This window comes from Nomascus leucogenys, chromosome 13, assembly GCF_006542625.1.
Source record: "Nomascus leucogenys isolate Asia chromosome 13, Asia_NLE_v1, whole genome shotgun sequence".
NCBI lineage: Eukaryota > Metazoa > Chordata > Mammalia > Primates > Hylobatidae > Nomascus > Nomascus leucogenys.
In genome coordinates, this window is record NC_044393.1 from 31,719 (window position 1) to 173,242 (window position 141,524).

Sequence of the window (141,524 nt, forward strand, 5' to 3'; positions counted from 1 at the left end):
AGGAGTGAGGAGATGAAAGAGGGGACAACAATGCAATTTAGAAGCCAGAAAATTCACAGATGCAAAATACATGGCCTAGGAGACACAAAACACTGAATTCTAGCCAGAGTGTAGAAAGTTCAGAGCCAACACCGTCCACACCTCATAACCCCCAAGAACTGGTAGCACCAGATTCTGTTGAAGATGGGAGAAGACAACTGGTAGAAAGTGTTTCGGGAGCCAGTAGCCCCCTTCCCCAGAACTCCACCCCGACTCTGAGAGCCTGGCAAACACTCCCCTCCCTCTGGATGAAAGCTTGAGCTCCATTCTCTGGATACAGTAAACAGGAGGGTCTGCAGGCCAGTAGAGAAGGCCTAGCTGTGGGGTCCCATACCAAAAATAAATCCTAAGAGAGCACATGCCTGTGACTCTAGACGCTCTTTCTCTCAGCTCCCAGTGGGCTGAGGCCCAGCCAGTGCCTCTAAGCAAAAACTGAGAAAATCTTGGCGGTGACCAGCTCGTGCCATTATCAAACTATGGGATTGTGCAGCTTTCTAACATCATGGGAACAGCCTGTGTCCCCTAGCAGGAATATCATAGTCCCCACCTCTCCAGCCAACTCTCATACCCCCCAGAATGACTTTACCTCAGCTTGCTGAGGGGACACTTCAGAATCGGTCTTGCTCACACCCACCCCAGCATCTGCTGTGCTGATGTGAAGGGGTACAACTCCAGGCCACTGGTCTCCCTGTCACAAACGGGGCCTCACCAAAGGGGACCCCCAGGAGCCCTTCGTCACAGTTGAACAGGTTCTGCATAACCCACCAGTGAGCACCGGGACCTGCTCGGGCCCCCACAACCAGCAGTTGGAGCAGGTCAAATGTCCTCCACAGGTGTTGTGGACCCTGTCTGACTACAGCAGAGGGTGGAAACTCAGTCCAGAACTTCTAAGAATTTGTCAGTGAAGATGGGTCCTTTGTTTGCATATCAGATGGACGCTCCAGGGCTACCACCAGGGCCAGATTCTAGGGAGGTCAAAAGCATGTTGACAGTTTAGGCTGAATGTGACTAGAAGCCCCAAGTCCAAGTCTTGCTCTAGGAGCGCCAGAGCTCCACCTGACACAAAAGTACGAAAATGAAAAAGGGGAGAAGTCACTTTTTTTTTTTTAAAGCTGGTTATATATTGGCTTTTTGGCCTTGTATACCAGCTTGAAAAAAAGAAAAGAATCCATTGCCTTATATAACTGGGCAGTTCAAGGGTGGAGTGCCTTCAGACGTGGCTGGGTCCATGAGCCCTGAAAAGATCATCAGAGAACTCTCTTTTCTTCCACATCTACCTCCATTGTCAGCTTTCCCCCCTCCAGAATGTCTGAACTCTCTCCTACTACTGATGGCTTCGTCCTGTGGCCAGGAGAGATAGCCCAAGGCAACCCCAGTTCCACACCCCCAAGTCTGACAACCTCAGCAGGAAAACTTTTTCTCCCTGACCCTAAGAAAAGACTCCTGGGAAAAACTTCAACTTGCCTATGACTGGTCACATGGGAAGGGGCAAGACGCAGTGACTTAGACCTTCAAGAGACGCACATGGAGGCGGTGAGGGAGGGTGGTTTCAAAGGAGATACTGGTGAAGCTGACACCAGGGGGGCCCCACGTGTGGTATCAAGGGGAGACCAGAGATGGAAGATTCCCCTCCTGGGCAGATGCTCCCAGGAGGGTGCATGATAGAGCTCACCAAGAATGGAGACGGTGTCCTCCCCACAGACCACAGCACCGATTCACAGTCAGAGTGGACTTTTATTAGGAAATCACCCTGCAAACACACCACGGAGTGCTGTGGGTTCAACGCGTTTCCTGAGGAAGGAGGGTCACAGTATTGGAGCTGTCAGAGGGACGGGTGGCACAGCCTGTGAGCCTGGCGGCGACTCGAGGCTGCCTGCGGCCAGCACTCCCTCACAGCAACAGGACTCCACCGCAAGAGCCGACACGCAAACGCGACACGAGAAACACGCCCAAGCACACACATCTGCGCTACACTTAAATAATAATAAATACAGAATTCCATTTGCTGTTATCCGTGCCTGAAACAAAAGGAACCCAAAATGGAAAAAGAAAACCAAAATGTCTTTCTCTCCATTAGACCAAGGGAAAACAAAATCCCCAAATTATCACAATTCCTCAGTTACAAAATACTTTTTAAAAAAATTCCATTATTAAAAGAATAAATAACAAAATATATAAAAAATAACTTGGTTGCATCAAAATTATAACTAGGAGTTATATCAAGATTTTTTGTGGCCTATATTATAGTCAAATAGTTATTTTTGCTTTGAATTCACTTTTTTCCCCTCTTACGGTGCCCTGGTGTGGGGTCTAGTTGAAATAGTATAAAATTAATAAATAAAAATGTTAAATAAATAGCAAACGTTAACATAAGAGGCTGTGAATATAAATACTTACATCTTGACAAAATTAAATAATTTACAGAATAATTAAACTAACTACTTTTTAATTTTTTCCAGGAAGTGCAATTTCTCTATTTTTAAATACTAACTTGGAATTGCAGTCATCATTGACTTGGATCTATTTACACAGTAGGGACATTGTGTTTTTAACACATTAAATTAAAATGTACCCTTTTTTCGCATATTGGATGGATCTAAAAGAAGTGAAACCTTGTGGTCTCCTGTTAGGAATTTACCCTCTGACCTTGATGATGTCATTGCCACCTCCGTCACCATGGATGCAGAGGTCAAGCTCGGCCATGACCCGGATAATGTGGCAGTGATGGGTCGGGGGCCTGGGTGGATGCACAGAAGCCAGAGTGGTCCCTGGACGTGGATCCCAGACCCAGGGTCTAAAGGCTGCAGCCCCAGTAGGGAGCTGTGACCCAAGGCCATACACATCTGCACAGCCTCAGCGCCAGCTGCCCCCAGATATTAGGCTGATTTTCAGGAGTCTCCCAGGTTAAAATTCCTTGACCTGACAGGGGCTGCGATGCTTGTCAACTGTCTGGAGTGTCCTCTGGGAGGCCTACTCCTAACTTTCCCTCTGGGACAGAGCTTTGTTCCACCCTTAACACAAAACTGAATTAAATGAAAACAGAAAACGCACTTTCCTCCGCGGCCATCACTGAGCACAGACACGCTGCCCCAGGCGTGTCCTCCAGGCCAAGATGCCACTCACACCACCCGCCCACCACGCTCACGGCCACCCTCCCAGCCTCGACAGACAAAGGAATACTGTGGTTGCAAACTCCAAAACTTCCCTGAGAACCTTGTCCATGAGCTTCCACTGGAGACTTTGAGCTGCTCTTCAGATTTCTTTCAAAAACAAAAATAAATCGCTTTGTAATTCTTCAGTGCCCCTATGCACACGGACAGGGCCACCACGGCCCCGAGCCTGGAGGGGGCCTCGTGGGAGAGGCCATTTTCCAGCCGTCCCTTTGGATAAACCCGCCCGAGGCCACACCCGGCCGCAAACAGGAAGTCACTGCGAGTTGGGCATCCCCACGGCGCGGGGCAGGGCGGGGCAGGCAGACGGTGTGGTGGGCTGGGAGACTTCTGGGTACCACACGGCCTAGACCTGGATGCCCCTCACAGCCTGCTTGATGCTCTCCAGCAGGTCCTTGTTCTCTGGGTCCTGGTTGGAGTACATGTCGGTGAGGGTGCTCACATAGGCATCGAAATTCTGTTCGCATATTGGCTCCTAGAGAACAGAACCAGGTTAGCAAGCCCCATCCATGCAGTGGGCCCCACACCACAGACCCTGATGTGGGAGCATCCAACCTATGTCCCCAGGTGACTCGAGATAAGCCCATACCAACCAGAGGCAGCACTGGCTGCACTGCCCTCGTGCTGAAACAACATGAGTGTTTCTCTCTGCAGCCATCCCCGCAGTAGCCTCTCTGCTGATGGAATCACCTTTTGCTTTGGATTCATGAGCTACTCCTTGTGGTGGCTAAAGCCACCGTAGCCAACAGCCTGCCGGGCCATTCGGGGTGGAGAGAATCTCCACAAGGGCACAGGGCCCCTAGGGCAGGACCCAGAGGCAGAGGGGGTGGGAGATGCCCTGCCCTCCCGCTTTGCGAAGAGACCCCGGGGCAGCTGTGGTGCCGGCAGGCCCGCGTGCTGCCTACCATGTGCGGAAGGCGGATGTTGGCGAGACTTTGGATGAGGGCCTGGCTCAGGCCGGACAGCTCCAGAAACAGGGCTTCGTTCTGCTCCTCAATGAGCTTGTTCTCCTCCTCGATGTTCTTCAGGTTCTTCTCCATGGAGGAGATCTGTACCAGAGAGAGACTCGAAGTGCTGCCTGCCCTTGGCCCACATCCTCCCGGGGGTCCTCTCTGGGCTGCCTCTCACAGCCCTCTGGGAGAATACAGAACCCTGGGGTGGGAGAAGAGGCGGGACTCTGCCTTCCTGTACGGGGTTCTGCCACAGGTGAGGGGCTGGCAGAGGAGAGAAAGGCAGGGGCCTCTGGAGACATGGCCTGACTCCAGGGAAGCCAGGAAGGGGGCTCGTGTGGCACGTCCCTCTGTGCCATGCTTTCTAGATGGAACTGAAACCCCCTGTGCAGGAGAGGTCCCCACTCCTGGTTTTCTGAGCCCCTCTGTCCTGAGGGGATGGGGTGGGGGCACAGACTTCACAGCGCCCTGTCTCAATCTCAGACTCCACCTGCTGTGGTCTTAGCTTCACCATGTTTCCTGCTTCTAACTGTAAGATGGAAATCACTGCACACCCTGTGGGGTGTCAGCCTGCCTTTGGGTCTTCCCCTCACCAGAAAGACCAACAAAGAGCCTCCTCAGGGCCTCCCAAGCACGTCTTCCCCAGGCCAACTACAGACAAGTCTTCTCACTTCCCCACCATGGTGGTGAACCTGCCCTGAGGTGTTGGCCCTGAGGCCTTTGGTGTCCAGGAATAGCCCCTAGCCTGACTGCACATCTGCAGGGAGCCATGGGGGCAGAGGCTAAACTCACAGAAAGACAGTGTGGGTGACACACGAGGCAGGAGTGGGGAGCTCCTTCCTGGGAGGCTGTGGATGGGGTCAAGCATGCTTCTTCTGCCACCTGGTGACAAGCATGTGGCTTTGAAAGGGTTGCATGGGGGATAGGGACCTGCCTTCCCTTTGCCTTTGCCCTTCCGCAGAGGGCAGCAGTCACCAAACTCCCTCAAAGGGACAGGGGTTTTTGAGTCCTTCCAAAGGGATGCTAGTAAAAGGTAATGATCTGTCTTTAAAAAGATTGGCTTTGGCAAATAAAGAGAAATCAGAGGTGCTACCCCAAGGACACTGACACTGATGAAGGCCCTAAGAACTTTGAGAAGGGGAGGAGCCGAGAGCACAAAATGGGACACCCACACAACAGTGCATCTCCACACTCAGAGACACCAGGAGGGGACGGGGATGGCTCCGCCGGGAGGGGACGGGGATGGCTCCGCCGGGAGGGGACGGGGATGGCTCCACCAGGAGGGGACGGGGATGGCTCCGCCAGGAGGGGACGGGGATGGCTCCGCCAGGAGGGCCATCACTCCTTCTCTGTCGTCACTGCCTATGAACCTGGGGGGATGCAACATCGACATGCGCATGACAGCGAAAATCCCTCCTGATCCCCGTGGGGTGATGCTATTTTTATACAGGCTCTTGAGTAACAAGCGGTCAACGTGAGCCTGTTTGCCAGTAGAGACAAGAGCAGAGTAATGAGGCACGTGGGGCAGGAGGATGTTACTCATTTTCTGCCGCCTTGGTGGAGGCCACCATCTCCCCAACTGTCCCTGCCCAGAGGGGCTCTGCCCAAATTCTCTGTGGGACCTGGTCACTTCCTTGTCCCTTTGTCCCTCTAGCCGTTAGGGGCACAGTTATGTGTGTCCACTCCCCCAGCGTGGCTGCAGACTCCACTCAGCAGCCACAGGTGGGGCATGCTCTTATTTTCAAAATAAGATCTTTACTGCTTTTTTTTCTGATTACAAATGCTCATTTTAGGGAAATCAGGAAATATGACACAAACATTTAAAATAATTTGTAATCCTATCCCTCAGCAACAGCAGCCGTCACCGACGGCACATACTCTGGATCAGGTGCTTATGCTAAATGTTTTCCTCATAGAAATGCATTCATTGTACAATAACCGGCTGGAGTAGAATCCTATTCTTACCTCCATTTTACGGAGGAACTGACTGAGGAAGAGGCTGAAAGGTTTCTCAGGTCCCTCAGCTGGTATGTGGCTGTGCTGGGTGCTGGGGAGGAAACCTGGCTCCAGAGACCTGGCTCTACGGCACCACGCTCACGGACCACGCTCATGGACCACGCTCACGGACCACGCTCACGGACCACGCTCACGGACCACGCTCACGGACCACTGCTACTCACAAGACTGGTAACCCCAATGGGACCGCTAGTCTTGACAGGACTACGCATTCTAATGAGAGTAAGAGAAACAGTGCTGCTAATCTTAATGGGACTAGTATTATTAATAGTGTTATTAACACTAACGAGACCACAGCCCTAGCGGGACAACCAGCTCCAGCGGCCCGCCGGCACTCACAGTGTGACTTCACGGACACCGCAGTGTGAGCAGCCAGCAAGTCCAAAGTGTGCCTGTGTGCCAGGCACTGCGCTGTCTGTCAGCTCAGCCCTGACAGCAACCTTGATGAGTGCTGACGGATGCCTCACTGTCCCCAGGATGAATGTTTGGGTTGGGTGGGCAAAGAGCCCAGGAGTGGGGGGTGGCACCACCTACCTGGGACTGCAGCTGCACCATGGCAGCCTCCATCTCCGAGTTGGACTCGTTCAGGTCTCGGATCTCCTGGTTCAGCTGCTTGATCTCCTCATCATTCTCCAACACTGACCCAGAGAGAAACTTCAGTTGTGGCCCTGGGCCTCAGGCAGGCCTGGACCAGAGTGCTGTGGGGAAGCCTGCTTTCTAGAACTGAAACCCCCTGTGCAGCAGAGGTCCCCCCTCCTGGTTTTCTGAGCTCATCTCTCTCTGGGGCTCATATCCCACATTATGTGCTGGAGAAGTCTGTCTTGAAAATTGTGAGATGAGTGTTTATGGTTTGCCTTCTGAGCTGGCTGGCAGGTGGAAAGGCTTAAATCTCTTTGGGAGGTATGAAATGCTGCATTAAAGATGGAAGTTTGTTCAGGCGATGCAGAATTTCCTCACCTAAGTGGGAATGGGCCACACCTCTCCACAAACTCACAGCACATGGGCTCCACTGGACTCTGATCCCAGTGGTCACCAAAGCCACAGGTTACAGCAGGCATGAGCTCCTGAGGGCCAGGGCCCCCAGACACAGGTGTCAAGAGCTTCAGAGCCAACGTCCGAAAGGCTGTCAGCTTAGGTGAAGGGATCTGCCTCTGCCATGACTCATTCCAGGAGGGGCTTCACCTCTCTACCTTCTTCCCACCAGCACAAAAAGGTACGCAGCTCTCACTCACCCGGGCACCCAGCCATGAGCAGGGAAATCCAGGAAGCCATCCTTACCGTCGCTAGTCTTGAACTTCGGACTGAGGACCTCATCCCCTGACAGTTTTCCCTTCTTTCCAGCAAAGGTTGCTCTGGGACAGCCTGACAAACTGGAAACAGAGGCCACATATCATTCACCAGCCCAGGGTCACCCACCATGACCAGCCCAGGGTCACACATTATGGGTTAACAGAAGGCACGTTCCACCTCACCTAGATGACCCGGAGGGCCTCCCTATGGCCAAACTGTGTTCTATGGGGAAAAAGAAGCTACATCTAGGCAGGGCAGAGGCTGGGAAGGGGACACTCCAGAGCTCACCTCGTCTGGCACAGCCATAGCTGACCCTGTCTGATACTCGGGGGCCAGGGCACTGTTGCTCTCTGCAGGGCTCCCTCTGGGGTCTGAGGTCTGAGGTCCACATGACCCGCTTGCCGGTACTTTGCAGCCCTGACCTCCCAGAGGAGCCCATCCTAGCTGCCTCTGCCTCTGAGACACCCTCTAGGATGTGGTGGTAATGACAGTCACAGATCACTCCTCGGATATAGACACTCGAGCAGAAAAATGCATTAAAATTGTGCATTCTCAGGCATGATTTCATTTATGAAGTGACTGTGTCCACACCATAAGTAAAGGTTGATTGAGGCAAGGTGAGATGCCCTTAGGAAGCCCAGCGTGAGTCTCTGCCCAACTGACCCCGGCTGCAGGAGCCTCCTTTAGTGGCCTTCCTGGCTTCCGCAGCTGTGTCCATGCCAGCTGCCCATGCCAGATCTAGTCTTTCCTCTGCCTTCTGCCAGGGACCCTCACTCACAGTGAAAGCTGAGTCCTTGCCAGCTGGCAGCCAGATAAGCCCTGGCTCAGAACTTTCTACCTCATCTCCTTTTGCTCCTGCTCCCTGGCTCCAGCCCCTCAGCACCTCCAACCTTGTCCAGCGGGCCAGGCTGTTCCCAGCTCCAGCCACTTCACTGAGGGCTTGTGCCCCAGACACCTCAGGCCAAGCTGCTACCTCCTTCTCAAAGAGGACTTCCTTGTCCTCTTCCCTGCTTCTGTTTTGCCCGGCACACGCACCACCATTCGCCATACTAAGTAATTTACGTATTTATTTGTTTACAGGCTGTCCCACCTACTTTGCCCAAAATGCACTCTACAAGGACAAGGGGTAGTTGCCCTTTTTTTCTCTGCTCTCTCTCCAGGGCTTGGAACATGGTGCAAATGCTTTTGTTGAATGAGTGAGTTAATTAATCTTGTAGATGGAGGAAGGAAGGGAAAAGGGAGGGGAGGGGAAGAAAAAGAAGAGAAGGTGAGGAAGGGGAGGGGGGAGGGGAGGGGAGAGGAAGAAGGGGAGGAGGGGGGTGGGGAGGGAGTGAGGGGGGAGGCGGGGGGGTGGGCGGAGGGAAGGGAGGGGAGGGGTAGAAGAGGGGTAGAAGAGGGGAGGGGAAGGGGAGGGGAGAGGAGGCAAAAGGGAAGGGGGAGGGGGGAAGGGGGAGGGGAGAGGGAGGGGAGAGGGAGGGAGGGGGAGGGGAGGGGGAGGGGAGGGGAGAGGGGAGGGGGAGGGGAGGGGAGAGGGGAGGGGGAGGGAGGGGAGAAGGAAAGGGGAGAGGAGGGAAAGGGGAGGGAGAGGGGAGGGGAAGGGGAAGGGAGGGGCAAGAAGGAAACGGGGAGGGATAGGGGTAGGGAGAGGGGAGGAAAGGGGAGAGGGGAGGAAAGGGGACAGAGCAGGGAAAGGGAAGGAGGAAGGGAGGGAGAAGAGGAAAGGAGGGAAAAGGGAGGGGAAGGAAGAGGGAAGAAGGGGAGGGGAGGGACAGGGGAGGGAATGAAGAGTCAGCGTTGGCCCTAGGCCCAGACACAGGGTTTCTGATGGGACCAGGCACTCATTGTCACCATAGGACACAGACAGGAAGTGGGGGCTGGTGAAGCGAGGTCCTTCAGCTCTGGAGCAGGTGTTGGAGGGCAGGCAAGAGTTGGTGAATGCTGCCCAGGCCCACTGCCTGACAGCGAGGGGCCACCAGCTCCCTTGCAAAGCAGGCAGGGGTCTCTGCCCAGAGCTCAAAGAAGAGGTATGAATGGGAGGGACAGGGCATTAGCTGTAGGAGACAAACTTTTCCTGAGAAGTTGTCAGCCTGTTAAGAGAACGTAAGTGTCAGACCCAGGGCTCTGCTCATGTGTGGCCTCTGTGTCCAGCATAACACCCAGCCAGGAAGGACTCCAGGATGTGGAAGGGTGGCTTATGACGGGAGACGCATGGCGAAGACATAACCCACAGCATCACCTGGCACCAACAGACCTGCTAGCCTCCGCCATCCGCTACCCATGCGGCCTGGCCTTTCCCTTGAGAAACTGGTCACACAGAGCCCTGGTCTGGCCCTCCCTCAGGAGCTTCAGCCCCAGGCCCCAGGCGAGGGTCCCCACTGACTGCACAGAGGGGCAGGACCTGCAGGCACAGTTACCTCCGGTGGGTGAGGAAACTCCCATTGGCGTGGCCAGAGCCATCACAGCCCGGGGTGGGGCAGGTCGGTCCCTCGTTCTTCAGGGACTTCCAGGAGAATGACGAGCCATTGAGGGAACCCTCCTTCTGCCTGCGGGCAGCCAATGGGCAGCCGGATGCGCTCCTGTGAGAGGCGTATTTCCCGCTGATGTGACCAAGCCCCACACAGCCTGGAACTGGGCACCTGGGTGCAGAAAGGCCAGGGTGAGTACAGGGGCGAAGGGTTGGGAGGAGAAGCCTGGAGACTCTCTCAAGCTAGACACGAGGGAACCCAACATCACACATTAAAGGGCTTCAGAGTGAGGCAGGGAGGGTAGCTGAGGTCCTGGAGCCTCAGGGAAGAACTGGCCCTTCCGGGCTGAATGTGAAGACTGCAGGGCCACGCTCCCTCTTCCGCATGGCTGGGGTCTCTGCAGCCACCTTCTTTCTGTGCCCTCCAGCAGCCGTGACCCTGGGCCTGGGGGCTGCTCTCAGGTTCACTCCAAGCCTTGCTGCTGGAGTCACTGTGTGTCACTCAGCAATGTGGAGCCATGTCGTCAGCTGAGACCACCCAGAGGCCACTCCCTAGGAGCTTGCATCAAGCATAGGCCTGGGGGCCGATGGATCACAAGAGAATGACAAGGTCCCCAAACAGGGGAGCTCAGGGGCAGCAGGGGCCTGTCACCCCACAGCCTCCCAGACTGAGGCCAGTGCAATCAGGGGGCAGTGCCCATAGATGTTGCAGCTTTGCCACAACTGAGATCTATGTTCTAGAAGGAAGAACTCAGACCTCACGTGGGGCAGACTCGCCAGGGTATCCCATAATCACTCCTGCCTGAGGCTGGCCTTAAATGCTGTTTTCCTTTCCTTTGTTCTGGGTGTTCCAGGACAGGGATAGAGGCCCTTATGAAAATAACATAAATTCAGATTGGCAAATGCCTTGGGCACAGTGTGGGTCGGAGACAAACAGGACAATGCAGAGGGCCCAGGCCCCTGACCTCTCTGAGGGTCTGTCCCCATGGCCTCAGGGAAGGACCTGGACCAGGACTTGGGGATCTGAGGGACCACTTCATCCAGGAACCCACGCCAAACCCAGGACAAGATCTTTAATCTGCAAGGCTCGTTCTTATCTCTCCGTAAATGAAACTCATCCAAATTACCATTTGTCACACACTCCCTGTGTGCTGATTACCTGGCAGCACAAGACCCCAAGAGAGGTCACCATTGCTCCATTTACGAGGAGATTCACGGGGATACAGGGAAGTCGGGGTCAGCGCAGGAAGCGCTCGGGAGGACGGTAGCAGGGGGCTGGGGCCGTGGCAGAGGCTCCTGCCGTAGGGGTGAGATGGGGCTCAGTGGAAGGTCAACAAGGCCTGGACAGGGAGGGCAGCGTCCGGCTTCTTGCCCCCACACTCTGGCCTCGTCTCTGAAGCTGCCATGTCGGACCCTTCCCAGCCACCTCAGCCAGGGCCCTGCTTTCTCTCCCTCCACAGGCCCCTCTCTTGGTTCTTTTCCCTTTGTTACTCATCCCACCCACCTAGCCCTCAGAAACTTATAGGACATTCCCTGAGCCAGTCCAAGGTCACCTCATCCCCGTCCAGAGCAGAGACACTGCCAGGGGCCCCTATGGGGGCTTTGGGAAGTTCACATTCAATGTCCAGCCCCCCTCGGATGGGGGTGCCTCCCAGCCATGGGACCCCGGGGAACACCTGCACCAGGCACAGCCTGGCTGGGAAGAGGCACTGGCCAAATGGGAGGTGGCTGGCTCTTCAGTTACTCCACACAGTCGAATCTGAATTATTATTATCATTATTATTTTTGAGATGGAGTCTCGCTCTTGTTGCCCAAGCCGGAGAGCAGTGGCGCGATCTTGGCTCACTGCAACCTCCGCCTCCCGGCTTCAAGCAATTCTCCTGCCTCAGCCTCCCGGGTAGCTGGGATTACAGGCGCCCGCCACCACGCCCGGCTAATTTTTGTATTTTTAGTAGAGATGAGGTTTCACCTTGTTGGCTGGGCTGGTCTCGAACTCCTGACCTCAGGTGATCCGCCTGCCTCAGCCTCCTAAAGTGCTGGGATTACAGGCATGAGCCATAGCGCCTGGCCCAAATCTGAATTATTTTTACTCCCTTTCTTGCAAAACGCTACTCCCCTTCATCAAGGGAAACTGTTTTTGTTCCCTTGAATCGCATACATGGAGCGGATTTCGGATTTCAGGTATGTTCGCTTTCTCACAACACCTGGTGTGGAGACTTTCAAGCCGTCAGGGGCATCACGTTGAAAGGTGCTGGGGCGAGGGGAGCGGGCACTGAGCTGGTGAGGCCTCTGTGCTTCTTGGGTGAGCTAGTGTTTCCTATCACGTGTTGGGGGGCAGAAGCCGTGTGTGCCAGTGACATGAGAAACATGGCCAGGACCAGGAGCCAGAGGTGCGTTTCATTTGTCGGGTGTCTGTGTGGCCAGGGGCAGCGTGGGCTCCCCTCCAGGGACAATGGGCAGGGCAGGGGGAGCATTCACCTCTTGACTCCCACACTGGAACCTCCACAAGACTTTTATGACCAGTTATAAAGCTGTGGCAAAGGGATTTACCACCAAGTGCCTGATGTGACTTAATTTTAAATAGTGCCAGCAGGAGATGTCATAAAAAGGACTCTTGCTCCGCCAGGCTCTCCAAATCACAGCTCACACACGCCGACAAAATCCCATCCCTCAGCATGACCTGACGCACCCATTCAGGTTTCTGCTTTGATACGCATCTGTTTAAAGATGCTGGGCAATTATAAGTGCGGTTAAAGTTTATGGCTGGGAAGGAACCCTGTAAAACGGAGGTGTTCCGTAGTCCGTGTCCCTCTGCCATGGAGCCGTTAGGAACTTCATCTACCCTGCAAATGTTTCTGAAAGTCACAGTCTCCACCTGGCTGCAGAACTCTTGTTTTTTTTAAAAGCTAAGTTGACAGCACATTAGAAAGGAAAACCATTTTTCCTGGTTAATTTGAAAAATGCTGATCTTGATTTTAATCATTTGCAAATGCAGCACAATTCACTTATAATATCCCTGCCAGCAGGGTCCTTGCCAAATCCATAAAGGTGTTGCACTTATATGATCATAGGCAAATTCCTGGATTCTCAGGGGCAAAATGCTTTTTATCCACCTCATCATTTAGTGTGCAACCTTCATAGTACTAACAACCACAAACTTTGCATTGTTAATTTCGCATTCATTACAGTTTTATTGTAAAAATTAAATAAATAAACAAGCCACAGCCTATTACACCAAACAGCTGGTGGGGCCATCCCCTTCTGAAGGATGTGATGTTGGTCAATTAGGTTCCTCCAGTGTGGCCGAGCAGATGTTTGGGCACAGCTGGAGCAAACTACCAGGAGGAGCAACCCAATCTCAGGCCAAGCTGCCCGTCCCCGGGGGTGCTGTCTGGCTGCTCTTGGCCCAGCAGGTAACACAATCAGGGCAACCTGCTTCCTGTGGGCATAGTAGGGCCCTGTCCCGACCAAGCCAGCCCCAAGGCCCTGGGCAACATGGCCAGTGGGTCACCTGGTTTGAGTCTGTAGCAAAGCATTCCCCCCACCTAAGAGTGGGCAGTGCAGGGGACCCGTTCCCTATTGGGAGAATAAGCTTGCAAGGACACAAACCCCCACCAAGTAGGATAACACACAGAGTCAGGGTTCACCTATAAACCCCACAAAGACACGTGAGCCCCCACCCTGCCCCAGTGAGAAGAGCAATAGAGGAGAATCTTGTTGCCTCAAGGACTTGGGTCACTTAAGGCCCAGGATGTCCTCTTTCCTTCACCCAACAGTGTCTGGGTCCCAGTTGAGATCCTCCCGGCTCTCTCCATCTACCAGCTCTCTGCACAGGTGTGTGCGTGGACGGACACACGGGATTTGGAGCTTCAACGTCGTTCTAACCACCCTCTCCTCGACTCCTGCATCTCACCTTTCCTGCCAGACAAAAGTCTGCAGGTTGCAAGGCCCTGGGGCCCACTCCCAGGTGGCCCTAAGACATAGGTAGAAGGGTGCTCTGCCTCTCCCAGCCCCGCCAAATACTCCAGACCTGAGAAGCCGGGAGGATCTGGCACCCATGCCCTCCACACGACATCCAGGGCTCATATCTTCATAGGTATCAACGTGCAGTGTATGAGAGCTTCCATCAAAACGAAAGTTGGCATTGATCAGTTAGGTGACCCGTTGTATTAATGAAAAGGGAATCTAGTAGGAGTTTTTTTACATTATAAAACACAGGAAAATCTCAATTCTGCAATGCAATGAAAGAGCCAGCATGGCCCAACGTACTTCATCAGCTCAGGGTCCTCCTTGTCATCCTTGGTGGGTGCCACCTTGACTCCACTTTTCTTTGCACGAGGGCAGCCGGACAAGCTGATTTTGAAAGAGGAAAAAAGGCCACCTTAGTGCCAGAACTGCAGCTTCTCACACCCGTTCATCTCATCCTCTCCCCTCAAGCTCTGTGACCCCAGGCTGGGGTGGGAGAGAGTGAGAGCAGTCGACGGATCAATTGTAAGAAGCAGAATCCACAGACATAGGCAGCAGGGTCGGGAAGGAGAAGCATTACCATGAGCCCCTAACCCTGACCCTTTGCCTTTTTATCTTACTGCAGAGGGCAACATAGTGAGGTTCTGGAAATGGCAACAATTCAGATTAAAGAGATGGAAATGGACTCTGGCTGTCAGCAACATTAGTGTCTTCCAATCTTCAAATAAGGAAGAGATTCCCTGCCCACCCCTGGGGCCCAGGACCTGAGGGTGTGGCAGGCTCACCTCCGGTGCGAAGCGTAGTTCCCTGTGATGTGGCCGGAGCCGTCACAGCCAGGGGTGGGGCACCTGCAGAGGGAAACAGAACTGGAACCAGAGCCCATGAAGATGTTTAGCCCCGGCCCAGGGCCCTGGGACCCCCAGAGGAAAGCCTTCCGGGCTCAGCCCTTGAGTGGGCCCCCCCCACATTCCCTTGTCCACAGAGGAACATCACCGATGTTCACCCCAGCTGCCTACTGCCAGCAACAGGGGTCTGATTCGATCATCTCAGGGGTTCAGTACTTTGCTCTTCCGTCTCCCCGAGGGAGACCAGGAAGTATGAGAGGAGAGCAGCCACCTGCTGCTCCAGCATCGCTTTACACCCAGACCCCTCCCTGGGCACTGGGACAGGCCTACAGGGTCCACTGCAGCCGAGGACACGAAGGGCTCCCAGCTCGGGCTTCTGTAGGGTCCAGGCTGGACTAAAGGCATTCAGAGCATATCTGAGTCATAACTTGAAGCAGAGCCTAAGACCAGTCCATCTTCCTGGGCGGGCTGGGAGCTCGCCCTCACAAAGGGTTGCCACCATGGGCTGGTACATGAACACAGGCTTTTTTGCACACCTGCTGCAGAGCAGATGGCGCAGCCCGTGCCAGGCCTGGCTGTTGGGTAACGTGACTGCAGAGTTCACGCAGCCAGTGGCTTATGGCAGAGAGTAAGGAGGAGAAACACAGAAGTCCAACTTGATACACCCAAAACTATTTGATGAATGTATCACATAAGGTGGTACAAAATTCCACTTTAATATTACAAGCACGGATGTTATTTTCTTCTGAATGTCCACTGAGAAAAAATATGTGAGTTCCTGCTGATGTCAGAGAGTGGGAGGAGGTGACCTGATTCTGCGGGTAGATCCATCCCCCGTCAGGCCTGCTCTCTGCGCCTCACCCCTCCCGACCCCTGACCCTGCAGGAGCCAGGCAAGAGTTCAGTGCTTGGGTCCAGATCACCTGCTGCTCACAGGCACTTTGCAGTGGCGCTCAGACCCCAGGGAGGATGTCTCACTTTCCATGCTGCTGGCCCTTCCTCGCCGGAGTCTTCCACCAGCACATGTGACATCTGGCCACCGGGACAGGACATCTCCTCGCTTGGAGGAAGATGAAGCCGGGCACAGCCTGGCACCCAAAGGGCTATGGCAGCACAGCAGGGCTGGCCCCACCTCTTGCAACCTTCTCTTCGGCCCCTAGGGGTTTTCTTGGAGTGCCCTCCTGGGGAGTCTCAGGTTCCTTCATCCTTGCGCTGTGGGCCACACATTGGATACCCTGCCGGCCAGCCAGGAGAACTGAAGATGGCCTGCCTCTCCTTCCTGGGTTGGCAGCTGTTCAAGTGGCCACTTGGGGCTCCAGCTCCTTGTCTCCGTGGCAGGAAAGCAGCAGGTAGAGCTCAGGTTCAGTGCGGTGGGCAAGTGGCCATTCACGTGGCCAGAGTGACAGACCCACAGCAGCTCCAGGCCTCGACGGGGATAAGCACAGCATTGGTCTGTGAGTGGCACCAACAGCAGAGGAGACACTCCCCGATGGCGTCTGGGAGTGAGTGTCAGGTGGGGGTGTAACTCCCAAGGGGCCGGCAGGTACCTCACACGCAGGTGGGGCCATCCTGCAGTCCTCACTAAGGCCCGATTCGATGGCTTTTCTCAAGAGTTGTGTCCAAGAGAGGAAAGTACTCACATAGTCAGAGGAGCAGGTGTCCCCTCTGCATGCCCCTTATGGCCCTGTGGACCCCCAGGGTCAGCTGCGGGAATCTGCAGCCACCCCCACCCCTCCCACCACCTGCTTCTGAGTGCCCCATCTGGGCAGAAGGGAACACCGTGTCTGAGGGGCACCCTCTGCCTTGGCAATACACACCAGGTCTCACCTCTCTAACCCTGTGCTGTGGACAGGCATTCTTCACCCTGCACAAAGCCTGTCATGCCCTGGCAGGTGTGTGTGGCTGCAGCTCAACTCCCAACACAAGATGAGCTGAGTGGCCCGAGGCAGCCCTTGACCACATCAGACACATGGGAGGGAAGAGTGAACGCCCTTGGGATTCACTTAAAACACAGAACACACATCATCCGACTGTCGCTGCAGCCAGGTGTGGACAGGGAGGTCATGAAAGGAACCTCGTTTGTCCCAAGGCCACCTTCACCCATGGCTGCCACAAGGCTGATCAGGAGAAGCCAGTGCCTGATGCCGCCTCACACAGGAGGTGGCAGAGAACAAGGAGGCTGGTACACCGGGACACGTGGCGGGGTGAGACCACCATCGTCCCAAGCTCATGCAGTGGTCGGAGGGAGGAGAGGAAGTGGCCTCCCACGGAGGGGAGAGAGGAGTTTCTGAAGGAGCCTGGAGGCCTTGGCTGCCTGCCCAAACCCTGCTGATGCTGATGAGAGGTTCACTTTCAACAGGGGAGGCTTTTGGTCGTTATTTCTAAAGAAGTTTGGCAATTAAGGTTCTTCACAGGCTCTTAGTCTTCAAAAAGCACTAACTCTCCCAGACGGCCATGTCTCCAGGCCCGAACCGTGCCAAGCTCCTTTCATCCGCCCGAGCTTCCACTTCACAGGACAGAAAGGACATGGTGACATTTGGGGCCACTGAGTGCATGCAGCCACATTTCTCGCTCTTAAATTACTCAGGCCCAAATGGGAAAAACCATGGAAACTAATCATAGAAAAGAAAGCAGAATTGGAAAAGGAAAAAGGAACGCAAGAAAGATGGCAAGAGAAGACGGAAAGAGGGAGAGAGGGCAGTCCCAGAAGCTGCAGTACTGAGTGTTTCCTGGGTTTCTAGGACTGGACAAAGTGGGGGCAGAATGAACGAATAAGTCAATGTGTGAAGCTGCTGCGGGATCTAAGCCTCAGAAAATGCTTATGTTGAAGCTGTTAACTTCCAGGAAGGAAACTGAGACGGTGCACCCCACCCTGTGGGCACTGAAGGGCCTGAGGGCACACTCCTCCTGGCTGCTGGGGCCAGACCAGCCTCCAGAGAGGAACAGAGACAAGGCTGCTGGTGGGGGCTCTGGGAGACCTAGAGCTTTCTGTCCAGCTCTGAGCCAGCTAAGGTCCCTAGAAGCCTTCAGCAATTTCATTTCCTCATCTTAGAGGCACCAGTGCCCAGGATCCTGTCTGGCCCCAGAATGGAATGAGCCAGGGTGTGTTGATCTGGATTCAGGGCCCCCAACACAGAGGCCTATGTTGGGGGGAGGGAGGGACACCCCTGGAGAGGGGTGACCTGAGGAGACAGGAATGGGATGCCCTTCCTGCAAGGCCTCAGCTTGACCCCGGTGCCCAGGAGGAGCTCCCCACGGCTCAGGGTCACACAGGCTGTGGAGTCACAGCGCAACTGGAGGCACGAAAACCAAAGGCAGCAACAGTCCCTGAGTCCGCCCCAGGAGGACACCGACCCCTGGAAACCTCTGGGTGCTTGCGCCTGGTTGTGCAGGACTGTCAAGCAGGCTATAGCTGGTGCCTGCAGGGCCTGCCCTGCCCATGCGTTAGGTAGGGGCGGGAGGTACAGAAGCAGAAACGGGTGAGCCCAGCAAAGAGAAAGCGTGAGCATGGAGGGGGAGGGCATCAGGGCCAAGGCAGAAGCAGCTGGAGCGTGACGAGAGAGGGGAGGGCAAAGAGCTTTCTCTTCATTATCAGCGTTCAGTTCATTTAGCAAGAGCCGCACAGCCTGTGGCCTGCCGAGCCACGGCAGGGCTTACGTTCCCTGGTGGGTTCTGCGCTTTTCCCACATCTCTAGGGCAGTGAGAAAGCAGGCCCAGACAGCCCTGTCGGGGGTCTCCAGGGAGGCTGGAGGGTGGGGGACGGGGCAAGAACAGCGCAGGAGCCTGCAGCAGCCCCTGGCCCCCAGTGGACAGGCAAACAGCAGAGCTCAGAGCAGGGCACAGAGGCAGAGCAGCCCCAGCCAAGCAGAATCGGCCCCTCCACGGCCCTGCCCCTCTGCCCATCTCAGGAGAGCTGGGGCCAGCTGAGGCTTGGCACCTTGGAGAAGGCTGATTTTGGCAGGAGCCTCATGGAAGGAGAGCAAAGCGAGGGTGCCGCCCAAGAGACAGGAGGTCAGGGAGCGCAAACATACTTGAGGTCAGCAGAGTGGGCAGCCATGAGGTTTCTGAGGCTCTTGTCAGCAAGAGGGCAACCAGAGAGGCTGAAAGAGAAGAGACGGGATATTGGGGTAAGCCAAAGAGGGGGAGCAGAGGAGGAGGAGAGGAGGGATACCCACCACGAAGCACCCAGGCCAGGCCAGACAGACCCCAGCAGGAGACAAACCTGCGATGGGAGGCATAGTTCCCAGTGATGTGGCCGCTGCCGTCACAGCCAGGGGTGGGACAGCTGGACAAAGGAAAAAGAGTGTCAGACCGGAGAGTGGTGTGTACCTGCCCCCCAGGCTGAGCCTGCTCTGCGAGGGAGACTGGTGCCCACTCCTGGCTCACCCACGAGCCAAGCGGTTGCCCCTCCTCCCCTCAGTCCTTGGAGGACAGCCGGTGCCTCTCAGGCTGGAAGTTTCTCCCACACAACTTAACTCAAGAAGAAAAAGTAACCAAATTAAAGTTGAGCTTAAAGTTAGGTGCCTCTGACGCACATGTGCTGTGTGTGCACGCGTATGTGCCCATGAATATTTAGGCAGGGAATTCCTTCCCTTTTCCAGGCCCTGAAGCAAGGCCTTCCCTGGATCCAGCCACTCCCAGGAGGGCAAGCTGCAAGTGTGAGGGTACAAGAGGGGTTCAGGGTGGGGAGAAGAGGGACCCCAGGAATGTACTCTGAGCACATGTGAGAGCTGTATCACCTGTGGAGCAGGTGCCAGGCACAGCCTCTCACAGTCCCCTAGGACAGGTGGCTGGCAATGAGGGTTGGCCAGAAGGTCACTGACATCTGACTCATATCCATCAGCAACTCTGTCTGTTCCAACTCCGTGCGGACTAGCTCAGACACGCAGCCTCTGGGCCAGCCAGGATGACAGAGTTGAGGGTGGTGAGTCCTAAGGCAGTACATTCCAGGCCTTGGCCATGGAGCCCAAGGCAGAACGTGCCAGCTGCGGCCTCAGGGAGAGGGCCGGGCCTCTGGCTGCCCCAGGGCTTCCTGCAGAGCTCTCTGGGAGCTCTCCTCCACTCTCCCCCTGCCCTGCTCTGTCCTGCTTGGTGAGCTTGGCCAAGGGATTTCTTTGTTCTTAATCACTTTTAGAAGATTGCAGTAAAGCCCAGCACAACGCAAAGGTGTTGGGAAACCTCTGAATACTCTGGCTCCTGTCGCAGGCTGCCTGGCTCGAGGTGGTCAGGACAGGTCGGGGGAAGCCTGAGCAGACCCGGTCGTCATGGGTTGGGACCAGGGCCTATTCCTCCCCAGGCCACAGAGGGTCTCCTAGGAGCTGTGCCAGCCGAACAGGGACTTACGTGAGCAGCTCCTTCTTTATGTCCTTGGAGAGAAACTTCAGCTTAAAGTTGGTCAGGGTGACTTCCCCCGGATACTTCCGCTCCTCAAAATTCTCTTCCGACACTTCCTGGTCATCTGCTTCAGAAGAAGCAAAAGAATGGGCTGCTGGCTCTGACTGCAAAAAACCAGCAGGGAGATGTTTTAACCGGCTGGCGGGGAGGCCTGGGCGCCCAACCCAGTGGGCGAGGGAGAGGGACCCTTCGGGACAGTGTCCACAGAAGCATCTCCCGGAGTCTCCTATCTTCTTTTTTTTTTTTTTTTTTTTTTGAGACAGAGTCTCGCTCTGTCGCCCAGGCCCAGGCTGGAGTGCAGTGGTGCGATCTCGGCTCACTGCAAGCTCCGCCTCCCGGGTTCACGCCATTCTCCTGCCTCAGCCTCTCCGAGTAGCTGGGACTACAGGCGCCCGCCACCACGCCCGGCTAATTTTTTGTATTTTTTAGTAGAGGCGGGGTTTCATCGGGGTCTCGATCTCCTGACCTCGTGATCCGCCCACCTCGGCCTCCCAAAGTGCTGGGATTACAAGCGTGAGCCACCGCGCCCGGCCCGAGTCTCCTATCTTCTGGATAAGGGAAGAAGACTTAACTCCCCCCAGCAAAACACAGAAGACGACACCCCTGAGGGGCTGGATCCCTCCCCTGCTTCAGCCAGAGCTCCTGAGTTGCCCTAGAAATGAGGAGGCCTGGTGCTGCCCAGTGTGGCAGGCTCCTGACACCCTCCCTGGCCTCAGGTGTGTGGGTCCCCTCTGCCACGTCACTCCGCAGGGTAAACATCAGGATACAGTTCCCTTCAGAGCCAGGGATGGCACTCAATAGACAGTAGGCACTAAATAAGTGTTACTGAAATGCCATGGAGATGGCACAACGAGGGTAATAACACACAAATTACGATAACTGCAGTAACCTTGAAACCACCTGGCCCGACACTCCCACCAGTGTGATGCCTTGACCACAGCAGGTACTTGATAAAGGCTTCAAACTGAAGGCTGGCTATGGAGGCTCAGTGCTGTGGACACAGGTAAGCAGGGTACAGTCCCTCCCACGGAGGGGCCAGGGGTCCAGGAAGGGTCAGAAGGCCAACATTCTGCAGGATGCTGTAAACCAGAGCTCCAATTCCAGTCCTGACAGGCACTCGCATGTGTCCCAGGCAAGTGGCTCAGGCTCTTGGGGCCCAGGTGCCACTCTTTCCAACGTGAGATAACAGCAGCCCCTCAAAGGTTTTTGGGGGTCAAATGAGGAAATGCCCGTGAAGCCCACGGCCCAGCATAATCACAGTCTTCGGGTAATTGGACCTTGTTGTGGGGTCCCAGGCTGCTCCTCTATAAAATGGGGTGACCTGAGGGTGGTGTGAGGGCCAGTGAGGAAATCTGGCTCCCACTGAGGCCGGATTATGGAGGGGGCCCCATCCAGCCCCCACCCTTCATAGGGGCCTACCCTACCCCCCTCATTCCTCCTTGAGGGTCTGGCCCTGCTCCTTCCACAGGGACCCCTTCCACCTCCTGAGGGGCTTTAGGGGAGGGGAAGGAGAGGGAGAGGGGCCTGCTAGTCTCACACATGCCGCTGGTGCCACCTGGACCCTGGGCTGCCCTCACAACTGGACTTTGCTCTTCAGGACACACATCTCCTTGGGAAAAAGCCCAGAATTAGCTGGACTCTGAGGGTTCTTCTTTCACACGTTTTAAGGGACAACTAAAAAGGGAAGGATCCCCTGCTTCCCAGACCACAGTTCCAACACCCACGCCAGGTTGGTCCTGGTCTCAGGGACCTAGCACTGCCCACCATGGGCGATCCTAGGCCCAGGTCCTAAGCTCTCACACTGGCTCTGCCCCTATCTGGACAGCAGGTCAGCTCTGCAGGGTGGTGGAAGGCTCAAAACCCAAGAAACCTGAGCTTTTCCCCAATCAACTCCTGGGATCTGAAAGGTGCCTTTCTCCTCCCCATGCCTCCACAGTGCCCACGTTGGTACTGGCCGCCACGCTCCACAGGGTGACAAGGCCACCTCCTTCTTGACAGACAAGGGCACAGCATGCCCCTGCTGCTGAAAATCCCACCCTGAGTCCCAGCCGCTGAGAAGACGAAGGGCTCTTCGGAAAACGGACGGCTCCCCGAGGCCCTTCCAGAAGCCTGTGAGGAGGAATTTCCTTGAAAAGCCAGGATCACAACAGCCTCAAGCAGGGCGAGCCGGCTGCAGCCGCCCAACCGCTTGCCCAGGCGCCTGCACCCACCTCCTCAGGTTCCTCCTCTCTCGGGCGGCTTGGCTTGGTGTAGTCCAGGGGCTGGTCCCACTCGTCCGGGCGGGAGGCCTGGCTGGACTGGGGGGAGGTCATGGAGCTGCTGGGGGCGCTGGTGCCGCTCTGGCGCTGGGAGGCGTCCGGAGACTTCACACCGGGGCTGCTGCTGCAGCTGCTGCTGCTGGGGAAAGCATTTTCTCGTTTGCGGTGTTTGTGCATGCTCAAGTCCAGGGTTCCATTCTCATCTACCTCAATATCCACAGACTGCAATTGCAAAGGTGAGATCTGTTAGCGATTCCAGCCCCTTCCCGTGTGTGCCTTCTGGTCCATTTGAATCACACGTACAGGGTCCAGAACACTGGTTCCCATAGAAGGAAGCAGAACAACAGGGAAAGACAGGCGGTGAGAGGAAAACATCCACTGCCATTTCCTGATTTCCCATGAAGGGGGCCTTACAATTCCTCTTGCCTCCCAACAGCACAAAAACCAGTCCCTCAGGACATGTCATAAACTCGGGTAAGACTAGGTCCTCTGAGCGAGGAGAGTGTGTCAGCAACCACAAGACTCTGCGGGAAACACGTGTGAACAGGGCACGTGCACCGCCCTGGAGTCAGAAGGAAACACGTGGGAGTGTGTGTGCACCACCCTCAGGCTCAGAGGGAGACATGTGGGCGCATGGTGCGTGCACAACCTCACACTCAGAGGGAAACACGTGGGAACTTGTGTTCACAGCCCTTGGTCCCCCTCCGCTCAGCACACCAGGTTCTCTTGGTGGACCCATCCAAGCTCTGCGGTCCTTGGGGCCACGGCCAGGAGGGAGAAAAAGTTAAGAATGAGAATTGCCAGCTAGGCACGAGCCATTCCTAGGGACATTTTGTGCAGAGAGCAGGTGGGCCTGACTGCAGATTCCACCAACTCACCTCTCCCAAGGAAGGCTCTGTGGCAAATGCACTAACCTTGCTGGGGAGGTCCTGTGGCTTCGTGCTGAGGTTCTCGGGCATCTCCCAGCAGCGCGTGGAGAGGTTCAGGATGGCAGTGGCAGCCATGTGTGCAGCCTCGGCGTCGTGCGAGTAGTCAAAGCCTGCAGAGGAGGGTGAAGTGATCCCCACATAACTACTGGAGGGGCTGTGCCTGGGGGAAGAGGCCTTTGGGAAAGGTTTGGCTGCAAAAAGGGAACAACACGAGGCTGATACACAACTTGAAAAGAGGCAGCAACTCGGACAAGTCAGTGGGGAGGGGGCACTTTGGGAGGGATGGGAGGGCCCAGGGCACAGCTAGGTCGAAGTGGGCCAGGGGCCTGGCCACCCATCCCAGTCCCAAGTCCTCACACACCTCGCTCCCAGCCACCCCCCTGTAGGGGACTGAGGAGACAATCTCGTTTCTGGCTCAGTGAAAATTTGGGCAAAAGGAGTAAAAGCCTCCAAGACATTCCAGCAGCCCTGATATTTCAAACAAAAATAACTTGTCTATCAGAAACTCAAGCATTCTGTGAACAGGATGAGTGTTTGCCATATCGCCCAAATAGGAAAATTTTGTCACATCATCTCAAAAGGGTGTACCCATATTTAGGCTGACTTGGTGTCCCCAGTAACCGTCACTGCCTTAAAAAAGTAACATTATTGCTCAAATGAACATGACAAATGAAGGCACGGAATGTTATCTTTTCTAGTAATTGTACTGTAGCTGCAAAATCACTCTCACGCACGATGTTCTCAGCAATCACGATGTCACCAGTATATCCAGAAAGGTCTAGATATATTGGAAAGCTTATCGTGCGGTCCCCCTCTCCACGGGCACCATTGCATTCCCTCATCCAAGTAGGCATGTGTGCCTGGAGGCAGGAAGTCCTCCACCCTAATGAGCAGGTTCTGTCAAAGTTAGGAAGAGAGGCTCACGCCCCACTGGCAGCCACATCAATCAGTACTTTTATTATTCTCATGTAGGAAACTCGTCACGTCATGTTTGGGGCTGACAACATCTGCCACGAGACGCCACTCCCAATCTCATGTGTACACTGAATGCTTTTCCATTTCGCATGCATTTCCAGGGCTAATGGGCTTATTCCACAAATTAGGGCAGTAAGTGACAAGACAAGACAGAAAGGATTGTTCTTAAAGATTTGTAGGAATGATTTTCGTCAGTACAATTACCCAGAAAATTTGTTACTAATGTCACAGATAACACATTGTATCCAGTAAGATGGTCCCCACCAGGAGAGCAATGGCTTCCTGCCAGGGCACTGGGCCCAGCCCCACAGTCGTCTGGCCCCACCCAGCCCGCAGTCCGACCCTCCCCAGAGGCAGTGCTGGGAAATGCACTGGGATTAAACAGGTAGCACGAGGACAGTGGGACAGTGGCGTCTCCCAGGGTGAGCCGTGGTGTGCCCATAACGGATCTGGGTTTTGTTTCACAAATAATTAGGAGACACATAAATGTTAATGGTGAACATGAAGGTGGCAGCAGGAGTGAGATGCAGGCCCCAAGAAAGCCACCACAGTGCCCCCGGGACAGCTAAGACCTGCAGCCTGCATCGTGGTCCTCCCATGAGGGCAGAGATTCCCTCCCTAGTAGCTCCTCGAGAGGGTCCCTCCTCCACTGCCCCTTGATCCTGCCCCTCCCGGGAGCAACACAGAAGAGAAACAAGAACAATTCTCCCCAACTTACATTGAAAGGCTTTAGGTGAGGTTTCGCTGGTCTGAATCTTTGGGGCAAGCATGCGTTTGCCAAAAACCTGAGCATCGAAACTTGCGTAGTCAAAGGTGACCTTGGAGAACTTCTCCAGCTCCTTGGCCAAGTTGGCCCTGGGTGTGGCGGGGGCCACGCTGGGACGGTAGCTCCCATATGGAGGGACCTCGAGCTGCTTCACGAAGCACATGGGCCTGGGGTGCAGTACAGGGATGCACAGCCAGTGAGATGGGACCTGGGGATCCCGTGCCACCCTCCCCAACCCCAATCCACAGACCAGGCAGGGGCCTCACAGCATCTGGTGAGGAAGGAGACTCAGGAAGACACTCCCCCTGCATATTCCACCACTAAAGCTGGGCAGAGTTCCACCTCCCAGGGTCAAGGGCTCCCAGAGCAGGCCCGTGAAAAATTGCCTGCAGGGAGGAAGCAATAGGACCCACAGCAGTGGCCTGTCCTGCTGACAGCATCTGCTAGAGAAGGGCCTAAGATTTTCCCCAGAACTTAGGAGAGAAGATTTCAAACAGCTCAGCTACAACTGGAGTGAGTATCGGGCAGGGCCAAAGAGCAGCACAGCCCAGGACAACAGCAAGACACTCCAAGGCAGCATAACCTAGAACTCCCCAGCAAGGAGGAAGTTGAGGAATCTACAGCAGACGCTAGTTGTATCAGGTGCATTTCTGAGGAGTGGCCTCAGGGCCAGGCCTGACCCTTCTTCATTCAGCCGGGGACTCAGCCCTCAGCTGCCCTCTTCTTAAAGCTGTGTTGAGGTGGACCCTCAAGGAACTGTTGGAAGGGTTAACAACAGCCACGAGAAAGCTACTGCAAGCATTCCGTTCGCTGCCACTAATGCTCTTGGAAGACTTCAGGATTTTACATGCACAAAAGACGGCATGAAGAAACTGGCATAGAAGGCACAGAGGCAGGAAGACCGGTGGTAGACGCTGGTGACCACACAGGCACAGAGGGGCTTCTGAACCTGGCAGCTCAGAGAAGAGGACGTCCTGGCAAGCAGCCATGGCTTTCTTTGCTCCTGTCTGGACCAAGCAATGACTTCAGTCTGGAAAGTGTGCAATCAGTGGAATTAAGAAGGAGCTGACAATGACAGCCTCCAAGGTGCCGGGTGCTACGAGAACTTCAGTGTGGACTAAGAACAGAGCCCAGCACAGAGGACCTCCAGGCCAGCCCTGCAACCATGACCAGCTCTGATGGACCTGGAAGAACTGAACACTACCAGGCCAGGACGTGGGTGTGTTCTCCTTCTCCAGGAAGGGTGGGAGCCCCAGGATGGACCCTGACCCCAGTGGCAGATAGAAAAGTTGCAAGAGTGAGGCCAGGCGGGAAAAAACTAACTTTAAACTTAACATTGGGTCAGGTGTGGTGGCTTATGTCTATAATCCAAGCACTTTTGGAGGCCAAGGCAGGTCTCTTGAAGCCAGGAGTAAGAAACCAGCTTGGGCAACATAGTGAGACCCTCTCTACAAAAAAAAAAAAAAAAAAAAAAAAAAAAACGCAAAAAAAATAGCCAGGCATGGTGGCACATCTGCATTCCTAGGTACTCGGGAGGTTGAGAGGGGAGGATAACTTGAGACCAGGAGTTTGAGGTTATAGTGAGCTATGACTGAAACCACTGCACTCCAGCCTGAGCAACAGCGTGACACTCTGTCAGTAAAAATAATAATAGTAATAATAAGCTCAACATTGGTGCCACCGTTGATGGCTCCCTTGGCCAAGGCTTCAGTCAGAATCTGTCCATTTATTGTCCGCGATGCCAACGAAGCTTTGCAAAGCCCCTCCTCACACCCCAAAGTTCGACAGCCAGAAACGTGGGCTAGATGGAATCAAAAGGGCCTCATGGGAGGCCTCCTCCAGCCTGGCCACAATCTCTAGCGTTCAGTGAGTATTCACCATGGGCTGAGGGCGGCAGAGTGTCGCTGGAGCCTCATGAGTGACTTCGTTTGTTGTCCTACTTTTGTAAGTGAACAAACTGAGGTCATAGTCCCAGGGAGTACAGTCTCCAAAGTTGGAGCCTGTTTGACACCCCTGCCTGGCCTCACACGGGGGCCAAATCTGTGGTTTGACATTTTATCAGTGATTTAGATCAAAGAGGGAAAGGATTGAATTAGCAACTGACAGGAAGCTGGAGGGAACAGCAAATAAGATAGAGGAAAAAAGCAGATTCAAACCATTGTGAGAGCCAGCGGGTGGAAAGCAGCCTGCTGGGACCGGCAGGGCTGAAGGTGCCCGTGTGTGGGATGGCAAGCATGCCCACAGAGCAGGAAGGCAAGTCTCTGTCCTCTGCCCGGAGATCCCACATGTGGGAACTGCACCTTCAGAGGAACCCTCTGGAGCAGACCAGGGAAGGGCCTGGGTATGACACAGCCAAGGTGAGCAGCGAAGATCCTCTGGCTGGGACTTTGCCAGTTATGTGCCAGGAAGGGCCTGGGTATGACACAGCCAAGGTGAGCAGCGAAGACCCTTTGGCTGGGACTTTGCCAATTATGTGCCAGGAAGGGCCGGGGTCAGGTGGGCCCCGCAAGGAGGCAGACAGTGGAAGGGGCTATGCAGTCATTCACACTCACCCCAGCCGGGGTCTCCCATACTCTTGTCCGGTGAGACAGATATGGAACAGGGGTCTGAGAGCTGGGGAGGAGGGGCTATGTGTGAGTTCTAGTTCCTCATGGAAGGGGGGAGCAGGGTGTCTGCAGGTGACGACAGGAGCAGTGGAAGTGTCCTCTTCGACAGTGGGTACCATGGTCCAAGGACTCAGCCCCACAGAGGACAGACTTTGAAGCCAGGCAGGATGGGCAGGGTGGCCTTGGGCAACTCCCTGAGCCTCTGGCCTTATTTGTGGCACTTACTTCTTAGAGCCACATGGAAGGAGGGGACACTAATGGGACACATTCTGAAAGATCCTTATTGATGAGAGCCAAATCTACACATGCACACACACATGGACTTGCACGCACATGTAAACATACTCGCACATATGCAAACACAAACAGGCGTGTGAACATGCACACACATGCTCCCACATGTTCACACACACCTACTGCGATCTCAGAACCTCAGGGGCCACAAAGCACTCTGGGGAGCAAAGCCTGCACCCACCCTCTTCCTTGACTTGGGGTCTATCCCTGGGGTCGGGGAGGGACAGGCAGGACGGCCAAGGATTAGTGGCTCATGGTGCTCCTGGACATCCGTGGTCCTTGGCTGGTGCAGTCTGCTCTCTGCAGACAGGACCAGCATCTCCACAAATGAATCCCCAAGGGGCCTCAAGTGGTCACATCAGACGACTCCAAGGAGGCAGAGCACTGAGGCAGAGGCAGCTGTGCAGGAGTTTGTGCTTTCGCTGAGGCACTGGCGAATGTGGCAGACATGAGACTCTGTCCTGTGTGGCTCCAAAACTGCCCCTCAGTTCTGCTCCTGGGGGGCCCGGGGCATGTCACACTCACATGCACCTACACTCACACACGCGCACTCACACACATGCACACACAGCCTGCGGGAGACTGAGAAGCCCCCCTGCAGGCATTTGGGAGGCAGCCTCTTCAGTTCTGCGGCTCATGCCACTCACCTGAGGATCCGATCGGAACTGGAGCTGCTCTTGGTGGGGTCTCCTGTCTGCGGCTGCTGCTTCTCATGGGATTTGGCTAATTTTTCGGCGGCAGCAATGGGACACCCAGACAAACTAGAGGAAGGAAGAGGAGGGGTTTCTGAGCCTTCCCCTCCATGCCTGTCCTGTCCTGGGTGTCTGCGTGTGTGGGTGTCTCACGGCAAGGTCATTCAGATATGAGAACTCCAGGTGTACAAGAAGCCCAGAGCCGGGAATGATCCTGTCATTCTGCAGGACAGGGGTTTTCTCTCTGGCTCTGTTCTTGAGCCTCAAAGTACAAGCTGCTCAGTCAGTTTCTGTTTTGGAACATTCTGTGCCAATGACACACAAAGATGAAATATATACTAGAGGCCTTGAAAGCTCTGGGCAAAGATGCCTCCTCTGCATGGGTCTGGGAGACAGGCTTGCCCCTCACCCCCTCCTCTCCCTTCCCAGCTTCCAGGGCTGGATCCTGCAACCCTCTCTGGCTCTGGTTCTGTTAGCTGCTCTGGGGCAGCCCAGGGCCCCACTTGGACCACAACCTGGGCACTGACCCTGGATGACTCAGGCCCAGGAAAGTACTCAGTCTAAGACATGGAGGCAGCAGCTTCATCTGTCAGAATAAAGTCAACTGTGAGCTCCAGCGCCAGTCCCTCAGCCAGCCTGGAGAGGTGACGTAATGGGGAACTGGCCTCTTTTCAAATGAAGTGACCTCAAAAGCTCTGGCAGTCCTTTCAGCTGAGCATATGCCTGCTGGGGGAAAGGCAAATCCCACCAAGGCCATGGCCACCCATGGCACTTTGGGTAAGGCTGGGGGACTGGTCCCCCCTCGCCACAGAAGACCAGTCAACAGCTACACCTCGAGGGTGGTCGGGAAGCTTCACTTCGCCTCAGAACTCCCACAAAGCATCCCAGAGTACAGTCCTGGCCTGCCGAGGCTACTGTTCATGTCTGCCCTTTCCACTCAGGAGCAAGAGCCAGTGTGCAGAGGTGGGTAGGACACAAAGTATTCACCTGGCTCTCCACATGGTCATTGTACCTCTCTTCACAGAGGGCGCATTGCTCACTCCTCTGCAGGCTGCCCCCTGCTCTCTTGGGAGCCCCAGTCAAGGCAGCAACACCACTGGGTGACTGCACCTTCAGTTGCTGCTCTGCCCACACAAAGGCCCCTCACAGCCCAGGTGTGCCCTGACCTTATACCCACCCCTCAGGGCAGCAGGCTGGGAGAAGGGCTGCACACAGGGAGCCCCAGGCAGCCCGGAGCCCCGTCCCAGGTCACAGGCCCAAGGCCCAGGGAGGGACACACAGGCCCACTCCAGGTGCCCTACCACCCATGGAGCCCGCCACCACGGCCCCCACCCTGGCCCCAACTATGGCCCAGCTCAGTCCAAGTACCTTCTGTGCGTGTTGCGGTTGCTGTTCACGTGACCCTGGCCTGTGCAGCCAGGAGTGGGGCACTTCAGCACGTTCTCATGCATGGCTAAGACTGTAAGAAAACCGGGGGTGGAGGGAGCCAAGGTTGTCAGAGAATCTGGGGAGCACCAGCTGTGTGGGGAGCACAGGCTGTGGAGGGTACAGGAGCCCTGTCCAAAGGCTGCTACTTGGTGGGCGGGTGGGGGACACAGCAACGCAGGGCAGCTCCAGCCCCCAAGAGCCTGCAGACGCAACTCCCCACACTCAGCCTGGTCAGGGCGTGCCCCCCCACCACCACTGTGGTCCCTCCCTCCTGCGGCAGAAACCAGACTCAGCTTTAAAACCTCTCATTCTGTGGTTTGCTCCTTTAAATTTAATTTTCGCAATTACTGCTTCTAGCCTAAACATAAGAACACGTATTTGCTTCCTAATGACACTGGCCTGTCCCCTCCCATCCATCCGTGACTGTGGGCTCTGACCCGGACTGGCGTCTCTAGCTAGACAAATGGGCTGGTTGCAGGGCGCCAGCCTCAAAGGGCTCAAGTTTGGGCTGAGGGAGTTTGTGGGGGAAAGCGGGGAGATGTAAGGATGAGCATCTGGACAAACCAAAGGGGCAGGTTATGGCCCTGGGCAGGCCACACCTCCCCATAGACACCACCCAAACACCACAGAGGCAGCCTGAGCTTCACAGTTAGGGCTGACGCTGCACAGAGCTACTCACTCTCTGGGGGGATCCTATCCTTGTGGGGACAGCCAGAAAGGCTGCGGTGGTGAGGGTACAACCCGGTAACGTGGCCAGTGCCATCACAGCCTGGTGTTGGACACTTGATCTCACGCTTCTCAGCTCTTGAAGGATCTAAAACACACAAGTCACATCAGTTAGAGCCAGGAATGGGGTGGTGAGCAGAGAGGGGGCAGGGGTAGCTCAGGGACCCTCTCTCTGGCTGTCCAGAGAGAAGGGAGGCGAGACTGCCCATGAGCTTGAACAGGGACTGGGGCTGGACAGTCAGGTGACCCTGAAGAAACCAGCCCACACTGGCTACCTGTGCGAAAGCCCTGAGGCTGCCCTGACCATCCCAAATAGCAGTTTGTGCAGCGTTTTAAGGAGAACAACCCAGATGGCAGCTGGAGTCCTCTTTCCTCTCTCCTCTGACAGTGTGGAGGCCTCACGGGTCAGCTTTCTGCCTAGAGAGGTCAAGGCGTTTGGCAATATTCCTGCCAGGAGATGTCCTTGGGATTTGACAAAACGAGGAAGACAAAGGAGCTGAGTAACTTATCCAAGGCTGCATGACTAATATATATGCCTGGGCAGAAATTTAAACCCAAATCTCAGTTATTGACCTCATCTAGCCTCTGCAGGTCCAGGCCGGTCATTGTAGAGTGTAGGGACCAGCAGGAACACGGAGGACCCTCAGAGCAGAGCTGACATCTCAGTGAAACACGTTTGGATGAGCTGTCCCCTTTGGGAGGGTGCAGAGGTCACAGAGCCAAACTCAGAACTCCCGCCTCAGAGGGGGAGGGTCCCAGCAGGGGGCTCCAAAGGGAAGGAGCTCTTGAAAGGAGTCAGACTTCCACCCATGTGGACAGGCAGGGGTGTCCTGAGGGGCTTCCAAACCCCTGCCCAACACCGGCCTCCTAGGCTTGCCGCCCCTGTCCCACGGCCTCTGTCCAGAATTCTCGCGGCATCTGTGCCCCAACATCAGTCCCTTAGAACCAGAACCGCACGTTCACATTGCAGACACTCACAGCCCAGCTCGGCACTGCCTGGTGTTCTAAGCTTGGCCACCTGTGTCACCCGGGGCCGTGTCCCTTTGGGTCCATGCACTGAAAATCTATTCCTGAAGGCAGGGCGCCTTGCATCTGGGTCCTCCTATGTCTGTCCCACAGGTCTGAGACCCTCGAAAACCTGGGCCTAGGGCTGTCACTGGGTGTCTGTGTTCCTCATACGTGTCCCACCAAATTCTGCGCTGATGTGTGCAGCCCAAGCACACCACACCCGGGCTAGTAACCACCCCAGGCCCTTAACACCTGTCCCTAAGTCTCACCTTCAGCCTGTGTCTCTTTGTGCCCATGGCCCCACAAGGCCCGAGCATGACAGTGCCGACCTAAATCTGGGTCCCCAAACAGCTGTCCCGCCATCTGGGTTGCCCTAAAGGGTGTCCCCGCAAAGCCATTCTTTGGGTCTATCTCACCCTGAAACCATGTCCCCACCTGTGTCCCCTTAGTATCTTTCCCCTGAGCTTGTCTCATATGCCTGGGTGTTCCCAGAAAATACGTCCCTCATGTCTCCACTGACCCGCCTATCACGCCCCTTGAATTATGTCTCACTCAGATCTGTCTCTCCCGTGACCGAAGTGCATCTTCCCAGGGTTGGCCCCAAGTCTGTGTCTCCTGCATTTTTGGTTCCTGGCTCCAGCATCTGAGTCATCTCCCATCCCAGTTCTCTCTCCTTATCTGCTCCCTCCCTGGTCTCAGCTAACCCTTCCTGGGGGCACTCATTGGAAGAGCACCAAGAACTCCCACCGCCCCGGCCACCTGGAGAAGAGATGCAGGACTAGACATGGGGAAAAAAGAGGCCGAGGTCAGGGCAGGTCCCTAGTCTTAGGAGAATAGAGGCCAAATGCCCAGGTGCAGGAGGCCCTCGGCACCAGGCCAGCTGGGTCAAAGCTGACCTGTCCAAGGCCTGGCCTCCCTGGCATGGCTCACTGAGGGAGCAGCCCCTGGCCAGCCCTGCTCCCAGGCCCCTGTCCCAAGGAGGAATGTGAAATAGCCAGTCAGCAGAGCAGAGCCAGCCTGTTGTCCAGACCCTGACACCCCAGTAACAGTGAAGGCCGCAACCGTTTACTCAGGATTCGTCCTCAGACCTCAGCACTCCGGGCTCCCAGCTGCTCCCCAACCATGTCAGCTGCTTCCCAGCGGCTCCCCAACCACATCAGCCCAGCCTCAGGCCCCTCCAAGCAGCCCTCCTTCTCTATCCTCACCTCAACATCAGCCACTCGGTGCGATCAGGGAATGCCTCCCCTACACCCTGCACACTTCAGAGCCAAACCCAGAGGCAGATGCAGAGCCAGTGGCAGGCTGCTCCCTCTGAGGAGCAAGGGCACCCCTCACATCTGCCTGCTGGTCTCCACCCCACCAGAGGATCAGGATGGCCCAGCATGGCTGTAGGAAACGGCGGGTTCTGTCATAGCACAATCCCTGCCACAGTGTGAGTTGGGGTGGAAGGGACAGGACGGTCCCCACCCTCTCCAGACCCCCGATGCTGCTGTGACCAATCACTGTGGGTGGGTCACTGTCCCTCCCACCTCCTCTCTCCCACCTGGTTCTTTCTCACACGTCTCCGCTCTGCGTCTCGCTCCAGATGGCTCTATGTAAAGCAGTGTGGGAACCCGTTTGCTCAGTATCTGACCACAGTCTGTGTCATGTATTTGTCCTTCCGTCTGCTTTTCTGCCATCCCCCAGCCCCCTGTCCTAGAAGGGCTCTCAGCCTGCATCTGCACACCTGGGGCAGGGGTGAAAGGATGAATCTGCAGGGCCAGGCCACCGCTGAGCCCTACCTTTACTGTAGTAGCTCTTCCGCACAGCGTCCAGGGGCTTTCCTGCCTTCCCTGGCTCTCCCAGGCCCAGCTGGCTCTGCTCGGCAGGCGGGCAGCCCGGCTCGCAGACTGTGCGCACCTGCTCCGCCTTCAGGGCGATGGCCTGTTCCAGGAGGCCCAGGTTCCCCCGGGTCATCATGTCATGCATCTCCAACTCGTCGGTGACTGTTGACTTCTGGGAGTGGGTGTCCTCGTCCTTGTCATCGTCCGAGCGGACCTCCACGATGACAGAGTACTCAGGCTTGGGACTGGGTGATTCTGGGCCCCGGAGCTCAGGGGCCTTCCGGGCAGAGGTGTGAGAGGTGTCTTCCTGAAAGATCACATCAGGAGCTGCCTCCTCCTCCTCTTCCTCTTCCTCCTCCTCCTCCTCCTCTTCCTCTTCCTCCTCGTCCTCCTCCTCCTCTTCCTCCTCTTCATCCTCCTCCTCCTCCTCGTCCTCCTCCTCCTCCTCCTCCTCGTCCTCCTCTTCCTGACTCAGGATGCCTTTCTGCTTGCTGGACTCCTCACTGGCTGCATCCTCCAAGGACTGGGAACACAGGTCCTGGGAGCGCTCAGTGGTGACTTCGACGACCTCCTCGGCATCCTCTGGCTGGACGAAGAGGCCCTTTTCACCGTCCTCGCTGGCAGCTCCCTCTGCAGCCTCCTGAAGCAGGTGCACGATGCCAGGACCTGGCTTGGCCGCCTGGCCCAAGTCCTCTTCCACCAGGGTCTCTTCAGCAACTTGACCCAAGTTCAGGAGAGAAGTTGCGATGATTCCCTGGTAGCTGCTATAGCTGTCCTTGGAGGAGCCAGTGGGGCTGCCGATGGGGTTGGATCCAAAATGGGACTTGACGGGGCTCCTTCCTGCACAAAATCAAAATCAACATGGGGGCCAGAGAACACGTGGGAAGACTCCAGGTCTCCAGTCCCCAACACACCCACCACCCCTCCACCTGACCTACCACTCACTCTTTATACGGGAGCCAAGGGGAAACCTGAAACTCCAGAAGTGGGGATTTGGTATGGACCTTTCTGTCAACCCTTCTGCCTGAATCCAGAAATCATGGTGAATATATTTTAGGAGGCAGGTCATGGGCCACTGATGTATCTTTTAAACTAAGAACTACTTTGATACTTTTTCTTAATGTTCCTCTCCCATCACGTTTACTTTCCCAAATCAGATAAACCTGCATTGTATACAATGGAGCTTAAGTAGCAAGTCAGATTTTTAAAAAATAATAATAATTGTTTCATAATTGAAAAACAGTAAATAAGAATGGGCGAGGTGGCTCATGCCTGTAATCCCAGCACTTTGGGAGGCCGAGGCGGGCGGATCACCTGAGGTCAGGAGTTCAAGACCAGCCTGGCCAACAGGGCGAAACCCTATCTCTACTAAAAATACAAAAATGAACTGGGCATGGTGGTGCACGCCTATAGTCCCAGCTATTCTTTGAACCCGGGAGGAGGAGACTTCAGTAAATCAAGATCGTGCCCCTGCACTCCAGCCTGGGCAACAGAGTGAGACTCTCTCAAAACAAAAACAAAACAAAACTAAGATATGGTAGGTGCTCACCACATGCAGGCCCCGTAGGGTTGTCAGCAAGGACACCTGGGCCAGCACGTCCCACAGTGGTAGGAACGGGCTCTGCCATCCACCCACTTCAGAGGGGAACGTCCAAGCCCAGGTTGATGGCTGAACTCCAGACGCCTTTCTTGATAAGAAAGCAGGAAAACGTGTGTCTTTTCTACCTGGGATCTAGGACTATGTTGATTCCACGGGGCAGCGCACTCACTCCAGACCCCCCAAGGGAGCTGGGGTTGAGGACCCTCTCTGGCTTTGCTTCTAAAATCCATCTCAGACCCTTCCCCACTGCAGAAGCTTGGGGAGTGTTGGGTGAGTGGTGGGGATGGCGGGGGGAGCGGACCTTGGGCCTCGTCTGACCCCAGGGCTGTACAGATCTGCCAGGGCTCTCAGGGGCACAGACCCCTCCCTCCGGAACCCAGGGGCCAAAGCACCTGCTTCATCCGCTTTTGCCAAGGGCTAGGTGCTCCAACACGGCAGTCCTGGTAGACCCCACAAGGAAGTGGGAGAGTCGTCTGCTTTCCTCCTTCCCCTCTTGGCTTCCCCGGACACCCCATTTTCAGAGGCCTCACCTGGTCCTCAATCACCTGAAGCTCAACCTGAGGTGCTTCCTCAGCATCTGCCTGTGAGTGCCTCAGGGGAAAGCAGACCTCTCAGCCATGCCCCCAGGCAGGTCTCCCAGAGGGCCAGGCAGAACAGAGGGCCAGTCTAAGACCCTCCCTTCCCCACTTACAGACACACAGAGACACAGCCTTGTCTGTCTCTCTCATATACATGCAGGCACACCTGCCGAAACACGCTACAACTGCACACACACACACACACACACACACACACCAGCCCCGTGTCTGTGTCTGTCCTGCCTCTCTCCTACGCACACAGTGTTCACACACAAACACACCACAGGCCCCATAAACACCATGGGCAGACCTCTCTCCCAGGAAGCCCAGCACATGTTGGGACAAGACATGCCTTGTTCTCAGGAAGGGCTTTCTCTCGCCCAGAGTGAGCCCCTCCCCACTCACAGGCTGCAATTCTCCAGGGCCACACTAAGCGCCCTTTATTCAGGGAAGAAAGAGCGACAAAGCACCTTCAGCTGTCTCAGGGCGATGAATCTCGTCCTGTCCTGACGTCTCAGCCTCGGCCCCCTCCAGAGTTCCTTCCGATTCATCCGAAACAGAGGCGTCCTTCACCTCGGTGTCCTCACTGCCGTCGCTGTCCACACCATAGCCCTCGTCCAGAGCCAGCTTCAGGGGGTGCGACTTCCTCTTGGACACCAGGTGCTCAGCCTCAGCGCCCTCCAGCTTCCTCTTCTTGGCCAGGGGGCAGCTCTGTAAACTGGGAGGGAGGAGGAGGCAGTGGAGAGGGCCAGGCTAGGGCCACGAGAGGCCTCAGCCACCCCATCAGCCCCTCCTAAGGGGCCTCCCTCCCTCCCTCCCTCCCCCACAGACTCATCCAGTCCTTGCAGGGGACCCACACAAAAAAAACCAAAGTGCAGCGCTGGGAGGTCAGATGGTCTGCCTTCCCCCACATGAGGTGCCCATGGCCACACGGACCTCCATGCCTGAGTGGGAGGTTGCTGCCTCGCAGAAGGGTCAGCAGCCTGGCCTTGGGAGCCATGGAAAAAGACGGAAAGTTCTCCATCTGCAAAAGGGTCTAGAGCAGAGTGGGCAGGGGCTCCAAATCTACTGCCCAGGAATCTCTGTGAGATCCAAGGGTCCTCTTACCTTCGGTGCCTGGAGTACTTGCCCCGGACGTGCCCTGAACCCGTGCATCCTGGGGTGGGGCAGCTGAGGGGAAATAAAAAGGCAAGGTCACATCAGGCGATGGGCTCAGATCTCAGGGCCCACCGCAGACCTTCACCCTGGGGAGCAGACTATCTCCAAACGATTCATCTCAGAATGGCTGCTTGCAGTTTGCTGAAAATTAATAACTCACCCCATTCAAATAAATGAATGGCTCATTACAGTTTTACGAGTGTTCAATTAAAGACTGTGTATCTATAAGAGTAAGACTTCTAACGCCAGAGTCTCCCAGACCACTCCCGATGGCAGGCATTCCACCAGCTGCCACCAGGTCTCCAGGAGCTTGGACACAAGATACTCTGAGGTGCCCTGAACACAGCACCCCTCTCTAAAGAGGTCCCAAGTCCAAAGCACAAAAGTTGGCATTCTCTGCGGCCATCACTAATGCTGTAAGGCCTATGGCAATCGAGGGCAACAGTCTCTGCATTCCCTGCCAGCTGTGACCTTCGTGCCCCAGCAAACTGAGCCAGGACTGACAGGCAGAAAGGAATCTGTGGCCCAAGCCAAAGACAGTGGTGAAGATTCCACCAGTGCCTGTAGCTGGTGTGGGTCCCAGCTTCCGTGCAGGGAAAAGAAGCCAGGAGGACCAATGAACCAGGAGCTGACAGCATCTGCCTTGAGGAAGACTTTTGGACCGCGCTAAGAAGGGCAGTTTGGGGAGGGGGTGATACTGACCCTCCTGCCTCTCTCACCCTGGAAGCACAAGGCAGGGCACCTAGGAGTTCCTCTTCCTTAACCATCATCTGTCTCCCTATATAACCAAACCAGCAGGAAGCTCTGGAAACTTCTGAGCATGAGTACTGACTATGCCAACCAGCGTGGCGGCAGGACCACAGCTCCCACAGCAGCCTCAGCCACAAAGGGGCCAGTGTGGAGTGTGAGGCCAGAGTTCACCACATATCAGGCTCTTGTGGGCTGTCGGATGCATCCACGGCTCAAGGACTACAAGGAGCTGACACCGTAAGACCCAGACGCCTGTGCCAGGTCGCCCAAGGCAGGCGGGAGGGGCAGGCCTGCGCTCCTTGTGGGAAGAGAGAGGCTTTCCTGGCCAAGATGGGAAGACCTTGCTTTTAACAGGATTGGCATTACGGTGAGTCTCAGCTCTTTCCAAAACCCAAGCACATCTTCCGGAGCCTGTGAAGGGAGGAAGGTAAGGGCTGGCGCCCCCACACCTGGGACCCAGGGAAAAGAACGCCATCCCCAGTTTCTATCCAGACACCTCTGATCGTTTCTAATTCAACTGACCACAGGCCTGACTGCAGACAACTGTGGGGCCCAATGGGCTTGCAGGCCACCCTCCCCGACAACCTCAGGGAGAACCGTCAGCAGAATCCAGGCCTTACCCTATCCCCTGGATCAACAGCAGCCATGGGGTGGGGGAGCTCTCATGCAGACGGACGTCCTCTGCAGCCTTCCAGGCTGGGGTTTTCAGTGTGTTAACGAGAAGACAGAAAGGGAGGGAAGGAGGGAAGGAGGAGGGAAGAAGGAACCCAGGCAGGAAAGGAGGGGAAGAGGGAGGAAGAGGGAGAGAGGGAGGGCACACCACACTTGACTGGGGGTTCCCTTTCCAAACTGAGGGGAGTTACCGCTGCTGCCACCCACCTCTCCCTGCCTCTAGTCTCTTCTAAAATCCAGGCCCACACTTGCTTTCACTCTTTGGAAAACTAGCTTTGAGACTTTTCACAAAAAGCTCCTTGTTATTGGGGATTTGAAGCTAAGGTCCCAATTAGTCGATGAAATCACTGAGTTAATCAGGCAATTAGGTGACAGCTGCTGTGGAGGCCTGTGGGGACTGGACTGCCCTGAACACATCACCCTCAGCTCAGAAGAGTCCTGGTCCCCTGAAAGGTGGGCCCGCACCTCCCGGCCCCAGCCTCAGAGGGTGTGAGACAGGGCTGTGAGCCCAAGTGCGTGGAGCTGACAAGGCCACTCCGGGACAGGAAGCTGGAAACCCCTTAGATGCCTGCTCCCCACCCCACGCCAAGCGGACAAGAGACCCAGCCAGGGCCTCCAGGAGTGTCGTGCCAGCCGACGCCAGCCCTGCAGTTCACCTGCAAGCACATTCGGCTCTTATTTACTGATGTCCTCTGGCTGCTCAGGGCAAGAGCTGTAGGGAGAGGAAGACGGCCAGGGCTCCGGGACTCCTGACCCTCTTTTCTCCGGGAGGAGGGAACTCCCCAGCCTTGACTCCCCAGCTCCGACTAGGGCTGGTGTCAGAGATGTGAGGAAAGGACGCAAGTGAGGCTGGGAAGAGGGTGTGGCTCACAGTCACCCCTCAGCTGGCATCCTGCATGACAGCTCTGAGGGACCCAAACTTGAAAAGTAGGCGTAAAGAAGACAAGTCAGGAGAGGAGCTGAATCCCAGCCTGGAGCCCCATGCTTCAGCTACCAGCCTTTGAAGGCACTGCTTTCCCTGCCTTCCCTCCCTCTCCTGGGGCAGTCATCTGGGCGGGAGTTGGCCAGTGGCTCAAGGAGCAAGGCGCCAGAAGACGAAGGTGAGCTACAGACGTGTTCTCTCTCTGAATTTGGAGATGGTCCTGAACTCAGTGTTGTCGGCACCTCGCTGTCTCAAAGATGCTAATCCCAACCCTAACCTTCCCTAGTCTGCGCCTCCAGCAGAGCCAGTCTGAGGCCACGTGACAGCAGATGGACCCAGGCAAAAATACAAGCTGAAATGTCATCAGTTCTTCCACTGGGGTGAAAGGAAAAACCATCAAACCGCTTCTTCGCTCAGGCACTCCCAGTGGGCTCCAAGGTCGGAAATAGCCGCTCAGGGTCCTACTCCATCCAAGTCCAACCTCTCCTCAGCTCACCTGGTAAACAGCCAATGGAGTGTCTTCCTGGGAGCTCTGCCGGAGCTGGTGGGGAGGCGAGCTGGGGTTAGGGGCTCTGCAGGCTGTGAAGTTCTGAGTCAATGCGGTGTTAAGTCTCTCATCCACAGAACAGGTCCTGCACACAGGGGTTCCCGACAGGTGACTCTGTGTCCGTGAGCTCATCCAGTGCCACGGTCTGCACACAGGACGTGATGCTCCTCTCACAGACCGCAACAGTGCATTTTCTCTGTGGGTCATGCTTCCTGTTCTGGCACCCACAGTGTGGGCCCCCCCAGGACAGAGGTCTCATCCGCTTGTCCAGTCAGAGCCCAGGGTCTTTGGGAGGGGAAACACCATCAGTCCATTTCTGTGGTGTAAATGCTCCCACGATGGCTGGGCACACAGTCAGCCAGCATGAGCCACAGGCACGCCCACGTGAAGCGTGTGGCCAACAGATGTTTGAGAATACAGGAATGAATGGTACCTCCCACGCAGAATGTATTTGATTCCTTGGAACATCATCTTTGTTCTATTTTACTCTAAGCATCCCTTGTCAGCAATGAAGAATTGCTGCAGAAATTGTTGTTGGAACACTAGATGTCAGCACATCTCCCCCCAGTTCCTCCATTAAAAAGTTTACGGGTCTCACTATTACCAAACATGTAGGTTGAGACCACAAGGCTCATGATGAGGGCGTCAAAATCCAAACGCTCACAGAACCCCTCACTTAGGCTGGACAGGTCCTCTCAGAATGTTTCAAAACAAACAAATCTATTTGAGAGTCACTTTTCCTTCCGCTGTTTCAAAGCTACAAGATAGCACCCTGCCATTTGTATTTGCCTTTTCAACTTCCTCCACACTCCATCTGTTACCAAAAAAGCCTGGAGTTTCCTCAACTCCTGTGCCTCACTCACTGCGCCCTCGCCTGGGATTCTCCTCCGTCTCTGTCTCCACCGTGTCCCTGGGCGGCTGCCACGTGGCACCTCCTCTTCCCTTTACTCGGGGCCCTTCTGAGCATCTTTCGCCATCGCAATCACTGCTTCTTCAGCAAGCCGGCCAAGCAGACAATGTCTCCCTTCCAGGGAGCCGACCCCTGTGCTTCGGGGGACTGTGTTCTGGGGAGCACCCAGTGGCATGCTGAGGACACCAGACCGGAAGTGCCGGCACACGACCTGGTTTGGCTGAGGTTCCACCCCACCCCTCCCGCCCGTTACCCAGGGTGGGGCCTCCAGCAAGTAGTGCATGCCGTTCAGCTCTTCTGGTTAGATGAAGGTTAACCCCTGAGTCTCAGCTTCCCCACTTCACAAACAGGATAATAACATCACCAGGCAGTGCTTCCATGACCTTTCCAGAGACCAAGACTGTGATGTGTGACTGACGCAGAGCCTGGGGCTTGCAGCACCCCAACTCCCTCCCGTAGTCCTCCCCCGTCATCTCCAAGTTACGGGGCCTCAAGTGTCAGAGGGACACTGTCTTCCTGTCCCACCTCTGCGAAAGGTTTACAAAGTGAACTTTGCAGTCCTCTCATTTTCCTGATTGGCAGAAGCCATTCACTCTTCAATTGTATGCTGAACAATATGATGGTCCCTGCCCTGAGAATCTGTACCCTAAGAAGCAGGAAGGAAACGGTCACAGAGCTCAGCCAGCCACGTCACCAGCACACAGAACTGCTGTTCGCATCCTGAGCCAATGGAAGACTCAGGATGTAGAAGACCCCCTTCTCTCATCTCATCCCCGAACTGGACCTCCAACCATCTGACACAGAAGCACTGGTGAGGGTCCGCTAAGAGAGCGGTTCGTTTTTGGTTTGGGGGACCGCGGTGACAGTCCAGGTCCTCGTGGTGACCAGATGTGGGCACATCCGTGTCCTTGCCATGATGCTGGGGCGCCACGTGATGGGGCCAGGACAGAGGTGAGAACGGATAAGATGGGGCCAAGACAGCTGGACACGTGGCCATGAGAAAGGCAGTCTCCTTAGGGAAAGCAGGAGCTCACCAGGGGTGTTTGGTCAATCCAAGAAGACCCTGTTTGGGACATTTAGGGTATCTCCAGGGTCACAGGCACATAGATGACACTCGGTGCTAACAGGAAGGGTTCCTTACCTGAGGTCTGCAGCTGTGGCCTCCGGGGGTCCTGGGAAAAAGAGAGAAACAGGGAAAACATGTGGGAATTGTGATTTTAAAGGCTCATTGCCCTAACAGCATAAACTAAGTTAAACAGCCGAGAGGATTGCCAAGGACAAGTGGAGGCAATCTCAGTGAGACCTGAGCAGTTTCCCCGGGGCCCTCACCCTTTCCTGACCTCCCAGAGAGTCCTCCAAGGTCAACAGATTGAGGGGCTCCCCAAGCCCGGTGCTGCCCCAGAAGCTCCCCTGAGCAGCCCAGCAGTTTTGCAGAGTGGGACAGATACTCCAGCTCAGACAGGATCTCTGGGACCTTGCGGCCAGGGATGGTATCTCTTTCTCTAATTGCAGATAGAAGTCAGCTTTTGGCAGGAAACACAAACCACCAGATCAAGCTGGACAGAGAAGAGAACAACTGGACCAAGTTACTGGTCCTTCAGTGATGGCTGCAAAGATGCACGGGGCTCTGACCAGGGCAGGCATACCTGAGATGCTTGGGCACAACAGGAAGCCCCCACCCGTATCAGGGAGGTAAGTCTGGCCAGGGGTTGGGGCTCAGATCCCAGCAGAGTGAGCAAGGCCTCGGCCCCCTCTCCTCCCACTGCACTTCCAGCTCAACCCAGCAACCTCCTATTCCCCATCAGCACCAAGACCAATCTCCTGGGAAGGAAGGAGGATGGCGGTGGAAGGCTGGCGGCCTTTCATTTCCAAACAGAAGGGTCCCGTAACTGAGCCTTGCTACTCCCACTCCATGGAGCTGGGTCCGCCTCTACATTTCTGCCCTCAAGGCAGGTTTATCTGGGCCAAAGGCCCCTCGGCAGCCCTCTTAGATGCCAGCTTCAAAGCTCAGCAGCCCTGAGGATGAACAAGGCTGAAGAGGCCTGAGGTCCTCAGGGCATCTCTGCACACGTGTGGTTCGGGGTTTGTGCTCCTGAGGAAGACCGCGGAGGAAAGTGGCATTTACAGCCCCAGAGGAAGGGAGGGCGGCACTCACCTCGCAGGGCCTTGGATCGGGTGCGAGCTCGCTTGTCTTCATTTTCTAAGCTCATCTGCAAGCAAAAAACCATGATGTTAACAAGAAAACCCAGCCAGTGCCTCTGGAGTCAGAGCCATCAGGAATGTCTGGCCATTTTCTGGCTCAAGCTTTGACAGCAAAGGTGATTTTGGGCACAGAATGACAAGGATGGGCTCACAGGACAAGAAAGGCCTGGGGCCAGGTGCAGCAGGTGGGAGGGTGCAGAGAAAGGACCTTCTACAAGGCTTGGAAGTGTCCCATCAGCATGTCCCCGCCCTCGGCAAGGAGGGTACAGTGCACCGTGCCCTCCCACTGCCCCCAGGTTTTCACCTGCCAACAAGTGCTGAGGTGTGGGCCCTGCCCCACTGAAGCCTGACGAATGTCCGTGTTTTATCCATGAGGGCCTCCTGGCCCGACACAGAGCAGCACCCACTGCTCACCCGGCCAGGAGGGTGCTGAGGCATCAGGGCAGCTCGCTCACCACAAACTCAGCCACCAGCGGCAGCTCCAGGTCATCCAATGGCTTCTGACCCCAGCGTGTCCCCAGAGCACAGCTTCCCATGGGCCCTTTCTTCCCACTACAGCAGAAGGCTTTAATGCCCCTCACGCACCAGGGTCATCCCGTGAGAAACAGGCAACCTGGAGCGGCCCCAGCTCACATGTTCTCCGGGCCTTGAGGGCCTGGCTGCCTTGCCTGAGCCCATGGGTGTCCCTCCCCACCTGTGATCCTTGAATCTGACCAGCCTCTATGAGGACGCTGCCCACAGCATTGTCCTGCGAGGGAGCCATGGGGGAGCCCCCAGGAGGGTGACAATCACAGAAAGGACATGTCGGGTGGTGGTGAGGGTCACACACAGCATCCTTGTCCTGTGTCACCCATGACAAATCTGGGCAGGCAGGTAAATCCCACACACTCCATGCTATGCAAAACATTCTCCCTGGGGAGCCACACCAGGCCGGGGAGGGCACCTCTATCTGGACAGGGGAGGCCCAAGAGGAGAGCGCTGGACTCCACCACCATCACCTGTGGCCAGGAAGGGGAGGCAGCAAATCCACACCTGTCCCAGGCCACAGACACCAGAGCTGCCAGGGCTCTATGCGTGAGGTAGTCAAAGGGAAAGCAGGGGAGTGGAAAGAAGTAGCAGAAGAAAGGAAGAGAGGCAGCAGGAGGGGGGCTCAGAAGCCCCCACGTCTTAAATGGGGCTTTCGTTCCTGAAAACCAGCAAGAGACAAATGTCTACAGTACCACCTGGGAAGAAAGAAAAAGGAATTCCCCCAATTAGTAAGATGGAATTTGCAAATTGAACCTCCCCCATGCAGCAGCACTAACATACAATGATGTATGTGATTTGTTAAGGAAGAAAAATCAAACCTGGGTAATTTAAGCAACCTGTCGTCTCCGGGCTGAGGAGCACGGTGCTGTGAGCCGTGCGTTTATTACAGCCTTCCAGTAGAACGGAAGACAATTACTACAATTTCTGTTTTTAAAGCGGAGGTTCCCCATGGACCAATGGCTCACATTTAAAGTGAGAGAGGAGCAGGTGTCACAGGGACTTCATTACATTTATGAGCCTTCAAATGTCGTCTGCTCTGAGCCCGTGCGCAATGCCTTCCGATGCAGGACGTACAATGGGGCTGATGCGTCTGATTGCGCAGTGCCTGCACTCAGCTGAAATGCAATCTACGGCTCTATTTTATTTATTTATTTATTTTTGCCAGTTTTCCCAAGGATATTGGCAAGCATTCTGCTAGGTTAAAGCGTGCCTTGGCAATTTGGATGTCCTGCAGATAAATTATTCAAAGAGCAGAGAATAGAGAGGGTTGCAGGGATGTGTAATGGGCGCTGCTTGAAAACTGTGAGCTCCCGTTGATGAAGCTGACAGCTCTGCCGCTCCTTCTGCTGAGCACCTTACCATTTGCAATTTATCTGCATTGACTGGTCAATAAGCGAGAAGTTCTCTTAGGTGCATGCAGCTTTGAATTTTAAAGGGAAAAAAACTGCTACCAAAGAAAAGAAAAACAGGCTCTTTAATATGAGAATGAATCCATAAGAGCTGGGTGACTTGGGACACTGGTTTCTGAGCTGTTTGAAATCAGCAGTGCCAGCTGATGCGAAAGCATCTGGACAAAACCAGCACTGCTTGATTTACATCACTTTTCTTTTCGAGAGAAGTCAAAGCACTTCAGAGGTGAGTTCTCTGCTATCCTCCTGCCGCAAGATCGGCACCACGATGTGGTAGATGGAGAGCGGGTGCTGGGGGCGGCCCTGTGCCCAGCACCACCCAGGTTCACCTTGGTGATCACTGGGCGGCAGCCCCCCAGACCTTCTGCCCCCACCACACAATGACAGCTGGGCCCTAAAGGGCAGCTCAATGACGCAAAGAAAATTAAACGCTTCTCAATTTTTCATTGATTTTTAAAACACACTTTACTTGTTCCAAACACAAGCCAACCAGGTCCCTTTTTTGTGCAACCTGGAAATAGCCCAGTCCCCTCTCCCCTTGAGAGTGAAAAGGCAGAACGACCCCATCACCCACTCTCACTGCTGGGCCGGCAACCTTTCTCAAGAACGTCTGCTCTGTTTCTCCAAATGCCAGCTTCATTCTGCCACTGCGAGCATGTCTTGAGGCTCTAATTAATATTTCAATAGTTCTGCCTTCAATAGGAAAACCATGAAAACTATGGGGAGGAGAATAATTCGTAAATGCAAATACGTTGTACATTGCTACATTAACCCAAGAGAACTGTCTCTTTGTCCATCCATTGAACTTGCTTTCTTAGTGCCATATAAACGCAGTCTCTCAAAAGCGTGTTTTGCTTTGTTCTGTTTTATATTTCTTTTTAGTAAAGTCAGCATTAATCATGTAAGCTCATTTGAAAATGTACATAGTTCTGGCCGGGCGCGGTGGCTCATGTCTGTAATCCCAGCACTTTGGGAGGCTGAGGCAGGCATGGTGAAACCTAACTCTACTAAAAATACAAAAATTAGCCAGGTGTGGTGGTGGCCACCTGTAGTCCCAGCTATCTGGGAGGCTGAGGCAGGAGAATCGCCTGAACTCGCGAGGCGAAGGTTGAGGTGAGCTGAGATTGCACCACTGCACTCCAGCCTGGGTGACAGAGCAAGACTCCATCTCAAAAAAACTAAAAAATGAAAAGAACCCAGAAACATAGCCAGTAGCAAACCACTCATGTCTAACCTCTAAGGGGAAATGGGAGACTCAACTTCCAAAGATGTCAGGGTTGGAGATTTTCCATGAAGCCCAACAGGCTTTGTGCCAACTTCCACCTTTGTCCCCAGAGCCTGTGTCTCCCCACTCCTTCCCGGGCCCCAGGTCAGGGACACCCATTTCTCCTCGCTCACTCACTGACTCCCTCTCTGTCTCTCTCTGCCTCTTTCATTCCTTTTTCATGCTTCCTCCCAGGCCAGGGCCCTCAGAGCTGAACAGCTTCCTCCCTCAACCCCCATCACATCCCTTCTGCACCAACGGCCTGGGGCGGGTCAAAGGACAGAATCCCGGCTGAAGCCTGGCCCCAGCAGGACGGTGTCCTGGCCCTGAGGGGCACCAGCCTGGCATCCCAAGGTTTGTACATCACCCCAGGGAGGCAGGGGTGAAGATCCACGTTCCCACTCAACGATCTAAGAGCAGCATTCAAGCATTTGCGTTGCTCCCCTCCCGAGTATCCCAGGAGGATCATCTGCTGCGTTCACAGCCCTTCCCTTCCCTTTCTTTGGAGCATGGACCTGTCTGCCAGCTCAGCCCACAGAACAGATATAGAAAGTCGGTGACCTCAGCACACATCCTGCTTTCCACTCTCTTGCTCTCTGAGGCTAAACCATATGCCCTCACCCCTGAACCCCACTGGCAGCCATCACAGTACCCTTGGTTTCTTGCAGAGACAGTTCTGTCCCCACATTGGGTGATGTCTTGTTGCATGTCTGAAATTCTGAAATTCTCCTGACAAATTCAGCAGAATAGACCAGCCTCCTCCTTGGGGTACAGAAAGGACACCTCCATGGGGCATCATCTAACACATGTCTGAGAAGGGTTCTCATGACAGCTCTAAGCATGGGATACTTGCTCACTTCTCTCCCAAATCAAAAATTAGAGCTACATAATGGATACCCTGATGAAGCAGCCATATCTGCAACCGTCTGTTAAAAACTCCAGCATAAATGGAATTTATACCCACCCAGGGTAGAATCCAACAACATAAAGAGAGGCCAGAAGGGCCATACCCAGTGGCAGCTCCTTCCCTTGCAGGAGCCTCTATCCAGTAGTCCTTGCCAGAGGCACCCCCTACCCTGGGTGGCAGGAAGAAGGGTTGGCTGAATGGCCATGCAACTGATCTTTTCCTTGATTCCGTATCTCTGAATGTTTTCCAAGAAGGGGGTTGAGGAGCTACCATCAGTGCCTGCACACCACCACCTGACTTTTCTGGCAGCCCCTTCCAACCAGTCCTGAGCTGTCCACAGGCCTGGTGCTGAACTCAGAGGCATGCCGCAGGCTGTCACGGTCCCCTGCACAAGGTTTGTGTGTTCACTGCCCTCTCATGCTGGCTCCTCACCTCACCCATCTCCTGTCCTAAGCCAGCCTCTGGAAGGCTGACCCCAATGCTGCTGTGGCTGTGTTACATTCTCACACTGTGACCATGGCTCATCCCCTCTGCTGCCACCCTCCTCAGCCTCCTTAGTCAGGAGATTCTACCTGCACCTGCCCCACTGTCCTCTAGGCAGTCGACTCTTTCTTATCCTCTCGCCTTCTCTGGCACACTTTTCATCTTAGCTTCTCTATTCAGAGCAGTAACTCAGGCCCTATCTGCAAGAAATGAAGGGAAGTAAGCAGTGATGAAAGAGCCGGTGATGCCACGAGGACCTGGGCATGGGACCCTGGCTTTGTTCACAGGAGCAGCACTTTGAACAGCCATGGGTTGTCCATGGTAGGTCCCAAACTCTGAGTTTGTCATGCCTGGGCCAGGGGGAGACAAAAATCTTCCTACTCACCCCTGACATGGCACTAGACATTTGTAGATAACACTGCATGCAGAGCCCCTGGCCTCAAATCAAGTAACTTTCATGCTCACATGATCTCATGCCAGTACAGCGCTATGTGAATCCTCAGGATTTGGGGTAGGGTGAGGGGAATGAGGCCAAAAACTCAATGATCAAGATAAATAATATTTTAATTCAATATTTTGAAACATCAACATGATGCAAAAAACCCCTAATAAACAAGATACCAAAACTTTAAATAAAGACAGGATCAATATTACCAACTCTTCCTTGTGCCTCAGGCTCCAATATGGATCAGCAGAGCACTGAGAATCCTGTGGGAGCCAAAATATGAGCAGAGGTGCTTAACAAGGTATCTATAACAGACCCATTAAAATGTACATTCTCACCACCAGATTCAAAAGACAAAGGTTGGGTTTTGAGAGTAAAATAAGAGCACCCCCAAATGAAGTTCCCACTGCAACTGCATAGCCCTCCTTGCCTACACTCTACGCCATCACTGTCCTTGAGCCATGCCCTGAGTCACAGCTGGATCCTTGCTGGAGAGCATCTACATGCAAAAAAAAGAGAGAGGTCAGAATCCAATCTTTGGGAAGGGCTTCAACCTAAGCCTGTTGTCAGCCTCTCCTTCCAGCTGTGAGGGTCACCTGACCCTGGGGACCTGGCCTCATCCAGAGAGTATTGGTGGGAAGTTCTAGAATTAGAGGGTTGGTGGTGGAGAACAGTGGCTGTAAGCACATGTGACATCACAGTTCGGGAGTGTCCCCGAGGGGAGATCTTACACCCTGGGAAGGTATAAGGAGGGCTTGCACCATCTGCCTCCCCTTAGGAAGATCGAAATAAAACAAGGCCAACAGACTTCATAAGTTCCTGCCAGCAATCTCTGCTGTCAGATCCTGTTGGGATTCTCAGCCTGCCCAGGTGAATGCAGGGTGAATAGAGAACCGTTGCTCAGGCACATCACAGAGCCCAGATGTGATCATACCTCAAAGCAGGGAAGTGAGACTCTGGGGTCACATTTTCATTTTGGTGGGTTTTTTTGTTTGCTTGCTTGCTTGATTTCTGAGACGGAGTCTTGCTCTGTCACCCAGGCTGGAATGCAGTGGTACAATCTTGTGTCACTGCAACCTCCGCCTCCCAGGTTCAAGTGATTCTCCTGCCTCAGCTTTCCCAGTAGCTGGGATTACAGGCGTGTGCCACCATGCCCGGCTAATTTTTGCATTTTTAGTAAAGATGGGGTTTCACCACGTTGGCCAGGCTGGTCTTGAATTCTTGACCTCCAGTGATCCACCTGCCTCAGCCTCCCAAAGTACTGGGATTACAGGTGTGAGCCACCGGGCCCAGCCTGGGGTCACATTTTAGTTTTGATCTACTCAGAGTCATTTTTCTTCCCTTAATTTTAAAGTGACCAGATCATTGCTGATCCTAGTCTCCATTTACCCTTCACCTAACCTGGACTCTGGTGAGGATCAGACCAAAAGTTGCCTCCATGCTTCATGCCTGCAGCTGAAGAGAGGCTTTGTGCAGGCAGCCATGGGGTGGGGCCCTGTGACAGGGGCTGCCCTCTCATGCCTCACCTTGCAGTGCCTGCCCAGAAGGTGTCTTGAGGTCCTGCAGCTGCTGGCCTTGCCTCCGTGTGTCCACCTCTGATTTAGCAGCTCACCCCGGAACTCATTTTCTGAGGGTTTAAAAAGGTTCAAGGTCAGAAAAGGAAAGCTTGGTGGGTGCCAGCCGTGCTGGCTCAAGGGGAGAAAGTGAGAAACTTGGGACACTTTTTTAAACATCGTATATTCAATCCCTATTTCCTGGAATCCACTGGAAAAACAGACAAGGTCATGGCTCCATGGCTGTTTCAGGGACAAGAGACAATTTCTTTCTGACTCGGGAGCCTCCTTGGAGTCTTCCAGCACCTACAGTCCCCTGCACCGTTGTCCCAGCTCTGGTGCCGTTTCATGGAACATGCCTTGGGTAGGTGTTGGTTCCCACTGACAACCACGGCCACCAGAGAGGGCTGGGACAAGGCAGCTGACAGCCACCTTGAGAAAACTTGGCATTTCACCTCTCCAACTTTGAAAATGAGCTGACTAATGAGTAATTACAACCAGATCCTTCCGCCCCTCAAAAGAATGCACAGTACATATGCATTTGAAAAAGAAGATTGTTTTGCATGACTTCTCTGGAGCCCACTGATTGAAGAAAGTGAGATCCACCCATGGTCTCAAATCAGCTTTGCCCCCCCCCGCAGGATCCCGGGGGCCCAGCACGCTCTTTGCCCTGGTTTCCAAAATCTTTTCTCACCCTGTGTTTCTGCCTCTCTCCAGGGCAACGCCTCCAGTTAATATTTAATTCCTCACATAAATTCCCATGTCTGAGCAGAGGCTGAATGCATCAGCTGGACATGACAAAGAAATGCATTGTGTACCTATTCCCTGCACGTCACTCCCCGTTTCCATGACAACCTGCTTTCTACATAACTGCAGCATTTCAAAGGAAGGTCATTAAGTAACCAACAATGAAACAGGAAATGAATATTCTCCCGTTCTGCTCTGGCTTCCCTTGGAAGTGAGTTTGGATTTTGCCGAAGGCACACTATTCCCACCCACTTTCTTTCTTTTCCTCATGTTTTTGATGTGCATCCCCAAATGCAATTCTTCTCTAGGATTCTGGCCACTCCTGGCCCCAGGCAGCCCTGCGGCTCTGGCCACAGCATCCTCTTCTTATCTGGAAATGCTTCCATCCCATTACGGGGCTTCGGATTACCTTCTGGAGCATAAACACAGGGGAAAGCAGATTTGGTCGTCAAGGAGACAGCATAATATGAGGTCTTCAGAGGAATGAATAAAACCACTCAGATTCGGCACCTACTGTGTGCACCTACTCTGTGCCTCCCCTCATTGAGCTGTAAGTCACCCGCAGGCCATCGCTGAGATGACAGGGCTCCCACCGCATGCTCCGGTGCCTGGACTAGTGAGGAGGGAGCTGCGGGAGTTTCCCCATAACCCAAGATCTCTAGGTCCCCTGGGTTCCCATCTGCCACTGGTCATCTGCACTGAGCCAGTGTGAGGTGCCTCTAACTGGGGCCCAGCCTGCCCACCAGGTAATCCAATTCTCAACTCTATGACAGGGATGTGGCGTATAGGGAGGAAAAACATATTAGAAGATTCCATAAGTGAACCGACAAGAATCATATCAGCTGGGGAGTGTGCTTCACACTTTGAAGATGGGGCATGCGGTCCTCTGTGTGTCTCTTTTTTTATGTGACAACAGAAGCTGAGAGACAAGGCCCCAAAGTGCACAGGACTCACTTTCTCAGTATCTACCCCAGGAGACAAGATGCTGCAGAAACCTGCTCACTGGGCTGATTGGTAAGGCTCAAGCAGAATTTCTCGTTACCGTTACATATGTAAATATGCACGACAACTGGGGCATGTCTGGCTGACAGCTGGAGCGAAGGACATAAGGTCTGTGCCCTCCAGAGGAGACGCTGCCTCTCCCGAGTGCGACTCCCCTGAGTTCTGCTCTGAGTCTCTCCTGCTTCTCAGCAAAGCCATGTGGACATGAACTGCAAGAGTCTCTGCAAAGGGACCTCCAGTTTTGTTTGGTGGGAGAGAACCAGCTCACTGGGGCTTCTCCACCCACACTCACCCGTGGGAGTCTGGAAATACGGAAGATTCTTCATCTGAATTCCACATTCATGTGGAATTCTTCATTGCCCACATCCCTTACACTCCTGTGCCTAGGTCAGTCAGCCCTGGGCTCTGAAGTCCTGAGGCCCTGAGGCCCCACATCTGCTCAGGAAAAGCACTAGCATCCCGGGATCAACTGCTCCTCCAAAGAGCCCCTCCTGCCTCCCTGAGGCAGCAAAGCCACTGAGCTTCTCTGGACAAAAGAGCAGAATGGCACCTGGTGAAAGCCTTTGTGCCACACCCCTGGGATACAGAGCACACAAGTAATCAAAGCACAAACCCCCAAGCTTAGACCCTCCTTTATGAGGACCTGAGGACCCGGCTCAACCCTGACAAGATTTAGCCTCCCTTCTGCAGGAAATGTCTTGGCAGCAAACGACGATCACTACTAGAAGCCCAGTAAGGTACGCCAGTTCTTCTCCTGTGGCCCTCTTGGTCCCCTACTGGGGCCTGTGTATGGCCAAGCCTTGCCCCATGGGCTCAGTAGGCTCCACCCCAGACAAAGCTCTCCTGTCTGTAGGCTCTGCTCAGTCAGCATCCCCGGCAGCACATTAAGCCCCCATGCACCAAAACAACATGCCAGGGCCACAGGCTACAGGAAAACTCCACAGAAACGTGGATGCCGGGGCCACAGGCTACAGGAAAACTCCACAGAAACGTGGATGCCGGGGCCACAGGCTACAGGAAAACTCCACAGAAACGTGGATGCCGGGGCCACAGGCTACAGGAAAACTCCACAGAAACGTGGATGCCGGGGCCACACGCTACAGGAAAACTCCACAGAAACGTGGATGCCGGGGCCACAGGCTACAGGAAAACTCCACAGAAACGTGGATGCCGGGGCCACACGCTACAGGAAAACTCCACAGAAACGTGGATGCCGGGGCCACACGCTACAGGAAAACTCCACAGAAACGTGGATGCCGGGGCCACACGCTACAGGAAAACTCCACAGAAACGTGGATGCCGGGGCCACACGCTACAGGAAAACTCCACAGAAACGTGGATGCCGGGGCCACAGGCTACAGGAAAACTCCACAGAAACGTGGATGCCGGGGCCACAGGCTACAGGAAAACTCCACAGAAACGTGGATGCCGGGGCCACACGCTACAGGAAAACTCTCCACAGAAACGTGGATGCCGGGGCCACACGCTACAGGAAAACTCTCCACAGAAACGTGGAGGTGTTCCATAAAGACGCCCTTCCAGAAGTCATGCTGCTCCATGGACACTCTGTGGTAGGAACAAGGGTCCCCAAAGCTCACACAGGGCACTGCCACCAACTCAGACCTGAGCAGCAGGTCACTACCCTCTCTGAGACTGAAGTTCTTCACCCATAAAGTGGGAGGGGAAGAATTATTTGGAGATGGAGAGACACGCACGGACGGAGCCTGGAAGTGAACCCATGAGGAGGTCAGCGCTGTTGTCATCACCGTGGCCTCTCTTGTCGGGAATCTGAAGTGACGTGGAGGTTTTCATCCAGACGAGCCTTTTCTCTTGGGTTACTAAGTTTCTCGTGAGTTAATCTGAATCCCTGCTCGTCGATGCAGATGGGAAACGGAACATCAGAGACAGCTACATCCTGAGTACGTCTCTCGGAAAACAAGCCTCTCAGGATCAGCTCCCAGCACCCAGAGGGCAGCGCTAGCTGGGACCCTTCTCTAGGGACCCGGCATCTTTGTACCTGGAGTCCTGCCTGCTCAAGGTCACCCCCACATCTGTCCCCACAGTGGCCCCAGGCTCACTTTTATGGGGCTCTGGTGGGCAGAAAAACTCAGTAAACAAACAGGGCCTGCTCAGCTGAGATTGATGCACAAAGTTCCAGAGGAGAGGGAACCACCCCTCACTGGCCAGAGACTCCAGCACAGGCCAGGGAGATGTGCAGAGCTGAGCTGCAGCCTCTCGTCTGTCTTCTGCTAATGAAGCCCTCTTTTTCCAACTCAGCATCACTGCAAACTGGAGACCAGCCTGACCCAGGCCCCAGACAGGACGTTTGCACTGACAGCCAGTACTCTGTTGGGCTCTTCCCAGGCAGTGCTGCTGGCCTGCCCCAAGGTTTCCTTCTGTCGTCATGGCAAGGAGAGCCCCCTTGTCCCAGAGCTAACACCCCAGCTGCCGGCTGACCCACTGCCAGCACACACTTCCTCCTTGCACTGGCACTGTGGCCACTCCACCCACAACCCCATGGGGGACCCCCCCACGGGCGACCGTGGCTGCTTTCATGCTGGCTGGGTGGCCTGGAATCTGGCCTGAGCCCACCTGCCCCCATGGTGCATCCCCTGGACCTCCGGGTGGGAGTCCCTGTGGCGGTTAGCTCTGATCCGCTCCAGCCCTGGCAACCCGACCCCCTTCCACTGTGCAAAACCTCCCCACTCTGAAAACAAGAACAAAATAACAGGAAGGCTGAGTGACAGGCCAGGTGGTAAGTGTGGAAAGCCAAATGTTTTCAGTCTTCACAGGTTTTGCATCTCTGGTAACTAGGGCTGCCTTTGGGGCCAGGAGCTGTTACCACCTGCCCCTCAGCAAAGAGTGGAAGGGTAGTCACTTGAGAGGAGCCCGTACCTCCATTCTCCCATGCACCCCCCCAGCCCTCCGTCTCCAGCACAGGAGATGGAGTCTTGCCTCCCTGCTGAGCCGGCTTGTCCATCTGGACTTTATACCCACCTCCTTCCCACTGTCAATTAAAGTTCCCGGGAATATCAACTCTTCCCTCCATTCTTCTGGAATATTGAACTACTCTTCCCAACTCTTCAACAGGCTTGAGGCATCCATATTTAAAAACACAGTCTCTTTGGACGGCACGTCCCTGCCCAGCCCCCTCTCCATCTCCTGCTTCATAACTACGCTTCTTGCTGACTCTTCCTCACTCCCCACCACAGTTGACCTCCACCCACATCCACCCACATCCCTCTACTGGAACAACAGGCGGCTTCATGTTCACAGGGCACGTGAGGGCCCACTAGACATCACTGCAGTGCGTGTCTGTTCCCCGCTTCTGTGGCAAACACTCGCCCCGACCTTGTCAGTCACCTGTACGGGCTCCTCCTGGCCACCTGGCCACCCCATGTCAGACGCCCTCTCCTTTTTGCTTCCTCTCTGCCACAGTATCTGCTTCTTATGTGACTCGGGGTTTTCCTCTTCCCCTCTTCAGTCATCAGCTCCTCAAGACAGAACCCTGAGGGTCATCCTTGGCCCCAAATCCTGCCAATGTTATTTTCTAAATCTCACCAGAATCTGACAATTTCTGACCTCTCCAGCTATGTTGTTTTGTTCTGTCTGCAAAAACTGACAAACTCATTCTAAAAATGTGTAAGGCAATTCAAGGAATATAGACTAGCCAAAACAATTTTGAAAAAGAGCAAAGTTGGAAGACACGCTTCTCAGTTTCCAAACTTACTACAAAGCTGCAGTAATCAAGGCAATGTGTTACTAGCATAAGGACGGGCATATAGATAAGTGGGACAGAATTGAGAGTCCAGAAATAACCCCCTCTATTGATGATCAATTGATTTTTGACAACGAAACAAAAACAAGTTAATGGGAAAAAAACTGTCTTTTCAACAAATGTGCTAGGACAACTAGATATCAAAAAAAAAAAAATGAAGTTGGACCTCTCTCAAAAATTAACTCGCACTGGATCACATATCTAAATGTAAGAACCAAAACTCCTAGAAAACACAGGCATAGATCTTTCCGACTTTGGGTTCAGCAATGGTTTCTTAGCTATGACAACAAAACTACAAGCCATTAAAGAAAAAAAGTAATATATTGGACTTCAAAAGGTTTAAAACTTTCGGAGTTAAAATAACACCGTCGGCCGGGCGCAGTGGCTCACGCCTGTAATCCCAACACTTTGGGAGACTGAGGCAGGCAGATCACTTGAGGTCAGGAGTTTGAGAGCGGCCTGGTCAACATGGTGAAGCCCCACCTCTACTGAAAATACAAAATTAGCCGGGTGTGGCGGTGCGTGTCTGTAGTCCCAGCTACTTGGGAGGCTGAGGCAGGAGAATCACTTGAACCTGGGAGGTGGAGCTTGCAGTGAGCCAATATCGTGCCACTGCACTCCAGCCTGGGTGACAGAGCGAGACTCCATCTCAAAAATAAATAAATAACACTGTCAATAAGGTGAAAAGAGAACCCAAAGACTGGGAGAAAATATTTGCAAATCGTAAACCTGACAAAGAGCTTGTATTTGGACAAAAGAACTCTCATAACTCATAACAAGACAAATAACCCAATTTTAACATGAGCAGAGGATTTGAACAAACATTTCTCCAAAGATAACATGGAAATGGCCAATAAGCACATGAAGAGATGCCCAACAGCTAGTAATCCAGGAAATGCAAATCAAAACCACACTCAGATACCATTGCACTAAAACGGCTGTAATTTTAAAGACAAACAGATAGTAACAAGTGTTGGCAAGAACCCTCATAGAATGCTGATGCGAATATAAAATAGCACAATCACTTGGAAAATGGCATGGCAGTTACTCAAAATGTTAAACATAGAGTTATATGACTCAGGAATTCCACTCTAGAATAAAACCATATGAGAAAATAGAATAAAAACAAGAGAAATAAAAACATATGCCACATAAAGGCTTGTACACAACTATTTATAGCAGCTTTATTCATACTAGCCAAAAAGTGGAAAAACCCAAATGTCCATCAACTGCTGAATGGGTGATACGAAATACAGTGGCATAGTCTTTGGCAATAAAAAGGAATGAAGTTGCTTATACATGCAACAATGTGGGTGAATCTCAAAAACATTGTGTTCGGTGAAAGAGGCCAGGGACAAAAGACCACATATTGAACAATTCCATATTTATGAAATGTCCAGAACAGGCAGATTCATAGAGATAGAAAGTGGATTCATGGTTGCCTAGGACTGGTGGAGGAGAAAATGGAGAATGACTGTGAATGGGCATGGGGTTTCTTTCTGGGGTGATTAAAACAGTCTAAAATTGGGCTGTGGTGATAGATGCACAACCCTATATGCTAAAACCACTGAGTTGTATACTTTCAATAGGTGAATTCTGTGATGTGCAGATTACATTCCAATAAAGCTGTTTTTAAACAGTGGCATGTGGAGGGTCAGTGAGACACTCTGGGGACTCTTGCATAGGGCAGAAAGTCCCAGCAAGTCCCCCTTGGTTCTCCAGACTGGGTTCTGTGAGCCAGTGTCCTGGGCCAGCCTCTGGACCACTGCGCCTCAACCCCAAGCTGGACCACCTTGGATGCCTGTCACTCCTTGCTCCTGGAGGCCAGGGAGGGCTGGGTCCAGGGATACAACAGGAGAATGGGTCATGCGAGTGATATGAGACAGGCCATGGAGGTCAGAGTGAGAGTTCTTGGGTCCACTGCACCCTCCCACTCCCCAGAGCAGTTAGAGCTGTACTCATTCAACAATGCCAAAGGAAGGTGACCTGCCTCTGTGCAGCCAGGAGGCATCGTGACCCAGAACAGCACAAGCTCACCTCCCACCTCGGCCAGTGCTATGTCAGGATGTGTCAGCAGCTATCCATGCAGCTGCACCAATGGCCAGGGCCAATCCCACCTGGTAGCTAATGCAGCAGCAACAACCCCCCATTCTGCCTGTTCGTGCGCATTGGCTGGACCTGCCACGTCCTGGGACACTGTGGCTGCTCCAGCCGCCACTTCCCTGGAGAGGGCAGGCCTTCTTAGCTTTCATCATACCTCATGCAGAGTGAAACGGAAAAGCTGGGCCCTGGGTTGAGTATAAACTTATATCTTGCCATTCGAAAGGAAAAAAAGACAAAACAAAAAAACTTTTTCCTACTTCTTCTCTCAATCCCTCATTTATCTCCTTCTTGCTGCTACTTGGGTTTAAATCAAAGCCTAGCAAGGCAGCAAGAAAAGGGTTAGAATAAAACTTTAGAAACAATTTAAGGCCCGCACGAAACCAATCACAGGTCACAGTAGACTCCTGGGGGACCACAGCCCAGGATTCTCTCTCTAGACCCAAAGAGCCTCTGACACCCAAGGTGACACCCCTGAGGTCCAGGCTGCACCCCCAGACATGGGAAGGTAAGGCACTAGGAGGCAAACAGACTCACATCTATGTCACATGGCTCCTGGAGGAGGCAGCAGAAGAACTAGGTCCAGCATCTCTCTCTCAAAGTTCAAAGCGAGGTCCCCACCGCAGTCTGAGAACTGCCAGGGCGCTCAATAACAGCTGTTCCTGGGACCGCTCCTGGCCTGTGGGAGGAACCTGCACCAGATGAGCAAATGAATGTTTCAGGAGGCTCCTTCAGGCTCCCTCCACTAACAGTGTGGGCAGCGGTTAGAGCAGGAACAAGGACAGACCAGGAGGCAGGACACAGACTCTCCAGACGCATGTGGACAGGGCAGATATGGCCCAGCCCAGACAGTGACAGGAGGACTTATTTGGGAAGTCTTGATACCATTGTGTCCATCCTCCCCAACTTGGAAATAAATTGTAAAACCAAAATGAAAAATTCAGCAGAAGACCTGGGAGATAGAGTCAAAGAAATATACTAGAAAAGGGAACAAAAGGACGAAGAGATAGGAGAGACGGAGGAAACGCTGAGTGAGGCCTGACACCCGATTTGGAAGTTCCAGAAAGAGAGAATTAAGAAAATGGGAAGGAAAAGCGTAAGTTAAATGATAAAAAAAATTTCCCCAGAACTAAAGGAAATTATATTTTTAGATTAAAAGGCCCATTAAGCACCCATAACAGTGAATAAAAAAAGACCCACATCCAACCAAGCCCAGCACTATAAAATTTTTAAACACCAGGAATAGAAAAAGACCCTAAAAGCTTTTAAAGGGGGAAAAAGTCACAAACGAAACTGATAACTAGAATAGGATCACATTCTCAGGGGCAGCGTTCACAGACAGTAGAGAAAGCCTCTTCCCAGTTTTAAGGGAGTTGACATTCAACTTCAGGGCATGCCCTCTATGCCGGCAAAACACTGATCACGGGAAGTAGAAGAGTAAAAAAATCCAGAGATGCACAGCCTCAAAAACTGCGCATTGAACAGTGAGTAAGGGAAGTGAGGCCAGGGCGGTGCATGGGGCAGGGGTGGTGATCATTATCTACAAGAAAAACAAACCACAAAATCTTGTATGAGATATAACACTGGTAAATACTGCTTGGTCCAGCAGCGAAACAATGAAGATAAAGAAAGATAATGCTCAATGCTACAAAGGAAGCTAACTGGTCACTGTGAGCACAAGTGTCAGAAAGGTCCAGTTCTGGGGCCACAGGGAGGCCAACCAGCCCCTTATACTTGGAATGTCCTGTCCTACACCCTATGCACCCCAAAGTCCTGGGCAACTGGCCAGCGAGGCTCCCTAGCACCAGAGCCCTTGCAGGGGAGAAGGTGTCCCCACCAAGGCCTAGAACGGAGGGTGGGGCTGGCCTGTGGAGACCCAGAGGTTGGCCTGCAGAGAGAGGCTCAGCAAGGGGTCAGCACTTGTGTGGAGTGAGGAGGGTGCTGGTATGAGGAAAGAGGTGGATCAAAGAAGTAAACATATTAAAGATAATGGAAACCAGCTTTCTCACTGTTGGAAGAGCAAGTTATGCCTACGGAAAGGCAGGACTTTAGAATGAACCCCGTGTGGGAATTGGAATCAGAGGTTATCAATGTGAACTTGTGTTTTTCAATGTACATCGATAGATGGAGAAGTAAATACAGACCTAGGTGAAAAAGGGCGTGTGTGTAGCGTGTGTGTGTAACTATAATAGCATGTGTGTAACTGTGTGTAGCATGTGTAACTGTGTAGCATGTGTAACTGTGTAGCATGTGTGTAACTATGCATAGCATGTGTAGCATGATGTAACCCTGTGTGTAGCATGTGTGTGTAACTGTGTGTGGTGTGTGTGTAATGGTGTGTGTAGCATGTGTAACTGTAACTGTGTGTAACTGTAACTGTGTGTAGCATGTGTGTAGTGTGTGTGCAGCGTGTGTGGTATGTGTGTAACTGTGTGTAGTGTGTGGCGTGTGTGTGTAACTGTGTGTAGCGTGTGTGTGTAACTGTGTGTAGCAAAAATGACTGGCATTTCCCTCTGGCATAGAGGTGCCGGGATGCCCCATCAAATCCAGTGACCAAGTCAACATTATGAGTTAAGGGACAAATCAGCGTCAGGTGAAGGGAGAACCTCCCACTCGGGTGTTCCTGCATCACAGGCAACACTGGACAAACCCACGTTGAAGGGCATTCCACTGAATAACGGCTCAGTGCTCCCACGTTGAAGGGTATCCCACTGAATAACGGCTCAGCGCTCCCACGTTGAAGGGTATCCCCCCGAATAACGGCTCAGCGCTCCCACGTTGAAGGGCATTCCACTGAATAACAGCTCAGTGCTCCCACGTTGAAGGGTATCCCCCCAAATAACGGCTCAGCGCTCCCACGTTGAAGGGTATCCCACTGAATAACGGCTCAGCGCTCCCACGTTGAAGGGTATCCCACTGAATAACAGCTCAGTGCTCCCACGTTGAAGGTATCCCACCGAATAACGGCTCAGCGCTCCCACGTTGAAGGGCATTCCACTGAATAACAGCTCAGTGCTCCCACGTTGAAGGTATCCCACTGAATAACGGCTCAGCGCTCCCACGTTGAAGGGTATCCCACCGAATAACGGCTCAGCGCTCCCACGTTGAAGGGCATTCCACTGAATAACAGCTCAGTGCTCCCACGTTGAAGGTATCCCACTGAATAACGGCTCAGCGCTCCCACGTTGAAGGTATCCCACCGAATAACGGCTCAGCGATCCCACGTTGAAGGTATCCCACCGAATAACGGCTCAGTGCTCCCACGTTGAAGGTATCCCACCGAATAACGGCTCAGCGCTCCCACGTTGAAGGTATCCCACCGAATAACGGCTCAGCGATCCCACGTTGAAGGTATCCCACCGAATAACGGCTCAGCGCTCTTCCAAAAGCACAAGGTCATGAAAGGCGAGGAGCGCTGAAAACGACTTTAGATGAACGAAACACCAGGACCACACACAACACGTGGTTCCGAACCCACCCCTGAATGGGTCTGAGGACCAGATGGCCGTGAAGGTGAGGGTGGAGCAGTGGGAGAGCGGCCTCTCTGCTGGAAACACCCACCCAAGTGTCCTTGGTGATGGCATTGCATCGGCAACACGCTCTCAAACGCTCAGGAGAACAGCTTGGCTCTTTACTTGAAACGTTTCTGTGGCTTTGAGATTGTTTCAAAATGTATTTTTGAAAATAATGAGGATGGTGGACTGTGATTTAAGTAACCAGTGGTCAGTGGAGGCCTCTGTGAGGAGAGAAGCTGGGACCAAGGAGGATCCTGAGGTGCCTCCTCCGGGCAGGACGCTCCACCTCCCTCTGTCCCAGGACTGCTCCTGGAAGACCCTAAAGTCCACGATGTGCTCATCCAAGTCTGTTTCCAAAGCTGGCTGGGCAGGTGCAGACCCCAGCCCCACCCAGGGTTTCTCTCAGGGATGGCCGGCTCTGTTCCTGGGGGCCTCCTGGGGGCCTCCTGGGAAGCCGAGGGGACCAGGCACCTGGGAAAGTCTGACAAGCTTGGAAATTTCCATAAAGAAGGTGGAACCCAGGCCTTAGAAGCTGCGGGTCCCATGGGGCTGAGAGGAAGGCGGAACAGGACTCCCTCAGCCCACACAGGACCCCCCCGCCGCCATTTGCCCCTGCCCCCAGCCTTTCCCAGCAGGGGGTCCAAAACAGCTCCACTAGCTCCGGAGAGGGGTGCCCTCTTGTCCCCGCCCCTGGAGAGGGGTGCCCTCTTGTCCCCGCCCTGGAGAGGGGTGCCCTCTTGTCCCCACCCCCAGAGAGGGGTGCCCTCTTGTCCCCGCCCCCGGAGAGGGGTGCCCTCTTGTCCCCGCCCCCGGAGAGGGGTGCCCTCTTGTCCCCGCCCCCGGAGAGGGGTGCCCTCTTGTCCCCGCCCCCGGAGAGGGGTGCCCTCTTGTCCCCGCCCCGAGGGCCTCTTCCTCTCCACACCCTGCGGGGCCGCAGTCACAGGGGCTTCTGCTCCGGGGTTTGGGGCATCTGGAGGAAACACTGGCAGGAAACACAAATGGGACCGAGGGGAAAATGAGGGCAAGTTTTGCTCTTTTTCTTTCCTTTTTTTTTTTGTCTCTCTGGAATCCAGAGAGAAGTAAAATGAAGACTTGCTGAGTGGCGCAAAGGCAGACCAGCTTTTGCTGAGTTTAGGTGAAAACGAGAGAAGGGAGAGGTGGGGGCAGGGAGTTGGCAATTCTATAGCTTTGCACATTTCTCTCATTATTTTGCTTCTAAATCAGCCTCGCTGGTACTTTCTCTATTCAATAAAAGCCAAATGCAAGCCATGTCCTCTAATCTCTCCAACAGCAGCTCACTGCTGAGAAAATAATACAGATGTAACTTCCAGCATCATACACTTTCTTTTCCATTTATATGCAAATAGTGACCTTTCACCCAGGCTGTCTCAAAGAAGTGTTTCCTTAAAAATGCAAATAGCGTGTTGCAGGCAGTTACTGTGGCTGAGTCTTTCTTATATTATCATCATTATTTCTTTTAACCTTTACCAACGCTGTAAAAACAACAGCTAAACTGCTCTGCAGTAATAATGACTTTCCAAACCAAATCACAGGACGGGCTCTCCAGGCGGCCTGTCATCCCGGCTGCCAACAGGGGAGGAGTGTGCCCAGCCCAGGGCAAGCAGTGTGCTGGGAGGGACACCAATAGTGTCACATTCATCCCTCCAGGGGTGCCTGGGAGAGCAGTTCAGCTGTGTGACCAGGCCTCACACCCAGGCCGGGTGCCCGGAACCCAGGCGGCACCAAGGAAACCACTCCACACTGCTCCACGCAGACACACAGGATTCTCCTTCTGGGGCGACAACATCCTCAGCTCCAAGTGGGGTTCAATGCTGTGACCCCAGTCCAGCACATTCGCCCCACACCCAGGACAAGGAACCCAGAGTGGGGACCTCCAGAAATAGGTGGCTCCCAAGAGGCTACCCAGGGCAGCAGGAAAGATGCTACAGGAGGAGAAGTCAGGGATGGGGAATGGACACAACTACAGGCACTGGGGTACGGGCTCCCTCCTCCTCCCTGACCATCTCTACTGACTAGGCCAGGCCACAGGCTGGGGAGAAGCCCACAAAAGACACCCACTCTATCAGCCGCACCTGCTCAACAGCCCACCTCTGTCTGTGACTGCTGCCTCCAAGGGCTGCTCGAGGCCTGACCCACCCACAGTACTCAGGAGGGGAGGAAAAGTGGCCAGGCTGACCCATGGGCCTTGCCTCACTGGGCTACCATCAGAGACCCTTTTTCCAATCAGGCACAACTGGACTCGCCTGCCTGAATCCTGGGGTATGGGAAGGGGGAGAACACAGAGAAAACAAAGGTAGTAAGAAGGGGCTGTGATGGAAACAGGCCTGGTCCAATAGGTATTCCAGACGCAAGATAAGAATGAAGAGGGTATGAGGCCAGGAATGGTGGCTCAAGGAATGGTGGCTCCTAACACTTCGGGAGGCCGAGGTGGGTGGATCACTTGAGGGCAGGAGTTAAAGACCAGCCTGGCCGGGGGGCCAGTGACCAGCCTAGGCCAACATGGGTGAAACCCCTGCCCTCTACTAAAATACAAAAATTAGCCGGGCGGGTGTGTAGTGGCACAGGTGCAGGAGGCGAGCGCAGGAAAAGAAAAAAAAAAAAAAAAAAAAAAAAAAAAAAAAAAAAAAAAAAAAAAAAGCCAAATGGTGAAGCCTACAAAAAAAAATAGCCAGGTAGGCCATGCAGGAGGCAGGAGAATTGCTGAACCCAGTAGGCAGAGGTTGCAGTGAGCCAAGATCACGCCACTGCACTCCAGCCTGGGCAACAGAGTGAGACTCCGTCTTTAAAAAAAAAAAAAAAAAAAAAAAAAAAAAAAAAGATGGTACGGCCAGAGCCAGCAGGGCTGGGTTTGGGGGCATCTTGCCCATGGATCTTTGGGAACTCCCCAGAAGACATGGCAGCCTCGCAGGATCAAGAGGTCCTGCTCTGGAATTCTGCTCCAGCATTTTCGTTCCTTGGTCCCAGAAATTTTTCTTAGAACCGTTCAGCTTTCCAGCCCAAAAAAGAGAAGAAATGGCCATCTCCTTCTGCCTTAAAACCACATTTTACTGAGGCCTTGAAGATAAAATTCCACTAGGAGGGGCATCTCACATTCCCTATCGGGTCTGCCACACCCTGGCTCATCCCCAGTTCAGAAGGGAGAGGGCTCGAGGGAAGATCTCCAGGCCTCAAAGCCCTTGGGGATTTTGGCTTTCACAACAGTTCCGTTTTCCTTCTCTAACCCCAGGCTCTCCAACCGCAGGACCCCTGCCCAAATCCCTGCGTGGGTAGGGTGAGCCCAGGCAGCTGCTCTCTGATGGGTTCAACTGCAGCCCCAGCTCCAGGGCTCAGAGCAGTCCCCTCTGCTGCTCTTCAGGCTTAGAAAAATTGCGGGGGGTGCGGGGATGTGTATGGTAATTTCCCAGCCTGGATGGACAGCGGTCAGTACACGAGAGCCAACACAGAACACATCTGGGGAAAACATAAACGCTTTACCCACACCAGAGGCGGCCTGGCCTCTGGGTGACTGGGCAGGAAGTGGGTGGCCAGCAGGAGGGGCTGGCAGGGGGAGAGCCCACCAGGTCCAGGAGGCCCGAAGGCCATCAGACGGTTCTCAGAGGGATTGGACTCTAACTCTTATATCAAAGTGGGTTCGGGTTCCTCCAGATGCCAGAGGTGTAGGGGGTCAGCCAAGCACAAAGGCTCAGACCCTGGGGATGAAGGGAGCTCTACATCCAGTAGCAGGTTCTGACTTAGAAGCTGCATGTGCGATTTGCAGCCAGACAAGCCCAGGCCACTGGTGTGGATGACACTCCACAGGGAAGAGGTGCAGGTCCCAGAGTCCTGGAATTGATTCTTGCTTCCCTGAATGCCACTCAGTAACAAATCCACTTTGTTTTCCCTCTCTGGCAGATGCACCTAGGAAGCAGACTCTCTGCTTACAGGACTTAACGCTAGATGAGGGAAGGCAGCAAGCTCACAGCACCTCATAACTCTTAAAAACTGGGCAAATTTGGCCGGGCACAGTGGCTCACGCCTGTAATACCAGCACTTTGGGAGGCTGAGGTGGGCAGATCACCTGAGGTCAGGAGTTCAAGACCAGCCTTGCCAACATGGCAAAACCCCATCTCTGCTAAAAAAAATACAAAAATTAGCCAGGCGTGGTGGCACGCATCTGCAGTCCCAGCTACTCGGGAGACTGAGGCAGAGAGAATTGCTTGAACCCGGAGGCAGAGGTTGCAGCTGAGATGGCGCCACTGCATTCCTGCCTGGGCAACAGAGCAAGACTCTGTCTCAAAAAAAAAAAAAAAAAAAAAATATATATATATATATATATATATATATCTAGGACCAATTTGTCTATCTGTGTCGTGGGGAGGGAACGAACGCCTCACAGCCAACACACTTTGATGCATTGGTGACATGACTGGGTCATGGCTCACCGAGGCTAGGGTTGGGCACAGCCTTCATGGAAATAAAATGAGGAAGCACAAAACTCTAAATAAGCCAGCCAAAACAAAATCAGATCACTTAAAAACAAATGACTGTGAGAGGGACCTCTCCAATGTGCATTCATAGTCTAACATTTTATCTAGGCGGACATGATCGCAAATAACCAGAAGGCAGGGCTCAACCTCAAGAAGGAACAGAGAGTGGAGGAAAAATTCAGAACTGCTCAATTGAGCATTTAAGTAGCTTTTCTCCCCAACACAAGTGTCCTTCCAACCTCAAAGCTAAAATGTGGATCCTTCCCTGGTCCAGATCAGCTTTGAAAACTCCATGTACTGTGTGAACAAGGGAGTCCCTAGGCAAGATTGGGGTGCTCCCCTTGGGCCCAGCAGGCCCTAGACTTGGGGTACCCCCCTTGGACCCAGCAGGCCCAGACTTGCGGTGCCCCCATGGGGTCCAGCAGCCCCTAGACTTGGGATGCTTTCCTCGGGCCCGGCAGCCCCCAGAGCTGGTTACCTGCAGGCTCTCCCGGAAGGCAAGCAGGGACGCCCATCAGTCACAGCAGAGACACTGCATCCCGAGAGTGGGATTTCAAATGTGAGACACATGAGAGTAAAGGTAAGTAAAGGAGGGTCCAGGGTGGCATCTGTACCAAGCCTTGAAAGAGAAGCAAAAATTCAACTGCAGGAGATTAAGGGAGATAGGGAGGCATGTTCGGGAATCTTGGGTAACAACCCAGCTTGGGACGGAGAATAAGGTTGGAGGGCATGCTGGGGACAGGCTCTAGATGTGTCCCAGGCTGTGAGGAAGAGACACGAGGGCAGTAAGGGTCATACTGTGGTCTGCGGGCAGCCTCCAAGGCAGCCTGGGACACTGGGCAGGAAGGCTGGGTGGGGCTGGGTGGGGCTGGGTGGGGCTGGGTGGGACTGTGAGGGAGGCTGTTCTGGAAAGATCTCAGATTCCAGCTACACCACTCACCTGGGAAGCTAATTTGCCTCCCAGCCTCAGTGTCCAGCACAGAACACATTCATGAGAATTAAACAAGTTAGCACAGTCTCAATGATTAAAATAACAGTGTCAAACGTGTTTCTTTGCCCCTTGCGACCTAAGTCAGATTTTTTGTTCCATTTCATAGATTAAGGCCCAGTCTCGATGAAAATAATGTTAAACATCGTAAGTCGTCCCAATTTCAAATCCCTGTTTTTCCCTAAACAAAACTTTGGTAATGGCAGGGTGAGCACAATTCCACGTGCTGACGAACAACTGACAACCAAGTGTTGGGTCAGCAGTAACTGAGAGGCCGCTTCGAACCATCCCTGGGATCCCTGGGTCGGCAGATACCCTGGGAAACTCAGAGCCGAGAGGGAACTTGTCCCCCAGCTCTAAGTCTTGTAAAGAATGGGCAGCACCTTCAGTTAGGAGCCACTCTGGCTGCACACAGAGCAGGACTGCTAAAGCCATTTGATTTTCAGAACCCAAAAAACCCTGTAGGTGTAAAGACCCAAGTGCTTTGACAAGCTAGCTCAGCAAGGCGCACGCAGGGACTGGGGACGCGCCTCGGGTCTGGCTCACCGTGGGTCTGTGGGTCTGGCTCACTGGGAGGCCACCCCAAGCACCTGCTGCTCTCAGTTTGTGGTCCGAGAGTCTCAGGGACCTTCTAGGGCCTTCTAAAGCAGGCCCTGGTGCACCATGGAGCATCCAAACTCCCACTCTCCTCGCATTCAGGCAGGGCAGGTCAGCCACTGGCAGCTCTGTGGGTCCCTGAGCTAGGGAAACATGGAGGGGTCCCCCAGGACCAGGTGAGAGGCTCCAACCGCCTTGACCCAGGGCCCCCTCTTCTCACACTCCTCCTCTGATGTGTGGATTGCAAGCGGCAAAATGGGAAAAAAAGAAGAGGACCCAGATGGCTTCTGCCCCAGCCCTCAGACCAGTGTTGAACACGATGGAGGTGTGAAGCCAGGCGTGAGAGAGAGGTGGGGCCAGCAAGCTCATCTGTCAGCAGCTCAGGCCATATGGTGCCTCCACTTTTCCTCCCTAGAATCTAGATCCCAAGTGCTCACCCCCACCTTGCCTGGCCACCCTGACTCATGCAGAGTGCTGCAGCCTACTTCCTGAGGACCGTCCAACCTGCACCCTCCTGGCACAGGCCATGCTCCCAGGCCACAGTCCCAAATAAACCCCAAGGCACAGCAAACGTATCCAATCAACTCCAAGCAACTCCAGGGCAAACTACACACTCAGTTGCCAGAACACAAAGTCACTCTTTTGAAGATTGAGGCTGCTGAGTGGAGGCTTTCGGTGCTGCAGGACGAGGGGTGGCAGGAAGACCACAGACACCCACAGCTGTGTCGACATCCTCTCTCCTCTGCAAGGCCTGGACTCCAATCCTGGCCAAGGCAGATGTACTCAGCCAGGGCAGATTAAAGCATGCTGAGTTACTTTCGTTCCCGATTAAAATAACATTGCATTTTTTAAGTGCAAATTGTAAAATAAAAAAAAAAGGATGAAGTGATGGGTGAAATGAATCTTCCCACACGGAAAGCTCCTAATGGCATTAACCGTAGGGAGAAAAGACTCCACGCTTGTATCAGGTTGGTTCCAGTAACACTGAAGAGAAACAGGAAGACATTTTCAAACTACGCTTTCCACTTGCAAGTATCCATTAATCTCTTCTCTCTGAAGCTGGCTCCGTGGAAGCCTGAGATCAAAAACATTTTAATTCAGGTGAAATTCCTCTTGCTCATTTTTGTTTTGAGTTTTTTAAGTGACGTTTGGGGAAATTTTGTCTGAAAGACAGAAAAATGCTGGGAACCTCAAGAGGCCATGAAAACACATTCCACCCCAAGGCCTCCAGCAAACACTCTGCGCTGGGCAGTGGGCTGCCCACTGGGGCTGTCCTGAAGTGGGGATGGGTCCCGTGGTCCCCAAGAAGCAGAAAGCCCACAGGGGAGCAGCACAGCGGCCACTGCTCTCTCCCTTCTGGGAAACACGGCGTTTCTCGGTCTGACTAATCTAATGATGCTGGTTCCCAAAGACCATTTTCCCGTAAACTCACACCACAACATTCCTGTTAAAATTACGTCCATAGACAACTAACTTTTGGTTTATTCATGAGTGAGTTCACAAGGAAAATGGAGAGGGGGAGGATCTAAGATGAGGAGGATGGGAGAGAGGAAGAAAGAGAAGACCCCCCCAAACCCCGCAGGTGCCCCGCTCCACTCTCCCGCCCAGGTTCCTGCAAGAGAACAGGCAACAAAAGAGGGGCTCTGAGATGCGTCTTCCAGCATTGGGACAGGCAGAGCATCCACTCTCCAAGATGCCTGAGTAACATGAAAAGTCTGGCTGACCATCCAGTACCCTGCCCGCTCACAGATCAGGTGACCGCCAGCAGCCCCCACCCACCCCACAGCTAACCTCCTGACCCCTGTTCCACCAGCTGGGTCAGTTCTCGACCTCCTCATCCACTCCAGGCCTGGTGCTGACCAAAGTGTTCTGGTTGTTGCTGGTCTCATCCCCACCGTGAGCCCCGACAGAGGGACTGGGTGGCCCCAAGCCTTGCTCAGTCTTTTCCAAAGTAGATGTGCCTTTTGCACTGAGTCCATCTAGGAAGAGCTCAGCCCCCACCAGCCTGCCTGCTGCCACTGAGCAGCTGCTGGAGGCCCCAGGTTTCTCTCTGGCACTTCGTCAGTCTTCAGGAACCTCTCCTGCTCTCTCTGCACAGAACTGGGTTGTGCAAACTGGCATTCCAAGCGGCCCAGCCATCACCAGACTGAGTGGCACCAGGAAGACAGTTAGTCAGGCTCTGACCCATCTCCCCAGTGCAGAGTGGTGGGGTCTCCTCTACCCCCCACACCACCACAAATGTCATTGTCTGCACATTCAGGGACCCCTGGCCAGAGACGAAGGGAGTGAGTCTCTGAGCAGCACCAGGGAGAGCGCCCACCACGTCCACAGAGAGGGGACAGGCCAAGCTCCAGCCACCATCCAGGCTGACTGCGGAGCCAGCACTGCCGTTGGTCAGCTGCCAGAGCTGCCCAGCGTGCACCCCCGTGGCCGCATACCCTCTGCCAGCCTCTCCCTGACATCTCCGGTACTAACAGAGCTTCCAAGTAGAGGCTGCTGCAATCCCCAGACCAGAGCAACTTCGCATCCCACATGGCTAGAAGGGGTCATCTCAGAGAGTTTTTCCCTGCTCATGCACCAGGGGCATTCAAGGGAGTAGGTGACCACTGCCTTTGCCAGAATCTTCCAAGGGGGGCCAGAGCATTGGCTCTGAACAATTGAGGCTACCTCCAGATCTGTGGGCAATGACTGAGGGTCACACAAACCCTTGAGTGGCACTTGGGACAGAAGCAGCCCCCCTGCCTTGGGTAAGCTACCAGGCCCTCTTCAGGGACTCATGGCCCAAGGGGGTCAGAGCCGAGGCTGTTCCAGAGCAGAAAGGCCTCTTTGTCCAGCTCTCTGTGGCTCCTGCTCAAGCTCCTGAATCAGCAAGTACCTCTGGGAAGTTCGGCACCGTCCAGGTGCCCAGGGAGTCAGGGGGACCCTGTAGGAGTCTCAGTCTCTACAGGACAGAAGAATCCATAAAACTGCCTCCTTCTCTTTGAAAACAAACTGCCCTCTAAGCCCTGACCCAGCCTCCTCTGTATAAGGAACAGCTACCCAGGGAGACAGGGCAGGGTCCTGCCTCCACTGGTAGCAGCACCCTGGCTGGTACCACAGGACTCCAATCCCTGCTCTCTTACTCTTTTGTTTACCATTAATTAACAGGGCCATATGGAAGGAGGCGATAATCACAGCCAAGGACCAATGGGAGGGGAGCCCGGGGTGGCAGGGAGCCTGGGGGCCGAGGGGAGCCTCCCTCAGTCAGCCCTGGTGAGGACACAGCACCCCCACTCCCCAGGCCAGAGCGAGGCCAGGGCAGGCTCTGCCGGCACCTCAGAGGAGACAGAGCCAGAGCACACCCCTCAGCACCAAGTGGGCCCACCCAAGTCTGCCCCAACATCCCTCCCACCTTTTGTGCACTCAGCCACTGGCATTAGAGGTATCCTCGGTTTTCTGTGATTTAAAAGAAAAAAACAAAAACAAAAACTACAAGGGCAAAATTCTCCACCGCCCTCTCCCAAAAGGATAATTATAATCAGCGCTGCCATTATCATCATCGTGACAGAGTCGCTGCCCGGGACCAAACCCACCTGCAGCCACAGAACCCCCCGCACCACCACAAATGTTTTGTTTCCAAAATTAAACACCCAACTTTACCAGCCAATGGTGTCCACTGATTCAAAGGTGATGCTGAGACAAGCAAAGCCCTTGGTGACTCAGAAGGAGCAGTGAGAACCCACCACTGCAACACAAAGCCACCAGCACTTGTTTATTTTCCTGGCTTACAGAGAAGAAAGTGAATTCAATGGACAGAACCAAAGTCCACGGCCCCGGAACTACAGACAATGGCATTAGGGTGTTCAACTTAGCTAATCCTGATTTTTAGTTTTAAATACAAAAATCCAGTTACACTACCACCATAAACACACTCCACAGCCGCACGGACACGTAGCAAAAAAAGGGGCTGAGAGGAGCAGCCGATATTTACTTCTGCACATCTATCCCACAGACGCATGCACCCTAGGTATTGATCCTTAAGTTGAGAAACGCGTGACATGCAGACAAAACGTTCGCGTGAGCACCTCTACTCAGTACCTCGGGTGGGGGTCACACGTGACACACCCCGGACTCTGAGACCTGCTTCAGAGAGGTCTTCTGCTTAAACGGCCAGCGCTCTCGCCAGGTATGGAGCTGCTGGGTCCCAGGCCACAGACATATCCGTTGTTCCTCTTCCAGAAATGCGCATAAAGTTTCTCGTTTTGATATGCGCTCCCCTCCCCTAATGTCTCCTCTGTCAGAAGCACAACATGCCCCCTGGAATCTCAGAGGAGCATGAACAACAGAGAGACAGGAGAAAAACAGCACACGGCAGGCCAGGGAGGAGAAGAAAGCCCCCGTCCTCCAGAGCAGTTTCAAAAAGCCATCCTCAGACCTGCTTTTCCTGCAAACAGAGCCTTCATCTTAGAAATTAACTCTGCCCGCGCGCCCTCTCCCTGTCTCTGTCCAAGAGGAAAAGCCAAGCGTTGGGTATCTGCCTTTGTCAGAAAGAACGTAAGGTTGACTTACCTTTCCCCACAGCTATTGTCTGTCCTCTTTCAAAATGACATCACGGAAAAGCAATCATGAAATTTACATGGGGGGTGCAGGGTGGACTGGGGGAGGAGAGGGAAGGCAGCTGCCTCCCGTACAGCGGTCACATGTGGGGAAGCCTGCGTGCGGGTTTCAATTAAATATCTTCTCCCCTTAGTGTGCGAACTCCTAAGCCAGCTAAAGGCGACGTCTCATTTACTTAATGACTGCTCTCATTAGCAGCGGTGGCACGGGCTGGCGGAGGAGGCTCCTTTGTAAATACGCTACCCATGAACCCTTGGGGCTCCAATATATCTGTTTACTCTCTGAGGTGAAATAAATTTACAGTATAGCATCAGAAAGATGGATCTGCTGAATTGGGGGTGAGAGGTGTCCCAGGCCGGTGGAGCCCTGTCCCCTGCTCTGAGCCTCGGCCAACAGAAGGTGCCTACATTTGTCCACACTGATTCATACTCAATGTGCAGCATGACTGAGTTTTTTTAAAAAGCAAGACACATAAAAGGGCAGAGAGCATTACAACCACCACATTCACCCCCCTCTGCTTTCTCTGCCAGTGGTTCAGTCCAATAATTCCTAATAGCAGCAACCGGAATGACAGATGCCCTGGGTTAGCATGGCTACAGCGAAAGTACTTTACAATATTTATTGGTGGTTAGGAATATGACCTACCATCATAAAGAACGGGCTGCAGAATTTATTACTCAAATGAACCAGGAATATTATATATTGGCTCATCTGCATATTCAAGTACCCCTGACTTAAATGGATATGTATTTTTTAATGGCATAAAAGGTAACTATAGCCACAGACCAAAAAATAAAGTCATGCACACAAAGAATAGATCAGGAAAAGACATTTTTCTGTTGTCACACTTTCCCTTTTCACTTTAATTTTTACAATAATAAAAACCTTCCCAAAGAGAACTCAGGGATCCCTGGGCATGGGAACCCCCCCCCAAAAAAGACTAAGTTTATTCCAACCAGAGCGAAGCACACTGCCCAAGTTTTCTGCTCTTTTTCTGATTCTTTTATAAACGGCCTGAAAGGAGCTATCCAATGAAAATCAAGAAGAGAAAAATCCATAACACACACAATAGAAGTGCCCACCCACTCTCTATGCAGCCTGACTGTCTGCCTTCTCATCTGCCAGTCTGTGATATTTTCCCCCACATTCAGGGATAGATGTAGGAATTTCTTCAGTAAGAGAACTCAAGACCCAGAGTATTCTTGTTTGCGGCCCAAATCTCCTTCTTGTACTGATAAATCAGGCAAACGATTGTCCACTATCATAATCAGGATGTTAGAAACGAAACTGTGAAACACAAGGGTGAAAACTCAATGTGAGACGCCTGCAAAGATGCCGCCGTCCAAGGGCAGCTGGAGAAGCAGAAAACTCACATCTCAGAAGTTCAGCGCAGAGATTTTAACGACAGTAAACATCATTTCTTGGCAAATTATGCAAGAACACAATACCCCAACTTAATTAGCACTAAAGGGCTCGCTCGGGCCACCAAAAGTGTGACTGAGGCAGAACTATAAACACTTAGCTTTCTCTAAGAGACCATGTTTTGAAAATCTTAGTGGCTTATTTTTAACATACAGTTTGTGCTTTACACATTATATACAAACCAATAAGCTTCACCCCAAAGGCAAGTATCTTAGATTCTTATACGCACACATTATCCTCAATGAATAAAACACAAAATGCACACAGAGCAATTGTTTAGATTGAGCACAAGGAAATAAATGCAAGCCTGCACTGGTCAAACTGAGGATGAAATATTAATTAGTCAAATGAGAACAGTCTGAGGTTTTCACAATGACTGCCTACCATTTTTAAATTCTGTCATAAACTTATATCCGTTAGTATAAAAGGACACATTCGGCTGAGAGCACTCCTGAAAAGCCGTTTCTATCTCCTCTGGACATGCTGTGCGTGCTAGGATGTCTTACACCCCAAACCTTCGGCATTCAGAAATTCTATTAAACTCTTATCGGCAGGCTGCAGGCTCCGGGCAGGCTTGCGGGCCATTGTTCCATGATGAAGATAGAATCAAAGCGAGGGCCGTTGCTGAATCAGCCTTATTTCCCAACAACACCCAAGGTTTCATGAAAGCGACTTGATTCAGATATGCAACAGTCACACCTGAGAAACCACAGCGAAGCGGAGGTGGCAGCAGGGAGAAACGAACCTGCGCAACACGCGCTTCGTGGGGCACAGGAGTTTTTTCAGGTAACAGAAATCAAATTTGTGAAAACGTAAGTCTTTCGGCATTTCTCACTTCCCCTTCTGAACAATCACAGGCCTCCTGAGGTGTGGCGCTCCGGGGGTCGGGAATGGGCCCCCAGACCCTCTGCGGCGCTGCTAAGAGTATTCAGACTGTGCCTGGAAACTTAACATCGGTGCCTGCCGGCAGGACCTAGAGCGCCCCGGGAGCTCCCACCGGGAGGTTCCAGTGCTGTGAGCAGCTTCCGAAGATGAGTTTGGATGAGTAAAGGTTCGAACTCTTCAGCTGACCCCGTCAAGACAAAGGAGTCCAGGGAAAGAGCAGGGCAGAAAAGCGGCCGCGGCACGTTTCGCAGGTTCGGCTGCCGCCCTTCAGCCCCTGGGAGGGAGCCTGAGCGGTGGGTGGATCCGAAGTCTGATCAGCACTTCGGACAGCGCTCTCCCCCCTCAGCCTTTGTTCTCCGCACAGGGAAGCTTGAGTTCGCACCAGTATTCAGCTCTCGCTCAACTCTGGGCTCCGGGCTGAGACAGAGAATTCCAGACCCCAGCAGATCCCTGCTTGTAAGTGACAACAGCAAGGTATAGTCTTAAACTTCTTTTCTTAGAGAGGGCGAAAATTTGTCAGGACTTTTTGAAATCATAAAATATTTTCTCTTCCATAACTGAGCACGTTGCACACTGTTCCTTTGGGTTTTATTTCATAAAAGTCTGTGGGAAAGTCACATGTGACTTTTTAATAATATGTTTGGAAAGATCCACCAGGAAATAACTCCTGTCTGACTGGCGGGTCCTCAGACTCCACACGGGGAGGGAAACGGGAGATTTGCAAAACCAAACTTAGCCGCAGCCGCACTCGCTGAGAAAGTGCTTTGTGTGAGTGGGGGAGCAGGCTTAATGATCGCTTAGCTGGTAAGATCACTTCAAATAAAGTGTAATTACTTGTGCAAATCTGCACACAGACATTCCAAGTGTCAGTTCATTTGCTTCATAAAAACTCTTTCAAGTAATTTTGGTCTAAACTTTCTGCATCTGTAATTGGCACCACCTTCTCCGGTGACCAGCTGGGGGTGAGGGTTTTCTTGTTTCCTTCTGAAAGCTTCCCCGCAGATGGGCGCCTGCCTTAATGCTGCAGACGACAATTAGGGCCGTTGTGTGAGGCCGAGATGGTGAGCATTAATATTGTATAGAACAGCTGAGGGCGGGGGTGCTGCCCCAGGCCGGCCCTGGCAGATGGAGCAAACAAAACCGGGATCCACTCTCCGCCACACTCGGGGCTGACTTTGTGTGTCTGTCTCACACTCACGCAGACACTCACAAACATTTGGCATCCAGTTTGTGAGACCCTCACATACACATGCACACTCACACATGTGCACTCACACACAGTAACTTTGAGTGTGATGAGGACGCAAGCAGCAGCGGCCCTGGCCAAAGCCCCTTAGCTACAGTTAAGTCCCAGGGGACATCTGTCACACACAAATTCCCTCTGCCACCTTCTCACAGAGTCTCACAGAGCCTTGCTCCAGGCCAAGGGCTCCTGACACCCACCAGCTATATGGCCTGCTGGGCAGATCTGGGCAGGTAAATCAACAGAAAGAAGGCCCGGCTGGCCTCTGCACACACCCTGCCCACCGCCCTCCCACCTCCAACCTTCTGCAGGGCAGCGTTCACAGGGCTGTGTGCCGTCAGCACTTCTGCAAGCCACAGGATCCGCTAGAAGGGGAGGTGGCTGTTTCCCCAGGGGCCCTGGCCATTGTTCAGGAGGGAGCATGTCTGTCACCTCCTCGGCTGCCCAGAAAAGAGCACTGAGCTCCGATGGGGGGACACACACAGCTAATTAGTCCCTTTGGCATCTTCACAGAAACTTGTGAACAGAACAGGGAGGGTGCGAGGGGCTGGGGGTGGTACGCACCCAGGAAGGTCCCGCAGAGCGTCATCCTGGCCAGGGGGTGCACCTTCTCTTTGGGAACACACGTCATTTCATGCTGGAAAAAGTTGCTGCACAAACTTGTGTCCCAGGGCCCTGGGGAGACCCCACTGCATCCAGCCAATCAAGACCAGGCAGCAGATAATCACAAATTGATGCCCCGGCTGCCTGCCAATGAGGCTCTCTTCTCCACACAATGGGCTCAGGCCCCAGACAATCTCTCCCCCACCCCACAGGGCCAGGGAAGGGGAGTGAGGGGAGGCAGAGACACAGCCCTTCCCAAACGGTAATGGACTCACAGCGAGTGAGGGGAGGGGGCCCTTCCTGAAGATGCATCCCTTCCCCCGCTTCCTCTCTCGGGTGGGACTGTCAGACTAGGTCCAGCTCGGGGCACCAGCCAGGATGGGTGAGTGGGGTCAGGTCTGGCTCCCCACAACCCAATCACTGGCTGTCGAGAGGGCAGGCCCCTGAGGGCCCTCAGCTGGTGTGAGTGACTCCCCACCACCAGGTCCCAGGCAGAAGCTATGGTGGGAGGTGCCAGGGGGAGGCAAACTGTAGAAGTCAAGACTCCCTCGGACAACCTCAGGTCCTGCAGGCAGAGGGTGGGGTGTGCAGGAAGGAAAGGGTAGGGAGAGAGGGCTGCCCAGAAGGACCTGGACCTTCCAGCAGCTAAAGCCACAGCAGGGTCAGGGAGGGGCAGGGTGTGTGGATGGGAGTGAAGGTGGACACTGCAGAGGCCTCTTCCAGAATGATTCCCAGTCCCTCCAACGGGGGCCACGACCTTTCACCACCCACCGCCCTTTGAAACGATGAACTTAGCCACACCATGGAGCCTGGCTGTCCCCTGGGCCAGCTTCCCCTGATGCCGAGGGAAGCTCCCATCACCCTGGGCAGCTCAGGGTCACCTCCTGGTCCTCAGGTTCTGCAGGTGTCTGTCCCTGCAGGGGACAGGTGGAGGCCCAGGTGATGCTGGCTTATTTCTACCAACGCGCGGCCAAGTCCAGGCTAGTTTCTCCCATCCAGGGCAGCATTGAGGGGGAGGCCCGGAGTATGCAGGGTTCAAACCTTTGGAGGAGGCAGATCTGGAATGACCCCTGACCGGCCCCTCCCAGCTGGGTGACCAAGAGTAAAATGTTTAACATTTACATCTTCAGTGAGGCCTATGGCGAGTGCTACTGGGCGGCAATAGACGGTAAAGGGTGTCCCAAGAGAAGCGACGAATTGCATCGAGTTGGGACACCCCCTCAGGAATGAATCGGGTTGCTGAGGGTCTGGATGTGGTACGGACAGAGAGGCCACAGGAGACTCCAGGGCTGGCCAGAGCCATGAGGTGTGTGGCAGCACCCCCTGAGAGGGAGACGCTGAAGGAGGGCAGATTTGTGGGAGTTGCTGGCTCTGCTGGGATGTCTGAGCGCCTGTTAGTCACCAGGTGACACCGTCAACAAGGGTGTCAGTACGGAGGCTGAAGCTCGGGGCAGAGATTGGGCTGGAAATAAACGGTGAGTCATCTTGTTTAGAGGAGAGAACAGCGAGGGGGTGAATGTGCTCAAGGCTGGTGAGCGTGCAGGGGAAGCAGGAGGGAGCAGGTGGGTGCAGGGGGGACAGGTGGGAGGCCAAGAGGGGCAGGTAGGGGTGGGAAGACAGGTGGGGCAGGTGAAGGTAGGAGGGGGAGGGGGGACGTGGGGGGCAAAAGAGAGGCAGGTTGGAGGTAGGGGAGACAGGTAGGACAGGTGGGGCCAGGAGGGGCATATGGCAGTGGCAAGACAGGTGGAGCAAGTGGCGGGAGGGGAGGGGGTGGGGCAGGAAGGTAGAAGAGGGACGGGGTCAGGTGGGGCAGGTGGTGGCAGGGACCAGTGGGGCCGTGGGGGACACGGACAGGTTGGGCAGGTGAGGACAGGGGCAGGTAGAACAGGTGAGGACAGGGGCAGGTGGGACAGGTGGGGACAGGGGCAGCTGGGGCAGGTGGGGATAGGAGCAGGTGGAGACAAAGACAGGTGGGGACAGGGACAGGTGGGGACAGGAACAGGTGGGGACATGAACAGATGGGGCATGTTGAGGACAAGGATAGGTGGGGACAGGGGCAGGTGGGGGCAGGGGCAGGTGGGGCAGGTGAGGACAGGGACAAGTGGGGCAGATGGGGACAGGAACAGGTGGGGACAGGGGCAGGTGGGGCAGGTGAGGACAGGGACAAGTGGGGCAGATGGGGACAGGAACAAGTGGGGACAGGGGCAGGTGGGCAGGTTGGGCACAGGGATGGGTGGGGCAGGTGGGGACAGGATGGGGACAGGAGCAGATGGGGACGGGGACAGGTGGGGCAGGTTAGGGACAGGGACAGGTGGGGACAGGGGCAGGTGGGGGCAGGTGGCCGCAGCAGATGCTGTGTGGAAGAGTGGTTTTCCCCTCTGAGTTCTGCCTCTTCTCCTCGTCCACAATTACATCTGTGCTTAAGGGAAGTGACCTGCGGCAGACTGCCAAACCTTTCTGTGACTCAGTTTCCCGATCTATCAAATGAGGGCAACAGAAATGTCAGAAAGTGCCGGCAGGGGTTGGTGCTGATCCATCCGCCCGCCCATCACGGAGACACCCCTCGCAGTAGCCAGGGGGCCCCTCCTAACACCACAGCTATCAAATGCGGTTTGCAGTTCCAACTTGCTCCACCTGACTGGGACTCCCTACCCTTGGGGAAAATGCGTTCTTTGGATGGAGTTAATTAAGACTGATTATTTAAAGGAACAATGGTGAGAAATCCAGGAAAAGCTTGTGCTGCTGCCTTTCGGTAGAACCAACCAGCCTGGTAATCCATCACGTGATGAAACGACCTGGACATGTTCAGAATCAGGAAAGAGAGCCAGTGCTCCTCTCTGAAGGTCTGCTCGAGAAAGGCCCTCCAGCCCCCCACCCCAACTCAACACACGCTCAGGGGGCCAGCACCAGGGGAACCTGGCCAGGCTGAGTCAGAACTCACCAGGTTGACCGTGGATGCATTAGGGTTTGAGGGGCATTTGCCATAGGCCATGCGGCCCAGCCTCACTCCACAGCCGGGAGAGTCCAGCCCCGTGTGTGGGATGCGGCTCTGGCTATTGAAGGTGGCAATACCTCAGCCTCCCTCAGGGCTGCGTGTAACCACTGTACCTCCCTGCCCTCAACGGGAAGCTGGGCTGCAGCTGACCCAAGGGAAGCCCTCTGGACATCACCCACCATAGCTGAGTTCCCAGCACTCAGCACCACCTGGGCTGAAGTCATGTGGAGCCAGAGCAGGGGTCCTGCCTTCTGGACACATCCCAGGCTCCAGAGGTCACAGGCTGCTGGTCATCACTGTCTAGGCTGGCACTGGTTCCTGCTTTAGTAGGGCACTCAATGCAGGTGCACCTGTGAAGCCCTCTGGTCTGCCCATACGGCTCCTCTGCCTGCTCTGCCCTGACCCAGGGCCATGACCTTGGAAGGCGGCATCCTAGGGGTTGGCTGGGCTGTGTGGATGCTGTGGAAACAGCAGAGTGACCTGGAGGACACAAGCTGCTCAGAGGACCAGGTCACCAGGCCCTCAAGCCTCTGAGGGGCCAGCCCAAGGGTCCTGGGGATCTGTGCATCTCACAGCAGCCTCAGCAACAGCCCAGCCCAGGAGATAAAGGATGTGGGGACAGAGGAAAGACAGAGGAGAGACAGCTGAGGGCTGGCAGCACCGGCAGGAGAAGGCAAGGTCACTGTGACTGCTGTGGCACCGGAGGAGACAGCTCCCTGCAGCAGGGGTAACCTAGGCCAGGCCTCAGAAAGAACTGGAAGCAGCTGCAGAGGGGCTACCTTCCCAGCCCCCTGCAAGTCAGACTGGTGTCAAAGCTCTGCGGAGCTCAGAGGGACCTGCAGGACAGGGGCAGCTGAACAAGGCCGCAAGCTCAGCCATGCATGGTTTGGGGAAGCCAGGAGGCTCCATGCTGAGCCCAGGACGCTGCATCTGCCCAGCCCTGTGGAGAGAGAGACACAAGCTCCTGACAGGGAGGCCTGACCAGGAAGGGGTGTTAGGTGAGGGCACAGCATGAGTGAAGGCTGCAGGGCGGAAAATGGAAGCACATTCAATGAACAGTGGGACTGGGCTCAGAGGGAGGAGCTCAGAGTGAAGGGCTTGGAGAGTAAGAAGCTCAGGCTGAAGGCACGACCCTGGGCACTGGGCCCAGGAAGCTAAGAGCAGTATGAGAAAGTACCCCCGCCCCGCCACCCACCTCATGACCTGGCCACCCTGGGGCGGAGGAAAGTGGGGAGGAGAGACAGGTGCGCCCAGAGTGGACCAGGAGGCCCCTGCCTGACTGTTCTAGGAGCATCCAAGAGGGTGAGGCACGGGTGGAAACCCCCCGACGTCCTGGTCCTACCAGCACAGAACGATACCCACAGGCAAAAAGCAGCTGAACCAGCAGGAGAGATAAGAGGTGGAGACAAAGGCCAAAGAGGGTCAAGGGGATTAAACACAGAGACGGACACAGACAGGGGCAGGAAAGGAGACAAAGGATGTGGGGAAAGAGGCGACACAAAGGCAGAGAGGTGAGGCAGAAACCAGGCCGGCTCAGACAAACAGATGGACAGAGAGGTGAGGAACACAGAGAAAGAGAGGAGGACACAGACTGGCCGACCACCAGGGTGCCCAGGAACCAGCTCGGGGACAGCAGGGAAAGGGAGCAGCCGGAGGGGCACCCTGACTGTCCCTGTCATCGCCTTCCACCCTGCAGGGGTCACACCACATCTGCATGTGCATGTGCGTGTGTGTGCCTGAGTGTGTGCACACACACGTGTGAGGACAGAGGGCCCAGCGCCTTGCCCTGCTCCAGGCTCTGTTTAAATGGCTTTGGAATTGTGCTCCCAGAACAGATGGCCTCAGAGATAAAGCTACTGGGTGCCTGGACAGAGAGTGAGGCTGCGGGCGGTTACCATGGCAGGCTGGACTGGCGAAGATCGCTCATTAGCAGACAGAGCAGCGCTCACAAATGTCAAGATGGGCTCGTGGGGAGGGGCACCCCCAGCAGAGCCCCGGGAGGGAAAGACTCTGGACTGAATGTCCGGGCCCTGCATTCCCAAGAATGGAGCTTGGTGGAACGGGTAGGCACTGGCCAGCTGCTGACTGATGTCCAAGGACGACAGCCACGCTGGCCTGGCCATGTCGGGAGAAACACCCCTCCAGTCTCTGTCCCAAGATGCCCAAGCTGGAGCCTGAGACACACTGACCCTGGGATGGTTCCAGCCATGCCCCACATTGGAGATCAAGAGCCAGTTTGAGGCCAACACCACACTCTGGGATGACAGGATGGCTTCCTGAGTGAGGGAGCCCCCACCCTCACATGCAGCACTCTAGGGAGGGGTGGGAGCCGACCACAGGGGCTCTACAGCCTGTGCCCAAGGCCCTCCCATCCCAGCTGGGAGCCCAGAGAGGGAAGGGGCAGTTGGAGCCCTGGACAGGGTCTAGGAGACAGATCCTGGAGCCAGATCCCCCACCATTCCAGCAAGCACACCCTGAGCACTCCCACGGCCAAACCCCACTGAGGAAGCCAGGCTGGATGTCCCCACTGCCACTCAGGCCATGGGTCCCGCCCCTGAGGAGGAGGAACAAGGATGCTCCCATTGGTACCAGGCACGGGGCAGCTTCATCCTTTAGTCCCGAGGGTCCACAGTGTTGTTCCCAACTTGTAGGTGGGCTCAGAAGGGTCGAGGGCCCGCAGCTCCCAGACAAAGCTGGGACTGACGCCCTGGACCGTCTAGCACCAAAGGCTGGATCTGAGCCAAAGAATGGCCTCACTGGTGCCTTCCTCAAATGAGAGTTCAGGAGGGACAGACCCAGGGCCAGAGGGGTCCCCTGCTAGGCTTCAAAGGGAGGCAGAGCCAGGACAGGAGGTTTCTGCCCTGGAGTGAGCAGGAGGCATGTGGAGGTCCAGGAGCAGAGCCAGGGTGCACAGGGTGGGGTACACAGGGTGGGGTCCAGGAGCAGAGCCGGGGTACACAGGGTGGGGTACACAGCACGGGGTCCAGGAGCAGAGCCGGGGTACACAGGGTGGGGTACACAGCACGGGGTCCAGGAGCAGAGCCGGGGTACACAGGGTGGGGTACACAGCACGGGGTCCAGGAGCAGAGCCGGGGTACACAGGGTGGGGTACACAGGGGGGTCCAGGAGCAGAGCCGGGGTACACAGGGTGGGGTACACAGGGGGGTCCAGGAGCAGAGCCGGGGTACACAGGGTGGGGTACACAGGGTGGGGTCCAGGAGCAGAGCCGGGGTACACAGGGTGGGGTACACAGCACGGGGTCCAGGAGCAGAGCCGGGGTACACAGGGTGGGGTACACAGCACGGGGTCCAGGAGCAGAGCCGGGGTACACAGGGTGGGATACACAGCACGGGGTCCAGGAGCAGAGCTGGGGTACACAGGGTGGGGTACACAGCACGGGGTCCAGGAGCAGAGCCGGGGTACACAGGGTAGGGTACACAGGGTGGGGTCCAGGAGCAGAGCTGGGGTACACAGGGTGGGGTACACAGCGCGGGGTCCAGGAGCAGAGCCGGAGTACACAGCGCGGGGTCCAGGAGCAGAGCTGGGGTACACAGCGTGGGGTGCACAGCGTGGGGTCCAGGAGCAGAGCCGGGGTACACAGCGTGGGGTCCAGGAGCAGAGCCGGGGTACACAGTGTTGGGGCAGCTGGGATGGCAGAGGGGACCCTGGGCAGGGGCCTAAAGGGCACACCCACCAGGACAACAGGGAACACAGGCATGGAGCCCAGAAGGCCTTGGGCCTGGTCAGCCTGGGACTGCCCAACGAGCCCACGCGCCTGCACGCAGCCAGGAGCTCTGCCTAGAGCTCCAGAACCTTCCCCGGGACCCCAGCCTAATATACCCTCCAGATAACCCCACCTTCCCAGGCCAGAGCAGCCTGGGGCCTCCAAATCCAAGAGCCCCGGGAGGCCCTTCCATCTCCACCACACACAACAGACCCTACACACACTCCACACATGCACAGACACACACACAACACACACAGACACACAGACATACACACCATATACACACCACACACACATACACACATACCACATACACACAACAGACCCCACACACACTCCCCACACATGCAGGCACACACACACACACACAGACATACACACCATATATATACCACACACACACAGACACACAAATACACGCACACCTCAAACACACCACACACATACACACAACACAAACACACATACACACCATATACACATCACACACATATACATAGACACACAAACACACTACATAAACACACACACCGCACATACACGCATGCAGTGTGTCTGCAGTGGATGTGCAGAGACCCGCTGGGATGACACCACCTCCTCTGCCAGCACACACAGGCCATCAGTTCCTCTTTACACGAGGCCCCAAGCCCCGCACAGCCCAGTTATGACCAGGAACTAAGGCTCAGACAGTGACTAAACCGAGCAAGCTTCCAGGAAAAGTCAATGGCAGAGCGAGGACACCCCAATGGTCCCGAACACCACGGCCCACCTCCCCCCACGAATGCAGGAGCAAGGTGTGCGCCCCAAGGAGGCGGCAGGGGAGCGAAGCCGTGTTCCGATCCGCCATTGTCCCACCGCCTGTGCCAAGAGCCGCTGGCCCTCCCGGGTGTGGGTTTGCCGGCCCAGCCCCAACACTTCAGCTGCAAGGGCACCTGTATGCAAATGCCACCAAGGGCGCAGGGGGAGGGGGCTGCCCAGGCCAGAGCATGCAGGGTGCTGGGAGAAGGGCAGAGGAGGTGACCTGGGGTGACAGCTGTGTGCTTGTGGTTGGGGGGGGCACAGGCCCCCCCCACCCCAAGGGATAAGAAAGATCATGAGAGGAGGGGTGCGAGCCCCACCCCGAGCCTGGGAGCCCAAGGCACTGGCTCTAAAGAAGGGGCTGTCAGGCTGGGCACAGTGGCTCACGCCTGTAATCGCAGCACTTTGGGAGGCTGAGGCAGGTGGATCACGAGGTCAGGAGTTCAAGACCATCCTGGCAAACATGGTGAAACCCCGTATCTACTAATAATATAAAAATTAGGACGTGGTAGTGTGTGTCTGTAGTCCCAGCTACTCGGGAGGCTGAGGCAGGAGAATTGCTTGAACCCGGGAGGCAGAGGCTGCAGTGAGCTGAGATCACGCCACTGCACTCCAGCCTGGGCAACAGAGTGAGACTCAATCTAAAAAAAAAAAAAAAAAGATGGGGCTGTCCCACCTGAGGAACAGGGTGCTTGGAGCACAGGTCTGCCTGGGCATGGGCACATCAGTCACTGTATGAAGCAGGTGTGCTGACCCCTCCTCTCATCCAGCTGCAAAGTCTCCTTGGAAACCTTGCCTTGGACCGTCTGAGTCTGCAGGAAGCCATCCCGCCTGGCAGTCCCGGCAGAAGGAAGTACCCTTACACACTATGAGGATTCCAGTGAATTATCACCGCGCCTCACAGGAAGACTGAATTTACTTGTTTTACAGGCTCAAAGAAATGATAGATCTTTTCTGAGGGCCATGACAGCATGGCTGAGTCAGGAACGGGGCCTCAGTGGGGCCGTGTCACTGGTACACAAAGCCCCAGGCCCCAAGCTGCAGCAGCCAACACAGACTTGAAGGCTCAAAGACCACTAGATGTCCCACAGCACCACATGAAGAACCGAAGGGCAAGAGCTTCCAACAGAGACCCACATGACAGGCAATGTGTGCACACCAGGTACACAGGGGACCAAACACACACACACAAGCCCTGAGACCACACAAAGCCCGTGGGTCAGATTCAAGGTAGCTGAGACTCAGCTGGACCCCCGAGATGTGTACCCATCCTGCACCCTCACCGCAGCCACAAGCTTGTCTTGGGCTCCCCTCAACCTACCTGACTGATGAGGACCAGAAACGTGGGAACATTCTGCCACCAGTTTCCAAATCACAGAAGATCCCAGACATTCCACTGGCTCCAAGTTAATGAAGCAGCTTGCAAACTCCTGCTACTCCGCCGTCTCCCTTTGTGCAAATGTGTTCATCAGCCCCATGCTTGCAAAAAGCTGATCTCTTCTAGTGCCACACAAAAGCCAGATGCAGATGGAAACCTGCAGGAGGGAGACTTGTCTGTAATTTGTGCTTTTAGGTTGAAATTGCCACCTCTGTTTCTGACCTCAGTGCCTCTGACCCGGCCTGGAAAGATGAGTGGGAACCTCCTGGCAGCCAAGGGCATCCCGTGGACAAAGGAGACGGGAACGCAGGAGCAAAACGCACACCCACACTTTGTCCTGAGGTTGGAGGGCGGCTGGGGAGGGCTTTGTACCCCTGGAAGATACAAAGGATACACAGCCGACGTTCTCTTCTGAACCCATCCTCTGCCCAGGACAAGTTGACCTGGGCACTCCTGATGCCATCACTGAGAACCTTGAGGACCTCGTGCTCCTCTGCACCCTGCTCCCTGCCAGGAGCCCCCCAGGCCTCCTCCACACAGATACTCCTGTGTTTCAACACCCACAACGAGGCTGGTCCTGACTGACCTCCTCCAAGTCCCTCTCATCTCAGGACCTTTGGACGGCCCTGACACAGCACTTAGCACCCTTGACTTTGCCAGAAAGCTCAAAGAGGTGAGCTCTCTCTTCCACTGGGATACAAGCTCCCCGAGAGTTCCTGGCACACTGACATTGCTCCTTAAATACCTGAATGGTCCAGCTAGTCTCCTGAGTTCTCCACAGGGAAGACCAAGTCACATCCTGTTCAGGGCTCTCCAACATCACCCACGAAGGCCTGATCCCCACTCTTCTTGGGGCCTAGGCCCAGATGTCTAGACTGAGCTTTTCTCATCAAGCACCAGCCTCACGACCCTGTCCTTGCCTCTGTGCACCCAGCCTGGCCTAGTCCCTGCAGCTCCTGTACTGACACCCTCCCCTTCCCATAGCCAGACTCCTAGGTGTGCACCTCTTCTCTGAGAGGTCACACTGATCATCCAGACACTCCAGTCTGAGGACCTCAGAACTAGTCTGCCCATCACTGACCACCAGCTTCTTCCACTGAGTGCCCATAGGGGCAGAGAGGAAACTAGACCACTCTCCATAGTAGTAGCGCCTCACCTAGGGAAGGCCTGTCCTTTCTCCACAGTCCTCCACTCCCACAACTTACCATACACCGGTTCCCAGCTCCTGCTTTAGGGCCCTCATCCCTCCAGTAACATGAGTAAAACTCCAGTATCCTAGTCTACAGACCAGAAACCTGAGGCCCAGAGAAGAGCCAAGATTTGAACCCAGGTCTTCTGCCTCCAGAGAGCATTTCATGTCCTCTTGTCTTCATAGCCTCAAGGCAGGAACTTACAGACAGGGAGAAATGACAGTTTCACCTAGCATGGCCCCAACCTGAGGCAGACAGCAGAGCTGCAGAGGGGCTGTGTTTGCGTGCATGTGTATGTGTGTGAACATCCATGTGTGTACATCTGTGTGCATGTGCATGCCCATTTCTATGTGCATGTGTGCGTGCATCTCTGTGTACACATCTGTGTGCATGCATGCGTGCATCTCTGTGTACACGTGTGTGCATGCATGTGTGCATCTGTGTACACATCTGTGTGTGCATGTGTGTGTGCATCTCTGTGTACACATCTGTGTGTGCATGTGTGTGCATCTCTGTGTACACATCTGTGTGCATGTGTGCGTGCATCTCTGTGTACACATCTGTGTGCATGCGTGCGTGCATCTCTGTGTACACATCTGTGTGCATGCATGTGTGCATCTGTGTACACATCTGTGTGTGCATGTGTGCGTGCATCTCTGTGTACACATCTGTGTGTGCGTGCGTGCATCTGTGTACACATCTGTGTGTGCATGTGTGCGTGCATCTGTGTACACATCTGTGTGCATGTGTGCATCTCTGTACACATCTGTGTGTACATGTGTGCGTGCATCTGTGTACATATCTGTGTGCATATGTGCATGTATCTCTGTGTACACATCTGTGTGTACATGTGTGCGTGCATCTGTGTACATATCTGTGTGCATATGTGCATGTATCTCTGTGTACACATCTGTGTGTACGTGTGTGTGCATCTCTGTGTACACATCTGTGTGCATGTGCATCTCTGTGTACACATCTGTGTGCATATGTGCATGTATCTCTGTGTACACATCTGTGTGTACGTGTGTGTGCATCTCTGTGTACACATCTGTGTTGTGTCATTCTGTTACATTGTGTGCATATGTGCATGTATCTCTGTGTACACATCTGTGTGTACGTGTGTGTGCATCTCTGTGTAAACACCTGTGTGCATGTGCCTGTCTGCTGTGTGGGCCTATGCATGCACATTTCTGTGTGCATGTCTGTGTACAAATGTACATGCCTGTATGTGCGCATGCACATCTATGAATGCACCATCACACACCATTCCTGTCCCCATGAAGGGGACTAGGGCTGAGGAAGCACAAGAGCTTCAGGTCTAGCCCCTCACCTAGGAGACAGCCCTCTAGACCAGCTCCCATCAGCTGCCATCTAGGGAGCTGAGTCAAGGTGGAGCCCCTCACCGCACTGGTCTCCACCTCCTTCTCAACCCAGGGTCCATGATGCTGCCCTACAACCCCCTCCTCAAACCAAGAAGCTTCCTCAAAGTGGGCTGTATGCAATCCCCAGACTCCAAGGTCCCAGCTCCCTTGGGCCTTTGCAGGTGCTCCAGCAGGGACACCCTCATTTTGACCGTGACTAAGGGGGAAGTCTCAGGTCAAGTATCCTTCCTCGGAGGCCTGCCTGGGCCCCTTGGCTGGTTGGAATTCTCCACGCTGTACCCACGAGCTGTGTCTGTGGATGCTTTCCGTGCCTGGCCAGTACCATCACTGAGTGTCTCAACCACAAGCTGACTGCAGCTATTTTGCTTTCTGCAAATGATGATCCAAAGTGTCTTTACATCTCTGCCTCTATTTGGTGGTTTTCCACATTTAGCCTGCCATTTGGGGCCATTATATAGGAAATTGCTTCATCAAGAAGTGAATACCTGTAATGGGAACAGCACACATCAGGGAGAGAACGTCCTGGCCATTAAGCACCATTCCGGCGGCCACCTTCCTCTCATTTCATCCTGTGTTTGTATAGAAGCCCTTAGCGGATCTGGGGAGGTAGGGGACAAGAAGTAGCGCCTTCTTTGGGGACCCCCCCCAAGGAAGGCTGGCACAAAGGGTCAGAAAAGAGGTTGTGATTAAGCTGAATGTCTTCAAGGTGAAGAGTCACCTGAGAGCTGAAACAGAGGTCCCCCGAGGTGGGGGGTGTCTGATACTTTCTACTTTGAGCTGCCAGTGACGCAAGCTTGTAGTCCACAGCAACTGTGTGGGTGGTCCCATGGTTTCTTAAGGAATGTTACTTGGGATTGTGAGATCTCCAAGTCTGAAGCCTGCTACTTTGTAAAAAGTACTTGGGAAAGGAAAATAAATCTCAGGACCCCAAAATCACTAAGCCAAAGTACGTCAGGCCAACCTGCCTCCCATTTTATTCCTGAATAAGATAGCGACAAGGATTGTGTGGAAGGCTACATCCTCCCTCACAATTTCCCCAAAAAGAAACTCTTCTTGGGCTTCAAGATCTTTGCCCTAAAACTGTTCTGCTGAATTTCACCCTGGCAACGTGAATGGATAGCTTCCCTTCACAGGTGCGGGACAATGGACAGGCAGAACTCATCAAAGTCATCCCACTGCCCACCTGAGACAAATGCACATCTGATGGCTTCCTCTGCCCTACTGCTTATGTAAAAATGCAGATTCACTGAGTCAGCCTAAGGCATAAGTGACTATTTCTCTACCCCCTCTCACATGTAAATTGTGTGTTCAGTGAAACGCTGATCAAAAACCCAAAAGAATGCAGCTGTTTGTGTCTTATCTACCTATGGCCTGGAAGCCCACACTTTGAGTTGTCCTGCCTTTCCAGACCAAACCAATGTACATCTTGTATACACTGACTGACGTACAAGGTAGATATTGATTGATGTCTCATGTCACCCTTCAAATGTATAAAACCAGGCTGCATCCCAAACACCTCGGGCATATGTCGCCAGGACCTCCTGAGGCTGCGTCACGGGCCATGGTCTCTCGTATTTGGTTCAGGATAAATCTCTTCAAATACTTTACAGAGTTTGACTCTTTTCGTGGACACCCTTGGTTTCCCCTCCTCAGGGGATGCCCTGGGCCCAGACTTGCACTGCTCAGCGAAGGCACAGAGCACAGACACCTTCGTGTGCTTGGGCCACCATGATGGGCCCACTGAAGGTTCCCTTCGCGGGTTAGGGTTAGGATCACAGGTGGAGCCACCCCTCCTTGCCCCGACTGACAGCACTCACTCCCTCCTGTGCCCCTAGGGCACCATCACTTCTGTATAAAGACTCAGCCTCTAATCAGCCTCTCTGCTCCACCCACTATCTCCTTCCCCAGGGTCCTCCCACTAAGCCAGTCTCTGGGAAGCTTTCAGACCAGGTCACAGCCCTTCTCAGAGCTGTTCTGGCAACCCTTGTTGAAGCTGGAATTGCACAAGTGCATGTCATCATCTGCTCAGTGTTAGGCCAAGGTGAAGGGCTGCATGGATCTGCCTTACCCGGTGCTGAGCCCAGGGCCTGCTCAGAGAAAGTGCCACATACTTGTGGACACATGCAGAAAAGACGTTGGTTAGGACTGCGGACACCCCCACACATCTGAGGGAGGCTGCGGCCGGTGGGGGCATCACAGAGGAGGCTCAGAAAACAGACCTTCTTTGAGAAGCTGGGGGAGTAGGGAGGGGCAAGGCCGGAAGACGGGGTCCCCGCACAAAGGGCTCCATCTGCGAAGTCAGCCCTGCACCTGCCCTGGTGCCCCATCCACGCAAGCAAGCACCTGGATTTCTCCCCGCAGAGCAGCCCAAGGGGCCCCAGGGAGGGCCCAGGGTCTGCAGCACCCACGGGGCCACCTCCTTCACTACCAGGCAGAGAAGGTGGTGTGACTCCAGCACTGGCTCAGAAGCAGGGCCTCGCTGCCATCCCACACCTAGTGGGAGAGGCCCAGCCTCTCAGAGGCCTCCCACTGAAGAACAGCCCCCGGCCCCACCAAAGGGTGCCCTCACCAGAGCTGGGGGCTCCTGGAGGCCACAGGGCCAGAGGCTGGGCCGCAATCCTGGTCAGTCCTCCCAATCCGCGCTGGGTACCCTCACCCTCACTCAGGGGCTGAGCCTCCAACCAGCACCCATCCCTTCTCTCCTTAGAGCAGGCCCAGGCCTGGGGTCTTGGGGGGAAGTTGGCCCATTTCCCCCGGCCTGCCCCGCCCTCCCAGTCCCAGAGCCCCTGTCTCTGGGTCTGTCCCCTGGACTGCCTACCCTCCCCTCCTCAGACCCTTGAGAGAAGGAGACACGGTGGCTGGATCTCTGGGAGAAAGGACAGAGCCAGCAGAGAAAGGCAGGGCCTAGGCACTCCCCACAGCAGCTGTCAGGTTTGGCGAGGGAGGTTGGGGGAGGAGGCATGAGTGTATTCAGCATCTGCCTGCAGCAGCCTGGCCGCTAATTCTCCCTAATTGCTTTAAAGTTGTACTAATTGAACTGACTGAAAACAGAGTCTTGAGGGGCTGGGGAGGGCGTTGTCCGAGAAAACAGCAGCCCATCTCCCAACCCAAGAGATGCCCAAAGCTGGCTGAAGTTCCTCAGCTGCCCAGGGCCTCAGCCAGGGGCTGACCCCAGGCCCAGCCAAGCCCCCTCCCAGATTTAGGGTCAGGGCTGGTGGCCCAGCAAGAAGGGGCCAAGCTCAAACAAGGGCATGTCCAACCCCAAGATGGGACCCAGGATGGGACCCAGGAGGGGCTGCTCTGAGACAGGAAGGGCTGTCAGTCTGTCTTACACATGTGGAATCCATGGGCCTGCCAGTCCACTGACACACTCCACAAACACCAGCCCCACCAGTGCTGACACTGGGGGTCCCGGGGGTAACAGCAGTGCGCACAGTGCTTGGTGCACCTGCTGCATCTCAACGTGATTACGCCACATCTGTTCCCCCACCAGCCAGGAGACCCAAAGAGCAGGCCTGGGCAGGACATGGAAGGAAACATTTGGGAAGGAGGAATGGGTATGAATGAATCCTTCCCCATTTAGTGTGCGAGCCTCCAAACCCTCTATTAGCACCACGTCCATTATTTCCTTCTCAAGTACTCTCCTCCAACATGCATGCCAATTGTCCAAAAATGCTGGAGGCTTAGTCCAACGGAGGGCCAGTCCTGCTCCCAAAGCCTGGTAGGGAGGAGCTGCAGGAGAGCCTGTCGTTCCACTGGCAGTGCTGCTGCCATTGCAACCACAAGGTGTCACCATGGAACACCGGTCTTGTACAGTCCTGTTGGTCTTGCTGGTTTTGCAGCATCTTTGCTGCCCTGATCCCTGCAGGCTGCTGTAGGGTCTCGGGGACCATGACTGACCAGCTTGAGCATGGCAGAGGAAGGCAGAGGCTGAGAGCTTCTAGCATTCGTCCCACAGTGTTCAGAATGCAGTTTCCCTAACCACAGGCCCAGGTTGCACCTCAGCCTTCCCTTTCTGTAGAAATAAGGCCCCTGTGCAGGAGGGGCCCAGTGTCTTTTCCTCCCAGCTGACATCTGTCACAACACACACAATCCACTGGCAGGGCTCTAATAACGCTTAACCCCAAAAGTGAAGGGGCTGGTGGGACAGGCATGGTCTCTCTCCCACTGCAAGTGTGTCCTCCTCCCAAGCTTATCACTGGACATTGCTGGATTCCCAGCATGGAGGGAGGCTTCAGAGGAATGTTAGGAGAGGCTCTGCCCAGAGGAAGTGCTCAGCTAATTTCACTGTACTGAAGAAGCCAACAGCGGACCTCAGAAGATTACTCGGTTCCTCTTAAATAGATCAAAAACCAAGGGCTGGGCCCTCTCACCATCCCTGGGCTCCTAGGGACCTAAGGGACAGAGAAGGGTCCCCAGACATTCCTCTCCCTCTCACCTCACTTCCATGTAGAAAATCTAGGCTGACCCAGGCAGAAAGTCAAGTCTGAGCTCAGACTCCTGGACACCTGCTTTGCCACTGCACCTTCAATGCCCCCAGTGAGTACCCCGACACCCAAAAATACCCCAAAATGCTGCCTATGATCACATCCAGACACAGTGCACACCACACACATGCAACACATGAGCACATGTGTTCACATACAAAAGCACATGCAGCCACTGCAACTCAATACCCCCCACAAGCCAGATGTCCAGGTCTGTGACTGAACTCAGAAGAGAAGCAGGAGATCAGGAGAGCGCTGAGCGCATGCCAGGCAGACTCATTCAGCTGAAGACAGAGGCCTCAGCCCTGCCACCACATTCTCTCCAGAGCTAGCAGGGACCCCCATCAGACTCAGTCTGAGACCTCTGTGCACATACACTTACACTCACCACTCACACACATATGTTCATGAAAGCACACATGTGTAGCATATGCACACACAAATCACTTGAACACATGCACACACACATGCATTACTTACATGTACACAACGCACACACATTCACTTTTGCACATACGCACATGCTGACATATACACATGTACACACAATGTGCATGTACACACATGAACATAGCTATATGCACACATGCATGTGCACATATATACGTGCACCCTCACATGTGCACACACATGCACATATACACGTGTGAACACACTGCCCACATGCATATACACACATGAGTACATGCACATATATAGATGCACCCCTCACATGTGCACACACATGCACATATACACATGTGAACACCCTGCCCACATGCATATACATGCATATATAAACAAAAAAAAAAAAAAAAAAAAAAAAAAAAAAAAAATGCATATACATGCATATATATACACACACCCCTCACATGTGCACACACATCCACACATACACACTGCTTGTGTGCACATATACACTTGCATATGCACAAAAACCTACATGTACACACATGCATATACCACTTACACATACACACACGCACACATGTACATATACATTAGCGTACCTGCATGAGCATATACGTCACTCACATATGCACACGTTTACACATACTTTTGTGCATGTGTGTACATGCAGACACATTCACACGTAGAGGTACATGCACGCTCACCTAAACATGCATGCACTCACATGCGCATTCTCACTAACACACATGTCCGCTAACGCTGATGCCTGCAAAGTGGGTGCTGCAGAGCACGCAGAGCACACACCCCAAGACTCTGGTCCCACCTGGGGGCCTGTTAGCTCATAGGGGGGCAGGTGTCACAGTAACTGGATACAGGGTGGAACTTCCTTCCATCCAGAGGATCTCCCAGCTCAGGCTCATCCTGGAGCCAGCTCTGCAGAGGGAACATGGGGGGAGGGGACTCACACCATGACCTGTGTGGAGGTGGCCATGGTCGGGTGAACCAAAGAACCAAGGTATGAGTAAGTGTAAGCCCTGTCTCAGTGCTCTGCGAGGTAGTGGTGAGCGAGGAGCCACACTGAACCCAGCAAACAAGTGGCAGGAGTTGAGTATTCGGAACATGCTTCCTCTTAAGGAAAGGAAGGACCCTCAGAAACACTGGCTTAAGTTTTACGTAATCCCTGGTCTAGGAGAGAGATGGGTGGGGAGACCTCTGGGCATGCTGAGTGGGGCTGGGATAAACACAGGAAAAGAGGGAGGCGAGGATCCCCAGGGGCCATGAGGTTTGGGAGCCAGAGAAAAGAGTGGTCAGGAGAGCCCAGCACGGGCACTGTCCAGGGCCTCAAACACTAGGGTGCTGGATGGTCGGGGCTGGCCGTGGTCAGCAGCAGAACAGAGCCCCGCCTGGGCAAGCACACCGACAAAGCCTGGGCGGACTGGAGAGGGGGCCTACCTGCCAGGAGTCAGGCCAGGCAGCTGGGTGGGGGGACAGTTGCAGAGGGACGCCCTAGAAACAGTAGGATTTGGGAAGTGGGAAGGCAGGAGCAAGGAGAGGTAGCTGGATAATGAGCTGATTGGCAAATGAGTAAACAGCAATTGCCTGATGAAAAGTGTTTATGGTGCAATTAGCAGCTGTGCCATAAATAAAAGTTTAACTGTGTTTATTATAAACTTGTTGAGCCACAGGAAACAGCTCTCCGCGAGTGAGCCAGCCTTTAGTGCTCTATTTACTCCATGAGCCATCTTTGGCGATGCATGACTAAGCTTCCTCTCAGCATCCATTCAATTCAGATCTTCATCCCTCTCCTGACCCCTCCCTCGGCACACACGGCCTCTCCTGCCCAAGCTCTCACCCCCACGGTGGCATGGCGCAAGCACCTGTCCTCACCTGGGCTTCAGCCTCCTGGAAGTACCACCCCGCTTCCAGCCCCTGTGGCTCTCCCACCCTTCTCCCTGGCTCCTTTTCCTACAGAATTCTTCCTAGAATCCTCAAAGCCCTCCCTCTGCCCAGCCCACTACCCCAACTCACTCTCTTCACCACCTAGAAATGGACCCTTTTCAGCACGCTGCCTCCTCATCCTATCTCCCATCATCTTTTGTTGTTTAATTTTTAAGGATGAAAATATTCAAACACACATTCAAAACACAGTCAGACAACGAAGAATGCTTGTCTTGTGCCCTCCTCCCCAGCAGGGGCATCTCTGAAATGGGTTTGTATCATCTCCCTGCATGTTTTCACAGTTTTTGTATCTACGTACACATCCAAGAACAACACATACTATTTTTTTTTCAGTTTACATTGATGTGATCATACAGAACAAAACCCTTTATAACTTGCTTTTATAGCTCGACTTTTTTTAAAGAGATGGAGTCTCGCTCTGTCACCCAGGCTGGAGTGCAGTGACACAGTCATGGCTCACTGCAGCCTCGACCTCCCAGACTCAAGCAATCCTCCCGCCTCAGCCTCCCAAGTAGCTGGGACTAAATCCAGGCACGTGCCATGTGCCCTACCAGCTTCAGCCTTATTCTTTTTTTTTTTTTTTTTTTTTGAGACCAAGTCTCGCTCTGTCACCCCGGCTGGAGCAGTGGCATGATCTCGGCTCACAGCAAGCTCCACCTCCCGGGTTCATGCCATCTCCTGCCTCAGCCTCGCGAGTAGCTGGGACTACAGACACCCACCATCACGCCCAGCTAATTTTTTGTATTTTTAGCAGAGACGGGGGTTTCACCGTGTTAGCCAGGATGGTCTCGATCTCCTGACCTCGTGATCGGCCGGCCTCCACCTCCCAAAGTGCTGGATTACAGGCGTGAGCCACCGCGCCCCGCCTCAGCCTTATTCTTAAGGTTTATTCAAGTTGACTGATTTTAATCCCTGTGTAGCATTACCGTCAATGAATAATCACCTATGGCTCCTCTCCTTCCTTCAGCTATAACCCTTTGCACCTGCTCCCAGAGCCACGTGTCCCGCAGTCTCTCCACCTGCAGCACCTTCCCTGCCCTCCCCGAGGGCCTCCTGGCCTCCTCCTGGGATCCAGGGCCCTCCCTGCAGCAGCTTCACAGCACTTTAAGAGGGGGGTGCATAGCTGATTATTCATTGGAGGTAATCTATGCAGGGATGAAAACACTTCTTACACACACTTTTTAAGTGTTTTGAATGCTTTTAGAGCTCCTTTTCATCATAGAAGAAATAGGGTAGCGTTGCCAACTTGGAAAACAGAGGAGAGGAAAGCACCCCTCAGGGCCTGGGCTGGTTCCACACAGCTGTTTCGCGCCCCACAGTGAAGGCAATGACATGGGGCCTGTGAGCCGTTCATGTTTGTGCTGCCTCTCCCACCAGCCAGGGGTGCCTGGGGGTCTCTGTCTCTCCAGGACATGCAGAGGTGGAGAGGGAGGAGGAGGGGGAGACAAGAGGAGACGGAGCAGAGAGTTCTCCAGAACTTGGCTAGGATGGGGTCGAGGCTGAGAGAGCCTTTGGTTTGTTTTTTAACAACAGACTCCTGAGTGTGTCTTAAGTCCAAAGAGCAGGACTTCGTGAAGGAAAGAGGGAAGAGCTGCAGCGGGGAGGCTGAACAGGTAGGAGTGGGGCTGGTACTGCCCCCAGCCAAGCCACGAGGCCTCCAGGCCTCATGCCCCTTGCCTTGGCCTCCCACCTGCTCCCTTCATCTGGGAAGACGTTCCCTGCCTCCTTTCCACCTTGCACCAACCCATTCACACACCCCAGAGCCCCTTAGTCACTCTCACTTTCTTCCTTCCTCTTCCAGGGCAGCTGTCTGCCCACACCCCTGCTGTCAGCCTGTGAGCTCGCGGACTGACTCTGCTTCTGAGTATATAAAACCTCCAGTCCCAAGTGGCTACCTGGTCCACAGGCGCACCCACCTTCCCCCTCAGCGTGGATTTTCTGTGGGGCCTGCGGTGGGGACAGTCTCAGGTGTGGGGAGACAGAGCCACTGCCTTGAGATCCAGCTAGCACCTGGGCCCAGCCCGTGAGTCGCAGGTGGGCCCCCAGCCCTGGGTCAAAGGGTGGCCAGTCATGGTGCCCACCAGGCCTGAGAACAGTGGCAGAAAGGTGAGCTGCCCCTTTAATTTCTTCCCAGGCAAGGCCTCCAGACAACAAGAACAACATTTTAATTTAAATTCTGATTCCACATTCATTCACAGAGCAGCTCTGAGCGGGGATTTCATTAAAGGCTTTAACAGGTTTTATAGGACTTGTCATATCAGGGAAGGTGATGGAGCAAATGCATTTTCTCTGCTTCCAGGATTTTAACAACGGCTTGAAAAAACAAACTTACCATGAAAATGCAGGGCAGTCCAGCCTTGTGCAGACAAAGGAGAAATGAGCCTCACTCGGGCAAACAGTGCTGGCGACCTTCTCTCCCTCCCTCCACCAAGGAAAACAAAAGAAGGGCAAGGCCCAGAGTGGACACGGGCTTCTTCCCTGGGTCAGAGAAACACGAGGTCTCGGGGCCCAAATCCCAGTGCTGCCTGGAGGAAAGGACCCAGCACCTCCCAGCAAAGGCCTCTGTCCACAGCTCCCTTAGTCTGGGGCAGGGAAATCTGTCTACACCTTGGCTTGGCTTCTTTCCCTGGGCTCTGGGCAACAACTGCCTATCCGCTTTCCCCCTCAGGAACAGGGACACATTGGCAAGGTGACCAGTGCGTCCCAGTTGGCCCAGATTGTGCTGGTTTTAAAAACGGAGAGTCCTGGAAACCCCTTCACCTGGGCAAACCAGGATGGTGGAGCACAGGGCAGGGCGAGCAGCAGGTCAGCCCTGGGGCCCACTGCTGCCAGAGGCTTCCTGGTCACTGTCTGTTCCCAAGCGCCTGAACTTAACCCTAACCCTACCCCTAACCCAAATTCAACTCACCACTGGCAGCACTGTCCTGTCCCGGACTACCTCCGCCCTGGCCAGGGCGCTCAAGGCCCTGTTGGTGGTCGAGGGGTTCCTGTGGATCCCGGACCCCGGCCTGGACCTAATCAGAGCCCGCCTGGGCCTCTGACCACCATCTCTCTCTGCTCTGCTGTCAAGGACTGCCCCCCGCACCCCCCAGCCCGCCTTCTGCCAGGTACCTCAAGAGAAACATGGATGGCCCCCCGGGCTCCCTACCCCGGCCACAGGGCTGTGGAGGCCACTCCCTCTGAACGCCACATCCCACACTGCACATGCTCTGCCCGCTCCCCCAACAGCAGAGTTCCTGCAGGACGATGGCCAAGCCTCTTTCACTGGGCGAGCTGCTCCCTCTCCGCGGGGGCCCCAGCTATCCAGGTACAGAATTTCTAACAGTCAGAGCAAGTGTTTAGGGAACCATCAAAGCAGGACACCAAAAACAATTGTTTTAAGAATTTGGCATTTTTTTTAAAGTGTCTAAGTTGACCTCAGGAAAATCTGCAATGTTTTAGACTTTCTTATACTGATTTTATGATTTAATATTGTTTTAATGCTTAAAGATTTTATGTCAAGAAGCATCAGAACTTGGCTGGGTGCAGTGGCTCATGCCTGTAATCCCAGCACTTTGGGAGGCCGAGGCGGGCCGATAACGAGGTCAGGAGATCGAGATCATCCTGGCTAACACGGTGAAACCCCGTTTCTACTAAAAATACAAAAAAATTAGCCGGGCGTGTTGGCGGGCGCCTGTAGTCCCAGCTACTCGGGAGGCTGAGGCAGGATAATGGCGTGAACCCGGGAGGCAGAGTTTGCAGTAAGCCGAGATTGCACCACTGCACTCCAGCCTGGGCAACAGAGCGAGAATCCGTCTCAAAAAGAAAAAAAAAGCATGATAACTTTTTGGCAGGAGCTCAACATATGTGCTCAGTTCCTGGGCCGCAAGAATAGGTGAGTGCAGGACAGCGCATGTGGCTCAGCACGAATCTCTCCGCTGTCCTTATGAGATAATGAGGCCTCTGCCCACCCAATGGAGGGTGAATTCCCCAAAAGTGGAAACAGGCTGGCCTTCATCTCTGTGAGACTTCCCAGAGGCAGCAGCACAGCTTAGCAGAACGGAGCTTGAGGCCTGGAGTCAGCCAGTCCCGTGTTCGAATCCCAGCTCGGTGTGACCATGGGCAGGTTACTTAACCTTTCTGAAACCCAGTCTCCTCACTTAGAGGGCAGGGTTGTTGTGAGCATTAAATGAGCTCGTGAAGGTCAACAGAAGGAACCTGCATACAGTAGGTGCTCCTTAAAAGTAACTGCTAGTGTCTGATTCCTCATGGCCTTGTTCCAGGGCATGGCTAGAGCAGGGCTTCACCCGCGCGCACTGGATGAATGAATGACAACAACCTCCCCGGCCCTCCCCACCCCCCCAGACCCTGCCCCATCTATCCCAGCATCACCTGACCCCCACCCTTACCCCAAAACACGACATTGAGAGGTCCATAGAGCTCCCCATGAACAGCCCTGGGTTCACAAAGGCAGATCACAGCCTTGTCTAGAACAGCTTGTGGTCAGCTCATTCCACACTGGCCCTACCCTTTGGCCTCCACAAGGCCCAGACCTGAGCCCTCCAACACCCAACCGCACACTGCACCCCTGGGGGCTGAGTCCAAGTGCCCTGGGGAGCTCCTGGAAGTGTCCATTCCCCAAGTTGGTTGTTGTTGGTTCAGTAATGGAGCCGCATCTGGCAGAGCTCATCCCAGCGTCCTGTGCTGCACCTGTCCAGCATCTGGCCCACCCCACTTTCCACCTCTGTGACCTGTAGGGCCACCTGTGGCTGCCTGACTCCGGGCTGCTGGGTGGGACTGGCCTGGAGGGAGCCCTGACTCTGGGCTGCTGGGTGCGATTGGCCTGCAGGGAGCCAACTGGGAGTGGGTGTTTGTTTCCCCAACCCTCCCTGTAGGGCCCTGCACTCGAGTCTCCCCACACCCAGGTCTCTGCTCCTGCAGGACCACCTCCCTTGCAGCCTCCCTGTGTCCTCTGAGGCCTGAGGGGTGCCACCCAGCATTAGCCTTAGTGGCTTCTCTACATGCCAACCACATCTTAGTCCCTTTATTCATCTCTCCTCAAATTTCCCAAGTTGAGGGTGACATCTGTCTCCTCCATGGATGCTAACTGACACCAATCACAAGCTTGGCTCTTATACCAAAATAAAGCCTGGATAGATATAAAAAGATTTAAAAGTTTTTAATTTAAATAGTACTAGAAGAAAGCATGGGGGATGGGCGATATTATGAAAAAGATTAATTACCTCATGTAATAAAAAGAAAATTATCTATGGCAAAACTCTTTAAGCAAAGACAAAAGTCAAATAAACCGGGGGGGGGGGGGGTGCCACACACCTGTGGACCCAGCTGCTTGAGAGGCTGAGATGGGAGGGTCCCTTGAGCTCAGGAGTTTGAGACCAGCCTGGGCAACACAGTGAGACCTCTGTCTCTCAAAAGAAAAAAAATTTTTTTTTTTTGAGACAGACTTGCCCTGTCGCCCAGGCTGGAGTGCAGTGGTGCAATCTCGGCTCACTGCAAGCTCCGCCTCCTGGGTTCACGCCATTCTCCTGCCTCGGCCTCTCTGAGTAGCTGGGACTACAGGTGCCCGCCACCTCGCCCAGCTAATTTTTTGTATTTTTTTTTTTGGTAGAGACGGAGTTTCACCATGGTCTCGATCTCCTGACCTCGTGATCCGCCCGCCTCGGCCTCCCAAAGTGCTGGGATTACAAGCGTGAGCCACCGCGCCCGGCCCAAAAGAAAATTTTTTAAGAAAAAAAATGAAAAAAAATCTGCAAGTATGTAGGTGTAAGGTCCTTAATATGTAAACGCCCCATACAAATCAGTAAGACAAAACCCAACAACGCAATGAGAAAAATGGGTCAAGGGCCTGTAATCCCAGTATTCTGGGAGGCCGAGCCAGGCGGATCACTTGAGGTCAGGAGTTCGAGACCACCCTGGCCAATATGGCAAAACCTTGTCTCTACTAAAAATACAAAAATTAGAGCCCAAGAGTTCCAGACCAGCCTGAGCAACATAGTCAGGCCCTGTCTATTTTAAAAAATTAAAGATAATAAATTTTTAAAAAGAACGAGAGACTTCACAACACACACATTAGGAAGGCATGGGCAGCAAGGCACTGCTACCACCTCCGTGGTACAAGCTCTGTGAAGGGCAGTGTCACAATAAGCCCTTCCAAGTCAAAACTTCAGACACCCTTCTGCCTGGCACATGTACCTTCAGAAATCTGCCCTAAGATGTGCTCACCCACTGGGAGACGACTCATGTCCAAGGACGCCTTTGGCACCACTGTCGGTGAAAAAGAAAACGTTGAAAGCAACCTGGCTGTCCCTCAATAACGGCTAAATCGGTCAGGCGCCGCCACACCATGGGCAAGGGGGCCCTAACGATGCGGGACCTCTCTAAGCCATGGTGTTTCATGCAAAGGCACAGTGCAAAGTCCCCTGACAACTGAGGGAGGGTGTGTGTTTGTGACGCACAAAACTGAGGGAGCCTCTGTGTTTGTGACACATATAAGTGAGGGAGCGCGCGTATTTGTGACGCACATAACTGAGGGAACGCGTGTGTTTGTGACGCACAAAACTGAGGGAGCGCGCGTTTGTGACGCACAAAACTGAGGGAGCCTCTGTGTTTGTGACACATATAAGTGAGGGAGCGCGCGTATTTGTGACGCACATAACTGAGGGAGCGCGCGTGTTTGTGACGCACGTGGGGGGGTTTGTGACGCACGTAACTGAGGGAGCATGTGTGTTTGTGACGCACAAAACTGAGGGAGCGTGTTTGTGACGCACAAAACAGGAAGCGTGTTTGTGACGCACGTAACTGAGGAAGCGTGTGTGTTTGTGATGCACGGAAATCACTGTCAAGAACCCGAAAGAGGAGAAGCAGAAATGCTTCCCTTTTTTTTTTTTTTTTTTGAGACGGAGTCTCGCCCTGTCGCCCAGGCTGGAGTGCAGTGGCGCAATCTCGGCTCACTGCAAGCTCCGCCTCCCAGGTTCACGCCATTCTCCTGCCTCAGCCTGAGTAGCTGGGACTATAGGCGCCCGCCACCACGCCCGGCTAATTTTTTGTATTTTTAGTAGAGACGGGGTTTCACCGTGGTCTCGATCTCCTGACCTCGTGATCCGCCCACCTCGGCCTCCCAAAGTGCTGGGATTACAAGCGTGAGCCACCGCGCCCGGCCCATATTTACTTATTTTTAAATCAAAGCACAGCAAACATGACCATGTGGGGGTGGCCCAGTGGACCCTCACAGTGAGCCCTGGGCCACACAGAGCATGGCCCTGGGGCCCGGCTATTATTTATTTTTAAAGTTTTGCTTTTTGAATCATCTGGATTTATAACCGATTTCCCCCCAAAAAAAGAAAATAATTTTTTAAAACATTTTAAAATTCCTAATCCCAGGATGGCCCCAGAGTGATCCTGAAGTGCTGTGGGGAAGGGCACACTTTAAGACTCGGGCAATGGGCTGCAACCTCCCGTTCCAGGCCGACCCCTCAGGTGCTCTCCCACTCCCCAGAAAAGATGAGGTCCCCCTGGTAAAAACCCCTGGATGGGGTCCAGGTGGGCAAATATGAACAGATGCTGCCACCCTCTGGTGCACGAGGAGGCAGACGCAGTCTGGAAACTTCAGGAAGCACCAAGGTCCCCCAAGACCCTGTTAAAACCTCATGGGGTGCTCCAGGGCCATGCTCTGTGTGGCCCAGGGCTCACTGTGAGGGTCCACTGGGTCACCCCCACTGGTCATGTTTGCTGTGCTTTGATTTAAAAATAAGTAAATATGGGCCGGGCGCGGTGGCTCACGCTTGTAATCCCAGCACTTTGGGAGGCCGAGGCGGGCGGATCACGAGGTCAGGAGATCGAGACCACGGTGAAACCCCGTCTCTACTAAAAATACAAAAAAATTAGCCGGGCGTGGTGGTGGGCGCCTGTAGTCCCAGCTACTCGGAGAGGCTGAGGCAGGAGAATGGCGGGAACCCGGGAGGCGGAGCTTGCAGTGAGCCGAGATCGCGCCACTGCACTCCAGCCTGGGCGACAGGGCGAGACTCCGTCTCAAAAAAATAAATAAATAAAAATAAGTAAATACATAAATAACCGAGTGTCCAGCCCCTCCCTGAGCTGCCTTGGGGTAGGGTCAGGTCTGAAGGTTAACTGCTCCCCAGCTGCTGAAGCAAAAAGCAGCTGAGGGCCTTTCCCAAAGCGGCTGTGGACCGAGACCCAAGCTCAAGTTCCGGGAACCCAAGGAGCAAATGCAGAGGGTCCTGAGGGTGGACATGAGGGGGTCTCTATGGGTCCTGAGGGTGGGCATGAGGGGGTCTCTATGGGTCCTGAGGGTGGACATGAGGGGGTCTCTATGGGTCCTGAGGGTGGACAGTGAGGGGGTCTCTGCAGGCCATGAGGGTGGACATGAGGGGGTCTCTATGGGTCCTGAGGGTGGGCATGAGGGGGTCTCTATGGGTCCTGAGGGTGGACATGAGGGGGTCTCTGCAGGTCCTGAGGGTGGACATGAGGGGGTCTCTATGGGTCCTGAGGGTGGACAGTGAGGGGGTCTCTGCAGGCCAGGAGGGTGGACAGTGAGGGGGTCTCTATGGGTCCTGAGGGTGGACAGTGAGGGGGTCTCTGCAGGCCAGGAGGGTGGACAGTGAGGGGGTCTCTGCAGGCCATGAGGGTGGGACAGTGAGGGGGTCTCTGGCAGGTCCTGAGGGGTGGACAGTGAGGGGGTCTCTGGCAGGCCCATGAGGGTGGACAGTGAGGGGGTCTCTATGGGACATGAGGGGTGGGATACTGAGGGGGTCTCTATGGGACATGAGGGTGGACACTGAGGGGGGGTCTCTTGGAAGAGGTCCTGAGGGGCCTGGGACACTGAGGGGGTCTCTATGGGCCACCAGACAGGCCCAGATCATCTGCTTCCCAGGATAACACTGCAGGGCATCCACACTGGGTGTGTCCACCCCTAGCGTGTCAATACTCCAGTGCCTCTACTCACACATGCACACGCCTGGATACTCCAGTGCCTCTACTCACACATGCACACGCCTGGATACTCCAGTGCCTCTACTCACACACGCACACGCCTGGATACTGCAGTGCCTCTACTCACACACGCACACGCCTGGATACTGCAGTGCCTCTACGCACACACGCACACGCCTGGATACTGCAGTGCCTCTACGCACACACGCACACGCCTGGATACTGCAGTGCCTCTACTCACACACGCACACGCCTGGATACTGCTGTGCCTCTACTCACACACGCACACGCCTGGATACTGCAGTGCCTCTACGCACACACGCACACGCCTGGATACTGCAGTGCCTCTACGCACACACGCACACGCCTGGATACTCCAGTGGCTCTACGCACACATGCACACGCCTGGATACTCCAGTGCCTCTACGCACACATGCACACGCCTGGATACTCCAGTGCCTCTACGCACACACGCACACGCCTGGATACTCCAGTGGCTCTACGCACACACGCACATGCCTGGATACTCCAGTGGCTCTACGCACACATGCACACTCCTGGATACTCCAGTGCCTCTACGCACACACATGCACACACCTGGAGTCCAGGATTGCCAGTGGCCATTGCCATCGCCCTTGTGCTGAACAAGAAAGCATCAGTGGTCCAGGACAAACGCACCAAAATTCCACCTTTAACATCCAGCATAGTCTTCCACACGACCTCTTGTTCTTCCTGAGTGACCCCTGCCAGGAGGCGCAGAGGCCCCACTGGCCTCCCCAGCAGCGGGCATGCCTCTGTCACACTCGCCCTGTTCTCCGTTCTCAGGCCCAGGGGTTAAAACCAACACAAGTTAAATAAAACCTCTGGCATGAGGGTCATAGTTTTGTCTTCAAAATGTGTGCTTTAACCTTTTCCAGAATTAGGGCTTTTTAAAAAAGCCTCCCATTGCCTTTAGGAAAACAGTTCAAAGGTTCTCCATGACCCAGCACCTCCTTCCCCTACCCCCCACTCCTGGGACATCTGCGTGTGTGGTTTCCTCTGTCTGGAGCAGCCCCTTCCACGCATACTGCATGGTCTCTTAGGGCTCCATAATAAAGGACCACAGACTGGCTTAAACAACAGAAAATTATTCTCTCTTAGTCCTGGAGGCCGGAAGTCTGGAATCCAGTATTGGCAGGGCTGCATTCCCTGCGAAGACTCCAGGGATGACCCTTCCTTGCCTCCTCTAGTTTCTGGCAGTTGCTGGCAATCCTCGATGCTCCCTGGCTCACAGATGCATCCCTCCAGCCTCCACCACTTCTGTCTTCACACAGCACTGTCCTCTGCATCTTCTGTGTCCAAATTTCCCTCTTCTTGTAAGGGCACCCCAGTCCACCACGGCCTCAAATGGACTAATTAAATCTGCAAAGACCCCACTTCCAAACCAGGTCACACTCACAGGTGCTGGGGTTGAGACTCCAACGTATCTTTTTTTATTTTTGATGGAGGCTCACTCTGTCGCCAGGCTGAGTGCAGTGGCGCAATCACAGCTCACTGCAACCTCCGCCTCCCAGGTTCAAGTGATTCTTCAGCCTTGGCCTCCCGAGTAGCTGGGACTACAGGCGCCTGCCACCGCACCTGGCTAATTTTTGTATTTTTTTAGTAGAGACGGGGTTTCATCATGTTGGCCAGGATGGTCTCGATCTCTTGACCTCGTGATCCGCCCGCCTCAGCCTCCCAAAGTGCCGCGATTACAGGTGTGAGCCACCGCGCCCGGCCGAGACTCCAACACATCTTTTAGGAGACACAACTCAACCCCCAACAATAACGAATGAAGAAACCTGTTGAGCGTTAGAGCCCAGTTCCAAGGAGGACCCAAAACACGATCGACGATCCAGGGTGTGAAATAGACACAAAGCCTGGCCGCCCCGTCTGGGAAGTGAGGAGCGCCTCTGCCCGGCCACCCCATCGTCTGGGAAGTGAGGAGCGCCTCTGCCCGGCCACCCATCGTCTGGGAAGTGAGGAGCGCCTCTGCCCGGCCACCCATCGTCTGGGAAGTGAGGAGCGCCTCTGCCCGGCCACCCATCGTCTGGGAAGTGAGGAGCGCCTCTGCCCGGCCGCCCCGTCTGGGAGGTGAGGAGCGCCTCTGCCCGGCCGCCCCATCTGGGAAGAAGTGAGGAGCGTCTCTGCCCGGCCGCCCCATCTGGGAAGAAGTGAGGAGCGTCTCTGCCTGGCCGCCCCGTCTGGGAAGTGAGGAGCGTCTCTGCCCGGCCACCCCGTCTGGGAGGTGAGGAGCGCCTCTGCCCGGCCACCCATCGTCTGGGAAGTGAGGAGCGCCTCTGCCCGGCCACCCATCGTCTGGGGGGTGAGGAGCGCCTCTGCCCGGCCGCCCCATCTGGGAAGAAGTGAGAAGCGTCTCTCCCTGGCCGCCCCGTCTGGGATGTGGGGAGCGCCTCTGCCCGACCGCCCCGTCCAGGAGGTCTACCACGGAGGCCAGAAGCAATGTGGGGGCTGGACGTGGTGGCTCATGCCTGTAGTCCCAGCACTCTGGGAGGCCGGGGCGGGTTGATCACTTCGGGCTAGGAGTTCGAGACCAGCCTGGCCAACATGGCGAAACATATGAAAAATACAACAAACCAACCAACCAACCCAGTGACAACAAAACAGGTCCACCCTGGAGTCATACTCTAATTTTTTCTATTTTCCTCCCTTTCTGATCCTTTATCCCACTTTCTTTTTCTTCCTCTTCCTTCTCCTTCTTCTTTGTCAAATAGAGGATTGAGTTATTATCATTGATCCATACAAAGTCCCTCTCTCATTTATTTTCTTTAATTCCCACTCCCCATTTCTATTCCCCGTCTTCCCATGTGCAACCTTCCTAATATGTTTGATACGCATCTTTTTGTTTGTATTTTTAGAAAATGTTTATTGTTTTGTGTGCAAAAAAAAATAATAAAAAAACAAAAAAAGAAAAAAAAAGAAATAGACACAAAACAGGTCAATATCCACAAAACACTCATCTACTTCATTCCTCTGAGCAAAACTCCTTTGCAGCTCTAGAACAAGAATTGTTTGCATTACTATCAGTTTTCTACCACTGTCCCACTGAAGGGGCTGCTCCAGCTCTGGCTGAGCATCCTCCACCCTCTCCAACCTTTGGCCACCAAGTGTCCCCAAGCCCCTGGGATGCTCCCCATCACCAGTCTGGCCAGACCCCACTGGCCTGTATCTTCCCACATGTGTGATGATGGAGGAGGCTCCGAAGGGTCTGTGGGACGGGACTTAACAGGTCTCAAGTGTCTCAAACTAATCTGGGCCCCCAAGGTGGCTGACTGAGGCCTCAGCTGCTTCCCAGTGGGGCAGGCAGAGCATGAAGCTCTAAGAGCAGCACCCGTGGTCATGCCCTGCATCTCAAACAGGAGGGGAGACGGTGGAGTGGCATCTGGGCAGGTGCCTGGAGCCAGGAGGGACAGTAGATGAGGGAGGTGTGACACACCAGGCAAGAGCCTGAGGGTGTCCAGACGGACCAGGAGCAAGCAGGGGCCAATGCAGCACAAGGGCCTCCAGGAATGAACAGCCAGAGGGGCTGTGATTTGAGTGAAGGCGTCATCCCTGGAGTGTTGGGAGTTCAAGACCAGCCTGGGCAACATGGCGAGACCCTGTCTCTACTAAAAATTAAAAATTAGCCAGGTGTGGTGGCTCACACTTCTGGTCCAGCTACTTGGAAGGCTGAGATGGGAGGATCACTTTGCCAGAAGTTGAGGCTACAGTGAGCCCTGATGTGACCCATGCCACTCCTGCCTGGGCAACAGAGCAAGACTCTGTCTCCAGAAAGAAAAGAATGCCAATTTCGCAGAATTCTTTGAGGAAACTGAAGAAGTGGGACTGTCTCCCAACTCATTCACTGAGGCCAGCATTACTCTGATACCAAAAGCACCACATGAAAAAAAATTACAGACCAATATCCCTCATAAACACAGCTGCAAAAATTATTAACAAAATTTTAGTAAATCAAAATCCATGAATATTCAAAAAAATACTATAATATGACCAAGCAGGGTTTATTCCAGAATGCAAGGTTAGTTTAACAAAATCAGTGTGATTCATTATATTAACAAACTAAAAAAGGAAACACATGATTATCATAATAGACGCAGAAAATGCATTTGACAAAATCTAAAATCCATTCCTTATAAAGACTCTCAGCAAACTAGGAATAGGAAGAATGCGTCAGCCTGATATGAAAAACCCAAGTTAAATCTTAACCCATGTCTCTCCTCAGAGCAAGACGGAGGCAAGGATGTTCACTTCTATTCAACATTGTACTGGACACTCTAACCAAACCAATAAGAAAGAAAAAGAAATAAAAGGTGTCCAGATTAGAAAGAAAAAATTGTCTAATTCACAGACATGATCATCTGTGTAGAAAGTTGGGTATAATCCACAAAAAAGGTACTACAACTAATAAGCAACTTCAGCAGTTTCAGGATACAAAATCATTACACAAAAATCTACAGGATTTCTATATCCTAGAAACGAATAATCAACTGAAAGTTTTTAAAAATAATGCTATTTATAATAGCATCCAAAATATGAAATACCTAGAAATACAACTGACAGAAGCCGTACATTAAAAACTGTAAAACTGCTGAGAGAAATTAAAGATGTAAATAGGAGTTATGCTGTGTTCATGGATCAGAAAACGCCATATACCGATTCTACCCAAACTGATCTATAGATTTAATGCAATTAAAATTGCAAGAGGCTTTTTTGTGGAAATTAATGAATTGATTCTAAAATTTGCATAGAAATTTGCAAAGAACCTATAATCCCCTAAACAACTTTGAAAAACAAAGTTAGAGGGACTCACACTACCTGACCTCAAAACAGAGTATAAAGCTGTCGTAATCAAGACGGTGTAGCATTTGAGTATAAAGCTGTGGTAATCAAGACGGTGTAGCATTTGCGTATAAACCTGTAGTAATCAAAACAGTGTAGCATTTGAGTATAAAGCTGTCGTAATCAAGACAGTGTAGCATTTGAGTATAAAGCTGTGGTAATCAAGACAGTGTAGTATTTGAGCCAGGCCTGGTGGCTGATGCCTGTAATCCCAGCACTGCTACTAAAAATACAAAAAAAAAAAAGGCGTGGCCAGGCGCGGTGGCTCACGCCTGTAATCCCAGCACTTTGGGAGGCCAAGGTGGGTGATCATGAGGTCAGGAAATCGAGACCATCCTGGCTAACACAGTGAAACCCCGTCTCTACTAAAAATACAAAAAAATTAGCTGGGCGTGGTGATGCACACCTGTAATCCCAGCTACTTGGGAGGCTGAGGCAGGAGAATCGCTTGAACCCAGGAGGCAGAGGGTGCAGTGAGCTGAGATGGTGCTACTGCGCTCCATCCTGGACAATAGAGGGAGACTCTGTTTCAAAAAAAAAAAAATGAAATTCTAAGCCCCCCACCAACTCAACAGACCCCCTCTTGGCCAAAGGAACCCCAGAAAACCTTAAAAACTGAATCCCTGGACATGATGGTAAGGGAAGTTGGACACATCTCATCAAACACCTCAAGCATTAATGTTAAAACAGATTTCATAAGACTAACAAAACAAACTCTTTGTGACAATAAGATATCAAATTATAAACAGGACCTAAGGCCGTGCCAGACAGGAGTTAAGTCACGTACCCCTATGGGTTAAGAAGCTTATATCTTAACTCAAAACGTTCCTTTCTGCTGACTCTAAATTTTTAATTAAACTTTATTCCTTTAACCAGTTGCAAATTAAAGAATCTCTGAATCCACGTATAACCTGTACACCCTGCTTCAAGATATCCTGTCATTTGAGGCCAAACCAATGTCTACCTTCTATGTATTGATTTCTGTCTTTGCCTGTAACTCCTGCCTCTCTGAAATCGATGAAATCAAAGTGTAATCCGACTGCTGGGGGCACCCTTTCTCGGGAAACTCGAAACTGTTCTCCAGGCTTTCTCAGGCAACTCGAGACTGTGTTCTCCAGGCCATGGTCATTCATATTGACTCAGAATAAACCTCTTTAAAATATTTTACAGAGTCTGTTTTTTTCCATTAACGTTATTGAGTTTTGAGAGTTCTTGATATACTCTGGATACAAGTCCTTTATCAAATATGTGATTTGCAAAAATTTTCTTACAGCCTGGGCTTGTCTTTTCATTTTCTTAGCAGTGTCTTTGGAAGAGCAGAAGTTCTTAGTTTTGATGAAACATCTTATTTATTTGATGGATTATGTTTTGATACCCTATCTAATAATGCTTTACCTGATCTAAGTTTGCAAAGGTTTTCTCCTATGTCCTATTATAGAAGTTTTATAATTTTAGGTTTTGCATTTAGGTTTATGATCCATATTGACTTAATATTTTAATATAGTGCAAGGTATGGATCAAAGTTCATTTTTTTGCATATGGATATCCAACTGTTAAATATCATTTACTGAGAACAAAACTGGCCTTTATTGAATTGCCTTTGCACCTTTGTTGAAAATCACTTGCTTATATTTGTGGGTCTATTTCTGGTCTCTCTAATTTGTTCTATTGATCTGTCTATCTTGAGGCAAATACCACAGTCTTTTTTAAAATGTTATTTCTTTTATCATGATACTTCTTTTTCTTTTGTTTTGACAGTGTCTCACTCCGTCACCCAGGCTGGAGTGCAGTAGTGAGATCTCTGCTCACTGCAACCTCCGCCTCCCAGGTTCAAGTGATTCTCGTGCCTCAGCCTCCCGAGTAGCTGGAATTACAGGTGTGCGCCACCACGCCTGGCTACTTTTTTGTATTTTTAGTAGAGACGGGGTTTCACCATGTTGGCCAGGCTGGTCTCGAACTCCTGACCTCAAGCGATCCACCCGCCTCAGCCTCCCCAGGAGCTGAGAACTCTGGCAGGGAGGCTCTGTGGTGTAGGAATCCTAGGTCTCCAGCCGTGTCTGAAAAACAGTATTAACCCATGGCTTCACCCCAGGTTTGAAACACCTGGGTTTTCTTCAGAAATACCTGCTATAGCTTGGATGTTTGTCCCTGAACCTCACGTTGAAATTTGATCCCCGATGTTGGAGGTGGGGCCTGGTGGGAGGTGTTCAGGTCACAGGGAAGGATCCAGAATGAATGGTTTAGTGCCCTCCTCATGGTGATGAGTGAGTTCTTGCTCTATTAGTTCCCACACGAGCTGGTTGTTTTAAAAAAGCCTGGCATCTCCCCTCTCTCTCGCCTCTTCTCTTACCATGAGACACCTCCCGCCATGAGTGCACGCTCCCTGAGGCCTCCCCAGAAGCAGGGGCTGGCACCGCGCTTCCTGTACAGCCTGCAGAACCGGGAGCCAAACAAACCTCTTTTCTTTATAATGACCCAGCCTCTATCCTTCTCCTCACCTAGGAGAAAGAAAAAGAAATTTCCCAGCCTCAGATATTCCTTCATAGCAACACAAAACTAGGACAATACTGGTGCCCAGGCCCCAATCCAGACCAAGCACATCAGAGCCTGGGCATGGGGGTGGAGCCAGCTCCAGTGAGCTCCTGAAGTGCCCGGGGATTCTGTGCACATCCAGGTGGAGAACGTGGCCGTGGATGGTCCAGACAAAAATATTCTTTATGCGACTAGCACAGAGTTGTTGTTTAAACTCAGTGGCAAGAACAGAACACAAGAGTTTTAATGGGAGTCGTAGTTTTCACCATTAAGAATCTTTACCTACGGTTGGAATCCAGGCACACATATTTACCCTGGGGTTTAATTTGCTATGTAAAATTGACTTGGTTCTTTTACAAATTGCTGGCAAGTTGAGGTTGGGGCCACCACAAGTCTCTATAGCAAGACAAACAGCATCGTTGTGTGTCTGGGTCTCTCAGCACCAGAATGGAGCTCCTTGTGGGCAGGGGCTGGCTTGCCGCTTGTCTTAGTCTGTTTCCTGCTGCTTATAACAGAAACTGGGTAATTTAAAAGAAACAAAATGTATTTCTTACAGTTCTGGGGGCTGGGAAGCCCAAGGTCAATGGGCCACATCTGGTGAGGCTTTCTTGCTGGTGGGAACCCCAGAGTCCCAAGGCAGTGCAGGGTGTCGCATGGTGAGGGGCTGTGCGTGTGCTGGTTCAGGTCTCTCTCTTCTTATAAAGCCACCAGCCCCATTCCTGTGATAACCCTTAATCTATAAATAAATTAATCTATTCATGAGGGCAGAGCTCTTGTGACCCAATCACCTCTTAAAGGCCCCGCCTCTCAATACTGCCACATTGGGGATTAAATTCCAACTTGAGTTTTGGAGGTGACAAATATTCAAACCACAGCATCCTTAAATCATCAGAGACTGGCCTGCCTGCCCCCATGTCCACTCGAAAATGAGTGCCGCGCAAGCCACGGCAGTCCTGTCACCGAGCCCGAAGCTCCAGCACCGGGGCCTCCCTGGGGGGCACCCAGGCTATTCAGGAAGGGGGTTAGGGTCACCGGACACCGCGCCAGCCCCCACCCCCACCCTACTGAATGGTCCCTTTTCCTCCGCAGCAGTTCTCGGAACTGGCCACTGGGGGTCAGGGTTGGGCCGCATCGCACAGAACCTGGCTCAGCCAGGAGCCAAGGGAAGGACCTTGTTCCTCTACCGCAGCCGAGGGAAAACGGCGGCCCCTCTGTGGTTCAGCAGAGCTAGTCCAGGAACAGTGGGGCTTCAAAGTGCTTCCCCTCCATGGCAGAGCCAGCGCTGGCCTGCTGGTCTCCCAGTTCTTTGCCCAGGCTAAGAAGGGCGCGCGCGGGCACACACACACACACACACACACTCACTCTACTCTACCTCTGGGAAGTTCTCCCTGCCTGTGGCTTGCAGCTCGCTGCCACTCACCAGTCTCCTGTCCTATTCACAGCTGACTTGAGGTCAGTGTTCCCTCCAAGCATCCACCTGAGCTGCCCAGGCCCAAGGCCGAAACCCCAGACCAGGTCCCGAGCAGCACGGGCAGGTGGGCCCTCAGACGGGGCTCCCTCTGCACTGCTCACTGGCCCAACATGTGCAAGCCTCCAGCCTGAGACGGGAAAATTATGATCCCCATTTGACAAGTGAGGAAACAGAGGCTCAGAGAGGTTGAGTAACTCACCCTGGGCCACACAGCAAGGCAAAAGCCAGTCCCAGACCTGTACTCCTGACCTCCCCCTGGTCTGCTCCCCTCAGGAGACTGTCTAGGCCACAATGGCATCCTTACCTGGCCTGAGTCTGGAGCACAGGTCCGCAGGGCTCTTTACCCAGGTTCCACTGCAACAGTCCCCAGGCCACATACATGAGCACAGCTTGGACAGTGGAGCAGTCTCTGGCCCAACCACAGGCAGCACCCCAGGGGCTCCATGTGCCTTTGGGGTGCACTCCAGTGGGTGGGGAAGAGGGGCCTAGAGCTCCAGCTCAGCCTCCTTTGTCCTGAGTGAGCAGGGCCCCACTTACCTCCCCCTGAGCAGCCAGAGATGGGAACGGAGACTCTCCCAGGTGATAAGCAACAGGTATGAGGTCTCCCTGGTGAGAGTGTGAGCTCCCCACATTCAACACCACCAGAGCCCTGGAGAGGAAGCCACAGGCTCTGGGAAGCTCCATGCAGAAGCTGAGTGCCCCGTTGCTCTACGGTTAGCAAGCGCGCTCCAGGGAAACTCCATCAGAGCCTCCTGTTCTCATCTGCTAAATGGGATGACAGTAGTACTGCCCCTGGGTCATTGTGGGAACAAAATGAAACACAGATGTGTCTTTAGCTGTCGGCACCCGGCACATAGGAGGCATTCAGAACCAGAGACAGACCCGAGGAGGCTCAGATCCCAGGAGTCAGCAAAGGTGGAGATGGAAGGAAGTGAGGTGGGATGGGGCCCAGCCATGCTGGAGGAACTGGGGCTGTCTTCTGGCTGAGCCCAGGCCTGCCCCCCGCCGGCCACCCACATCAGGGTGCCCTCATGCCCCGCACAGCTTTGCCCAGACCCCCCACACACATCAGGGTGCCCTCATGCACCGCACAGCTTCTCCTGGGGGGAGCACTTTCTCATATGCCTCCCGGGGAGACCCTACCGATAAACAGTTTGTCCAGGACCAAGAGATTTCCTGGGATGTGGGCATTCAGTGCTAAAACCTGGACAGTCCCAGGCCAATCCAGACTGTTGGTCACCCTTCCTGCAGAGGGGACATAAGAGGTCACAAGGTCACCAGGCTGACGCTCCTGAGAGGGCACAGCCAAGATGGACACCAAGTCCTGTGCTCACAGTCTCCTCACCCGGCTGCCGTGGCTTCTGGAGAGCAAGGCCATGACTTGCCATACATGTAAGCAGTGGGGTCTGGGCCGGGCTGTGATTCCCCTCACCCAGACTGGGCAGGGACACTCAGCCTCCCCCAGCAGAGGGTGGCTCCTCAGGCTTCAGGAAGAGGCCCGGGAAGGAGGAGCCCCAGGGTCCAGGGCTCGAGACAAAGCTCAAAAGACGCACAGCACAGACACAGCACTGCCCAGCTGGCCTGGGGTCCGGGGGGAGGCGGAGACAGGCCATGATGAAGAGCTTAGAGAGGGCCCTGGGCACAAGAAGTGGGCCCTGACCCGGGTGAGAGGCAACCATTAAGCTGAGGCCTGGGGCTGAGCTGGCGTCCCCAAGACCCCCTGTGCAGTGGGCCATGGCCGGCCTCCCACCCCTCTGTCCACCTCTGTCCACCTCCTCTGCCCCGTCCCTAGGCTTGTCTGGACTTTGCTCTCCTCCAAGACTGCAGCCATGAAGATCCTCATGCCACAGCCCCTGCAGACCCTCATCTCCCCTCAGGGGCCCTCCAGCCTGAACCCTGGCTCCCCTTGATCCCCACCCGGCCTTTCATACGGTGCCCTTGCCAAGCCCAGAGCCCTGACTGCCTAGGTCTGGCCCAGACCACGCTTTTGGCTTCTGCATCAAAAGCCATTAAGCTAAACGCCATCACCACTCTTCCGAGACTGCCGTGTTCTTTTAAATCATCCCATAAACACAAGGTGGATGGTGACGTGGCCCACGCCATGCCCCGCTTAGGGTGGGGTCCCGACTCCCTCAGGCTCCCAGAAGGCTCGGCCAGATGAGCGGCGGCATCACCCCGGTGAGCCCAAATTGGCTGAAAATTCCAGAAGCCAAAAAGATGACAGCGTGGCGTTAGAATTGTTAGCACCACAGCTGCAAGCACCATCGAGGTGTTGGCGGCAGCCCCATGCCCCCACCTCCATCCCCAGCTCAGGGTGGCAGCCCGAAGGCCATAGCACCCAGCCGAGGGCACGGCCCGGCTTCTGCTACTGACTTGGCCTCGTCCGTTGATGACTGAGGCCACAGTTGTGGGGGTGGAAGGTGAGGGAGCTGCCCAGTCCTAGATTCAAACCTCTGTCTACCCCCTTGGGTACCAAAAGCTGTGGTGACCACAGAGCCTGCACAACTAGACTCATTATAGACACGTCTGCTGCAAGACCTGCAGGCCAGGCAGAATCTAGGTCAGCACAGGGGAGGGCCAGATCCAGCTCCTGCCCTTCCCCACTGCAGAGCACACTTTGGAGCTGGATATAGGCTGAGGTCACAGGCAAGGAAAACTGAGCCCCGCAAGGCCACATATACCACCTCACACCTCACCTCACCTGCGCCACTGCACAGCCGTGCCACGCCTCACCAACGCCAAGGCACACCAGTGCCACAGCAGCAGCCTGGAGCCGCCACATGGCTTTCGTACATGCCCAGCTCCAGCACATGGACGTCTGCACAGCCACCGAACCTCAGCAGGGATGCAGTTGCTATGACAACCTCAAGTCTTTAAAAACCTGCTCCTGCCAGTTCTGCCTCTGCTGGTAAAATCCTCCTCCACCTGCCATCGCTGCGACATCCCTGGGGATGGAGGAGGGAGGCCACTGAAGACCTAGTGTGATGTGCCCTACTGCCCTGGGCTGAGCACACTGGGATGGGGACAGGGTGGACCCAGAACCTGGCCCAGGACTCCATGGAGGGCTATGCAGGAGAGACAGATATGTGTGTCCTGCAGGGCATGTGACAAACAGGGCCAGGACAAATGGAGAAATTGAGGCCTCTTCTGACTTATAAAGGTTTATCTGCTTCTCAGAGCTGAACCATCATTCACATCTCTTTCTAGCTCAGTTCCTCTGACAAAAAAACCCCACCACAGACTCTGGAAGTGCAGCCCATCCCCCTGCCTGGTCAAACGTTCTGGACTGGGTAGAGCTGCAGTCCTCGGCTGGGCCCCCCTCCTGGCTGCTGCCAGGGCAGTAGCAAAAGGATCTCATCCACAAGCCCTGGACAGAGGTACCACCCCAACCCCTGCCAGGTGCCAGCCCAGTCTGGGCCCCCAGCACTGAGCCCAGGGCCTGGCAGGCAGGGCACATCGGTTACATGGACGAGCAGAGGTGCTGGGAGCAAACGGGTGGAGACAGGAACCAGGGCAGCCCATCAGCAGGAGGTCCAGGGAGGAGTTGGCCCATAGCAGGGTCCCCAGAGCTGAGGGTGACTCCACTCCAGTCCTTGCTGGTGCAGCAAAATGTCTAGCTCTGTGCAGAGAACAGGGATTCGGAGACAGGATACAACATAGGCCAGCCAGGTGCCACCTCCCAGCACTGCCCCAGCTGCCCGCCCCCGGCAAAGCTCTTCTTCAGGGTCCTCACAGCTACACAGATTCACCTTCGGCATCCCCCATGCCGCAGCCTGCCTGAGATTCCATCACAGCAGGATCCCTGCTCACTAGCCACAGAAAGGCTTGGGCTGTGGCCCTTCCAGCCCTGCAGCTGCTGGCTCCTCCTTGATGCTCACCCAGTGACCCTCCCCCAAGGCTCCTCGAGCAGAGAACAGGGTCAGGAACAGGCTCCCCCGAGTGAGAGGTGCCCTTCTGGGCTCTGAACCTTATCAGAGAGACTCAGGGCACGTCCACGGGAGCACATCCTGTGAGCAGGAATGTGTGCAGCCAGCATGTGAAGCCTGAAGTGGGGCCCAAAAGTGCATCAAGTCACGCATGCAGACGTGTGCGGGTACAACGATGTTAGCCTTGCATGAGCGAATGAGACGGGGCGTGTGAACACGACACGTGGGGGCTGGATGCCATGAACACGGGGAATTAAACGTGTGTGTGCACCAACGCCAACGCCGCGAGGATGCAGGGCAGCAAGCATGTGGCTGTGGGGCTCTGCCCCTGACCCGGCCACTGCCCCTAACTCTAACATTCCACCCCACCCCCGACCCCTCTCCAGCAGGGCCTGGTCCCACACAGCCACCCAGCCTTCCCCAGCCCAGTTCGTCTCACAGCAATCAGCCCAAGAGAACCCCACCCCACCCCACCACCCACAAGCAATGGCTCCTGGCCTGGAGACGACCTGGCAGTGCACAATCCAGAGTTGATCTGGAGAAGCTCATGCAAAAGTGGAGTGTAAGTGTGTGACCGTGTGTGGGAGGGCAGGTGTGTGTGTGCTGGCATCTGTGTGCTTGTGTGTACATGTGTGCTAAGGTCTGTGTGTGCTGGCATCTGTGAGCAGGTGTGTATATGCGTGTGTGCATGTGTACTGCAGTCGCGGCACTAGCATCAGCTAGTCCTCAGGGGTAGCTGAAGCTTCTGCCACAGGCTCAGGCCATTATCCATCCTTTGAGGTCGGGGTTGGTGCCAGGCAGGTTAGAAGGGGAAGAGAATGGGCCGGGCGCGGTGGCTCACGCCTGTAATCCCAGCACTTTGGGAGGCCGAGGCAGGTGGATCACGAGGTCAGGAGATCGAGACCATCCTGGCTAACACGGTGAAACCCCGTCTCTACTAAAAATACAAAAAAATTAGCGGGGCGTGGTGGCGGCACTTGTAGTCCCAGCTACTCGGGAGGCTGAGGCAGGAGAATGGCATGAACCCGGGAGGCGGAGCTTGCAGTGAGCCGAGATTGTGCCACTGCACTCCAGCCTGGGCGACAGAGCAAGACTCCGTCTCAAAAAAAATAATAATAATAAATAAAAAAATAAAAAATAATTAAAAAAAAGAAGGGGAAGAAAACGGGCAAGGTCAGAAGCTCCCTCACCTCCAACAGGGCTCATCATTCCGACCCTACCAGCTGCCAGCCTGGATCTGTTCTCTCCTGTCTGGATGTCCCCAAGGTGAGAGATCCAGAAAGGGTGGTGGGGGCTGCCTCACCCAGCCTTTCTCCTCCAACCTTCCCACCCCTCCTCATCTGCCCACGACGGAGAGCCTGGTCCAAGGTCAACACATCTAGCCCCTGGAGCATCCCAGAGCTGCGGCCCATACTCCCCAGGCCCAGAAACCAGCCATGTGGGCATGGTCCCCCGTGGAGGGGCATGGTCCCCCGTGGAGGGGCATGGTCCCCCGTGGAGGGACATGGACTGCTGGCCTGCAGGGTCATCTCCAGGCCAGGAGCCAACAGAGGAGTCAAAAGCCTCCAGATCTGGGCATGCATCAGCCTTTCCCATCTGAGGATCCTTCAGCAAGAATTCACGGCCTGACGAGGAAGCCAGACGTAGTCCACGTCAGGCCTCGGACACTCCTGGGCCCTCTTTGGGGGCTCAGGGCGCTCTGCTGCTGCAGGCACCAGTGAAGGGTGTCACAGGACATACACACACTCCCGCCCACCCAGATGTGTGCCCACACACACTGACACGCTGAATACCCTCTCCCCCAGAGACCCAAAGGCGCCTGCACCTGCCTGCCCACTCTGCCCACGATCTCCGAGTGGCCACAGCTGCTCCCAGCCCTGAGGACAGGGTGACACCCCCTCCAGCCCTCTCCTACATCTCCAGACACGCTGAGATCACCCAGGGACATGGGCCTGAGGCCAGGCACAGTGACACCTCCTCAGTGACACCCTCTGGGATTGAGCCTCCAGAGAGCACCTGGAAGCTTCCAAGCTCAGGGCGGGCCCATTCCAGGGCCTATTCCTGGTTATTAGGGCCTGGGACTGGCCAAGGCAAGGAGAACAGGGAGCAGTCACCACTGGGGAAGACTGTCCTGGGGGCCCGCCCTCCTGTGCTTGGATTGGGGCCTTTGTGAGTGAGCAGGAAGCTGCGAGCGCTTTGATAATTGATTTAAGCAACCCTCCCAGCCCCAAGAGGAGACAGGCCTGAGCCCTAGGGAACAGTCGCCCTCCTTCCTGTCTGCATGCTTCAGTCACGATGGGATCTTTGCACCAGGCTCCCTGAGCCTGCCGCCTACACGCGCCTGGGGCGGCAGGAGGCATGTGGGTAGGGCAGGCACAGCTTTAGCAGATGAGGTTGAGAGATGAGAGGGAGGTCTCGGTGCCCCAGCCCCAGTAGCCCTGTAAACCCCTACTGCCAAAGGCCTTGGTCAGGGTGGGGGCTGCCCACAGGCAGCCAGACCTACATGCCACCGTGACCTCCGGCTTCCCTGCAACAGCCACTTAACCAACCTGCTCAGGCCTCTGCTCCCCCAACTGTCACCTCCAGAACCTCTGGCTTTAGGACCTGGTCCCAAGGGCCCTCTTTCCCCCAGGGGCATTGCCCCCACTCGCCCAGCCTTCCCCACCCACTCCAGGTTTCAGCACAAGCGTTGCCCTCTCTGCAAGGCCCAGTGGCCTCCTGCTGCCCCCAGAGCTCTCCTCCCTCCTGCTCCACAGTGCACTGCACTATTTCATCCACCATCTGCCTCCTCCACCAAAGGGCCAGCCCCACGAAAGCAAAAATTGTTCCCTGTGTTCACCACAGTCCTCCTGAGCAAGTATTTGTGCAATGGACGAATGACTCAGGGCCTAAGGTCGGGTATTTGGGAGGTGGCTGAGGACCCAGTCTGGCTACCCTGGCCCCTCTCACCTGCCCTGAGCTAAGGTGCCCGGTGTCTATGGTCCTGTCTAACATGACCTCCCCTGGGGACAGTTCATTGCTGACTGGAGGGGGAAAGAGAGGAAGCGGGTGCCCCGAGGCATGGTGGGGAATCCTGAATTTAAACAAGAAATGGCCCCTTCCCAGTTTTATAAATAAAGTGCGTTTTCTCCCAGCTTCCCTAGAGAATTCACCTCCCACTCTGAGGGAAACTGGCCCTGAATTACTTATCTCTTTCGAGATAGCTAAGCTGCCCAATCACCTGCTTAGAGAACGCCAGGCCTGGGCCTCTCGCTGGTCTTTTTTTTTTCCCTTGTGACAGGGCCCTACTCCGTCACCCAGGCTGGGGTGCAGTGGCACGATCTCGGCTCACTGCAGCCTTGACTTCCTGGGCTCAAGCGATTCTCCCACCTCAGCCTTTCAAGCAGCTGTGACTATAGGCGTGCACCACCATACGCAGCTAATGTTTGTTTTTCTGGGTTTTTTTGGGACAGTCTCACTCCGTCCCCCAGGCTGCAGTGCAGTGGCGTGATCTCGGCTCAATGCAACCTCCGCCTCCCGGGTCCAAGAAATTCTCCTGCCTCAACCTCCCGAGTAGCTGGGATCACAGGCACCCACCACGACGCCCGGCTAATTTTTGTATTTTTAGTAGAGACGCAGTTTCGCCATGTTGGCCAGGCTGGTCTTGAACTCCTGACCTCAGGTGATCCGCCCATCTCGGCCTCCCAAAGTCCTGGGATTACAGGCGTGAGCCACCACCCCCGGCCTTTTGTATTTTTTTGTAGAGATGGGGTTTCACCATGTTGCCTAGACTGGTCTCGAACTCCTGGACTCAAGCAATCTGCCCACCTTGGTCTCCCAGAGTGCTGGGACTACAGGTATGAGCTACCGCGCCCGGCCCTCTCACTGGTCTTAATGGCCTAGGCCTCTTGGGAGCACTTAACCTGCAGGGCCACAGCTACAGCTGAGGCTCATCTTGGAGAGCTGATGGAGGAGAGAGAGCAGGGCAGACACGCCTGGACTCTGGCCACAGGGCAGAATCCACCCCTCCTACCAGGGCCTGCCTGGCTGGAGATGAGATGGTCAGCATGCACACCGGAGTCTGCATGAATCTCTGGGTGTGTATGTCTGCTACACATATGCATGCCCGTGTGAAGATCCGAGTCGCAGCGCGGACTGAGGGACAGGTGTCCCTGCACACACAGGGACAGGTGGAGGGCAGCTGCCACACCTATATGAAGTGGCAATAAGAATAAAGCCAGCATAGCTATGCTGTATGTTGCTTAGGCTGTCTCAGGGTCCTGGCACTTCTCCCTGGCCCCTGCCCTAGGGGTACAGTGTCACTGAGCTCGGCCGCACATAAATGTAGGTCTGCTTCTCCTTCGGGTCCCTGCAAGACCCCCACACAGAGCCCCACAAAATGCTCAGATGCACACTGACTGGCACCCATCCCTCCCTCACCCCACACCCCAGACAGAGGATGTGCCCTGTCGGTGGCCTTGCTACCAGGTCCCCACTACCGTTCCGCCCGACAGAGCTGAGCACGGCTCCCTTCCTCCCTGGCCTCTCCTCTCTACACCCAAAGGGCCTCACAGGTTCATTTGAAAAGGCCAATTTATTTCTGAAAATGGAAATCACTTCCACAGAACGATGCTCTCACAAGTTCACAGCTGGCTGGAACAATACCCAGACCACGAACGGAGCAAAGGGCCTTTCTGAGCCCTGAGTGCTGGGGGTACAGACGGGGGAGCACCCCCGGCTCAGGCCCTGGTGTTGCAGCGGGCATCAGTGAGGTAGGTGCTTCTGGGAGGAAGAAAAGGCCCCTGGGGCTGCTGCTTTTGTGGCCAGGAGGACCTGACACCTCCAGCCGGCCTCCCCGGGGTCCTGAGCTCAGCACCTGGCAGTCTCCCCCAACCCCACTGCCCTCAGGGTCCCCATCCCTTCCATCATGCGCAGCCCACCTCCAATGTGACTGGCGGGTGTGGTGCCAGACCAGCCTTCAGGACAGGCTCGGGAGAGCAGAGCTAGAGTCTGGGAGGGGCTCAGATTCCCAGACTCACCAGATACCGGTGGAGCGAAAAGAGGGCCCAGACTCGTGGTTGGCTTCAGAGGAAGCCAGACGCACAGTGGGATCTTTGCATGGGAAGATTCTGTGCTCTGAGGGATGCCTCTGACACTGGGCTCCCCACTACTGAGGCTTAAGGGAAGACCCTCCTGGAACACCCTGCTCTGAAGAAGGTGTGTGTGGCAGTCGGTGTCCTGCAGGGCAAAGAGCAGGAGGGGTGCCCAGAGCTCAGGCCACACGGGGGTCACTGGGCAGGCTGCCGGCCAGCCCTGGGGGCAGAGGAAGGCACCGGCACTAGCCTGGGCCCCTCCCAAAATGCATGGAAGGGAGAGGCCCCCAGCAACGCCCCCAGGGAGGCCCAGAGTCAGGCAGCGTGGCCAGCCCCACCCCAGGACAACAGCTCGGTGACAGCAGGCCTGGGACATTCTCCCAGTGCCCGGTGCTGAGGCCATGGTTGGCCGCTCCCCAGCCAAGACCAGTGACCGCCTGGCCCAGCCCACACCCTGGTCAATGCCTGGGCCACCAGGGCCAAGGAGGACAAGGTCACCACATGCCAGGCCTGGCCTCTCTGTGTCACGCCTCTAGTTTCCAGGAGCTGTGAACTGACCCCTCCCGACCCCACGAACACCCCAAATCACAAAATTCAGCCCCAGTGCAGCCCCTCCTCACGGCTGCTGACCACCATCGCCTGACCTTGTGGGCCTCGAACTCCACTTATGTGACAAACTGTGGCTACCACAAGCCCCACACTCCCTCGAGACACACCACAGATCCCCCCACCCCATCCCCAAACTCTGGCTGAAGAGGAGTGTGAGATATCTCAGCAGGGCTCCCTGACCCTGGACTCAACATCCACATGGCACAGCCCATGGAAGGGTAGCTTGGGGCCCATCCGCAGTGTACCCTCAGGCTGGCGACATCAGGGTACTCGGGGCGACTGCCCAGGCTCCTGTCCTAACCAACAGACTTGACAGCAACTCTCATGAAAGAAGGCAGACTGTGAGTGTGGGGTGACATCGTTGCAACCCCACAGGCAGCGGGCAGTCTCGATGGGCAGACACATCTCCCCAGACTGAAAGCACACAGTGACCAGGCGCAGTGGCTCATGACTGTAACCTGAGCACTTAGGGAGGCTGAGGTAGGCTGAAGCTCAGGAGATCCAGACCAGCCTGGGCAACATGGTGAAACCCCGTCTCTACAAAAAAATACAAAAATTAGCCAGGCATGGTGGCACATGCCTGTAGTCCCAGCTAATTGAGAGGCTGAGGTGGGAGGATCACCTGAGCCCAGGGGGTCAGGGCTGCAGTGAGCCATGATGGTGCCACTGCACCCAGCCTGGGTGACAGGGCAAAACCTTTCTCAAAAAAGAAGGAAAGAAAACACAGACCCTCTGACCCAACACGTCTCCACTGAGGAGCCGCTCTGAGACCGGCCACTGCTCGTGTCAGCTGTGGCGTTGCCTGCAAAGCAGGTCCAGACGCAGCTGAGCTGCACACACAGGGGCTGAATAAGCCAGGGTGCGTCCAGCAAGGACGAAAAGCAGGGAGAAGGGAAGGACTCAAAGACCAACCCAGAGCAGAGCGCGACGCTCACCACCTCTGCAGGACGGCGGGAGAGTTACGTGTCAGGGTGAGAACGTCTTCTCTGCAGCCTTTCACAGCTTGCCTAGGCTGAGTTCCTCTTTTAGCAAAAGACAAAAAAAGAAGGTGGGTTGCCTATGGCCAACAAGTTCTGCTTCCACATGAGGCATACGGACCCCCCAGACGCCCACACTCAGCCGAGGACATGTAGACCCACTCGGATCCAATGCAGAGCTCACCCACAGAAACCCCCATACAGGCAGACACAGGCCCACACACATGTACACATCCTAACTGGCACACACACAGGCACACACCATGTACACACACAGGGTGGGGCACCAGACCCACCAAGACACCCATGTTCGCAGATAAGGGCGCCCAGGCCCATAGTGACTCCCGGACAGAGGCACAGATGCCCTCAGTGCCCTCTGCCCGAAGACCTGGGCACACCCAGAGGCCCCTGCGTGGAGTGCCTTCCTGACACACAGGCGCACACGTGCCTCAGCCACCCACTGAGGAGTCTGCCTGGGTAAGTGAGTGCTGAGGAGACCCCGGGACAGCCCACTGCAGGCGCTACTGCAGCTCAGGGGAAGGTGGGGCCTGCCTTCCGGGCTCCACGTCAGCAAGGGGGATCCGCCTCCCTCCCTCACCAGCATCAGCACTGACACCAGGCTGGGAACCTCACAGTCGGCGCTGAGGCAGCCAGCAGGGCAGGTCCTGAAACTCCTGAAACCTCAGCTGGAGGTCTGTCAGTGAGGACCACACCTCGCCCTCCATCCCTGCGACTGCCTGTACTGGCCAAAACCAGGAACACACCAAGGCTACCAACTTCTGGACTCGAAGCACTGCACAGGTCAGTGGAGAGAAGAGCAGCTGGACCAGCAGGGTCTGCAGCGTCTCTCGGGAGGGTGTGAGGGAGGGTGCAGCCTCCAAGACCCCTGAGGGAAGGACCTTCGAATTCAAGGGAGCCAGAGATGAGCTTGGGAGGTGTGTTTCCAAAGGGACCCCTTGATTCTACTTAGCCTGTGCATTTGCGGGTTGCTGGGGCAGAGACGGATCCACGTCTCCTCTTCCCAGGAGGGTGGCCAGCAGCTGCTCTCTGCGGGAGGAGGGAACTGATCTGCTAAAGTACCACCAGGAAGAGGCGGGGGGAGGCCCCCACACACCCCACCGGGCTTCCTCTGGCCCCATGTCCTTGACCTGGCAAAGTGGCCGCAGTCTCTGCCAGAGAACTTGGAGTGGCTGTGCCCTAACAGACGGCCGGATCTCAACATCTCCGGCTGTTTTTCCTTCCTAGAATCCAGCCCAAGGAGGCCCCCAACCAGACACCCAACTCCAAGGCACCTCCCACCTGCCCAGGGCACACATTGTCAACGGTCCCAGCTACAATGCAGGCCGCTGGGCACCCAGAGCCCCCTGACAGCAGGGGCTCCTTCTCCCTCCCCACGATGGGTGCCAACGTCTCTCCGGACAATGGCACCGGCCACAATGCCACCTCCTCTGAGCCACTGCCGTTCCTCTATGTGCTCCTGCCCGCCGTGTACTCCGGGATCTGTGCCGTGGGGCTGACTGGCAACACGGCTGTCATCCTTGTAATCCTGAGGGCGCCCAAGATGAAGACAGTGACCAATGTGTTCATCCTGAACCTGGCCATCGCCGACGGGCTCTTCACACTGGTACTGCCTGTCAACATCGCGGAGCACCTGCTGCAGTACTGGCCCTTCGGGGAGCTGCTCTGCAAGCTGGTGCTGGCCATCGACCACTACAACATCTTCTCCAGCATCTACTTCCTAGCCGTGATGAGCGTGGACCGATACCTGGTGGTGCTGGCCACTGTGAGGTCCCGCCACATGCCCTGGCGCACCTACCGGGGGGCGAAGGTCGCCAGCCTGTGTGTCTGGCTGGGCGTCACGGTCTTGGTTCTGCCCTTCTTCTCTTTTGCTGGCGTCTACAGCAACGAGCTGCAGGTCCCAAGCTGTGGGCTGAGCTTCCCGTGGCCCGAGCGGGTCTGGTTCAAGGCCAGCCGTGTCTACACGTTGGTCCTGGGCTTCGTGGTGCCTGTGTGCACCATCTGTGTGCTCTACACAGACCTCCTGCGCAGGCTGCGGGCGGTGCGGCTCCGCTCTGGAGCCAAGGCTCTAGGCAAGGCCAGGCGGAAGGTGACCATCCTGGTCCTCGTCGTGCTGGCCGTGTGCCTCCTCTGCTGGACGCCCTTCCACCTGGCCTCTGTCGTGGCCCTGACCACAGACCTGCCCCAGACCCCGCTGGTCATCAGCATGTCCTACGTCATCACCAGCCTCAGCTATGCCAACTCGTGCCTGAACCCCTTCCTCTACGCCTTTCTAGACGACAACTTCCGGAAGAATTTCCGCACCATGTTCCGGTGCTAAGGGGCCTGAGCACCCACCATCACCCCCATCATCACCCCCACCCCCCAACCCAGTTCGGGTTGTCTCTTTCAGGGGACGCCCGGCCTGTTCACATCCCAGTGCTGTCCTCCCCACGCAGGGAGACACAGACGCTCACATGCTGGCCACCAGACCTAAACAGCCGTGGGCATATACCTTCCATGTCTCTGCTTCCTGGACAGCCCCTGGGTGGACAGCAGCAGGGATCCAGGTCCTGGCAGAGGCCCCAACACAGCAAGCATCCTGGGTCCACTTACCCACGAGAGACAGACAGATGGACAAGCCCCTTGGAAGGCTCTGGGACTCCGGGTCCCTCATGACAGTGGTCGGGAGGGGAAGGAACCTGAACTGTGATCTCGACCTGGGCCAGCGCCATGCTGCAGTCTCTCCCCAAGACGGGGCTGGGAGGTGGTAAGTGCGGGCACCTCAAGCAGCAGCGATGCTGTGTTGCTGCAAAGGCCAAGGACACCTGCACCAAATGAGACCAAGAAATCCACTCTCACGGCCTGAAGCCCAAGTGGCATTCCAGCAGGAGGCCCATCCCCGCCGTGCCCACGTGCTATGGCCTGTGCCCCCCTGTACCCCCCCTGCTATGGCCGACGGTCCTCTCATACTTTGCTAGAGGCTACAGGGCCCTTTTGCCAGGACCTCTGGGCCACCACAGCCTAGGGACCATCCGTCACTTGGACAGGCTGGCACCTGGAACTCTTTCTCCCGGGGTGTGGCCAGGGGCTTGTAATCAGCCAGCAGGAGCTGCATGCTGAAACTCTGGTGGGGGCAGGGTGAGGGGTGGTAATGAAGTGCAGGCAGCTCAGAGACCACTGACTGTCAGGGTGGGAGGGGCCAGGGGCTGGTCCCAGGTGTGCTGTGGCCAGGCCCCGACTCTTGGCCCCATGGCTCTCAGCTGGTTCCATGCCTGGCACTCCAGCCTGGCAGTGAGGTGTGAGTGCTCTGGGTTGGTTTCAGTCCTCATGACCCAGAGCTCTGATCAATCTGTCCAGCTGGCACACAGGACCCACCATTTACCACCCCACGAGGTGTCCCAGGGTGTATGCCCACCTCCACCCATCCACCAAGTACTCCAGCGTTCCAGGCCACGAGGGCTCTGCCTGTGGAGACCACTCGGCTCAGGCCTGCATCAGTGCCCCTCCTTCGTGCTAGCCAGCCAAACACGCCAGGGCCATCTCCATCCACTTATCCTCCCGGACAACACTGTATTAGTTATCTGTTGCTGCATAACAAATTTCTCCAAAACTTAGCAGCTTAAAACAACTTCTACTATTTCACAGCTTCTGTGGTTCAAGAATTAAAGTGGCTTTTTGGGTGGTTCTGGCTCAGAGTCTCTCCTGAGATTGCAGTCAGGACGTTGGCCCAGGGCCTGGCCCTCTGAAGGCTGGGCAGGCGCTGGGGTATCTTCTTCTGAGAAGTCTTCCTCCCGCGGCTACAGGCAGGAGGCCTCTGCTCCTCAACACATGGATGCTTCAGGGGCTGAGTGTCCTCGAAACATGGCACTGGGTCCCCCAGAGCCAGCGACCCAGGGGGAGCCAGCGACCCAGGGGGGAGCCAAGAGGAAGCCTCAATACATTTGAGGCCAAGTGTCCAAAGCCACTTGCCGTCCCTTCTACTACATTCTGTGCATTGGAAGCAAGTCACATGTCCAGCCCACACTCGGGGGCTGTAGACGGTTTATTTTTCTTTTGCTTCAATTTTTTTTTTTTTTGAGAAGGGGTCTCACTGTGTTGCCCAGGCTGGAGTGCTGTGGTGCGGTCACGGCTCACTGCAGCTTCCACCTCCTGAGCTCAAGCAATCCCCCCACATCAGCCTCTGGAGTAGCTGGGACTACGTGCGTGCGCCACCACGCCAGTCAAATTTTTTTTTTTTTTTTGAAAGACAGGGTCTCACTATGTTGCCCAGGCTGGTCTCAAACTCCTGGGCTCAAGTGATCCTCCTGCCTCAGCCTCCCAAAGTGCTGGGATTACAGGCATGAACCCAGCCCGTGGGCAATTTTTAAGCCACCACCAACACCGACACCGCAGGAAGAACAAGCTGTCCGTGGATTTGTTTCCTGGCTGCGCTGCAGTCACACCTCGCAAAGCAGCAGCACGGCAGCCTGACTGCGCTCTGCACGCTGTTACTGTGCCCCGAGCCCCTTGAGGAGACAAGTGAGACTGTGTTTCCCAGACACCCGCTCCAAGCCCGCGGCAGAGCCAGGTGTGAGGCGTAACGAGCAAGTGAACAACGAGGGGCGGGCAGGAGAGGCTCGGGAGTGGGAATGCGCGCAAGGCAGGACTGACAGTGAGCACCAGGGGGTGGGGGGCGGAGGGGCGCGGGAGCTTAAGGAGCGCCCGGGCAAGAGCCCCTACAGCCCTCAGGGCCGAGGTCTCCACCCTGCCCCCCGTTTGCCCTCCGGCCCCAGCCGCACATCTCTCCGCTGCAGAGAAGGCGCCAACCAGGGTTCCTCCAAAGAACCCGGACCCCTTCTTACCTCGGGCGTCTCCTATCCCCATCCACAGTCCAGCAAGGGGATCCTCAGCGTCTTCTCCTCGGGGACCAGGCAGATAAGGCCCAGCCAAAGGGTCTGCAGACCACGCCCCAGCCAGCCGGGGGGAGGGGCAGGCGAGCTCTCCCCCACCGCGGACCTCCTGACACGGGGCGGGGTGGGCGCGGGGCGAGGGCCACGCTGAGCGCTCAGCCCGCCACGTCTCCGCGCTCTGGGCTCCTGGTCCCGGGGAGAGCCTGGCCCCGCCACCGGCTTTCAGACCCCGCTAGTCACCGCGGTTCCCACCGCAGCGCCCTGGGGCCCAAGGCTGGGCCCGCGTGAGCCCACAGCGCCCCCTGGCGGGAGGGTCCGACGCCGCTGCTGAACCCCGGCCTTCCTGAGGTCGGACAGGACCCGGGACCCTCCCGGGCGCCCCAGCCTTCCCCCACAACCCCACAAAGAGGGTTCGGCGGTCCCCTTTGCACACGGAAGGAAACTGAGGCTCAGAAAAGCCAGGCGACTTGACCAAGCCCAAAAGCAGAGGTGGGTCTGGGGAGCCGGGGGCTGGAGAGGAGACCCAGGGTGCTGTCAGAGGAGGGTGGAACCCAGTCCTGGAGGGTACGGGAGCTAGTCAGCCTCCAACGCCCCGCACCTCCTCCTACGGCCCTTGGCCCCTGTCTGGCCAGCTCCTTCTGGAAGACACTAGCTGTGGGCTTAGCCCTGGATCCACACCCACCCGAAGACAGGACAGTCAGCACCACGTGTGAGCCTCCTCTACCAAGGCCATACCGTCTCCCGGGCCCAAGGGCACGGTAACAGCCCCGGTGCAGCCTGTCCCTCCCAAATTGTCCCTCGATGCTAAATTTTTGCTTTAATGGCAATGTGTTTGTTATGAACTATTTGTGTTCCTCCAAAATTTGCATTTTGAAACCCCAGCCCCCCAAGCTGATGGTATCAGGAGAGAGGGGCCTTTGGGAGATGACAGGTCATGATGGCGGAACCCTCCGGAATGGGATGAGTGCCTTTAGGAAAGGGACACTCTCGAGCTGTCAAACCCATGTCATGATACAGTGAGAAGATGACCGTCTGCAGCCCGGGAGCGGGTCTCCCCGGAACCCGACCGTGCCTGCACCTGATCTCATCTCCAGCCTCCAGAACCGTGAGAAACAAACGTCTGCTGTCTCTATTGCCACTGAGTCTATGGTACTTTGCTATAGCAGTCCAGGATAAGACAGTGTCTGTCATTCAAACCTATAGAAAACCCTACAGAACTTGCCCATCTGCCCATGCCCTGGAGACAAGTACTTGGACTGGAGTGTGCTCGTGCCCCCCCCGCCCACCAAAGCCACTCTGTTTTGCAGGTCAGCCTGGGCTGAACTGGGCCAAACAGGAAACAGGAGGCAGAGATGTCCATGGCAAGAGTGTGCCCAGCCCCAGAAGAGGCCGTCTGCTTATCCTTCACCAAAACTCCCCTCAGATCTGCTCAAGGAAGGGGAAATGAGCAGGAGCGGGGGTTCTTCTGAGATGAAATCGGGGGAAGAAAACCCTGAAACCTGGGTGGGAGCAGCACCCTCCCACTGGACCCTCAGGAAACCTCTCTTTCTGGGGGCAGGGGAGAGGTACAGCCATCGGTTGTTTAGGGAGAAACTGTGTGTGCTGAAGAAAAGGTAACAGCCCGGCCAACACACCATTAACCGGCTTCAACTCTCCCCAGGGTTGCATCCTCCTGGGGGACCCTTCACTGAGGACAGAGCCCAGCCTGTTGAGCAGCACAGGACAGGTACAAGAATTCAGCCTAAACCCACAGCCTCCTCCCAGCCACGTGCCAATCCCAGAAAAGTCACCCCAGAAGCAAATCCCCAGGTGGCAGGAGCCAGAAACACCTGTTATGAAGAATTATGAAGAAGACCCAGCCGGTGAGCAGGTGCTTATTACGGTCCTTTTTCATTACCCCAGAGACAGACCCAGGGCTGGCTACGTGCACAGGAAGTAACGCTTGCCACATGCATAAATACGTGAAGATGCACATTACATCAGCACAGATTCACAAAACACTTAACCTTGGTAAGAAAACTGTAGCTAGGCAGCTCCCGACCTCAGAGACTCCTGACACAGACGTCATGGAGACAGCATGGGCCTCCCCAGAACAGTCCCCACGGCCTAGACTCCCCAGAGCTGGAGGAGCAGCCCAGGCTCTGTTGGGACACAGCCATCACTTCCTGTTCTTTGCAGGTGCCTAAGGTAGGTTACCTGGCCAAGGTCTTGGTGGAAAAAATGAGTTTTTTCAATGTTACAGGTCTTTTAATAGTTCATCCGTAGGAAGTGCGTTTGCAAAGTCACCAGCCTGCAGCTTCCATCTGTAGACCAGGAAGGGTGATTCTCTGGGTGACCACAGCGGGGCATCCCCTGAGGTACGGAGGCCCCCCCACCGCCGCAGCGTCCTCACAGCCACCACAGCCTTTGCCGTTTGGCTCAAGCAAGCCCTGCCAAGCCCCACCCCTCATGCTGGCTCTGCTGTGAAGCCATCCTCCCGTTGGGCAGCAAGCTCAGGCCCTACGCAGAGCCAGTAAATGAAGCAGGCGTCACCAGAGCAGGACTCCGCTGTGGCCACCAGCTTCTCCTTCCACACAGCTTCCCCCGCAACAGAGCACGGCCACTGACCTCTGGCTTCAAGCAAAGGACAGGCTGTGAGGGGAGCCCTGGGAGGGTGTGGGGACCCCCAGAGAATCTTCTCCCTCCCAAACAGAGCAGTCAAGACCAGGAAAACGAGGCCTCCACTTTGTGAACAACAGAGCTGCCCACGTGGTCACGCAGCTCCTTCCTCCCGAGACAGCTGCCACACACCGAGAAGCAGAGCTCAGCTGACGGCCCACAGCATGATAGTTCATTGCACCGCTGGGGGGAATGGGCCAGGGCCTCTCGTTGGTCTCCTGAAGGGAAATGGGGGTTGGGCCCACAGTCCAGCTGCAGTCAGGGACGAGGCCTGCACAGCGCAGCACACAGAAAACCTTCAGAGGTGCGGCTGGCCCAGGACCAGCTCACGGTCTGCAGCTCCCGGGGTGGCCCTGGCTGCACAGGTGGAGTCAGAACAGGCAAGTCCTCCAGGTGGCAGCTCCAAGCTCAGGGCAAGTCCCACCCCAAAGAAAAGCTGCCTGCTGCACTTCCCGGGCAGCGCCAAGCCTGTCCAGCTGCCCTGAGGAGACGTCACAGGGCTGAAGGCAGCTGGAGCCCTGCCATGCAAACAGCACACAGCACATGGGGGTGCACAGGATGACACAGCTGCTGCTCCTCCTCCGGGTGCGTGCCCACCCAGGGTTGTGCCAATGCAGCAGCAGAGAGGCCAAGAGTCAGGTGAAGCGCGGGGAGGCAGGGGCACGGGCTCCAGTCACGGCCATCCACCAGCACGGCAGCTGCTTCCAGGTGGGTCCTTGTGTCCCCTCAGCCCTGCACCAGGAGGGCAGCTTTAGTCTGTCTGGGGCCATGGAGGTGGCCCCAATGCTTTCACCTGTCCCATGATGTCACTAGGTCCTCCTCTGGGACCGAGCGTCCCTGGCCCACAGGGAAAAGCCCATCCCAGGCTCTGGATGTTCAGGGTTCAGGGTGTCAGCCTAGAGAGCAGTGACCTGTGTGAGCTCCGTGTTGGGCGTAGATGGGCTCTGCGGGCTGACAGGCACCATGGGCAGGTCCACGCCTAGTCATGCGGGCCGTGGTACCGTCTCCGAGGTCTTGCAGGCCAGGGCCACATCCTTGGCAATGCTACGCACACGGTCAGACACCTGCACGTCCCGGCGCAGGGCAGATGCACAGCAGAACTTGCGGAAGCAGGCCTTGAAGTTCTCATCCAGGAAGGCATAGAGGATGGGGTTGAGGCAGCTGTTGACGTAGCCCAGGGCTGTGCAGAAGCGCAGAATGGCCACAGCAGTCTCGCTGCCCGGCTGAACTCCCAGACCTTGGACCAGCACGAAGACCTGGACAGGCGTCCAGCAGCCCACGAACACAGCCACCACCACCAGCACCAGCCGAGTGATGTGCCGCAAGTTCCGGTCCTTCTCTCGGGAGCCTGAGAGCAGGCGGACTCCACGGAGCCGCCGGATCATGAGGCTGTAGCAGACAGAGATGATGAGCACAGGGATGATGAAGGAGAAGAGGAAGATGCAGATGGCAAACACAGGGCCCCAGTAGTCCTGAGGGGTAGGGATCTCCACCAGGCACTCGATCTCTGCGGGGAGAGAAATGGGGTCAGAGTGGGCCCAGGAGACGTGGAGGGCAAGTGGGCCCAGAGGAGCCACTCAGGAGCCCCAGAGCCTGGTGAGGGTAGGAGGGGACACCCCACTGACCTTCATCCTCGACCTGTGCCGAGCCCATGATGGCAACAGGAACACCCACAGCAGAGGCCAGGGCCCAGATGGCCACATTGACAGCCTGGGCTTTGCTGGATGTGCGGACGTCGAGGGCACGGATGGGGTGGCAGATGGCTACATAGCGATCCACACTCATGGCAGTCAGGGTGAAGGTGCTGGTGAACATGTTGTAGTAGTCAATGGCAATGACTGTCTTGCACAGGGCATTCCCAAACGGCCAGAAGCCCAGGAGGATGTCTGTGCCCTGGAAGGGCAGTGTCAGCAGGACCAGAGTGTCGGCCAGGGCCAGGTTAAAGATGTAAATGTTGGTGGCTGTCTTCATTTTGGTGTGCCTGTGGAGTAGAGGGAGAAGAAGGGCTTCACTTGGCCATGCTGGCTGGACCGGGCAGCAAAGGGAAGGGGCTCCTCTTGGCCACCACAAGCTACACTGGCCCTGAGTCCCTTAACATCAGAATTCCCATGGGGGCTTGGTAAGTGACAGGTCCTGGACCCACCTGAGACTCACTGAGTCAGTCTCAGGGGATGGGGCCTGGGGTCAAACATCTTAACCAGCTCCTCAAGTGACTCTGACACACACAAAAGGATTCCAAGCCTTAAACACGGGTCTACTTTAGAGGAGTCAGGGCATGTAGGGTGCCAGAACACACCCTGGATTCTGCACAGGAGCAAAGGTTTAGAGCCCTAAGGGAAAGAGCCTGCTCTCCTTGCTTTTGAGTCCCCTCCATGACCCCTCACAAAGTCAAATGCTGACCCTACAGTTGCCAGAGGTTTCTGAGGGCTCCAGAATCAATAAGAACATGTCAAAAGGCTTCCAAGTCCACACTGCTGTCTAGCAATGGAGACAGAAAATGGTGATAGGGACAGGAGGGATGCTAATAAGGTATGATTGTATTCAAGCACCTGAAAAGGTGCTGGAAAGGGCTGGGAAAATTGTTGGCGATTAATAAATTTTTGTTAAATAAGTTAATGGTGTAATAGTTGGGGGGGGTTATGGTGGTAATGCTGGTGGTGATGGTAGTGATCATGGTGGTGATGGTGATGACTGAACATGATGGTGGTGGTGACAGTAGTGATGGTGATAATGGTGATGGTGACAAATGTAATGATGGTGGTGATGATGGTGATGGTGATGATGATGGTGATGATGGTGATGATGATGGTAATAGTGATGATGAATGTGATGATGATGGTGGTGGTGATAGTGGTGATGGTGATAATTATGATGATGGTGATAATTATGGTGATGGTGATGACTGTGGTGGTGATAGTGATGGGGGTGATAGTGAGGATGGTGATGGTGATGATGGTGATGACTGTGATGGTGATAGTGATGGTAGTGATAGTGAGGATGGTGATGATGGTAATGATTGTGATGATGAATGTGATGATGGTGGTGGTGATAGTGGTGATGGTGATAATTATGGTGACGGTGATGACTGTGATGGTGATAGTGATGGTGGTGATAGTGAGGATGGTGGTGGTGACGATGTGATGATGAGGTGGTGGTGATAGTGGTGATGGTGATAATTATGATGATGGTGATAATTATGGTGATGGTGATGACTGTGATGGTGATAGTGATGGTGGTGATAGTGAGGATGGTGATGATGGTAATGATTGTGATGATGAATGTGATGATGATGGTGGTGGTGATAGTGGTGATGGTGATAATTATGGTGACAGTGATGACTGTGATGGTGATAGTGACGGTGGTGATAGTGAGGATGGTGGTGGTGATGAATGTGATGATGATGGTGGTGGTGATAGTGGTGATGGTGATAATTATGGTGACAGTGATGACTGTGATGGTGATAGTGATGGTGGTGATAGGATGGTGATGACTGTGATGGTGATAGTGATGGTGGTGATAGTGAGGATGGTGATGATGGTAATGATTGTGATGATGAATGTGATGATGATGGTGGTGGTGATAGTGGTGATGGTGATAATTATGGTGACGGTGATGACTGTGATGGTGATAGTGATAGTGGTGATAGTGAGGATGGTGATGGTGATGATGGTGATGATGATGGTAATAGTGATGATGAATGTGATGATGATGGTGGTGGTGATAGTGGTGATGGTGATAATGGTGGTGATGGTGATGGTTGTGATGATGATGGTGGCGACGATATTGGCAGTGGCAGCAGCACCCAAGATGACACTATTCTGTGTCAGTGTAGCTGCCATGAGGAAATATGGGGCTCAGTTCTGCCTCTTAGAGAGGGATTATGAATAAGCACAAAGAGGCCACAATTACGAAGAGACAACAACAATGACAATGATGATGGCAAATACCTGTGACAAGCTCTTCAGGGGGAATTTATGTCATTGAAGATTTGCAAAAATACTACTTTGATCCCCACTCTATAGAGGAGGAAACTGAGGCCCAGAGGGTCTATGTTGTATTTTTGAGGACTTAGAGCTGGTAAAAAGCAGAGCAGGGCTCAGAACGGAGTGTTCTGACTCCCAGGATGGTCACCCCAGCCCACTGGCTCAAAACATGCTGCATGCTGCCTCTTGGGCCAGTGTGGCCGCAGCAGCCCCTGAGCATCGCTCTCTCTGGGGACTCTGGCCAGCAGATGACCTTCCCTGTCTGCTCTAATCCAGGAAGTGCCTCTGAGAGATTAAATGCCTCAATGCAGAGGAGAAACACAGTAGAGAAGCGATAATATCAGGAAAGGTGCTCAAGCCCAGGGACTTCCCCAGGCTGCCGCACTCCTCAGCCGTGACACGCCCGCCAGCCATGAAGGGACATGCACATATGCGCATCACGGAGCAACCTCCCCAGGAGCTTCCCTTAGGAGTCAGCACTGGGGAGGGACAGCTGTTCTTCCCACTCTCTCGTCTGACCATGCACCACCTGCACACACACGCACACACGCACACACGTGCACACACACATACACACGTGGCTACATGGTCCACCTTGCTCACTTTCCAGATGGGAAAAACAAGGCCAAAGGGGAACAGCTTTTCTCAGGGACACTAAGAGGACAGGGCAAGGATGGTGGAAGCTTGAACACCCCCACTAGCCTGTCCTGCCTCTACCTACATAACACCTCTGGTTGGGGCCCTTTGAGGTTATAAGGAGGGAACACTTGCTTTAGAGCTCTGGGCACTTTCTTCAGAATCACCCTTTTCTGGGTCCAGGCAAATATCCTGGACCAATAAGAAACCTCATTCCAGCTGTCAGTCATTTTCCTGCTAAAGCACCACCCATAACCCCCCACTGCCTGAAGAACAGAGTTCCCCCAACTCGGCCTTCAAGATCCCACCTGCTGCCCCTTCAGTTCTGTCTCCTCGGGATAGATTTGGAGCCCATCATTTCCTCTGCCCAGAAAACCCTGCCTTTCTGCTTAAGTCATCTCCGTCTTCTACCTGCCCAATCCACAATCCACGTGAAGGGTTCCTTGCCCACGCCCACGCCGCCCCCCATGCTGTCCCCAATGCTATCCCCCCGCTATCCCCTGGCTCCCCCCAACTATCCACCCCACACCATCTCCCCCCACACCGTCTCCCCCACGCTATCCTCCCACTATCCCCCCAGACGATCTCCCCCATGCTATCCACCTGCTATATCCCTGGGTCCCCCCACTATGCCCCCCACACTATCCCCCCCACACCATCTCCCCCACGCTATTCCCCTGCTATCCCCTTGGCTCCCCCGACTATCCCCCTACTGTCCCCCACACTATCCCCCCGCTATTCCTCTGGCTGCCCCCACTGTCTCTAACACTATCCTCCCATGCTATCCCCCCGTTATCTCCCTGGCTGCTCCCCGCTGTCCCCCACAGTATCCCCCCACACTATCCCCCACAGTATCCCCACCTATCCCCCCCCCACTATCTCCCTGGCTGCTCCCCATTATCCCCCACACTGCTTTCCCACACTGCCCCCCCACTTCTTTCCCACACTGCCCCCCACACTTCTTCCCCACACTGACCCCCACACTGACCCCCACACTGCCCCCCACTGCCCCACACACTGCCCCCCACACTGACCCACACACTGCCCCCCACACTGACCCACACACGGCCCCCCACACTGACCCACACACGGCCCCCACACTGACCCACACACGGCCCCCACATGGCCCCCCACACTGACCCACACACGGCCCCCCACACTGACCCACACACTGCCCCCCACACTGACCCACACACGGCCCCCACACTGCCCCCACCCCCCACTGCCCCCCACACTGACCCCCACCCCCCACTGCCCCCACACTGCCCCACACTGCCCACACACGGCCCCCCACACTGCCCCCACACTGCCCCCACACTGCCCCCACACTGCCCCCCACACTGACCCCACACTGCCCCCCCCCCCCCACTGCCCACACACGCCCCCACACTGACCCACACACGCCCCCACTGCCCCACACTGCCCCCACCCCCCACATGCCCCCACACTGCCCCCACTGCCCCACACACTGCCCCCCACACTGCCCCCCACTGCCCCACACACTGCCCCCCACACTGCCCCCACACTGACCCCCACACTGCCCCCACACTGCCCCCACACTGCCCCCTCAACCTCAACTATCAGCTGCTCTCTCAATGGCCCCCACAAGTTTTCCCATCTCTGAGCACCAACAGATCATGGGCTCAGCCACAGACACCTGCCATGAGCAAGAGCCCTGGAGCCTGAGAGGGGTTTCAGAACCGTCCCAGCTCCAGCCCCTGCGCCTCCCTTCGCCCATCTAGGGAATGGGCTGAAAAAAGCCTCTCCCAGGGCCACTGTGGGATCTCATGAGGTCACTCAAGCAGACAGCTTGACACAGAGCCTGGTCCACAGCTCAAACCAGGGGTCAGGGTGGTGACATCTCTGCCTGGGACAGAGCGGGGTGGGCCAGGGCCAGCCCCCTCCCCTCCCCTCCCCTCCCTGGGGAGAGGAGCACCCAGGGCCTCAGGATTGACCCTGCCTCCTGGACAGGGTCAAAAACATTGAATGGGGGAAGCAGGAAATCAACAGCTGCTCAGGCCCGTCCAGAACAGGCCCCGCCTCAGTTTCCCCCCTGCAGCTGTGTGGGACTCACCAGACAGGAACTTGCGGCCCAGCCTACCTGAGGATGACGTACATGACAAGGCAGTTCCCCAGGAGCCCTCCGACACACACGGCCAGGTAGAGCCCCACGATGGTGACCTTGAGCCCGAGGGGCAGGAAGGCGCCGTGGCTGGCATTGAGCAGCAGATGCGGAGGCAGCAGACTGTGGTTGGGGCTCAGGACGGACAGGTTGCCCTGCAGGTGGCTGCCGTAGATCACCTCCCAGAGCGGGGCGGGGAAGAGGGGCTCCATGCCACTGCCCTGCAAATCCACTCAGTGCAGTACCTGGGACAGAGCACAGAGACAAGTGGCTGCAGTGCCAGACACACGCCCAGCAGAGGCCTCACAACCTAGCACGTGCAGCCCAGCAGGCACATGGACCCCCACACTGGGCAGCCACAGACACTGAAGCACACGGGCACACACACCAGAACACACAGGCACACATGCACATGCAGGGACACATGGAGACACGAGGACATGTGTGCACAGACAGGGACTCACAGAACACAAAGACACGTATGCACCCGCAAGGACATGGTCCCATTTGGTTTAGAGACTCACACACAGGCTGTCTGGAGGCAGCTACGCCCCAGGACACGTGTCCACCCACAGGGACTCATGAACACACAGCCACTGGTGTGTTCACAGCACAGGGATGCAGGGACACAAGTCACACACACAGACACACAGAAATGCCCAAACCTGCCCTCACGCACACGCAGGCACCAAAGAGACTGAGACACACCCAGAAACGCTTGGGACCCAGCCTTCCTCCTGGGAGCACAGCTTCCTCCTGCCCCCTCCACCCGCCCTGCTTTGCTGCAGTCTGTCAGCAGGACCCCCACCCGACCTCCAGCGGCTCAGGCCCTTACCTCTGCAACCTCCTTGGGAGCTGGGACCACCGTGGAGACCCCCACCCTCAGCCGGCCAGCAGTCGAGCACAGGTGCAGAGCAGGGCAGAAGAGGCCCTGCCGCCACTCGCCTCAGTACAGGATCTTCTCAGCAGACGCCAGACCAGACGCAGCAGCCAAGTGAGCCGGCAGCCCGAAGCTGGGGGGGAGGGGGAGGAGGCTGCAGCTCCAGAAGGGGAGGGCCTACGCAGGCTGGAGGATGGGGGGGCTGCGCCGGCCCCACACTGGACGGGGACAGACACACAGACCGGGACACACATACAGAGACAAAAAAGGAGGCTCAGACCCACAGACCCTAGACGGAGACACACGCACAGGCCAGGACACACGGACAGAGATGCCCACGGGTTCACAGACACAGGATTGGAGACACAGGACAGACAGACACACACAAGGACACACAGACTCACACCTGGGGACGGAGCCTCAGGGAGACACACACAGAGACATGCTCACAGACTCGGACACACAGACACGGGGACCACGACTCACACAGAGACACAGCCTTGGACAGACTGGCCTGGACCCCCGAGCTGGGCTCCCAGCACACCGAAATGCCCCCACCTGGCCAGCTCTTGACAGATCAAAGCTTCGTTGTAAACAAGCGGGTAAGATGCTTGGGTCCAGGACACGGCACTGGCCCAGCACCTACTGTGTGCTCCTGGAGCTCAGTCACCCCCACCATACCCGGCGACTGCGGAGAGCATGAAGCCGCAGAGGTGTGAGGCCACCTGTCACAGTGGCAGACAGGGTTGAAACCCAGGTCTGTTCGTCACTTGGAGACACGCCCAGGGCACCTCTGCCACAGCTGGGTCCCAGATCAATGCCTGAGCATCACTCCCTCAGACAGGCCCCTGGCACCCACACAGCTGAATGGCTCCTTTAGAGTTGCCTCCTTCTCAGCACGGGGGTCCCATGCCTGACCCACTGAGATGAAAGGTCACAGGTCAAGGCCGTGTGGGTGACCCCTGAGCTGAATCACCAGCTCCCTCCCGGTCATGGGGTCGTACTTCCTGCACGAGCTTTGCAGGAGAACCAGACCTCTCCCCACACAGCTCAGACCCTGCTCAGAGCACCTTCTCCAAGAGTGGGGACCTGGTTGCTAGGCAACTGGCAGCAGCGTTGCTAGGATACCTGGCAAATCAGGAGAGGATGGAACAGGCAGATGCCCCAGGACCCAGCATCCTTCGCTGTCCCCCAGGATTTCTCCCTGCATCTTCACGGCAACCAAGACTCAGGGACACGTGTGAAGGCACGGGGCACATCAACAGAGACACTCAAGGGACACATGGGGACACACATTCCTGGAAACACACACACAGATGCCCAGACAGGCATACGGGTGAACACACAGAGACATGGGTACACACTCAGAAATGCAGACACTCACAGGGATGCACAAACACACGGGCCACACACATGCAAGATGACGCCAAGGTGCACACAGGCACATGGGTAGACCTAGAGTGTGCATGGACACCTGTGGGAACAGGCAGACACAGACCAAGGCCCTCCGACAGCCAGAGGACACACACATGCACAAACACGCTCTCCAGGCAAAGCTCGAGGGTGAGCCCCCTGACCTCAGGAGCCGAGAGGGGGCAGGAATCCAGGCAGGCTCGGACTCCTGCAGCCCTCCGCGCCAGCTGGGCTCACCAAGGTCTGAGCAGGAGACCCTAGACCCTCCTACCCGAGCTTCCTAAGCCTGCCTCCCAGCCTGGGACCCAGCCTGGGCACTGCAGGCACTGAGGGTGCGCAGAGCAGAGACCTTGTAAGGGAAGAAGGGCAAAGGAGCCCCACCTGATGTCCCTGGCCCAGGAACCAGTGTCAGAGGCCAGGGCAGAGTGCTGGACACAGGCACCTCATCCCTGCTACTGCAGACACCTCTCCCTTAGCCTGTCTGCCTTCCACCTGGGTCACCCCACAACTTCCTCCCTACAGGCAGAGACAGGGAGGATGAGGGGTTGGGATGGCGAGGAGGAGGAAAGGGAAGGAGTGGAGAGGAAGTATGGAGAGATCAAGAGAGAGGATGGGTAAGGAAGGAGGGGAGAAGGGGGAGGAAAACACGTTGGGGATAGGAGGACAGGAAGAAAGGAGGGGGGATGAGGTCAGACCTAGCTCCCTGACCCCCACGTCTTTTGACCCCAAGCCTTCTCACCCAGCAATAGCAACCAGCCACCTGCACCCCCACCAAGGCAGCTCCCAGCTCTGCCTTGCCTGGCCTTTCAGGAGTCAATAGAGACCTCAACTCCCTTTGTGGGAGCCGTTCAGGATCCAGCAGAAGGCCGTGGCCTCCCCAGTCCAGGTGTTCACAATCTTATAATGTGTTCCCTTGAACTTCCTGTGTGTTCTGTGTCATCCTGCCCTGACATGTTCATAACCATAGAACCCAGGACAGCTCCTCCCTCCCTTGTGCCTGCTGCAAACCCCCTGCACAGACCCTGGCATGCTGAATAGCCTAGGTCCCCTGCACAGAACCTGCCCCCACCCACATAGACCCCTAGACCCCTGGTACAGACCTTGCCCCTGCACTGACCCTGTCCACCTGCCTGCACACAACCTGTCCCCCCTGCAAAGATCCTGCCCCCTTGCAAAGATCCTGGCCACTCTGCACAGATCCTGGCCTCCCTGCACAGATCGTGGCCAATCTGCACAGATCCTGGCCACTCTGCACAGATCCTGGCCACTCTGCACAGATCCTGGCCACTCTGCAAAGACCCCGGCCACTCTGCAAAGACCCTGGCCACTCTGCACAGATCCCGGCCACTCTGCACAGACCCTGGCCACTCTGCACAGACCCTGGCCACTCTACAAATACCCTGGCCTCCCTGCACAGATCCTGGCCACTCTGCACAGACCCTGGCCACTCTGCAGAGATCCTGGCCACTCTACAAATACCCTGGCCTCCCTGCACAGATCCTGGCCACTCTGCACAGACCCTGGCCACTCTGCACAGACCCTGGCCACTCTACAAATACCCTGGCCTCCCTGCACAGATCCTGGCCACTCTGCACAGATCCTGGCCTCCCTGCACAGATCCCGGCCACTCTGCACAGACCCTGGCCACTCTGCACAGACCCTGGCCACTCTACAAATACCCTGGCCTCCCTGCACAGATCCTGGCCACTCTGCACAGATCCTGGCCTCCCTGCACAGATCCCGGCCACTCTGCACAGACCCTGGCCACTCTGCAAATACCCTGGCCACTCTGCATAGACCCTGGCCTCCCTGCACAGATCCTGGCCACTCTGCATAGACCCTGGCCTCCCTGCACAGATCCTGGCCTCCCTGCACAGATCATACCCCTTGCACAGATCCTGACCACACCTGCAAAGATCTAGTGCCCCCGAAACCTGGCACAGACCGTGTCCCCACCCCACATAGATGCTATCCCCATGCATAGATCTTGGTCCATCTGTACAGATCCTGCCCTCCCTGGATGGGTCCTGTTCCCCAACTCCCTTGAACAGACACTGACTCCCAATGTAGATCCTACCCACTGCACAGATCCTGGCCCCACTGCAAAGATCCTGCATGCTGCACAGATCCTGTCACCCCCTAAAAGTCCTCCCTGCAGAGACTCTTGCTCCCATGCAGAGATCCTGGCCTCAATGCACAGATCCTGGCCCCTGTGCAGATCCTGGCCCCTTGCATGGATCCTGCCCCACCCCAGCCAGCTCCAGTCCTACCTCCTCCAAGAAGCCTACCCCAGGACCCCCAGCCCTGGGAACCTTCCTAACTTGGCCATGATTCAGTAATACGGCTGCCAGGCTAGGCCTGTGAGCTTTGGTCTCAGCAGATACCCTCTGAGAGTGTGGTCATGGACCCAGCAGGGCCTCACAGGAGGCAGGCGCGTGGCCCCTCACAGGCACAGTCTTAGACAGAAGGACAGGCCTGGTCACCCGGCTAGGGGAGTGGCCAGGTGTGACACTGACGGTGCTCCCTGGGGTTGGCAGGGGCTCAGCCCTGGACCCAGAAAGGCTCCCACGCAGGAGAACTGGTGGTGCAGATGAAATGGCCCAGGTTTCTCTAGACCCCTAATAGAGTCCTGCCCTCCCCCAACCTGCCAAGGGTGGGGTGGTCCCTCCAGAAGGGGGAAGGTAGAATCAGGAT

The 141,524-nt window shown here is 54.9% G+C and overlaps 3 protein-coding genes across 14 annotated transcripts; 1 reads left to right on the forward strand and 2 right to left on the reverse strand.

The window, feature by feature from the left end:
- Window positions 1-1,753: 1,753 nt before the first annotated feature.
- Window positions 1,754-114,422, reverse strand: MYT1 (myelin transcription factor 1). Of its 11 annotated transcripts, none has more exons than XM_030825598.1 (24): window positions 114,367-114,422; window positions 84,371-84,584; window positions 49,540-49,640; window positions 42,931-42,985; window positions 41,917-41,947; window positions 36,924-36,986; window positions 36,287-36,534; window positions 33,597-34,478; window positions 30,761-30,895; window positions 30,022-30,112; window positions 28,609-28,722; window positions 25,014-25,228; window positions 23,306-23,511; window positions 22,344-22,613; window positions 20,083-20,237; window positions 18,962-19,024; window positions 18,771-18,839; window positions 14,681-14,743; window positions 14,199-14,282; window positions 9,880-10,101; window positions 7,454-7,545; window positions 6,710-6,813; window positions 4,115-4,258; window positions 1,754-3,684 (listed from the first exon to the last, which is right to left on the reverse strand). In XM_030825598.1, exons 4-24 carry the CDS (start codon window positions 42,983-42,985, stop codon window positions 3,556-3,558), a joined length of 3,435 nt encoding a protein of 1,144 aa, XP_030681458.1. In that variant the 5' UTR covers window positions 49,540-49,640; window positions 84,371-84,584; window positions 114,367-114,422; the 3' UTR covers window positions 1,754-3,555. The 11 variants fall into 11 exon arrangements, with proteins under 11 accessions (XP_030681458.1, XP_030681456.1, XP_030681453.1 ...); XM_030825596.1 differs by lacking the exons at window positions 84,371-84,584; window positions 114,367-114,422 and adding exons at window positions 65,674-65,814; window positions 71,329-71,633 and having other exon boundaries at window positions 23,306-23,430; XM_030825593.1 differs by lacking the exons at window positions 84,371-84,584; window positions 114,367-114,422 and adding exons at window positions 65,674-65,814; window positions 71,329-71,633.
- A 9,060-nt stretch (window positions 114,423-123,482) lies between these two features.
- NPBWR2 (neuropeptides B and W receptor 2) lies at window positions 123,483-125,921 on the forward strand. Its single transcript, XM_003280175.3, has one exon. The coding sequence runs from the start codon at window positions 123,586-123,588 to the stop codon at window positions 124,585-124,587; it is 1,002 nt and encodes a 333-aa protein (XP_003280223.2). The 5' UTR covers window positions 123,483-123,585; the 3' UTR covers window positions 124,588-125,921.
- Window positions 125,922-128,980: 3,059 nt separating this feature from the next.
- Window positions 128,981-139,023, reverse strand: OPRL1 (opioid related nociceptin receptor 1). Of its 2 annotated transcripts, none has more exons than XM_030826634.1 (4): window positions 138,099-139,023; window positions 136,517-136,782; window positions 131,422-131,777; window positions 128,981-131,303 (listed from the first exon to the last, which is right to left on the reverse strand). In XM_030826634.1, exons 2-4 carry the CDS (start codon window positions 136,747-136,749, stop codon window positions 130,780-130,782), a joined length of 1,113 nt encoding a protein of 370 aa, XP_030682494.1. In that variant the 5' UTR covers window positions 136,750-136,782; window positions 138,099-139,023; the 3' UTR covers window positions 128,981-130,779. The 2 variants fall into 2 exon arrangements, with proteins under 2 accessions (XP_030682494.1, XP_030682493.1); XM_030826633.1 differs by lacking the exon at window positions 138,099-139,023 and adding an exon at window positions 137,373-137,566.
- Between the last annotated feature and the right edge of the window lie 2,501 nt (window positions 139,024-141,524).

Excerpts from the sequence above, each read along its gene's own strand:
- MYT1 (XM_030825593.1), bottom strand. The coding sequence starts at position 65,710 with ATGGGCGTCCCTGCTTGCCTTCCGGGAGAGCCTGCAG. Across the intron at positions 41,948-42,930 it reads CCGATCCAAGGCCCTGCGAG|GACCCCCGGAGGCCACAGCT; the intron begins GTGAGTGCCGCC and ends TCTTTTTCCCAG. Across the intron at positions 18,840-18,961 it reads AACTATGCCTCCCATCGCAG|CCTCTCTGGTTGCCCTCTTG; the intron begins GTTTGTCTCCTG and ends CTTCTCTTTCAG.
- OPRL1 (XM_030826634.1), bottom strand. The coding sequence starts at position 136,749 with ATGGAGCCCCTCTTCCCCGCCCCGCTCTGGGAGGTGATCTACGGCAGC. Across the intron at positions 131,778-136,516 it reads GTCATGTACGTCATCCTCAG|GCACACCAAAATGAAGACAG; the intron begins GTAGGCTGGGCC and ends TCTACTCCACAG. Across the intron at positions 131,304-131,421 it reads GGCACAGGTCGAGGATGAAG|AGATCGAGTGCCTGGTGGAG; the intron begins GTCAGTGGGGTG and ends CTCTCCCCGCAG.
- NPBWR2 (XM_003280175.3), top strand. The coding sequence starts at position 123,586 with ATGCAGGCCGCTGGGCACCCAGAGCCCCCTGACAGCAGGGGCTCCTTC.